General features: G+C 39.2%; 10 protein-coding genes across 12 annotated transcripts; 6 read left to right on the top strand and 4 right to left on the bottom strand.

Moving 5' to 3' along the window:
* The first annotated feature begins 2,154 nt into the window (after window positions 1–2,154).
* gja13.1 (gap junction protein alpha 13.1) lies at window positions 2,155–4,365 on the top strand. Its single transcript, XM_003456619.5, has 2 exons — window positions 2,155–2,302; window positions 2,907–4,365. The coding sequence occupies exon 2, from the start codon at window positions 2,934–2,936 to the stop codon at window positions 3,783–3,785; it is 852 nt and encodes a 283-aa protein (XP_003456667.1). The 5' UTR covers window positions 2,155–2,302; window positions 2,907–2,933; the 3' UTR covers window positions 3,786–4,365.
* A 1,172-nt stretch (window positions 4,366–5,537) lies between these two features.
* Window positions 5,538–8,693, top strand: LOC100699698 (gap junction Cx32.2 protein). The gene is made up of 3 exons (XM_003456618.5): window positions 5,538–5,694; window positions 6,470–6,603; window positions 7,592–8,693. The coding sequence occupies exons 2-3, from the start codon at window positions 6,475–6,477 to the stop codon at window positions 8,249–8,251; spliced, it is 789 nt and encodes a 262-aa protein (XP_003456666.1). The 5' UTR covers window positions 5,538–5,694; window positions 6,470–6,474; the 3' UTR covers window positions 8,252–8,693.
* A 1,223-nt stretch (window positions 8,694–9,916) lies between these two features.
* Window positions 9,917–15,046, top strand: lg15h1orf198 (linkage group 15 C1orf198 homolog). The gene is made up of 6 exons (XM_005461372.3): window positions 9,917–10,277; window positions 11,073–11,123; window positions 11,205–11,330; window positions 11,752–11,919; window positions 12,286–12,639; window positions 13,812–15,046. The coding sequence occupies exons 1-6, from the start codon at window positions 9,972–9,974 to the stop codon at window positions 13,866–13,868; spliced, it is 1,062 nt and encodes a 353-aa protein (XP_005461429.1). The 5' UTR covers window positions 9,917–9,971; the 3' UTR covers window positions 13,869–15,046.
* A 6,917-nt stretch (window positions 15,047–21,963) lies between these two features.
* On the top strand, window positions 21,964–26,026 carry clec11a (C-type lectin domain containing 11A). Of its 2 annotated transcripts, none has more exons than XM_013264982.3 (5): window positions 21,964–22,409; window positions 23,242–23,356; window positions 23,788–23,895; window positions 24,057–24,140; window positions 25,577–26,026. In XM_013264982.3, the coding sequence occupies exons 1-5, from the start codon at window positions 22,287–22,289 to the stop codon at window positions 25,987–25,989; spliced, it is 843 nt and encodes a 280-aa protein (XP_013120436.1). In that variant the 5' UTR covers window positions 21,964–22,286; the 3' UTR covers window positions 25,990–26,026. The 2 variants fall into 2 exon arrangements, with proteins under 2 accessions (XP_013120436.1, XP_003456676.1); XM_003456628.5 differs by having other exon boundaries at window positions 22,209–22,391.
* A 607-nt stretch (window positions 26,027–26,633) lies between these two features.
* selenol (selenoprotein L) lies at window positions 26,634–33,568 on the bottom strand. Its single transcript, XM_013264981.3, has 9 exons — window positions 33,372–33,568; window positions 32,588–32,666; window positions 32,449–32,502; window positions 31,140–31,185; window positions 30,823–30,950; window positions 30,515–30,629; window positions 29,670–29,792; window positions 29,041–29,178; window positions 26,634–27,653 (listed from the first exon to the last, which is right to left on the bottom strand). Exons 1-9 carry the CDS (start codon window positions 33,475–33,477, stop codon window positions 27,501–27,503), a joined length of 942 nt encoding a protein of 313 aa, XP_013120435.1. The 5' UTR covers window positions 33,478–33,568; the 3' UTR covers window positions 26,634–27,500.
* Window positions 33,569–35,322: 1,754 nt separating this feature from the next.
* Window positions 35,323–60,925, bottom strand: ttc13 (tetratricopeptide repeat domain 13). Of its 2 annotated transcripts, none has more exons than XM_005461370.4 (23): window positions 60,612–60,925; window positions 58,526–58,620; window positions 56,975–57,050; window positions 56,813–56,883; window positions 56,604–56,669; window positions 54,458–54,550; window positions 52,034–52,150; window positions 51,840–51,950; window positions 49,453–49,535; window positions 49,198–49,339; window positions 48,870–49,044; window positions 44,997–45,153; window positions 44,363–44,493; window positions 44,144–44,276; window positions 43,391–43,483; window positions 43,108–43,191; window positions 42,900–42,984; window positions 42,399–42,505; window positions 41,473–41,608; window positions 40,093–40,172; window positions 39,773–39,851; window positions 38,203–38,282; window positions 35,323–38,121 (listed from the first exon to the last, which is right to left on the bottom strand). In XM_005461370.4, the coding sequence occupies exons 1-23, from the start codon at window positions 60,778–60,780 to the stop codon at window positions 38,007–38,009; spliced, it is 2,478 nt and encodes an 825-aa protein (XP_005461427.1). In that variant the 5' UTR covers window positions 60,781–60,925; the 3' UTR covers window positions 35,323–38,006. The 2 variants fall into 2 exon arrangements, with proteins under 2 accessions (XP_005461427.1, XP_003456665.1); XM_003456617.5 differs by having other exon boundaries at window positions 42,399–42,508; window positions 60,612–60,780.
* A 1,366-nt stretch (window positions 60,926–62,291) lies between these two features.
* arv1 (ARV1 homolog, fatty acid homeostasis modulator) lies at window positions 62,292–69,950 on the top strand. The gene is made up of 5 exons (XM_003456627.5): window positions 62,292–62,454; window positions 62,842–62,961; window positions 63,938–64,091; window positions 64,774–64,998; window positions 67,153–69,950. The coding sequence occupies exons 1-5, from the start codon at window positions 62,359–62,361 to the stop codon at window positions 67,275–67,277; spliced, it is 720 nt and encodes a 239-aa protein (XP_003456675.1). The 5' UTR covers window positions 62,292–62,358; the 3' UTR covers window positions 67,278–69,950.
* An 8,070-nt stretch (window positions 69,951–78,020) lies between these two features.
* On the bottom strand, window positions 78,021–86,509 carry fam89a (family with sequence similarity 89 member A). Its single transcript, XM_003456626.5, has 2 exons — window positions 86,064–86,509; window positions 78,021–84,183 (listed from the first exon to the last, which is right to left on the bottom strand). The coding sequence occupies exons 1-2, from the start codon at window positions 86,310–86,312 to the stop codon at window positions 83,890–83,892; spliced, it is 543 nt and encodes a 180-aa protein (XP_003456674.1). The 5' UTR covers window positions 86,313–86,509; the 3' UTR covers window positions 78,021–83,889.
* Window positions 86,510–95,456: 8,947 nt separating this feature from the next.
* Window positions 95,457–99,540, bottom strand: sprtn (SprT-like N-terminal domain). The gene is made up of 5 exons (XM_005461369.4): window positions 98,714–99,540; window positions 98,477–98,576; window positions 98,147–98,275; window positions 97,581–97,863; window positions 95,457–96,872 (listed from the first exon to the last, which is right to left on the bottom strand). The coding sequence occupies exons 1-5, from the start codon at window positions 99,043–99,045 to the stop codon at window positions 95,851–95,853; spliced, it is 1,866 nt and encodes a 621-aa protein (XP_005461426.1). The 5' UTR covers window positions 99,046–99,540; the 3' UTR covers window positions 95,457–95,850.
* A 248-nt stretch (window positions 99,541–99,788) lies between these two features.
* On the top strand, window positions 99,789–104,979 carry exoc8 (exocyst complex component 8). The gene is made up of 4 exons (XM_003456616.5): window positions 99,789–101,079; window positions 102,174–102,427; window positions 102,861–103,109; window positions 103,580–104,979. The coding sequence occupies exons 1-4, from the start codon at window positions 99,927–99,929 to the stop codon at window positions 103,982–103,984; spliced, it is 2,061 nt and encodes a 686-aa protein (XP_003456664.1). The 5' UTR covers window positions 99,789–99,926; the 3' UTR covers window positions 103,985–104,979.
* Window positions 104,980–107,319: the final 2,340 nt, after the last annotated feature.

The raw sequence follows: 107,319 nt of genomic DNA, 5'->3' as shown, positions 1-107,319 counted from the left end.
CGGCCACTGAGCAGGTCCGGAGGTCGGCCGCGATGCCAGCGGTGGCGACGAACTCTGTCCGGGGGCCGTCCTCGACGGCCATGATGCCAACTTAGAGGCCTGGAAAGCGGCCGGCAGAGGCGAGGCAGGACCAGACGAGGCTGACGCAGACGAGGCAGGACCAGACTTAGACGAGGCAGGGCCAGGCGTAGACGAGGCAGAAGCTGGACCAGGCGCAGGCGGTGATGTGGATGCTGCAGGCGGTGATGTGGATGCTGCAGGTGGTGAGGCGGATGCTGCAGGCGGTGATGCTGCGGGTGATGGTGTGGAAGTCGCAGGGAATGGTTCAGCAGGTGACAGCTGAACAGACTTCCCCGGACCGTCAGCTGACATGAGGATGTGCTGGCTGGGTCCTCCAGGACCCCCAGCAGACGAGGCGTGGTGCTGGACGGGCGACTCGGACCCACCAGCTAACTTGGCTTGAAGCTGGACGGGCGACTCGGACCCACCAGCTGACGACACTTGAGACTGGACGGGCGACTCGGGCCCTCCAGCTGACGACACTTGAGGCTGGACGGGCGACTCGGGCCCTCCAGCTGACGACACTTGAGGCTGGACGGGCGACTCGGGCCCTCCAGCTGACGACACTTGAGGCTGGACGGGCGACTCGGGCCCTCCAGCTGAGACAGGCACTGAAGCAGCAGGTACGCAGACCTCTGCCAGTGTGGACACTGGTTGGGACTGAGCAGCACAGTGGCTAGACTCAGGCAGCAACAGTGGGATGCAGTCCTCAGAGGGCTGAAAGTGTTCCCCAATGCACTCAGAGGACGGAGGCGGACGGGTGAACTCACTTGAACTCTCAGGGGGTGCTGAGAGCTGAGACTGTTCTGGTGAGTTCTCCGGGGGAGCTGCTGGCGCTGGCGTCTTGGCCTCTAGGGTTCCAGAGTTGGCTGGTGAGCAACACCCAGCCTCTGGGGAGGCCCTAGAGGGAGTAACTGTCTCTGAGGTGGCCAGCTTAAGAGAACCAGCAGATGCTGTGGTGAAGTGTGTTCCCTGCTTAGAATGAGACAGTGAGGATGGTGGCTGAATGGGTGAGTGAGCAGGCAGCTGACCTACAGGCAGCGGAGCGGCTACAGACTGAACTGCGGGCAGCAGGCCTGCCGACTGAACTGCTGGCAGCAGGCCTGCCGACTGAACTGCTGGCAGCAGGCCTGCCGACTGAACTGCTGGCAGCAGGCCTGCCGACTGAACTGCTAACTGAATTGCAGACCCAACGCTAAACTGTGATGAAAGTGTGGATGTGAGAACATGATCAGGAAGAACTGTTTCAGTGAGGTTTACAGCTTCCCCTGAATAGACCAGTGCAGATGAAAAAGAGTCCCAAACGTTTTCATTCTCTGGATTCATAATGCTAGGCTCAGTAATTCCAGGCTTGGCGGCAGCAGAGTGGACACCGTCATTAACACAGGACGTGGGCTCAAGAAAAGACAGTCTTTGAAGCTTTAGCCATAGATGAAACAGAAAAAACACTAGTATCTTCGGTGGAAATGCAAAAAAATAGCCCCAGAATAAATGGCCCTTGTATCCGACAAAGCAGAAACAGTGTCCCTCTCACTCACCACTGCCGGTTGTTTACATGTCCTGACAGCCGGCTGTGGGGTGCCCCCGCCGCTAATATCTCCAAAAGTTGAATCTGTTCATCTGGAACTCTAATAACAATAATCATCATCACCATCATCACAAAATGAGAAAACAATCCAAAACACCAAGATAACTGAAACACAAAGTGCAAGAGAAACATAAAGAACAATCCATGATGCAAAAGTAAACCAAAACATAATAGACTCAAAATACTGGGTCCAACGGACCCAGAACCGTGACACATTTATGATTAATGGTTTCACATAGAGTGCAAATTTCAAGTTCCCAATTCATCCTAATACAGTTACTCATCATGCTACTCCTCCTCTTCCTCTTTTGTATATAACCCACACAAAAAAAATTTAAATACATGAAAACACACACACACACACACACACACACTCTCCTGTTTGATTTATTTTCAAACTTTAGTGGCGGTTCATTGACACAAATCGTGGCTTCTGGACACGTAACTGAACACTTGTCAATTATTACACACGCTGCCCTCTTGGTCTGGTGTTTCTTAAACTTTTCCTGCTCTCGTTAGCTCACATTTACAACGTGACATTAGAGCCAGATGTGTGTTGCGCAACTCCGCTGATCCGAGCACAGAAATCCAAGGTCCAACTATAGTTGGTGATCTTTCTCAACGAGACTCAGTCCTTCCTGAGCAGATCAACAGGTAAGATGCAACGGTTTCTCTCCTCTGCTTCACATAACCGATCATTTTATCAATTAGAGAAAATTGTTATTATATTGGAATCTTTTGAGAAAGACATTAAACAGGACACTAAAGATTAATTTCTTACTTTATCGTAAGTACATCGCTGGTTGTTAATTTAGTTTTCAGTTATAATTACTATTTTTTGATAACATTAACAGCATCAGATTTCTTTGTTAATTTTATTTATGGTATAGTTTTAATCATATTATAGCTTAATTTTCTGTATGCATAAAAGTTTGCATGTATCTATTTTAAAAAAACATTTTTAAGTTGTTGTGTTTTTTCACTTTTACTCATTTGTCTGATGACACTGAGTCTCTTGTTCTTCCGTTTTCTAATGATTAATGATTATGTGTGGAAAGTATTGATCCAAAAGCTCAAGGTTCAGAATACTGTAATTTCTTCTTCCTTCTCAGGTTTTAGGAGATAAAATGATCTATCTAAAGAGCTGTAAGCTCTTTTCATTCACCAGCAGTTTATTGATTAAAGAATAAGTTGTAGTTAATGTTTCGGAAATAAGGTGTGGTGTTAAGTCTTTACAACGTTTGCCTTCTTTTTTCAGATTAGTGGCTAAACGCTGTCATTAAAGATGGGAGACTGGGGATTTCTGTCAACCTTGCTGGAAAAAGTCCAGTCACACTCCACTGTGATTGGCAAGATCTGGATGGTCGTCCTGTTCCTGTTCAGAATCATGGTTTTGGGTGCAGGTGCTGAAAGCGTCTGGGGTGATGAGCAGTCAGATTTCATCTGCAACACTCAGCAACCTGGTTGCGAGAATGTGTGCTATGACTGGACTTTCCCCATCTCGCACATTCGTTTCTGGGTGCTCCAAATCATCTTTGTCTCCACGCCAACACTCATCTATCTGGGCCACGCCGTGCACATCATCCACAAGGAGAACAAGCTGAGGGAGCTGCTCTCCAGCCCTGGTGGCACCCAGTGCAAAAGGCCCAAATACACAAATGAAAGGGGGAAGGTGCAAATCAAGGGGAATCTACTGGGGAGCTATCTGACCCAGCTTGCGGTCAAGATAGTTATTGAGGCCGGCTTCATTGTGGGACAATACTATTTGTACGGCTTCGTCATGGTCCCCATGTTCCCCTGTTCGAAAAAGCCCTGCCCCTTCACTGTTGAGTGCTACATGTCTCGACCCACAGAGAAAACCATCTTCATTATTTTCATGCTGGTGGTGGCCTGTGTTTCTCTGGCTCTGAACGTCATTGAGATGTTCTACCTCATTTGCAAAAGGGTCAGGTGTAGACGTCGCCCTCAGAAGTTTACCTCTCCAGAATATCCTGCTAGCCTCTCAGGTCCAAGATGGCCAACTACAGAGGAAGCCCTCAAGCAGAACAGGATGAACGCAGATCTTGAAGCCAGCCACAGTATTGCAGGGAGCTTGGATGGGGCCAAGGATGAGAAACGACTACTGAGTGGTCATTAAAAACCACGTCTGTGACAATTAAAATGTATTATCTTGCTCAGTGCCTGCATTCAGATACATCCAAGGGACTGAAAGACAATAGAAAAGCTTTGTCATTCTGCATTAATATGTTAGTATGTGCTTAGAAAAGTCTTCACAGAATACATTGTTGTATTTTTACTTATATATTCTTCTAGTATTTGCTTCCATTCCATTGTATATGCCTGAAAATCTATTAATAAAAGGTGCAATACCAACATATTTATATTATAAGAGGAAACTTTAGCTGCCAGTTGTATTCTGCAAAATCATCAAATGCAGCAATTTACTGTAACATAGATTATAGCAGGAAAACTGTAAGATAAACAGTAAACTACTAGTAATCCTGCCATCAGTATTCTGCTGACAATATAAAAATTGTAACAGTTTAATGAGAAAAACTGTCTGTATGCCCGGTCATTGAACGTGTTCTCTAAGTTATTGTCTTGTTCATTTTCTATAACTTGATTTACCTACTGAAAGATAAGAATGATGGTTGTTTGTTATGTGTAAGCAGCTTTTTTCTATGCTTATTTGTTTGAAATAAATGACTTGAACTTGAAGAAACATTGCTTCTATCAATCTCTTGTCTTTAGATGTTCACACTTTTCAGTTCATAAGCCCTTATTTTGAAAAACCATGATTTACACACATTTTGTGTGACTTCATATCTACAACTAATAATTACTTTCATTATTCATTAGTTTTCTAGTTTTGGTTTTTCTAGTTTCAAGTTTTATTGTCATGTACAAATAAACAATGTAGCCACATTTACCCATAATGAAATTCTTTGGCTCGTGCTCCTCAGCTTTACATGAGCATATAGAAGTGTGCAGTTAAATTAAGAAGAAAATAACAGAAAATAGCAGTAATAATAATGATAAAGAGAAAAATGAGAAAAAAAAGTCTTAAATATTTAGAGAATTTAAGACAAGTAGTATTTACAGTTTGTGCAAAACTAGTGCAATGACCATTTAAGTGGCATTAGTTGAAGTGACAGTGTGTAGAAACTGGCAAATAACGTCAATCAAAGCCTCCCAGAGCTGATCATAGTGATATTAGCTGATAGTTTTGTTTAACATATTTTGAAATGCAATAATTTTACATTTGGCTAAACTTATGTAAATAATTATTTAATACAAAGTTGTTACATATGAATCATGTGGCGGCTGACTCATTTTTCCGTCTAAAATCTGGTATTTCTTCAGAGTGGGGTGTGGCTGTTAGGTTGACTGGTAATCGATCCCGCTATTCTTTCAAAGTTTATCTAAAGACAATGAGAACATCTACAAAAAATAAAAATATAAAGAAAAAAATGAAAGAAAGTTGGACTTCATAGATCAAATATATCAGCTCAGCGTATTTCAGTTCAATATTTCAATCTTTGTGAAGCTTTGTTCGGACTTTCAGCTTTTTTAAATGACAAAACGAACATGGGTCCTCACAAAGTGCAGCAGCGTCACTGCTTGACTGAACGTTCATGTTCACTGTAATCTGTTTGCGCCGTTTAGTCGTTGACTCTGTTACTGTTTGACTAAAAATGCATAACTGACAAATGTCGTTGAATTCAAAATGTTATAGAAGCTTATCATACAGTGATAATTACCACTGTATCATCTTATGAAACCAATGCAGAGAAAAAAAAATCGAGTAGATGCGGTTAACAGTTTGGCAATCATTAACATTTTCCATGTTCAGCCCAATTTTGTCTACATGAGATTTCTCATTTCCAGATGTCATGACAACGTGACAGCTCACACGCTTGCACAACTCCATCTAATCTAAAGTTCAAGGTATCATAGACAAGTCTGGTTTGGTACACTCGCTGCCATTCAGCTCTACAACTGGTGACTGATTCGCTTGTCTGCGAGAAGAGCTGTTAAACTCAAAGGTAAGCTACAGAATGACTTATTTAAAAATCCTCCTCATTTACAAGGCATTTATTTTTAATTATAATTGTGAACAGGCTAAACTTTTAGCAAATATATTGGAATAAGATTCAAATAATGTGATGATCTCATTATTTAGGTATCTTAAGATGCATCTTGTCATGTGTTGACTGATGAGCACTGATAGAGTGCTGAGGGTATTACTAAGAGTGTATGTATGTGAGATAAAATGACACACTATACATAATCTGTGACAATAAACATCTGATTAACTCAATTTTTCTCGGATTGGATAAATCAATGATATGCAGTTATGACACAGCATTAGTTGCTTGTACGTTCATCTTGTTTAAAATCTAGTCAAATATATTTATTCCACAGCTCCTACTTTAACCTCTTAACAGTCACTGGGGATTGTAGTACATGTGACTGGGCAGACTTTCTGCTGCTACTGGTGACATTTAACTATTTCCATTGATAGATTATAACAAACTACAAGTTAATGATTTTTAATAATAGAATACTTCAATCTATAAGTTTGAGAGACTCAAAATTTGAGGCAAGTTTAATCATCTGACTCTACAATTTAAGTTTAATTTAGGGTTTTGTCTCAGTTAGATATAATTTGAATATAATGTATATGCAACAGCTAAATAAACAAACTATCTCCTCAGCGAAACATTTATTTTCTAAATGGTCTGCCGAAGGCTAGATTTGATGAAACTTTGAATTTATTCACATCTTATCAGTCAATTAAGGATTTTTATTTGTTTTCAGAAACCATGGGTGAGTGGGGATTTCTGTCTTCGCTGCTGAATAAGGTCCAGTCCCACTCCACGGTCATCGGGAAGGTCTGGCTCAGCGTGCTTTTCATCTTCAGGATCATGATCCTTGGAGCTGGAGCAGAGAAGGTCTGCTTCTACTTTTTCATTTTTGGGGGGGAAGAATTATATGTAACTCACATACCTTAGGTACTTTTGTGAATTTTGGCCGTTCAGATTAAAACAAACAAACAAACAAACAAAAAATACGCCCTCTGGTGGGTATAACAAAAGTCCACAGTAAAAACAGCGTTGAAACTGAAAGTCAAATCATGCTTTGATAGCAGTAAATTTTCTTGACAACCAATCATTGGGTTGATTACAGTTGATATATATATGTGTGCATGTTGTTTATTTCTTAACTATTTCTTATTTATAATATGGGAATCTCAAGATAAATTTGCTAGGTTGCACTGACAGTGACAAAACACTGGTTTGGTACATTGAGGTTTTATTATTAAAGTTGATCTTACTATAGATGTATAGCAGCTATACTGTTAGCCTAATTCTATGATTTTATAGCCTGGTTGTTGTACAGAGTAATACTTTACAAAATATGTAAAATATACAATATATTTTTGGTTTGTTGTCTTAAAAGTGTAAACGCAAGGCAGTGGGATGCAATAATTTGATTATTTCAATAGTTAAGATGAGAATAATTCAAATTAACTTCATAAATTTTAAATATATTGTAGTCTTAAATGTACATATGCATACTGAACAAGTTAAATGCACTTAGAACATTTGGTTAAGCTAAGAAAATTTCCAAATCAGTTATTTTAACCTAAGCTGTACCAGGTCTGTGACTCTTTGCACCTACCAATGTGCACTGTTCATACTCAGGCAAATCAAGTGTACCAGTTATTCAATTAAAAAAGCACAGATAACTCTGTAAAATGAGTTCATTTATAAAACTAGTATGAAAGTTAGGTTAAATCAGCTTGCTTACTATATGTTAGGACATTATTTTGCACTTCTGTGTATAGGATTTGTGCTGCTGTGTGACTAAATGTAATACCTTAATTTAAAAATAATAATAACAATAATAATAATAAACACTGTCATCTGAACATTGCAGGTTTGGGGTGATGAACAGTCCAAGATGGTTTGTAACACCAAACAGCCTGGTTGCAAGAACGTGTGCTACGACCACGCCTTCCCAATCTCACATATACGATTCTGGGTCCTGCAGATCATCTTCGTCTCGACACCCACACTGATCTACCTTGGTCATGTCATGCATGTCATCCACAAAGAGAAAAAGCTGAGAGAATATATACAGACCCACTCTAGCAGTGAAACAACAAAAGTTCCAAAGTATACAAACGAGAAAGGAAAGGTGCAGATTAAAGGCAATCTGCTGGGAAACTACATGGTCTCCATAGTGTTCAGGATCCTCCTGGAGATAGCATTTATTGTGGGGCAGTATTATCTGTACGGGTTCGTCATGGACCCATTAATTGTCTGCTCCCGAGCCCCATGTCCCTACACTGTTGAGTGCTACATGTCTCGACCCACTGAGAAGACCATCTTCATCATGTTCATGATGGTAGCATCCTGCCTGTCGCTTTTGCTCAACGTGGTTGAGATCTTCTACCTGCTGTGTTGTCGCTCATCCAGACGAAAGGCCAAAACAGTGCCGATGACCGCCATTCCCCTTCACCCCCGTTTCACCAGTGACACCATGCTGAAAAATCAGAAACTTAGTCTCAATGATGTCAGTCACAGCACTGCCTGAGGAGTGCTGCTTTGATCCAATGTGCAGTATTTGAACAGTTAACTAGGGGCAAATAACAAAGAGGCTAATAGGGATACATTGCAAGAAGCTTTGGCACACGTTTGTAAAAAAGAAAAACAAACGTCTTTCACAGCTATTTATTTTAAATGGTTAAAATTCATGCAATAAACTCACACATCTGAAACATCCAAAACAATCTGATGTTTGGTATATTGTCACTGGAATAAATTGTTTTTGTCTCTTTTTAACTTACTTTTGGTTTTGTACATAATATTACAGATGCATGTTTGGGTATTAGTTGAAAAGTCTGATGTGTAGCCTGTGACTACATGGGCTAAATATCTAGAGACTAAATTTCTGAACCCACTGCTGATATTTTTTAACTGCTGCAGTTTGCATTTACTAAAAGCCATTTTGTAGCGCTAAGAAGGTAGGACTGTTAGCACTACGTTGCTTTATAAATGTCTTTTTTCTTTGTTTCTCTGATATACTGGTGATTTTACAGACATGGAGTTTTTGGAAATGTACATTTATGTCATTTAAAACGGTTTGCTTTTATGTTTTTATATTAATATATGCGACTTCATGTGGCTTGCCTTTGTACCTCATGTAATCTTAATAAATATTATTGAGAAAAAATATTTTTTCTGTTTATGTTTAATTATCTTTGTCTTGGAAACTCTTTCCTTTGATTTATTATGAATGACTCACTGAGAAGAAGTAAAACATCAAAGACAAATTTCAGATCTGTGAGGAGAAATAAATACCAATACTCAGATGTAGACTATCAGATCAAATGTGGATTATGAAGTTCTGTAACTTTACAAAGAGGATGCAAATGACTGTTGCAGTCTGTTGCAGCTCTGGGGTTCTTTATTTGTCCATACGGATTAGATGAATAAAGCATGCACATGATATAACTTTGCAGTTCTTAAAATCAATGCATAGCAGCTAAAGAAGTAAAGAAACAGCAGTTTGCCTACATTTTTGCCACAACTTATAAAGCAGTATGGCAATGTAGCTTTTAAAGCTTGTTCCCACTGCCCCCAAGTGGTCAACAACACACAACAGGTTTAATGAACACTTGAAGCATTTGAATAGCCCAAAAAATAACTTAAACTCACTGGAAAACATCATGAGGTTGAGGAAAGACATGAAGCAGAATTACTAAGGATGCAGGAAAAGAAAAGTGCTCAAAGAATCCAACTATACTTACACAGGCCTTCTTAATAATGAGAGTGATTGCTGTGGGCCTACTGTGTTGAAATGAGGTGGACTAGAAAAAGCACTACTTACATAAATCATGCTGCGTGTTCTTACTGTGTTATTTTATGTGAGCCACATAAAAGAGAAAAATATCACTGTGTTACCTAGGTAATCCTCAATTAAAATCATCATAAATCATGACTACCCTGTCCACTAATATTCTTTATATCTTCTTCTTGTAACGTGTAACTTGTGCCTTTATGTTATGTTATGCTAATTCCTGTTGATCATTGTTGATATAGCTAGTACTCGCAGCTAGTACTCCGTATGTATGGCTGGCAGCCTACTATCTATCTATCTATCTATCTATCTATCTATCTATTAAACACTAGATGGCGCCATTGGCTGTTAAATCTGAACGGTGGTGCCGTATGGATTTTTATGGTGACGCCCACTCAGCGACGAGTACCGGCTTCCTCCTTCTCACAATAACAACAGCTGGCCCCAGTTAAAGATGGCCGCCGCAACCGTGGCGGGGCTCGATGCCCACAGGATGGAGGAAAAGAAGTTGGAGTACTTCTCCTCCATCAACTCCATGGCAAAGAAAATAATGCAGGAGAGGGAGAAAATCAAAGCCAAGCACGGCTCGTCCTGGGAGAAAATGACGCCGCAAGAGCAGGACAACGCCATCGACAACTGGATGATGGATCCTCATATCCGAGCCCGATACGCTATGCACAGAGTTGAGCGTGAAGAAGTGGTCTGTTACCCTAAAATGCTCATTCAGACGGGTCTGAAGATAGTTCACTTCGGAGAAGAGGTACTTAAAAGACATTAGAGTTTGGATTTTGTGTGTTTTAAGGTGTGTTTTAGGGCGAGGATAGCCCGCTAACAAGAAAAGCCTGCTAACGAGAGCCACGTAGCCTCTAAAATATGTTGGTAAACGTCACTGTGGCGAGACGGCTGGCAGCAAATATGGTGTTTATGTCATTGTATAATGAATAGAAATATTTAACAGTGAGACATTGTATATTTTAAAGGGTTTAAAAAAAACATTGGCTTTATTTTTATATATGGTAAGAGCCACTGTATTTATGCGAGTTTCATTATTAATGTAATCGTTGCTTTGTAAAAGATAAATTCAAAAAAGTAGAGGTCGCAAGACAGTATGCCTTTATGGGCTTTAAATACTTATTTAATACTAATAACATATTTACTGTTTTATAATAGTAGGCATCAAAACATACACATCAGCTCACAGCAACACTTTTATATGAGTACATTAATTAAACATTGCACACAAATACTAGCTTTTTTTATATATCAAAGAAGCTATGAGCAGATTTTGACAAGTGTTTAACTCCTATAGCGAAAAACTGGCAGGTTTGAAGTGTCAGTTGTTGCCTTTTAACCGATAAACCAGTGTATCAAAAGGAAGTCTTACAATAGACAACTCTAGTCATTAAGGTATTTGTTGGCGCTAGGTTATAGAAAATACACACATCATATGTTACTTTAACCACCTAACCTAGTATAAATACCCTTAAATGCGGGCAGTGAGCACAATGACTGTCTAAGCTGAAACTGTAATCACAGCATGTGTTTCTGTGTTTAGGATATCACCTGGCAGGATGAGCACTCTGCCCCCTTTTCATGGGAAACAAAGGTAAAAATAAATGAAGAGGAGTGTCTTTTTTCCAGGATACATAAAGTATATCCTCCCTTACATGTCATTTCCATCTTTCAGAGTCAGATGGAGTTCAGCTTGACCTCAGGCCCTGCAGACCAGGGGATCTCATCTTTGCAGTCTGACTCAAAGGCTGCAAAGGTTACTCATTCCGGTCAGATTGGCAAGAGTGCAGCAGGAACAAAGGTAAGATGAGCCTCATATTTGAAGCAGATTAGGCATGCACATTTGGACGGGAAGTGTACAATGAGTGAAAAATCTGCAGTAGTCAAGCATAAAGTAGATGTGGTAATGTTTGTTTAATTTTAGGTAAAAATGGCAGAAATGTTAACTGTACATTTTTTTTTGTATTTCTTATGGTTAATGCATGACTATTGTGTGATTTTTGTATGTATTTTTTTTCACAGAACATTAGCTTGTTGTAGCCACAAAAGATTGTTTTCAGATACATTTCTTTCTGGAAAACCTTCACCTTTGCTCACATTTTTAAAAAGAGCTAAGTAGAACTCCTAAAGTAGGTTTTAGGAATTTTACCTGACAAGCCTCGCTTCACAGTATCTTAAGAATGCAGGACTGTGTGCATAACTGTTTCTGTGTGGTTGGGAAGGTGTCTGTCAGCGAGGGCCGGAGACCAGAAGAGGAGTCATCTTTCTGGAAGATCAGCGCTGAGAGGTCCAGGCTGGAGGGTGAGCAAGCTGATTTCCAGTCCCTGACCCCCAGCCAGATCAAGTCCATAGAGAAAGGAGAGAAACCCCTCCCATCCTACCTCCGACAGGTAAGCATGTAAAAATACCATCACGTCCCATTTACTGATTACAATCTGAAGGTTGGAACTTCTTCAAAAAAAAAGTTATGGATGATGCCGAATTCTCAGGAAAAAACATTCGTTATGATCTGTAAAGTTTCTGATAAATAACAGATGGAAAGCTCCAGCCTTAACATGTGTTATCAGACTGTCTTAAAATAGAATCTAGGCTGAAACGGCAATATCTAGCATCAGTGACGCCTCCACGAGTAGAAGCAGATGGCAAATGTAAACAAGCTACAGTTTAAAAAGGAAAGAAAAGAAAATTTAAAATTGATGCCAGGTTTCTTTCTGAATGTTATCCTTCTATACTTCTTTCTTTACATTTTCCCACAGGATAGCTCTGTCAGCTCCAAGGAGCCTGAAACTGCAGAGCACCACGCTCCAGCTCCCACTAGGTCCACCAAACATAGAGCACCCAAGCCTCCTGCTCCACCACCTCCCATCCCCACCGCTGTCAGCGCAACCCCGGCATCCATCTCCATCTCTCCAAACCCACCCCCACCTATCAGCGTCCCATCTTCGAATGCAGGCTGGGAGAGATCTCAGAGCACCCTGCCATCCGTCAGCAACACGGTCGATGAAGTGTTCACCTCCAGCCTGGTGTCAAAGCCTTCAAATGTCTCGAAAGAGAAAGAGAAGGAGGAAGAGGGCTCAGCCAATACTGACGTCAGCCCCACCTTTACCCAGGTAAGTTCAGTTTTCAGAGACTGCAAGTACTAAGTACATTTGAATTAAGCATTTGCTTTGGATTTCTTTTAAACACTAGCTAAAGATAAAACTAAAAGGCCCAGCTTTTTGAAGCTGGCTGCTTGATTTTAAGGTGACTGGGCATGAGATATGCTTTAAAAAGGTCATACTGTATCTGTTTATCCCAGTATTTACAGGCCCCTGATAATATTGGTTCTTGACCTGGTCCAGGCTTTCTAAAGGTCGGGTTTACATGTGTAGTTTAGAAAACTTTTTTTTAAAAAAACTTACCTTCAGAAAATGGTTATGTTTTTAGTTTTGGTTCATTATTGTTTGTACTGACACAGAGAAACTAACATAAGTTTTACATTAAACGGAAGACTCAGTGTTATTGATAAGGATGAAACCTGATATTGGACATTAACAGCAAACCTTCACATTTTGTGTCATAACATTAGAGCTGAGAGTTAACATGTAGTTGCTACATTTTCATTTTGTTGGTGTTGGACATAGTGGCTAAAGTCTATTACTGACCCATGTTTCTGTATTAAGGCTGCAGGCTGCTGTGTTATAGGATCAACGTAGATGCCACATAATGACAGTGTACGACTTATTCTGCTAAGAGACATCGCTGGTCTTTCACACCTGCCCTTTCTCCAACACGACCACCTTTGTTTCCTGTGTAACAAAAGACTAAGACTATGTTATATATGGTCCCGTGTTGGAGCCTAATCACATACCTGCATGACAACGCAGTTCTACAAAAAGCCAAAAATGCAAAGCCCAGTGACAGTAACGATGAGTGCAGGTAGAATACTGAATGGCTTGAACAGGACAGAGATGATTAAAAAAAATGCATGAGAAGGACAGACAAACTGTCACAATTATATGAGGCAAACACAAACCCTAAAGAGGGCCGATGATATGTGCAATCAAAGAAAGAGTCCCAAGCTTTAATAGCCCATGTGAGGCCCTTGTCACCTGACAAGCCTCCCGGGTCAGCCAGTCTTTAGCAAGAGTAGGACAGTGGAAGGGGCATTACCAAACAAGGTCTTTGTCTTTTATGACTTCTTTGTTGGTAGCCCAGTAATAGCTCAAACGCAGAGAGTCTCTGTACAGTGTCTTCTGCCTCACTGCTATTTATCAGGATCTCTCTGTTTCTCCCCTTTCAGTTTAATACAAGCAGCAGCATCCTGAAGACCGGATTTGACTTCCTAGACAACTGGTAAACCACAGCAGAACCCAGTCACCGCTCTGAATGAGTCATCCTCATCATCACTTTAAAGAAGGACCACACTACCATGACTACAGACATCCACGTCTAGATTTAATAGACACCATTCTTTAAAAATAACCACATTATGTTCTTGTAATCGTCTTCAGTGGGTAGTTAAGACATTATCTCACTGCCCCTTTCCTGGTGGATTTTTTTCCCCCTCTCTCTTCTTAGAATAGGATCGAGTCCTTAGACTTGCCAAACACTTCCACTTTTTACACTTGATATGAAGTCTATTGGAAATCCACTCAGAGAAAAATTGAAATCAATAAGTTTATCGATCTGATGTACACGCTGGTCACATAATCCTGCTGAATACAGTAACCTGATGATTTTGTTGTGTACATGTGCTGTGAATGCACAATTGATTTCACGCGTAGCTCCTAGACACGAGTCTATCAAATGAACAGTTTTATCCGTCAACATGGAACAAAACACTAAACCCATATCCAGATTTAAGTTAATATTTTTTGTTATTCTTTATCTCTCATGTTCTTTTTATTTATGCTTATATATTCCTGTAAACCTAAGAAATTTAGAGTAGCGTGTGATGTTGCAGTCCTGACCCACACAGTGCAATTACTACAGTAAAAATCTTGGGATTTTACCGTTACATCTCTTATTACTGCAGAATGTATTTAAAGCTTTTATACATACATAGAAATAGATGGTTGGTTTAAATGTAGCTAAATAGAAACCACAGCATTGTTCTGTTTGGCATTTGGAAAAAAAACACACAGGAGGGAAGAACAATTGGGAAGTGCTCAAACTTAATCATGGAAAAGTCATGGGCTGTATGTCCGGGCTGCTGTGGGAACCAGTTACAGATGTCCTGAATGGATTCAGCTACTTGGCAACACTTTCACCCCTCCCAACTTTCACCTTTGACCTCAAAATAATGCTGAACAAAACTAGTGTGCATAGTGTGAAATGATTCACACTGAACTATTGTGTCGTAGGTAAATGGGCAGGCTTGTAGTGTTTGGTGGCACTTGTGTCAGATCTACATGTAATGCTTAGTACATGGTTTTCTATATTTAGCTGCTCATTGTATCTTCTGTTACACACGTGCATCACATTCATGCATTTTGGGGTCACAGTTTGGAAGGAAATAAACAAATTATACTTAAACCTGGCTCTTATCTTTTTCATTCTATCACGAACCACATTCCTTTTTAATGGCTCCATGACACCCAAAAATAATATTTTCCTAAAATAGTAAAGACCATGATAATAAAAGTTTCCATGTGGAGGAAAAGGAAGCGGTCACTGCAGTAGTTTATAGTAGTAAAAACCTACATCAGAAGAAAATAACTCAGTGTTTCTCCATCTATGATTCCTAATCCATCGTGTCATTAGGGAGGAGAGAGACGGGTGCTGCAGTTGAAGGAAGTTTTGTGCTGCTCTGATAAAACATCTCATCAACCGCGTTCAGAATAATTAGACCTAAATCTACCATCTCCCTCCGGGGTGCAAAGCAACCACAATGCAGTGTGTATTTTAGGAAAGCAAGAGCGATATTCAGTTTCATGCATTATGTATGTTGTGAAGGGCTGGTGTAGGCATAGCTACTCAGCTCTCTCACACTGAAGTAAAGTAACATTTGTCAGTGTTGCTAGGGTTTGATGGACCTAAATTGTTTTTGTTTTTTTAACTTAAGTAAAGTCTGTACAGCAAATGTAAAGCTGCTTTTCTGTTTTAGTCCAGTGGTCATTTCACTAGCTGGGACCACATCCTCGATAACGATGGGCGATGAGGGATGAGGAAGTGTGAACTGGTGCTGCGGTTTGGGGAAGGCCTCGAAGGGGACTGGCGACGGCTCCCGGGCTGGCCAGATCCCCATGTACTAACGAGAAGTGAATGAAGGAAAAGAAAACAGGAGAAGAGGGAAAATGGGGGGGGCATGAAAATGAGAACAGCAGGTATTGGTGAAGGAGGAGTGGTCCCGCTCCTGAAATTCAGATGATATCTCCACCTAAAGCTTCATTAAGGCATATTTGTATAGATTTAAAAAATCTTTATATTAAGTGAACAGGCTGTTAGCAATGGCCATTTTATTGTGTCCAGGCAAAAAAGCATGGTTATTATAGTTTACTTAAACTAATATTAGATGAGAAAAAGCCCCTGGTCCCCCTGGTTCTATTGGGCCTCCTCCGGTGCATGGAGGGCCCTCGGGTCTCTGGGCCTGGGGCTCGGTCTGCCCTGGCTGCCGGTGGAGCCTGCGGGCTCGTTGTTGCAGCCCCCTGTGGCTTCTGCACAGTGGCTGCTAGGTGACCCCCATCCGGGACACTCTTCAGCCCTTTTCTAGGTAGGTGGCACGATTGCCCCTGTGGTGGTCCTCCTTGGGCTCTTGTACTCTGGGGGGCCTCTGGATGTCTGGGGCCCATGTCTCCTCCATGCCTACTTCATGACCTGGAAGGCAGGGCTATGGCTCCCCATACCTACTATTAGATACTTACATGGAGAAACTTCATGAACATAACTGCGCTCACACACAGGTACTTACAGATACACATTATCTTGGTTGGCTGCTGCCTCTAAACATACAATCCTAATCAAAAGTTTAAGAGCCCTTGAAAAATGGCCAAAAATTATATTTTGCATGATTGGATCTTAACAAGGTTCCAAGTAGAGCTTCAGCGTAAAACAAAAAGAAATGGGAGTAGGACAAAAGATTTTTGTTGAGCATGCAATTTATTGAAAACAACGCTTAAACTGAAACAGGCTGTTTTACAGCTGATCAAAAGTTCCAAACATGAACTCAGTAATGAGTAGCTCCACTGTTATTGCTGATGCAAGCGTTTCCATAAGGTGAGTGGAAACTTTTCACCAACGGGTGAAGACGGCTGCACAAAGGTCATCTACTGTCTGCAACTGTTGTCCATTTTTGTGAACTTCCCTTGCCATCCATCCAAAGGTTCCTAATTGGATTTAGATCAGGGGAATACGCAGCATGTTCCAGAAGATCTATCTTATTCTCCTGGAAGAAGTCCATTGTTTTTTTTTTATGTTGTTTTTTTTTTCTCTCTCAGCAGGTGATCAAGCAGATTTTCAGTGTCTTTGCTCTCTATATTCCTCTTCTCCTCTATTTCCCCCCATGACCTTCACAATCTTTGCAACCTTTCGTTCTCTTTCCTGTCCCCCGGCCCTGTCCATTCTGACTGCAGTAACTCATAAAATAATAATAATAATGATAATAATACTGTTAATAATAAAAGTAGAATAAAATATGACAATCAAGTGGACCAGTATAGCAAAAGCCATACGATCTACTTGGGAAAATAAATCTGTTGGGCATTTTTCTTGGCTTTCAGTGCTGGACAGGACAGACCAAAAAGTAAATAAATAAAATAAAATAAAAACTAAACAGAAACAAGCAAAACCACTCTGGATATGAATTGAAATTGAACTTAACTCAATTAAAAAATAAAAATGAAACAATAATTTTTAAAAAGCTAGTTAGAAAATACAGAACTATAACAATTTTGCAAGAAAGCTGATAAAATCCATCCATCCACCTTCTGCTCCTTATCCAGCTTTGAGTCATAGGAGAAGCAATATGAACACAGAGGCCCAGATTTCCCTCACTCCATCCACCTCTCCTCAGCTGAGAGATATGATCTCTCCAGCGAGTCCTGGGTCTGCTTGCTGGTAGGACATGTCCAAAACATCTCGCCTTGGAGGCTTCCAGGAGGTATCCTAGTGAGATGCCTGAACCACCTCAGTTGTTGAAAAGTATCTGAAATCTACTATTATCCAAAAATAGTATCTGAAACTTTGAAGTGTCAGATCAAACCACAACAAACTGGTGGTTTGAATCCACCAGTCGGCTGGGACTTTTTTGTGGAGTCTGCATGTTGTCGCTGTGCCTGTGTGGGTTTTGTCTCAGAACTCAGAAATTTCTCCCATGATCCAAAGCCAGGCATGTTTGATTGATTGCTGACTCTAAACAGGAGAAGTCAGGGATCAAACCACCAACCTTCCAAATCGTAGATAACACTCTCTACCACATCTGCAGAGCCAGAGATATTCTGCTTTTGCTTCTTCCTCCTAGTCAAAATTTGGCACCAGCATTACCCAGAATGCAGCTTGGCATCTAGCAGAGTTGAGCAAAACTGAGGAACATTCAGTCCCACTGACTCAGGTGAAATCACTTGAGGCACTTTCAGTCTTTGCACAGCTCCCTGTGCAGTCATAAAAAAGCTGTATAAGCAGTAGTCGGCAACTCCCACAGACTTGTTAGCAGATTTCAATCTGCACTTTTATGTTATGTATAATTAGACTACAATGCATGACTGAAGAACTAATTATTATTAAATGGTCAGAGTCGACTCATAACTATCTTATATTGCCCATTTATCACGTTATGTATTATGAGTGCTTGTGGACACTCTGGACTGAGGCACCTCTGTCCAGTCCGGCTGCCTCACTGAAGCACCACCCAGCTCTTCCAGACCCTGAATGGCTGCTTTGTGTTCAGGAAATGTTTGGGTGAAGATGTATTTTTTCATCAAAAATCTGGGTGAATGAAAATCATTGAATGGTATTAAAGTTACAATGAAAACAGAAACAGGACTCTTGTTGTGTAACAGTTTGTTACCTTATGTCTCGCAGACTAATGAGGCAGCCAGCTCTACGGACGTTATTCAGTGAAAATAAAACCAAAGGTCATCTCTGCAGAGCCAAAAGAAATAATCCGATAGTGACGGATAGTTACTGTTAGTGTTGTTACTGACTGATGTTTTTTTCCCTCCCAGGTCAGACATGACAGGGTTAGGTGGAAATTTGACTGAGTCATCCAGATATTTTACTGCTGATATACTTCATGATAAGTGAGCAATGTTTGCATTTCAGTCCTATTCTGCAGAACTGTTACTACAGAGGATTATTTTGGTGTTTTTGTTTGGTCTTTGAGAATACAGTAAAAACTTTTTAGTAAGAATTTCCTCAAGCCCAAGTGTCTGCTTCAAAATCCTCCATGAGGCAAAAGGAAGACATTTTTCTAAAGATGTATTTGAATACAGTTGTGTTTTGTTCACTGTTTCTATAAATCAGCGATAAGGAACCATGAGGTCAAAGCAAGGATTTTCTTGCTCACATTTATTTTTCCAGACCATTGCTCCACTCCAAACTGAGGTCTGGAAACATGTCTGGAATCAGTTGTTTTACTGAAACAGCTGTGCATGTGCAGCTGTCCTGCCGACTCAGACCCGACTGTCCCTCACAGTCCCCGTCTGAGCTCCACCCAGTCTCCACATCGCAGAGCCTTTCCTCATTCGCTTCCCTGGAAATTCTGCTGGATTCTTGTGGCATTTTAACTGGCATACCTCCTGCTGCAGGCCCAAGCACACATGGACACACACATGCACCCACACGGCCACTTACATAAGGTTTCTCTTCAGTGGCAGGTTAGTCATTATGTCACAATTTCCTAAACAAATTCACAAAACTATAGTTCTATTACCACCAATGTATTTAATTATACTAGAAAACTGTCCAAGTTTTATATTATAAACATTTAGCCAAATTCATAAAAGGGCTGTTTGTATGTAGATATGATATATAGTATGTGGGTAACTGACTTTTTGAACAGTGTGCTCATGAATGACTTTGAAATGACTTGCAAACTGTAAAACCCTTAACTAAAAATAGTCAAGTCCATAAGAATTTTAAATGTGATACCATAATATCACTAAATCAAGAAGACAGGTCTTAAATCAAGCACTCAAGATGTTATGTAAGATTTTCAGCTTTAATTCAAGATGTTTGGTAAAAAGCTTCCATTAACTGTTTAATAATTGCAACCATTTTTATGCATAGTCCCCTATTTTCAGACGCTCAAAATTAATTGGCAGTCGACTGTGAGCTGATGTCTGTTCTCTTGTTATTTTTAATTAAAAAAATTAAGGAGATAAAAGATCTGTAGTTTATTCCAAGTGCTGATCTTGCATGTGGTGGCTTTCCAATGGACCACTGCATTTGAGGTCCAAAGAGATGTTGATGTAAGTGAAGGAGGCCATCATTAGGCTCACAAACCCAAATAAACCCAATGAGGGCATAGCAGGAACTTTAGGAGTGGCCTAATCAACAGTCTGATACGTCCTTACAAAGAAGGAATGCAGTGGCCAGCTCAGCAACACCAAAAGGCCTGAAAGACCACAGAAGACAATTACAGAATTCTTTGCTTAGTCAAGAAATTCTTTTCACATTATCTAACCAAGTCAGGAACACTTTTGGATGAGCTCAGAATATTACTGTCAAAGTCTACAATCAAGGGATGCCTTCGGGTATAAAAATACAAAGAATTTACAACAAGATGTAATCCGCTGATAAAACTCAAGAACAAGAAGGCCGGGTTAAACTTTGTCAGAAAACATCTAACAGAGGCTGCACAGGTGTGGAAAATGTCTTTGGATCAATGAAACGAAGAAAAAGTTGTACCAGAATGATAACAGAAAAGCAACAGGTCAGGATCTGAAGCATACCGCATTATCAGTCAAATATGGTGGAGGCAGCGTTATGTCATGTTCAAACATGACTGCCAGTGGAACCGGATCACTAGTGTTTATTGATAAGGTGACTGTTCTAAGAAGTCTGTCTGTCCGTCCGTCCGTCCATCCATCCATCTGTCCGTCCGTCCATCCATCCATCCATCCGTCCATCCATCCATCCGTCCATCCATCCATCCATCCATCCATCCATCCAGTTCAGGGTTGCAGGGGGGGCCTTGGAAGTTATCCCAGCTGTCATATGGGAAAAGCTTGGGTACACACAGGGCAAGTTGCCAGCCTATCACAGAGTCGCTGATAGAAGCAGCCGGGACTATAAGCGTTTGGGCCTATACTCTGCTCTGATTCAGAAAATGCTGCAAAACTGACCAAAAGCATCTTGCAAAAGCAACCCAAGAGTTTAAGTCAAAGAAAAGGGGTATTCATCAATTACCAAGTCAAGCCATCCGACCTCAACCCCATAAAGCACAGTTCAGTTGTGAAATACAGAAAGACCCACAAATGAGCAGCAGCTGAAGGTGGCTGTAGTAAAGTCCTAGCAGAGCATCTCAAGGAAGGAAATACAGCAATTGGGTAGTTGGTAGCTTAATTATTAGTATAGTCTGCAACCAGTTTCTTCCAATTTTCTTAATATGGAATTTCAGTCACTCACCAGTTTTTGGGCTCTATTTTTGTTTCTTTATGCTCCAAATGCTTTCAGTGAGTGACAAGTTTGGACAGCAGATATAACAGTTTGTCATGATCTTTCCTGAAAGCTATCGATCACAATATATGTTGCTTGAAAACCTGCATGTTTCATTTTCTGCATTAATGGAAGTTTCACAGACGTGCAGATCTCCCGTGCCATGAGCACGCCGACAACATCACAAATGCTCGATTTCAAACTGTGTGCCTCATCTTTAGTCCAAAGACAAATTTGGATTGTTCAGTGCATAGGAACATTTTGGCTGAAGCAACTATCATTCACAGTGGTTTTCAGAAATGTTCCCGTCCAGAATCATTTCTGTTTTTAATGCAGCTTTGCACGAGAGCCTGAACATCATGAGCATTCAGTTTCGGTCTCTGCCCTACTCCCATCTCTCTTTTTATATGTGAGATAATCCACCAGATGTTTTGTTTTCCAGGGTTCTTTCATCCCTGTCCTAACTTTCATTTCACAAATGTGTTATTTGTGTTTGTAGATTTAAAAATTTGGTTTTCAAATGATTGCATTCTGTTTTTATTTACATTTTCAAGAACTGAAATAAGAAAAGTCGGAAAGGCGCAGTTACAGAAAACACAGGAAGGATGAAGCTTTTATTTTAACCTAATTCAATCATAAACTTTGGATGATCCCATATATTTGTTGTTAGATGTTTTCTAAACAGCCATTTTTGAGTATGTTATAAAAGCCTTGGTAAATCCTCAAATACATTAATGCAAAGCTGGTAACAAAGCTGTTTTTCTTGGTTCGTGAACTGTTAATGTTTTAGACATACTGTACATGTTTTCCACCGGACAGAGACCTGTAAATCCACAGTGTGCACACAAAGAGTGGAAATGGGAGGTAGTAGGAAAAACAAAGAGCTTTCCTTTGTTTGAAAGGAGTTCTTGTTCTGAAGGAGGACAGAAGAGCGGGCAGCAGGCAGGCTTTATTTTGACTTTCCTGTTTGATACCTGTGATCCCCCCCCCTTTTTAAAGGGGGCTGTACACCAGCTCCCATTCACACATCTAATGGGAGATTCCTACTGCCTTCCTACTGCTCTTTCAGTGAAAGAGGAGTGAAGGAGAGAGAGAGAAACCCAGACAGTGGAAGGAGAGACACAGAGAGACTAGGAGGTACAGAGGGAGTTTTTGCTGCTGAAGGAAAAGCAGAGTTACTATGAAGCAGAAAATGGGACCGGCTGCCACCTCGCTCGCTCTGCTGTGTTTATGTTCTCTGGGAGTGTGTGTTCCTATGGGGACAGGCAGCGCTGCACCACCACAGGTCAGGACTTCATATGCTGTATGTGCTCTTTCTATTAGAGGCTGCTCTCACTGTCGTGCATTTTCCTAACTGTGATCTGCCATGCCTGTTTGTTAGGTTGAGACTCTGACCCCTTTCATATGTAGTAAATATATATGAGTGACTGTGAGTGTTTCAGTGAATGAAGCAATTAAGACACACTAAGGCAGATTTTGTTGTTTTCTTTCTTTATCTTTATGTAAGAATAAAGTGGAAAACATGATGTAATCTGTGTTGATTTATCTACTGTAAGTTATGATGTAATGGAAAGGACATGTGAAGAACTGATGATGACACACCCAGAGAAGCAGATCAACCCGACAGGTTTTTCTTTCATTGGACTTGTCTGTATGTGTGTTTGACTTCAAAATAAAGCACCCCTCTCCTTCCACCATGCCATAAGCCACTGAGGGAACGTGTTGATACTTGTAAATATAATGCTGTTGTCGATCAAAGGCACCATGTGCCTTCCAGCTAAGATATTCAACTTTTAAATGGTAACATTTTTATCCACTGAGCTATTAAATCTAAATATAAAGCGATAAACTTGGTTGAGCTCCTCTGTGTTCTATAAGTGTAATAGAAGTAAAATTCTTGGCCTGACTTGATATTGAATGCTTCTGCTTTCTGCTATAAGGAAAATATGAATGTAAAACAGCTCCAGATGTGTCTAATCTGGAATTTGGATACAACCCTAATAAGTTTGTTTTGGGAAGAAAAGGAAGTTGGGTTTGGTTTTACTTTAACCACTAAAGCCAAGACACTAAACACACTTACATGTGATGGATTGGGAGTTTTATGTGTGTGTGTGTGTGTGTGTGTGTTCCACCAGGCGTATGAACCAGAGGTGAAGAGGACAAGAGGCGATGTTCCTGATATTCTACCGGAACCTGAAGCAGAGCCAACCAGCCCAGTATCGGACTTTGAGAACTCATACAACTATGTCTGTACGTTATTTTAGAAATGTCGAAATTTGTGTTGGTTTTGGTCATACAAGTCAGAAATCTATGATGTCACTCATCATCATGATAACTTTAAGCCTCAAGAGTTGACAGAGACCAAATAAAGAGCTAAAAAGAAAAGAAACTCTAGGGGTGGGTGGGGAACCCAATTAGAAAATGGAAAATAAAAAGAGTACAGAGATAAGTTATACTACCAACACTGGTTGGTAGGGTGCATCCACAGACCGGTGGCCGTATCATTGGACATTCTTGACAGGCTGATTGAGGGCTTTTCTGTTTTGTTTCTGGAGTAAGAAGTGTCCAGATTTTGGAAAGTCGCATACCTGTATGCCGGTAGCCTTCCTTTGTGTGTTCTCTTTCTTAAAAAAATAAAATATCATACTGTGCTCTCACTTCCACTCTACTCTGGCCCACAGTATCCAGACTGGCCAGTATGGACCTAGCCATCCACAAGCTGAATGTCGGTCACTACACTCTGGATGTTAAAGTCAGCCAGTTGATGGATCGTCTCTCCAGGATGGATGGTAAGACTGGTGATGGTGATGGTGAAACTGAAGAGTAGGGGTATTAATGCTGTACTACGGGAGCTTTTATTTTCGATGTGGATCTAATGGGAACAAAGCCTTTCGCTGTACTTACTTTTATGTTCCCCTCTTTCTCTTGCTCCTCATCACTCAAATGGCAGCTAAAGTCGGTGAGCTGGAGGACAGCATCCGGGAGGTCTATCAACACAGCAAGGACAACCGCAAGGAGATCGGAAGACTCGAAGGTACAAGTGTGTCTTTTTTTTCTCCTTAGATCTACTTCAAGCATCCCATCCTGCACCGTGGCATTTTAAAATAGCAGACTAAATATAGTATAAATATAGATTTCTATTTTATGTTTTGTAGCGTTAAATGATTCGTTAAACTATCAGTAATAGTGAGAGAAACATATATAAAATACACCTAAAAATTTCATTGGAGGATAAATACTAATTAACAGGGGTAATAGAAGCTGAAGGCCAGAGAAGGACAGTGGATATGTGCAAAAAAACAAAGGGGAAGGTTGAATGGCAACCTGGACACATGATGCAACATGCAGGAACTAACAAATCAACTGTTCAGTAATATGCAAATAAACCTATGTTTGAATCAACAAGGCGTGTTGAAATTTTACAGCATTTCTGTCAACTCTCTGAGCAAAATGAAAGGGTGCGTGAGGTGCACCGGTGCCTTTAAACTAAAAGTCGTGCTGATGGCTCAGCACTTCAGGCATCAACCAAGTAGCTGTAATAACAAGATGCGTGACATTGGTTTGGTTTGGTTTTGGGACTTGATCCTCTTAAAAAAAAAAAAGAGGAAGATCAATCAGTTCTCATGCCTGGAATCAAAACCAGCGTTTCAAAGAGAGAACTGTCACCACTATTTCCCGCACTCCTTTGGCTTGTTTTAGCATGTTTTTATTCAGGCTATGAATCTATTTTGATTCACTCTTCTTGTTGCATGGTAACCATTTTCATTGGAAAATAAACCCACATATGCTACCTGTTCAGACCAACCAGCAGACAAAAACATTTGCATAAAGCTGAAAAATTCAGCAAACACAGATTCACTTAAGAGACGGTAGAGACCAAAATTCAGCTAAAAATGGAGATAACAGAGCCATGCTAATTTCTCCCGGGAGCAATTATTTTCAGTTTAAAGAAATACACTGTATATAAAAGATGGACACGACAATGGCGTTGAGTTCAGTATTTTGTCAGTGCCATTTGAGGGTTTTTGTATGTATTTTTTTTTCTGTTTTGTTTCCTCAACCAGAAGTGATCATATTTCAACAACAGGATAGCATGCTACATTAGCAGCTAATGTTAGCAAGCTGCATCTTTAGATTGTTGATAGCGGTTTTAAAAATGCTCTAAAAAGTACCACAAACAACCAAGAGGTTTAGTTTATTTACTCACAACCACTCAAAGCAGCCATGCACCTAATAGTCCATAACTTCAAGATATACCCCAATTTAAAAAAATTAATAAATGAATAAACTTAGTCTTCCATGCAGTTACAAAGAAGGGGAAGATGAGCCATAGAGACCAAAACCATGCATGTTACATGTTTATTTCTATGAGGAATGACTTACTTTTGGAGTCCGCTTCAAGTGGCCAATTCAGAAACTTGTGCTTAATGTCTGAAAACGCACCAGTCTTGTTTTTTCTCTGCTTCAAAGGTTGCGAGAAGGGACAACGGATTGGATACAAGTGTTACCTGGTGTACAACAGCCTGGAAGATTATGCAGGAGCATCCAGGAAGTGCATAGAACGTGGAGGACGCATGGCAATGCCCCGTGATCGAAAGGAGCAAGAGGCCCTGGCTGACTACGTAAAGAACTTCTTCCATCCTGGAAACTGGCCGGTCTGGCTGGGAGTCAACGACCTCCGCTCTGAGGGCTTGTACCTCTTTGACGATGGAACTCGGGTCACGTACTTCCAGTGGCGTAAGCACTTCCTGTCCAGCCAGCCAGATGGAGGGAGGCGAGAGAACTGCGTGGCGATGTCGTCAGATGATGGCGACTGGTGGGACCACTACTGCGATCGAACCATGAACTATATGTGCGAATTTGATGACAGGGTGGCTCTTTAAAAGGAACCTTTTCCAAATAGCCTCTCTTTATGACATTAAACACCAGCAGCTCATTAGAAAACAAAGTCCATTTCAATTTTCTAATAATTTATTTTCATTTAAAACTTTGTAGCTTTGTTTAAGTAGATTCTTGCTGAATGGAAATACTTTATAGTATTTAAAGTGTTTTACAGCGATGTCTCAGAAATCCTTTATTGCTATACAAGATGTGTACTGATTGAATAAGGCTTTATCAGACTTATGAATATTACATTATTCATGCAGCAGCAGTAATATGAGTTAAAGCCAGTCTGGACTCTGCTGTGATTTCATTCATGGAATTCTAAATATTTGTCAAGTTTCCAAAAAAAGAGAAAAACGGAACGCTGGAGTTATTTTTTTCTCTCAGGATCAGCACATACTGAACTTGAAGGGATGAATCAGTGTGTACTCTGGCTAGAGTGGAATTAAGCAGCATTTCTATGTTTCATGCTGAAGATGTTTTAACAAAGTCTAGTGTTGGGTGTGACTCCTGTTATTGCAGTCCCACCCTGAACCCTCTTTTACTTCATTAGAATGACACATCACTGTGTGCAAATGTATCCTGAACAAGAGTCCATGCATAAAGAGAAAAGAGAAAATTAGTGTAGATAAAAGCCTGGATGTTTGTTTTTTTATCTTTACTGAAGGTTTATTATAGTGTACAGCATCACTTCCTGATCAAACATGTTCAACAGGTAAAAAGGAGATTTGCTTCACTCGTAAGGCGTGTTACTTTTCATTTTTTTAAATAGTACTACTAAATCAGTGGACTAAAATGAGTTTTAATTTTAATACCAAGACAAAACCTTAGCAATATCACAACTGTTCAGAAATATAGAGATAAATTCCTTGTTTATGCTACAAAAGAAGTTATAGTTCTTGCTAAATTTTGCCTAAATTCTCACATATGTGTAGAAACTTTGTATATAAATGTCACATTTTTTTTTATATAAAGCAAGGGTACATACTTGACCATAAATTAATATGTCAGTATATTTTTTCTTCATATTTTTAATGCTCAGACTTATCTGGGTTGTGATTTTATCATCAAACTACTCATGGCTCATAGATAATATGTTATAAAAATGTTTCTGCAGTAGTGTCATATCACTGTCTGATTTGTGGGTAATGATGTAATTCAAACTGTGTTACCTTTCACTGTCACTTGGGGTCACTAAAATCCAAACCTGTTAAATGCACCTTTAAAAGGTAAAATTTCTGAAACAAATCATAAGTCTTTGTTAAATTTAAATAATACAAATATATTGTCAAATTCTGTTTTAATTAAATCCAGTGCTTTATTTGAAATGCTGCCATCACCACCAAGAGCAGATGTCTGTGCCTCGCGTTGGAACATCAGCCGCACCCTTTCATGATGCCATGAGTGTAAGGTGTGACGTCATGAACGCGAGCCAAAGAGCTGCGCTTGCTGTGAGGAGTCAGCGATGCGTTTAACGACTTGTACCCCTGAGGCTGTGTTTGAATGAATTTTACAGCTTCTGCTTGTAAGCAGAGTTAGCGGACTGTCCTGCAGAGTCCACGGTCTGCAAGACGTCTTCCACGGTCGGCCTGTCCAGAGGGCTTTTAGATGGATGAGAGAGAAGTACCTTCCCTGCACTGTCCAGCAAAAAGTCACCTCCTAGCTGAAAAGACAAACACACATTATTCAATTATTACCAATTTTAAATCTGTAAAATTTGAAGGTCAGTATGACTTTTTACAGTGGATGTGAGTCCTGTCTGTTATGGAGTATTTAAAATTAATTTTCTAAAACAAAAGAGTCACCCGGGGATTTAAAGTAGCTATAATGTAAAGAGTAATGAACATGTTGCTCCATAACATGCCGCCTATATAAATAAATAACGGTTTAATCAGTAAAGTTGCATTAAAAGGACAATATGAACGTGTCACTGCCCCCAAGTGGTATAAAAACGTATTGCAGTTTTAAACTGAACCCTGTGGAGTCCCATAAATAGCCCCAAATTACTTTTTCCTTTAAAGGAACCCCGACTGTTTCAGCTTGAACATTATAGTTTATACCAAACATGCCCTCTTCTTCCAAAGGACAAAACACAATAAATATGTGATTGTTTTCTGTGCAAATTACGACCTGCATTTATTCTGTCTGCATGTCTCGCCTGATGCATTTGATGCATTTAACTGACAAAAAGACCTCCCAAGTGCTTCTGGTTATAACCGATGACTAAGTAGCAGTAGTTGATCTTATATAGTTTGTGAAAAGTGCTTTAAGAAACAGAAAATATTCTTCTGGTGTTCTGCAAGACAGGACTTTTCGCTGCCTTCCCAACCCTAATCACGGAGGTTTCGTGTTCTCTAAAAGGCTGATGCAGCTACACAGACAGATATAGACACGAGCCTGTAATTAGGGCCACATACATAACCAAGAACATGAAAATGACCTGAAACAGAGAAGGACTTCATGATGGCACTGGATGTTTATCTCTAAAGTTATTGTTAGAAAAGAATCTGATCCATATGCTGACTTCTACAAACTGAGTTCCTTACAACAAAAGGAGCAGCTAACACACTGACACTCTCCCCGCCTCTGTCATTGTTTTAATTTTGACTTTTAAAGTAAAGTGTCCTCAGTTACATCATGGTTGGGTTCGAATAGAAGAAGCTGGAAAGAGCACGTTTATCTACCAAAACGGTTAGATAGACTTCAACCAAAGAGACATCTACAGTGCTTTTGTTCAGTTTAATCATAAGCTGTCTCCACATAAGGTGGCTGAGTGCATCTGAGGATGTTACAGAAGCATTTTTTCATTTTATTTCTATGCACAATTATAATGTTCAACATTAATCCTATGCATACAAGATAAAAAATATTAATCTCACAGGACTTCAGGGATTCAACTTGGATTTTCATTTTGCTAATATCCAAGGGATAGAAGAAGGACGCGAGATACTCATGCATGTAAATCCATCCTTGGGTAGATTTCTAGGATTTCTTCAACGTGTCATCACAAGAGCCTCGTCAAAGGTTTTCACAGACTTGTGCATTCTTACCTGGTAGATGTCTTCCAACAGACGATGGGGGAAATCTGGGAAGTCTATGTTTGCAACTACATAGTCTGAGTATTGTAGCAGGCAGCCGAACTTCATCACCTTGGCGTAGGAGGAGCCAAGGCCAAAACTTCTGTACACCTGTGCCAGAAAAGAGACATTTAAGAACACATGCGGTTTATACAGTCAGTAGCATGCATCAGTTTTGCATTTGTTGCGACTGCGGATTGCTTGTGTGGCATGTGGAAAATGTTCTGTTTTCATATTTGGTTGTTTCCACTTGACTCCAGCTAACATCTGGTGGTTGACTTTTCAGAATAAATGGTTTGGAGGCTGAGGTCGCTGGGCTTTTATGACACATCATCAAACAGCTGCTAAATCCTCCGGGTCCCTCGGTTTGTTTGTACTGAGTCACAGCCACATCTACTTTCTATAAATTACAGTGGCCTATTTAGATTTTATGCACCTACCTACCGACCAGCACTGAATATAAATATAAAATGTAATAAAATATGCAGACGGACTGACTGTTTTTATTTTAATTTGTTTTAAAGCAGAAGATTCCATCGTTAAATAATTAAAGTTACTGTTTATGAGTCGGATGATCAGAGCAGGGTATAAAAAATCTTAACCTTTCTCTGTGGATCCAGCAGAATGTCAAAGGTACATCCAGTCTGCTCCAACCACAGCTGAGCGCCCTCGACGCTGCCAAAAGACACTACCAAGACCCGCACTGACCGAGCCTCCAGCAGAGCCTGCGGATGGCACAGTGTTAATTACTGATAAACACTGTTTACACATTTAAACAGTTTTAAACCAGTTTTGGCTGCAAGATTAAGTGAAGACAGTCACTATGGAAAAACATCTTAAAATCTTTTGTAGACAGAATGAAGCCTGAAAGAGGTAAAAGGGGTATTTCAGCATCTTGCTAAGCACAATGTTATGAGCTGTCTTGCTAAGAAAAGCTAGAAGTTTGTGGCTTCATTGGGATCTCAGTGCTTACAGCAAAGATTTCTTCCTTGTAAACTAAGTGCTTATAAAAAAGATGCAGTAATAAAAAGACGTAAAATATTATGAGCGAACTTGGTTTGTGGGTGTTTTTCCATGTGCTTGCTCACAGGGTGGGGGTAATCAGAGTAATCCTCTGATTACTGGGGTTTTCTCTGTATTATTATTTTAGGGTCTCTACCTTACAATAAAAAGCACCTTGAGCTGACTGTTGTTTTTCTGTGTTTTTTTTAAACCCCCGATATACCTTAAAACCACTATTAACATCACAAACTGTCCTTCATGAATTTAAACCTTAATCTTGGCTTTCTCTGTTCTGATCCTAACAATTCATTTGTGGATTACTAAATTAATAAATTAGTAATTCAATTTCCAATTCTGTCTTTATAAAAAAGTAACAATGTGTTTTTGTTTTTTGTGTGCCTGTGTTTTTTTTCTTCTAGTGGAATAGGAATAAAGGTACGCTGACCTGATTGGCCTTCAGCTCAGTCACATGGTCTCGTCATGGCAGTCATCCAAAATGTCTGAGGAGAACCAGCAGCAGGTTCTGACCCTGACCCAGGTACTGACTGAGAGTCACGCTCCTTTAAATACAACACAAGACAATGAACCAACACATCTTAATGAAACCAATCTCTGGTTTTCATGGAACAAAAAAACCTACATGGTCTTCCCAGGTTGGTCAGTTAGGAAACAACACACATCCCCTCAAACCAGCTGATGCTCTGAACTGGTTTTTCCTGGTGCACCACATTCAGTTCTGGTTTGCAAACTTACTTCCCACTTCTTCCATCGGTGAACAGAGTTTCTGGGCTCAGACTGTCAGCCATCTTTCCTCCAGACAGCTGCACATCTGTGGTCTGCAGATCTTTGTCCACACTCTCCAGGAAAGAGTCCCACTCTTTCTGCAAGCACAAACACACACAAAGACATAGACAGTTTAAAGTGTTCAAAAGGAACTGGTCATGGGTTTAGTTTAAACTCATTTCAACCAGATAAGCTTAATTTTAAGTTTGTGTAGCTCAAAAAAAATAAAATAAAATAAAGATAATATAACAATAATAACAAGAAATAACAGTTGCACTTGTACAGACCTCCAGCTGCTGAAGCTCCTGCACCTGCTCTCTCACCACTGCATTGCTGGAAAAACACACAAGTTTGGTGATAGAGCTTCAGTCAGCACCACACTGTCTGCCATCCAACATCTATCAGTCAGCATCATAACAGCACTGAGTGCAGCTGAGCTAATACTGCGTTTTTTATACGTGATACTTTAAGGAGTTACAATTCAGTGCAAAAGTCTTAAATCGCTCCTAATTTTTTCATATTTTGCTGGGAAAATGTCAAACGGGTGCATCAGTCTATTGAAATATAAGCAAATGTATGAGCAAAAACAGAGTTTTTACAATTTTAATTAGCTTGAAAGTCGATCTCTGAAATGATCACCTTTTTTCATCACACAGCCTGAATTCTCTGAGGCAGCGTCCTTGGAATTTCTTTAAGCTGTCAAACTGTGTTATTTTGGGCATTTTTCAGATTCCAGTGAAGATGGTAACAAAATGCCTAAAGATACTTTTTATTTATTTATTTTACCAAGTTCTCTACTGTGTGTTTACACAACAGCAGTTCATCTGTTGAGTTATGTACCTTTTTATGATTGAATGATTCATAGATCAGAGTTAAATGGCTTAAACATACTTCTGAAACTGGTCAGGTGCAAGAACTGGATTAAAAATTAAGAAGAACATGTCTAAAGAAAAAACATTACAGGAGAGTCTGGCTGCTCTAAAGCAGAATATAAAGATGAGGGGTTGCTCAAGACTGTAGGTTGCAGAATACAGTAGTTTCCCAAAGGGCCAGACTTTTCAGCATTAATAACAATGAAGCAACACACACTTACTGACACGTCTTAGGTCTGCAGATGTATATATCTTAGAGTAAATAAGAGCTATTCTTTTCTCCAGCTTTTTTTATTTCGAGATCGCTTGTAGGTGATTTATCTTACATGATGTAAAAGTTGTAAACTAGTAAAGCAATAACTTCAGCTTGGTATGTAGCTAAATGCTGTTAAAGATTTATTTGGCAACGTCATTTGTGGTAGTAGCTTACTTAATAATAAAAAAGGGAAGTCTTAAAAATTTGAGGATGTTTTTGGTAAAGTTTTCAGTTACAAGTGGGACAGAAGAAGAGTTTCATCATCTGTGTTTTCTCTCAGTTGTTCTACATCGTATTGGGATTATCACTGTCTGCCTCAATAAACATAATTTCATTAAATTTATTTAATATGGCATAATGGTGTCATTGAATTCAAATGCTAGACGGAATAAGGATAGGAAAATCTAACATCACTCACACAAAATATAAATGGCATTTTATTTCAGCTTGCTATTTAAACATACTTACTGATAAGACTTCTGCCAAACAGCCTCCGCTTCACATTTCTTTTTAACTTCAATGCTGCTCAACAGATTGAACGGTTATTATTTTTCTCATAAAGTTACAGAGAAATGTGCTTCTTAAAGCGTCAACGGCCAAATCCTACCTGCTGTAGAATTTAGCTCCAGCTGTGATCAGGCCGAATAAAGTGGTGATTTTATGTGGGACAAAGTTCTCCAAGGAGTCTGCATGAGAACAAAGGGCCACAGTTACAGGGTCAAGCTGATTGTGCAATGTCATTGTGTTGGCAATAGGCATGACAGGGATTACATTACACCACCTTCATGCCAGCAGGGCCCTTTTAATCCAGTAACAAGGCTTTAACAATGCTCCAGAAGCCAAGTTATAAAATATTCAATAGGAGACCTGTGAACTATTTACAAGATCGCAGTAACAAACACTCTAACACTCAGCTTAGATAAAATGATGAATTAGGAGGTTAAATTTGATAAAACCGGATTGCATTGTTTTACACAAAAAAACAGCCACCCCAGAATTCATTCAAATTTCTTGCATTTTTATACTCTTAAGATTAGGGACTGTTAAAAAGCAGTTAGTCAAGGAAGATAAAGCATCAGCTTATCATAAAACAATCTGTTCTTCAACTCGGCAGACAAACATAGACATAATTATTGTCCCAACTGTGTTTTTTTTAACTAACCTGTAAAACAGCCATAAAACACACAGGGTTATTATCCAGTAATAAAGTTTACATTTAAAAAAAGTTATATAATTTGCATATTTTCTATGCCGAATTACCAAAGAGGCAGAACAAAATTTTAACAAAGCATAAAAATTACATTTCTTGGAAGTTTTTAGATATTCTGTAAGCAACACACATTAAAGTGTGAAAAGTTTTCAACAGGGTTTGCGACTAGGATCAGCCCTACCTGCTGCCTCCTCCTTGGCGTTCTGTAGGAGAACTTTGCCCATGTTCACCAGCAGAGTGAGACCATCTGTTAAGGTCTCCTCTGACACGGCCACATCCTCAGCCATGATCACCACATCAGCTCACAGCCACTCTGACAACTAATCTGTAGTCACCTGCACTATAGTGCAGCGATGCTATGCAAACTACATCTTCCATGTGACAAAATCACGTGGGTCTGACTTTATGCAGCACCTAGTGGTGAGCAGGGAGAATTGCAAGAGAAAGTAATTTCTGAAAGAAGCTTTTTCTACTCAGCTGTGCAACAAAACTAAACATTAACTGCAGATGAATTTGATCTGCTCTTCAGTTCTATACACAAACATACTTAATCACTGGCTCATTTGTTGTTCTTACAAACATCTTCCTTCTTATCAGCCAGTCAACCAGCCATATTAAGCTCCAACAGTCAGTGGAGGTGTATTCAGTTGGGCACTTTCAGCATCAATTATGAATGCTGTCTGTGCTGGGGATACAGTAAAGAGTGTTTACTGTCACACCTTTGAAGTTCTGATATTTGCAGCTGACAGTTGGTGATAGTGATGAAATCCTTCGATGACACTGGCTTAGTTAATAAGCAGCTTTTTAGGGGGCAATACGGCAAAGTGTAAACAGTAATCTTACTATTTTAGATGGTTCAAATGTGACTGAAGGTAAACAAACATGACTGACCTAACATGCTCGATAGGCTTGGCTTGTCGACCAGGATTGTGGACGCGATCAGAGATTTTGACACTGATGAGGGTGTGAAATGACTGTTAATGCACAACACTGCAGGAGCCTCAGTGCAAAAACAGAGTTTTGCATTCATTAAATCTGAATGCAAATCTCTCAGGCTTGGTTTCCCAGACATGGATTTAGCCTTTTTTCCATTGGAGAGCTTCCCTGACTGTTTCTTTTATCCTGGGTCTAGGCTTAATCCGTGTCTCGGAAACTGAGCCTATAAAGCATGACCGGTCCACCCTATATGGAAGCCCACATGTGCTACCAAAAACAAATTTAAGTGAATGAAATTGAACTGCAGTAAAGAAAACACTTGTTAGTCCAGATAATACAAGAATGACAAGATTTTCTCAAGGGAAAGTGGAGTGATTTCTGCATTTTAACTGTATTTGTTTAAATAATTGTAATAATAGTAAACTTAAACCTAGCAGATCAGATATTTTACAGTCATAATTCAAAATCAGCGAGAGAAAGAACGGAAGGTTAGGGTGACCAAAGAGAGCGACAGAAATGTGCTAACAAGTCAGAGTGTGCTGAGAAGGTGGAAGAGTCCTCTGAAGAGCTGATAAATGTAGGAAACGAGCACGCGAACATAAGGGAAGGTGAAGAAGAGTGTTTTCAAGGTGGAGTGGGTGGAATTCAGAGCTGATTTGTGACAGATGGACAGCACCAAGAATTAAAACAATGACGGTAGGTATGATGTATTCGAGAGAGAGTGATGCTGACAAAAAGTCACAAAGTGGAGCCGGGCAGGCCGAGATGCAGATGTTAAGATTTTCACTGGGAGTGACCAGAATGGACAGGATTAGACAGGAGTACATCAGAGGGACGGCTCAGGTTGAGCAGTTTGAAGACAAAGTTAGAGATGTGAATGTTCAATAGTTTGGACATGTGCAGAGGAGGGATGGTGAATATACTGGACAAAGGATGTTGAAGATGGAGCTGCCAGGCAGGAGCTAAAGAGGAAAACCAGATCTGCTGTGGTGACCCCTAGAGCGATCAGCCAAAGGAAGACGCACACTTCTTTACTGACTTCACTTTCATTTAGTACATGTAATTTAAATATATGTACACATTGTAAGGACAGAGCTGATGGTCTGCCACACCAAACCATGAATGGATTTTTCTTTCTTACTAAATTTTTGTTTGTGAACTTCTTGTGAGGAAAAAAAAAAAATCACCACAAACTGTTAAAACTGTCAAACACTTTTATTAACTGCTGAACATTCATTTCATAAAAAAGTCCCTCCTTCAAGTCTGAAGACATTAGATAAGTTGTGCACTCCTCACTCTAAAGCCCATTGCAGAAATAAATGACTGGGACACCCAGCACAGAAAAGAAAATAACAACCAGTTAGCATAACCATCGATAAGAAAAACAAACAAACAAAGGACCTGACTTTTTGGTGAAGTGAGAAAACAAATTAAACACTGGGGTGACTGCTTTGTTCTGGACATTCAAAAAAGAACTACTGCAGTATTGATATGACTGTTAATGGTGTGTCTTTAAGCATTCAAGGCCACAGAATATGTTAGATTAGTCCAGGTGAGTCACACCTTCTCATTTTGTTCATCATTGTGCTTAAATTTTCTTTTCTAAAAGAATTTTATTTCCATAGGTTACTGCATGTTTACATTTTACCTAAGTGAAAAAAACATCCTGCAGGATTCACCCAGATTTTCTGAAACAAACAAACCAACAAACAAAAAAAGACCACACCATCAGTCTTATTATTTAAACTGAAGTACATTCCAATTCAGACCAGATTTTCTCCAGATATCAATAACTCGAACAAGAACTTGTTACATATGTAATAATCAATCTTTAATGTCTTAAAGATTAAAATAATCTTTAAAGATTATTTTAATCTTTAAGACATTTGGAGGTAAATGAGCTCTTATCTCCCAAAAATATTGCTCTCAGGTGTGATGAGGAAGCAAATTGAATCTATGAGCTAATATCGAAGTCCAAAGTAAAGAGATGTAAGAGAGGCAGCTGATGCAAGTTCGAGGGAAGACAGGAAGGAAATAAAAGTATGTGGTGTGCTTTTCTCCATTCATAATGACTCTTCAAAGGCACAACAGTCACAGATGTTAGAGGACGATCATCTGGAGCTTCTGGTCAGGTAAGTCAGATTACATTCATAAACTTTAAAATTTAAATGTAGTGTTTGAGAGCTAATGATTCAAACTATAAAGAAGCTTCTTCTCGTTAAGCTAGTTTGATCTCTTTGTGGTTTTATTTACGGTGAAATTGTTTTATGTTAGCCATTTAGAGCTACATGTGCTTAACATATTTATTAGATCACTAGAATGCAAAAGCTCTCTAATCAAGAGCTTAATTAAGATTTTTAATGCAAAATAATATAAATAATTATCATTATCCATCAATTTGTAAATGTAGGTCTACAAAAACAAGCAGTAAAATAGTAAAGCAATTATTTTTTGATTATAATACCAAATTGCAATCATTTACTATTGTTGCTCCACAGAAAAAAATGTTTTAGTGGTTGAATGTTATGCTTGATTGGGCCAGATTAAACTTTGTGTATTGAATTTTTTGTTTTAAACAAGTTCTGGAGAGATTTCTAAGAGTTCCTTTTTGTTTTTAATGAAAGATGGTCTAATACAATTGCAATGGAACCCCCCCCCCCCCCAAATGACTGAACTTATAAAAGATCAGAGAAAAAGTAAAAAAAATAATTTAAAAAAAATCTGTTTTACTTTTTGTAATTTTGAAAGATTCAAAACTGATAAAGACAAAACACCTGCAGATTTGGTGAATGTTTGATATTTTACTCAAAAAGCACCAAATGGCACGGAAAGCTCTCTAAAATCTCTGACTGCTGTTATTCATCATAAAAAAAGAAAATAATAAAAGAAATCATATTTGCTCAAGTGTTGACAAACAATAGCCCTGAAAGTTTTGTTCTATATTTTTAAAATCCCCCAGACTCATTCTCTGCTGAAAGGTTGGATTCTGTGTGCGTGCACAGCAGCGGTTTAGCAGAAAATGTTTAAAGTGCCAATTACAATCTTTAATGTTAAATAAAACCAGAAAGTGCCATTTCACATTCTTGGTAACCTAAAGTAAGAGATTTGTAGAGATTTGGGCATGACTCTGCAAAGAAAGCTTGTTCATACGACCGGTGGACAGATGGCGTTGGTTGTGCTTTGGGTGTCTGAGGCACGAGGCCTATAAAGCAGAGAAAGAGCAAAGGTGGACAGAATCTCTTCTGCATCCCAAACAAACTGAAACATCCTGCTTTCACCATCCTGTATCGTTTCCACAAACACAGAGTGTGGATCTAAGAAATTAACATCGGCCAGTAATGACAAAAGCACCTAAATGTATCCTTAGAGTTCTGTGAGTTAAAGTTATGCTATAAGAAGTAGAAAACTAAAATGTTGAACTGCCTGACAACAGAGGTTGAAGAACTTAAAACAGGTGGCATAGAGGTGACTTAGAACGTCAACCTAAGATTTCTGAAAACCCTTCAAACCGTGTTTCTTAAGTAGAAGCTGATTTTTTACATGGATTTAAAAGGAGGCTTTGGATGAAAAAGTAAGATCAGCTTTTGGTAAATTAAAACAGAGGTCACCTCTTTAAAGAGTAAAGCAATCTCTTGAATTTGCATTAAAAGCCTTTCATTTCCTTCAAGGATCAAAAAGAGCTCACACTACTACTTTGCCAAAACCCTTATTACATTTTAAATAATTCATTCCTAATTAACTGTGCCGAGATGTTTTTTGGCGATCTCAGTCCAGTGTTGATTGGGATGTAGAAGACGACGGTCCCTTAGGTTCTACCCAGTGCAGAAGCTTTATTGTTAAGACTTTCCTAAACAGACCTCTCTGCAGTGCACAAGTCGTGTTAAGACTTTTTTGGACAATGTGAGGATGAGTCTGTGTTGAGGACCTCAATCATTGTTCTGGTTGTCGGGAAGGACTCTGCTACAGATGGAAGACTCTGGTACCAACTTGGTAAACTAGAGAGGAAGAGAAAATGTCAGATAATGTGTCTCTGAAGCAGACAAATAACACACCAGAGAAATAATTACTCTTTGTACCTCTTGAGATTCATCCAGCTCTTTGCTGTTTTACTGAAGCTATCTGGACTGGGTGTGGTCATGGCTTCAAAATCTACCAGCTGAAAAGACAGATAGATATATTTAAATCAAGCAAAAACAAACAAACAAAAAACAAAAAAACCCAAACAAACCCAAAAACCCCCACACAACCACAACCAGCTTAAAGGATAGGTACAGTAGATGCAGCGAAGGCCACATTTCCATAAATAAAGACATATGTAAATAAACCTGTGCACCATGCTTTCGAAGACACACTTGAAGTTAAACAAGCCACAGATCCTGCTCTTTCTTTGCAGTGCAGATTTACAAAAAAAGAAAGCTTTTCTAAAAATTGACAGATAACTTTATAGAAAGTTAAACACTGTGTAGCAAAAATGAGAAGCCCGCTTTCTTTCCAATGTGGTCAGACTAAATCATGAAGGGTTTTGGAAAATTCCTTAAAAAGCAACAATATGAAGAAAAACACAGCAGGGCTGCCAACTCTTCATACCATCTGTGAGACACCTGCTTTCACTCTCTACTTGAACACGAACAAGGAACGTGAACAATCCTCTCTTACATGCAGCAAACAGCAGGAGACAGATCAGCGATACCAGGATGTATCATAGACGAAAGACCACATCTGATTTTAGACGAGGACTGACCACTGGCCCACTTTCAATTCACCGGATACATCCCAGCACTTGTAATCTCTAATTCTTAAAGTACGAAAAAAGCACTGCAAAGTTGAAGGAAACTATGACCTGAAGTTTAATTAAACATGTTTATTAGTCAACATATGAGAAGCAGGTGAAGGCAGCAGACACTGATGTCATCACTGTGGCTAAGCAGGCAAAAATAACTAAACGGATTTAAACTGATTATTCCTGGACTGTTATCAAATATGTCATCAAGGGCGGTTGGTGCAGAGCTAATGACTTTTCCTTCTTATGAGGAACAAGTTTTCAAGTCTGATTATATGTTATTGTGAAGACTGAACTTTTGCTCTGCTGCCACTCTGGACCACTGAAACCATCTGGACTTTGGCTGAAGTGATGATGGTCCAAAATTGTACAATCTCCAGAAGATGAAGTGACCAGAAATCACCAAAAAATTAAATCTCTGAATGTTGCACCACTCCTGCAAGAAGAAATCATGGAGTATGCAGTCCTTCTGCACCAGCTAAATCAGCACCTATATGTACATAGTGCTCATTTAAACACAACGTGAGATCTAGAAGCACATTCTAGACCGTATAAGTAATGTAATCTTACATAACATACAGTAGAGTAAGCACCAGTGTAAATAACAAGTGTAAATAACAAAAACAACAAAAACAAAAAGTGTAAATAACAGCTTTCAAATTTTTGTTACCCATTTTTAAAAAATTACATTTAAAATGTTTAATTATCTGCTAAAAAACATTTTTAAATGAAACACAGGACCAAAATTGCATTTGGTCCTATGCATTACTTACATACATTAAAAAAAATGTCATACAGAATTAGTGTTAAGTCAATAAAAACTTACTATATATTCTTCTATTGAAGTAAGATTCACATTAATTTACCTTTCCTTTTGGGATCCTACCAATGACCTCTTTCCCACTGGCCATCAATGCCCCCATCACCACTGAGTAAGCCACCACACTGAGGAGAAAGTGATGCTTCATTAGCTGAATACTTCCTCTGACATGTTTCAAGAGACCACAGACTAAAATAACACTAATATTATTATCCTGCATTTATCTTTCAGTCTTACTAGGCCATTGTTTCTGGGATTTTCCCCAAACTAAGACGACAGCTACAAAGAAACTCTCTCTCCCATTTATCATTCAAATGTAGAAATGCTTCACATTGCACCTGTGGGCTGTTTTGACTTTGAAATTACCTGGATCCTCTGGAAAGAGGCATGAGGTTGCAGAAGTAATAAACCAAGGAGAGGATCAGGTTACACACTGCATCTGCATCCTGACAGAACAAAGATCATCACAGAATCAGCTGTACAGTTGTGAACAAAGGCTTAATGTAGTCGTGACCTCTGCTGCACTGTGTGCTGTCTTCAGTTACAGTTTATCTTAACGGGGTGAAAGCAGAGAAGGCTGCAGACATAATAAAACAGAACAAAGAGTGAAGCCAGGAGGGATGTTCACATTGTTCCAGGTCTCTGTTACAGAGGAGTGAGAACATCCTGTTTAGTTTTTGTTTGTTAGTTGTTTAGTCAGGACCACTGTTGTGCTGTCTGTATAAATTAGCAGGAAAGTCACGGTAGGCTGCCGGCACAGATTTTTTAATCAAGACAAACTGCTTGAATGGTTTGTTCTGTTCATTCCGGCACTTTGACAGAAAACCATCAACAGAAATGAATGGCAGCAAATAAATTCAGCTAAATCCAACGGTGACACTCCCCAGACAATTAATCAATTCTACTCATAGTTTGCTTGTCTAGACAAGTAAAATATGTGATTCCAGTAGAGAGGGCCAGAGTGGGAATAAGAGGGGAGAGGAAGACGCTGAGGAAAAAACAGACAAGAGGCTTACGTTTTGTTTTGCTTTTAAACACTGCCTTGTCTTTTCTAAAGTGACTTTTATCTCTTATGTAAATAGATTGTAAACAGCCTTGCTACTCTAATAATAAATACAACTCTGTGTTTTTATGTTTATATTGACAGCTCCATCTGATCTCAACCAGCTGTTACTCTGTTTCTAGCTCGATACAAAACCTTTTTGCTAGATACCGCTTAAAACAGGATTCAACTTGTAAATATGTTCTGTTTATTGTTCAGAAAATATATATATATATATATATATATATATATATATATATATATATATATATATATATATATATATATATAGATATAGATATAGATATATATATATATATATATATATATATATATATATATATATCTATATCTATATATATATCTATATCTATATATCTATATATATCTATATATATATATATATATATATATATATATATATATATATATATATATATATATAAAAAACTTGACAAAAATCTTTTTCCAAATGTCCAAACCCCAGACACTAGAGACAATATCAGAGATATGAAACCGCAAGAAAAAAAAAAAAAAAACTAGAACCAAAGCTGGAACACAAAAACAACATTTTATTTGCAGGTATTGCTTTAGAGAAAGGAACATCCTTTGTTAACTTAAGATGTCATCTACTTAAAGCTGTCCAGAAATGGATATTTCACATTGCACCACCATCTGCCTTCTATTACCAGCAGGAATCTTACCCCAAGTTCGGTTGATAACATTAATGCCTTTCCTTTGGCAGTGAGGTCTTTGTAGATGGATTCTATCTCTGACTGGTACTGCTGCGTCCGCTCTTCAGTTGTCTGCGTTTCTACTGAGAATAACATGTTTCCCACCCTGAAATAAAACAAAATTTACGAAAAAAAAGAAAAAAAAAAAAAAAAACCACTTCAGTGGGTAAAACTTGGAAATATCTGGTTATGTGTATAGAAGTGTAAAGCATCTACCTAAGAACTGTGGAGCACATGTTAAAAAAACAGGTGTTACTGGTTTTTGCAGTAATGAGTCTGCACATATTAAATGAAAACATTAAATTTCAGCTGCCCTCCTGTTTTAAGTAGTCACTTTTTTCAGAGATACAAAATTCCCATTGTTTCTGCCATTTTTTAAATTAGATTTCAGTCAAATTGAAAGGACAAAGTCAGGGTGAGCTACAAATGATGAATAGTACTAGTGGAAAGAGACAACTGTGCAGGTATGGCTAATAAGAATAATAATTATTATTATTATTACAATGACCTGAATAATTCTAATTCAGTTCATTTCTGGCAAATGGTCTGTCTTGGACTCCTCAAGATACTTGGGACAAACTGATGCTGCACAGCATGATTAATGTGAAAGAAAACTACAAGCATGCTGCACAAAAATCCAGCGCTCCCAATGCTGATTGTAAAATGTGAAATTCTGACAGTTACTGCTCTTTATCTGTGCACAAGAAGAATATTCTTAGCACCTTTGGATTGACCTTTGTGTTGTATACATACCTACGTATGTAAATACTTTACTGTTCTTGAAATATACCTTCTAGGAGATCCTTGTGATTATTATTCCCCTGTTCAAATATTTATATTTAATTTTGATAAGAAATGTTAGTGTTGAAGAAAGTGTTGTGAACAGCAGATTGCACCTGTCTCCAGTGATGGTAATGGTGAAGCCATCGTACTCTTTCCCAGGGTCCTTCAGGCTCGGCACCTTCGAGTTGACTGTGAAGCCATCTCTGGTTTTACTGTTGAACTGCTTCAGGAAAGAAACACACCAAAAAAACCCAAAATGAAAACACCCATCCAAAAAAACAGGATGTTGTGCTGCTTTAAAAGGTCTCTTATGGTCAAACATTCATCAATATTAAAATATATTTTATACTACATGACAACCAAATATTGAATAAATTTAATATGGAAAATGTAATACATGTGTTTAAACTTTTATGTTTTTTTTCTAATTCAGTTTCTGTCAGTCATGTTTGATGTGATTTTTTGGATCAACAGCATATAGATCTAGGCTCCAGATCTAAGCTATAGATATAAGTTCACACACAAAACTGGGAAGTAATGAATATCACTAATGTTACTAGTAGACTAGTATCCTTGAGTGCAACCTGAACTAGATTCTCTCATATCCTTCTTACCTTCATTATAGGAAGCAAATCTTCTACTTTATTCACATTTTCAAGAGCTTGGCGGACTTCCAGGAGGCCTCTGGGGTTGTATGCCCTGAGACAGACAACAAGAACATGTTGGTTACAGAAACAGCAAGAACACTGCAAGAACAATTAAGCCATAGATGATGCTTCAAGGAATTCTGCAAAGTCATTGGAGTTGTGATTCAGGTTTTACCCGTGGTAGACCAGTATTCTGTCTTTGATGAAGTCAAGTATGTTGTCAAAGTAGGCAAGGTATCTGATGTTGATAATTTGCCCCCTGGAGAAATAAAGAGGGAAAACACAGACCTCAATATACTGCTTTTCAAGGAGCTTCTTAGAATGAGGCTCTCACAGGGAACAAAATGAAGAGAGACGTCATATTCCAAGAAATTGAAATAAATGTTTCTGCACTACAAGGTGAGGCCATATGGAAATTCAATCCCGTAACCCACCAGAGTGTTTGGCCAAGTTGTTACCTGATGAGGTTGATGTGATTGTTGAAGCCTCGACTGAGACTCCTGGCAGGCATCTGGTCTAACCACAAAACTGGCTGGTCTGGATCAGCGATCCTACGAGTACAGGAAAGGCCAGTTTAGTGTTTCAACACTGACATCTAATTAACCACACATCAAACACTCTAGTGGGAAAGTGACTTGTTGAATTTGGCCAGAATTGGTGAGAACAGGCTAGTTACCAGGATAAGTAAACCACAGTGAAATGTGAAAAACGACCTGACTGCTGAGTTCTTTCTAGTGCTCACACGTTAAAAACCTCAGAAACTTAAGCCATGTGTCAGCTTCAGTCTAGACTTCATTTTGCTATGCAGGACAGTTGAAACATGAGGAACTGTTGAGCATCATATGTCAGCATTTGTCTCCTTCCTATTCCTTCAGTTTTAAAATCATTTCCTGGAGATAATTAGGATCCCATAGTTCCTCTTGACAACACCCAATTTCTTGTGGAATGAGAAAGAAACATTTTCTAGGTGTTTTACTCATTAACATGTGTCCAAGCTAAACATACACTTAAAAGAGTGATGCCAAAATTAATTCCCTACAGTCTCTGCATTATGCCACTCTTTTCCAATGGAAATCCAGCAATACAATCCTGTAGATGTCAAACATATAATGGTGCCTCCATAAATTTGACCTGAGTGATCTCACCAGTTGCTATATAAATTTGGTACAAAGTCCTTTTTATTTTTGTGAAACTTGTGCCATGTTTCTCACCTCCTCCATTTGACTGCTATGTCAAACATGTCTCTCCACTGCATTTGCCTGGTTTTGCCATTGACTCGCACTTTGGAGTTGCTCCATGTCCGATGCATGGCCTGCATTACCTCTAAGGTTGCTAATCCCATGGCTGAAGAAGCACAGACAGCTCTTTATTTTTAGGCTCTTGTTAACACTTGAGGATCTTTTCAAACTGTGGCATTGTCTCGGTGGTACCTCTGTGTATTCTCCTGTTGGGTAGGAAACCAGGAGTGTCGTACTGCATGAGTGCCCCCAGATGGTCGGCCGTGCAGATCAGCTTCTGAACTTCATTGCTGTAGCTGTCGAAGTTCTGTGGCAGCACGTCTCTGCCAACAGAAAGACGTGGAGAATAAGGCTTTCATGAAACGCATGTTTTTTTCCTAGACACTGGCTGTCAACCTTCTACAATATCACAAAACAGAAAAATTTAGTTTCAGCCTGCTGACAGATGCATAAAAACATCTACTTGATGAACACAGGAGCTTTCATGTCATATGGAAAACATGGCAGGTGTTTTCAACCACAAAACGCTGCCTCGTCTTTTAGCTCATGAAAACTGCTACAAACTGAAGCTCAGGAAACCACAGTTATGATGGTCCTGATTTTCCTACATTTTCTTATGATGACAGACTTAAGGTGAAGTGTAGGGCATCCTAAATTAAATTCCGATTGAAATGTGAAAATTAATTTAATCTGTCACAATAATTTCTGCTTTGGCCCTAGAAAAAGCTTGACATTTATATAAAGAATAGCTAGATTAATCACTTCATCATCGCAGCATCATTACAGCTGATCGTTATGGTCAGAGTTAACAGTCCCACAAACCCACTTGATATGTGGCTGCAGGCCAGGCTGTTCTTCATAGTCCTCTATTAAAAAAGGCAGGTTCTTGGCCCAGTGGTTCTTAAAGTTTCCCGGTAAATCCTGGTCCACGTTGTACTCTGCTACTGGGATATCCAGGTGGGAGTGCAGGTAGCGAGAGTACTCTGGAAGAAATCAAGTAAACAGGACCTTTATGTGACAAGTAAAAAGATCAGAGGTGGTGGACTATGAGGTGGTGGTTTAGGTCAAAGGATACTGAAGCTAAAAATAAAGAAAAAGCATGGTTAAGGTATACAGAAGAGTCTATCATGGCCAAATAATACAAAAAAGGCACAAGCACAAATGAGACTGAATGAATGAATGCTTTCTTCTGATGAACCAGGGGGACTTTCTGAAGCCTTAATTTCCTGTTTTTTTTTTGTTTGTTTTTTAAAAGACCATCAAATTCTAACATTCCTGGGGGTTTTTTTTTAACAATGCAATAGTTCTTCTGAAAATTAAATCAGAAGAAAATGCTATTCTTTAATGCGAAAGTAATACATTGGAAATACTCCTCTGTATGTCACATCTGGTGGCCTTGACCTCAGCTGTGCTGCATGTCACTCCCCCCTTGTTTCCTCAACTTTGTACTTTAACAATTGTTCTAATAAAAGCCTCCAATGTTCAAAGAAACTCTGAACATTTGAAAATATAAAAAATACATGAAAAAACAAGCACTGTGAAGTTTTGGAGAATCTAAAATATAACTGTCCGTTTCCTTTTTTGTTAAAACAATTAGTAATAAATAGATTCTGTAATAGACTGCACACCTATGCCCGAACTACTCTTGTGCTCTAGGTTCTTTGAAAACATGTCTTGAATGGACTCTATAGGAAGTCTCCAGGTGTGACGTGGTATCCTAAGCATGTTAGCAGCAGTCTTATAAGCTGACAGTTGTAGCTGCCATAAATCACCCCAGTCATTGGGGTGATTTACTCTGGACTCTGGATACTGTAGCTCCTGTGAAAACTAAGGCCTCAAATCCAAAGTCCCTGACTCCGTGGTATAATTCTCAAACACGTAGCCTAAAGCAGATAACTCGTAAGCTGGAGAGGAAATGGCGTGTCACAAATTTAGAGGATCATCATTTAGCCTGGAGAAATAGTTTGCTGCTTTATAAGAAAGCCCTCCGCAAAGCCAGAACATCTTACTATTCGTCACTGATTGAAGAAAATAAGAACAACCCCAGGTTTCTCTTCAGCACTGTAGCCAGGCTGACAAAAAGTCAGAGCTCTACTGAGCCAACAATCCCTTTAACGTTAACTAGTAATGACTTCATGAACTTCTTCACAAATAAAATTTTTATCATTAGAGAAAAAATTACCAATAATCATCCCACAGATGTAACATTATCTACAGCTACTTTTAGTACCATCAATGTTAAGTTAGACTCTTTTTCTCCAATTGATCTTTCTGAGTTAACTTCAATAATTAATTCCTCCAAACCATCAACGTGTCTTTTAGACCCCATTCCTACAAAACTGCTCAAAGAGGTCCTGCCATTAATTAATGCTTCAATCTTAAATATGATCAACCTATCTCTAATAATCGGCTATGTACCACAGGCCTTCAAGGTGGCTGTAGTTAAACCTTTACTTAAAAAGCCATCTCTAGACCCAGCTGTCTTAGCTAATTATAGGCCAATCTCCAACCTTCCTTTCATATCAAAAATCCTTGAAAGAGTAGTTGTCAAACAGCTAACTGATCATCTGCAGACGAATGGCTTATTTGAAGCGTTTCAGTCAGGTTTCAGAGCTCATCACAGCACAGAAACAGCTTTAGTGAAGGTTACAAATGATCTTCTTATGGCCTCTGACAGTGGACTCATCTCTGTGCTTGTCCTGCTAGACCTCAGTGCTGCATTCGATACTGTTGACCATAATATCCTATTAGAGCGATTAGAACATGCTGTAGGTATTACAGGTACTGCACTGCAGTGGTTTGTATCATATCTATCTAATAGACTCCAATTTGTACATGTAAATGGAGAGTCCTCTTCAGACACTAAGGTCAATTATGGTGTTCCACAGGGTTCAGTGCTAGGACCAATTCTATTTACATTATACATGCTTCCCTTAGGCAGCATCATTAGAAGACATAGCATAAATTTTCACTGCTATGCAGATGACACGCAGCTCTATCTATCCATGAAGCCAGGTAACACAGACCAATTAGTTAAACTGCAGGAATGTCTTAAAGACATAAAGACCTGGATGGCCGCTAACTTTCTGCTTCTTAATTCAGATAAAACTGAGGTTATTGTACTCGGCCCTGAAAATCTTAGAAATATGGTATCTAAGCAGATTCTTACTCTGGATGGCATTACCTTGGCCTCCAGTAATGCTGTGAGAAACCTTGGAGTCATTTTTGACCAGGACATGTCCTTCAACGCACATATTAAACAAATATGTAAGACTGCTTTCTTCCATTTGCGCAACATCTCTAAAATTAGAAATATCCTGTCTCAGAGTGATGCTGAAAAACTAGTTCATGCATTTATTACTTCCAGGCTGGACTACTGTAATTCTTTATTATCAGGATGTCCTAAAAACTCGCTGAAAAGCCTTCAGCTAATCCAAAATGCTGCAGCAAGAGTACTGACAGGGACTAGAAAGAGAGAGCATATTTCTCCTGTTTTGGCTTCCCTTCATTGGCTTCCTGTTAAATCCAGAATTGAATTCAAAATCCTGCTCCTCACATACAAGGTCTTAAATAATCAGGCCCCATCTTATCTTAATGACCTTGTAGTACCATATCACCCTATTAGAGCACTTCGCTCTTGCACTGCAGGCCTACTTGTTGTTCCTAGAGTATTTAAAAGTAGAATGGGAGGCAGAGCCTTCAGTTTTCAGGCCCCTCTTCTGTGGAACCAACTTCCAGTTTGGATTCGGGAGACAGACACTATCTCTACTTTCAAGATTAGGCTTAAAACTTTCCTTTTTGCTAAAGCATATAGTTAGGGCTGGACCAGGTGACCCTGAATCCTCCCTTAGTTATGCTGCAATAGACGTAGGCTGCCGGGGATTCCCATGATGCATTGAGTTTTTCCCTTCCAGTCACCTTTCTCACTCACTATGTGCTAATAGACCTCTCTGCATCGAATCATATCTGTTATTAATCTCTGTCTCTCTTCCACAGCATGTCTTTCATCCTGTTTTCCTTCTTTCACCCCAACCGGTCGCAGCAGATGGCCGCCCCTCCCTGAGCCTGGTTCTGCCGGAGGTTTCTTCCTGTTAAAAGGGAGTTTTTCCTTCCCACTGTCGCCAAAGTGCTTGCTCATAGGGGGTCATATGATTGTTGGGTTTTTCTCTGTATTTATTATTGTGCTATCTACTGTACAATATAAAGCGCCTTGAGGCGACTTCTGTTGTGATTTGGCGCTATATAAATAAAATTGAATTGAATTGAATTGAATTGAATTGGTTTCTGAGGTTTGTTCATCTGCCAGTTTATCCTGTAGGCAGAGCTCTGACTTGGAGAGCAGACTTTTTATTTACCCTGTAATATAAGACTGATCTTGAATCAGCATTCTTCTCTTTATCTGCGATCAGTCATAATGTGTATGATTGATTGATTGACTGATATACCTTTATTAGTCCCACAAGTGGAAATTTCATGTTAAGGCTGCCGACCTATTGCACGCAATGGCGGCGCCATCTTACCCTCCGACCATACATACATTACACAAAAACATCACATGGGGAAGACAGGTCAGAGAGGTATAACAAGGGAAAATGCACCACATGAAGAAAGATAAGGAGAAAAAAACATAACTCCCCCCAGACTGAGCTCCAATAGGGAGATCAGTTGCATGTGTGTGTATATAAAATGGGCCACCCACCTCTGAGGTATTTAACTTTGAGGTATTCAGAGCTGGCTTTTTGCCCCAGCAGAGGGTCGTTCAACATAACTTTAGTCTGAGCTTTGATGCCTTCGTAAAACTGCCCCATGGCCACGTGACTCAGCCCCTTCATGTACTGACACACCTCGTTGTAAGGCTCCAACTGAAGACACCTCTGAGGAAAACAAGAGAATTACACTGCATATGAATCCATTACCACTACTTTCCTTGTGCTACTAGCAAACCCTGTGTAAATTAAAAATTCCTAAACTCTTTACAGAGAGGGGTGTAAGGACAGCCTGTTTTACTTCGTTGTGGATAATTGTACCTTGAAGTTGCCTATGGCTTCCTGCAGAGAGCCGTGGTGGTACAGCATCATGCCACGGAGCTGGAGAGACTGGATGTGGTTCTGATTCAACATGAGGGCTTTCTGGAAGCTCTCCATGGCTGATTCAAAGTCACCCAGCTCTCTGAGAGAAGGAAGAGGAAAAGCAACTGTTGATATTTTGCTAAATGCCGTATGTCAAAGTGACATCCTGCATTTATGCATGGAGAAAGAAAGCATACTGCAGAGTGCCTGTACCTGTAGGCCTGTCCGAGGCTCTTATAGGCATCTATAAAGTCAGACTTCAGTTTCAGTGCTTCTTTAAATGTCTCAATGGCTTCCTGATAAAGAAAAAAAAAAACAACCTTTCACATACAATGACAACACAGTTGAGAGGAAATGCATTAAGGAACACGGCAGACCAGAAATTCTGAGTCAGCAGGTGGTTCAGAACTTTAACACATTCAGATTTTGTCTTATGTAACCCCAGTGTGGACATGGCTAAATGCTGGAGTTTAGCAGTAACTGTTTAACAGTTAGTTTAACAGTTAAACTGTTTACTATAATTACAGTCCTAGCTTTAAGAGCAAAGGTGACAGTAATGCTGATAGTTTTAGGTGTTTAGCACAACGTTATTACAAAATATTGTGGCAAGCCATCCAACTGAGATATTTAAGAAAGAAAGCATGAAATCACACCGAGACAGGGGATCATCAGACACCATGTGTGACTATTCACACCAAGTGCCATAGAAAGCCAACTAAGAACTGTTCAGATATTTCAGTTTGGTCCAGCCACTCTTTGCATAGTAAGGTTGGACAGTTGGACGAATTTATCAACCATCGATGATAGGCTGAGCCTTTCACGGGTCCTTTTTATTTATTTATTTGCCCATGAGTAAGTTTGCTAATAATGTTGGTTGAAGCTAAGAGAAGCAGTCAATTGAAAAAAATAATAAAAAAGTGCCCCCAAATGGAGCGATTTATTTACTCAAACTCATAACAGAAAGAAAGAAAGGCAGCAGCCTATGTTCAGAAAAAAAAACAAAAACATTTTATTTAAATATACATCTGCACAATCGGCACAGCCCTGTGGTTACATCATCAGGTTTAGCTCTTTCATCCAGTTTAAAGCCAAAGAAATCCAGAATTGGCGACTTTAAATTTTTTTGACAACTAGTTCCTCCATGTTTGGACTACTTCTGTGTTCTAAACATGCAAAACAGTCTGTGCATGATTACATTGCTCCGCCCATCAAAAAGTCACCTGTGCAGACATATCGCCTATCGTCATATATGGGACTGATGAATGTCAGTTAGAAAAAATGTACATATCGCCCAACCTTAGTGCATAGTATGCAAATAAAAAACAGATTCCACCAATGAGCATAACTCTCTCATCTAGAGTAAGCAATTATTTCTACAATCACATTCGCAACTATCATTAAAAGCACTAATGTTGTTGTTTGTTTGTTGTCTGCAGGAGCTGCAGCTGGGATTCCCCCAGGAAATCCTTTATGTCTAGCATCTACAAGTCTTGTAGATGAATACCTGCAGATCCAAATGCTGCTCTGCACACATTAGTCAGTGTGTGGGAAATAAAAATGCACTTGGCTGGGGCAGACTTTAAAATAACATACTAATTAGATGTTAAGCAACGTCTTATCATTCATCTACCATTTTTACTTCCCTTGTGGTGCACAGCGGATTTTATCAAAGACGAAAGCAGCTACCCCAGCATTAAGAGACACTTTGACCATGAACGTGCTAAACATCACCAAGCACAACAAACAGCTAGCAGAAAACTCTGGTATGACACAGCAACAATCTCATCCGTCAGAGAGGCCAGGAAAAAAAAGAAAGAAAAAAAAGTCAGCTTTAACAAAAACACTAAAGCAAATTGAATAACTTCACTAAAGCATGTGGTTCCATCTACTTCACAGCTGCATATATGTAAAAAAGTTAAAGCTGCAGAAATTTAGACAAGCTTAGAACACAATATGCATGAAACCCAATAAGCTTGAGCTCGTATTAAGCTATTCATCTCCTTCCCTTCATCTCCTGACACTGTAAGTCGCAAATGTAATATTTAAACAACCAGAAAAAAAAACAAAACACCCAAAACAGTCAGCTGACATTGTAATGCATTTCTTTGCCTGTGTTTCCAGCAGCGAGCTGAGAACAATAGTGTGCATTAAATTAAATCCTCTTTGATGTTGTTGGCTCAAATAATATTTTGTTAATTAAAAGTGATAAGATAAATATAGACAGGATACACAAATGAGGTGTAATCATGCACTAATGGGATGTTTGTGCAACAAAAACTCTGTTAGAGAAATTCTGATATATCTGATTGTAGAAAAAAACAAGAGCAAAACTCCAGACTGTCAAGTTTGATAATGCTATAACATACAGTGGAATCCATACTCTTTATAACAAGAATTAGAGATACACTTTGCTAACAAAACCAGCTAATCAGTGCACTATGCCATTATCTGTGGTCATATCTGGTTACAATAAAATGTGATGGTGGCGGCCACGAGTCTTCCAAAGAGTAATTCATTAACCAGTGAGTGATATCACATTGTTTATTCATCTTTGATATGGACAAAGCCATACTGGGAAAATGAGACGGTGAACAGCTCACCTTGAGCATGCCTCTGTGGAAAAAGGTGAGGCCTTTATACAGCATGGCAATAGGCTGATTCTTCTTAAGCTCTAAAGACTGCTGGAAGTCCTCCATAGCGGCTACATAGTCCTGAACAGAGAGCAAAGCACAGAGTCATCACATGGAAACATACATGCATATATGTACATTCATGCTGCATCTGACTGTCAAACCTCTGAAATGAAGAGCAGTGTTCCCCTGTGTCTGTAGAGACGAGCTGAGGGCTGTAGCTGGATGGCTTTTGTCAGGTCACTCAGAGCCTCACTGATGCGACCCAGAGGAGACAGGATCTAAACACACAAGCAAGTTGCACGTTTCATCTTTTTTATTTTATTGTTGCAAAATACTGCTGAACTGAATTATTTTCTTTGCTTTTACACTGCATCCAAAGAACATTTTTAGGGGAATAAAGATAAGTTTGTTGTTTTTATTTCATGAAAAACAGGCATGATTCGGTCGCTGCAGTGCTCAAAGCATGACATCGTTTTCAGGACAGGCTTTGCATATTTCTGCAAGGTAATGTTAAACTGCACAGTGCAGCTAATACAACAGCATGGCTTCATAGTAAAAAGAGTCCAGGTCCTGAACTGGTATGCAGCCCACACCTTTCACCAACTGAAAACATTTGACACAACCTGAAATGAAAATGATGCCAAAGAAGACTCAGGACTGCTCAGAGGATTACAGCCTCTTGTTAAAAGAAAGAGGAGTGCTACACAATAATAAACATGGCATTTTCCTGACTTTTTTTTTTTTTTTTTTTTTTTTTTAGAGACATGGGATGTTGCTGTCATAAAACACAAAGTGAACTAATATTATTCTCAGTTTAAACATTTGATAGGTTTTCTGTGCTCTATTGTTAATAAAATATGGTTTTTGAGATTTTCAAAGCATTTAATTCTGTTTCTATTTACATTTTTCACTGCGTTGGGTTTAAATTCAAATGGTATAAAAGTCACAAAGAGGAAATGGTAAATAAAACAGCAGAGCGAAACCTGCAGTGGGGGAATTCTTTTCTTTAATCTTGTGAGAGTTGCCAGAACACTAACCATGTCTGGTGACTGTTTATGTGCCCAACTGTTATTGAATATTGCCCTTGCCTAATATTATTTTCTATACTGTAGCTTAAAACTTATTTGAATTCACTTTAAAATTTATATTTTGCCTCTTTCAAAATGACCATGCATTGTCAATCATTTGCAGTAAAAGGCAGCTGCTCCAAATGTGACCCATGACATTCACTACTTCTATATGTGTTGTCCAAATATAAAGAGATCACCTTCATCAGTAACCATGATTATATGAAAAGTTGCTAACGTTTATTGAGGATGTATTTGAAGCTGTTTCTGAACATGTTAAGAGAATCAGACTTGTATGCAGATACCATTTCTCATATGTTGTGCACAACAGGATGTAGTCTGCGCCTGGCACGTTCTCACTTCTGAAAAAACTCAGTGTGGTTTAGAGGAAGGTGCAGGCTGAGTAAAATGTCCAGGAGGCAAAGCAACTCGCTAGCTGCGAATTCAACATTCTCTAGTCTTACATCAAAATAATCGGATATCACAGAGACTTTGCAGTAGGAAGCTGCCAGGCTAATTTGCATTATCAAGTATATCTTGCTGGGTAATGTCTAGAAAAGTTCCAGGATGCATTGTGTGTGAAAGCAGATGAAATCTACAAAAACCTGTTTGGGGAAGTTATTCATGAATAATGCAAATGATGTTTTATGATTAAAAAACTCTGTGCTTTCCAAACTGATCCAACTTCAACCGTCAAGATAAATCTTTTGAGAGAAAATCAAAGCAGGAGGAGCTCATCAGACTCGGAGAGAGGTGACTGATTGCTTGGAGCACATTTGTAGCTCATTCACATTTTCTGTCTGGCTGATGACTCACTGACTGCAGATTGGCTGTGATGTATTTTCTATTCTAAAAAAACACAGCTAGATGCATTTTAAAAGTCACCACATCCACTTCAAACCTGAACCTAAAAACTTCATGGAACATTCATTCTCTTTAGTAGAACTTCTGACTGCTTCAGGAATATACTAGGGAAATCACATCATTGAAAGTGCCTTGATTACATCTTAAAGCTCAAAATTAATCAGAAACTTGACGATTACAAGCACAGAAATTAGCTGCAAAACAGGAGGACGGAAACTAAATATAATCAGTTCAATTATACTGCTACCAACCGTTGTTGTCTTAGCTTGTTGCAGTACTGGAAAGGCATAAAAATATATAAGTGCTGAGGAATACTAATAATAGAACACACACATGTGCAATAACACTAAGTGCAATAATCTTCCTGGCATCGTTGTATTTTTTACTCAGTTGTATATAGCATTTGTATTCTATTTTTATCTTATTGTATATTTTATTCTATTTTATTCTACTGTATATAGTATTTTATTTTATTCTATTCTGTACAGTTGTGTACTGTATTTATTCTTATTTTATTTTATTCTAATTTTTGCTTCATAACTTTTGCACTGTCCACTTCCTGCTGTGACAAAACAAATTTCCCACATGTGGGACTAATAAAGGTTATCTTATCTTATCTTATCTTATCTTATCTGGCACAAAGTCGCCTCTCACCTCTGCTCTCTGCTCGTAGACCTCAGGCCAGCTGGGCTCGAGGGTGATGACTCTGTTGAGCTCGTACAATGCCAAATCAGCATTCTTTATATCCTGGCATGGACACACAAGAGGAGAAAGGCACTTACATTTTGTTGACATAAACTTTAACATATTGCGCACAAAACTTGGAACAAAGCCACAAACAACACCAAACACAAAAACTACTCTAAGCAGTTTTCTTCTCCCCCCTATTCTGGAGGGCAGACTACCACAACCGCAGAATCCTGGCAGATTGAATTGGCATTCACTGAATGTCACACTGAATCACTCTGCGTTTACCTGAAACTGCTGTTGTCAACAAAATACAGGATTCTTTTTATTTAAGGACAAATACACCAAAACAAAACCCACAAACCTTCCCAAAGGCATCCAACAAAACACATCCACACAGCAACTCTCTGTGCAGCCCTGGAGGTCAGATTAGTTTTAAATCTGATTTTGAGAACAATTTGGCAGAACATAAAACGAGAATATGAATAAATATATTTCACCATCTGACAAATGCAAATAAAGGCTGTCCATTAAACAAAGTGTCTGTGCACAGTCTGACGTATGAGTCATTGGGTTTGAAGTTTAAGCTCAAGTCCTTCCCAGCACAGTAGTGAATAGCGTTTCTGACACATTGATAAAATACCAGCAACATTCTCTCCCAAGTAAATATAATAAGTGGATTGTATTTATACAGTCTACATTCACACAGGTCTTATTTACATATGCAGAGCACTACTGACCTTCCTATTAGTAGAGGACTCATTTTACCTCCTAAGCCACAGCCTTTGATGATCTTTTATGACAGTTCAGAAATATTTTATGACTAAGATGTTATGCAGATGGATAACTGCTTCAGTAATAAAAACACTATATTATTGGTTTATTTCCCTTCTTGCAACGTTAAATTATGCTTCAATCACAGATTAGCTTGCATTACAAATCATTTTGCATAATACTGAATGTAGAATATTAGTAGTGTTTGTCTTGTTTTGTTTTGATTCATCTATTTAGTCATTGCAGACAGTTGTTTCCCAAAAATTATAGTGAAAGAATTGAAAAAAAATCTGCTCTGGTTACAGGCTTTGGGTTTTACTTTGTTGCTGGAGCTCTAAACATTTCAGAGGTTGGAAGTTATGACATGCATCCTAGTAAACTAGGTGTTAAACATTATTTACTTACATTTTAATTCAAAATCTTTCAAGCATAATCATTTACATATTTCCTGGCAACCTCTAGGGAAATTATGCCTTCCCTGATGTATGTTCCCCTGTCCAGATGGTTGCCAACAGGTCTCTGGGCCTGTGTGACTATTGCCTAAGGGACTCTGGGAAATTTTCGAGGATAGAAGGAAGTTCTCACATCCAGTGTAAAACAGTCCTCCCTCTTTCTGAAAGCAGTATTCCTCAGATGCGTTCACAGACTCTCCATCTCTTTGTGTAAATAACAAGAGCGGTTACATCTGAAACCTCTGCTACTGAGACTTGTATCCCACAACACAAGAAAAGTTGCTTTTTAAGCTCATTTTGTGCCATTGTTTCTTTTATTGGAAAGCGACAGTGAAGATGCACATGCACACAAAGAGAGATTTACCTGTGACGTGCTCTCTGCTTTCACCACTTGGATATCAGGTCGCCAGTAAGGTTGCTTATAACCAGTGGCCCACTTTAAATGCATTTTAATGGCTAGTAAATAAATAAGTAAATTGTATTATTACAGCACCTTTCAAAGTGCAACAAAATAATACATAAAAATGTGAGATGGTATAAAAGGAAAATAAAATCCTGGGAAAGAAACACTTGCTTTGTAGTTTATTGGGTTGTTGCAGGAAAAACACTTCAACCGGTTAGCCACATGCTAATTTGCATCATTTGTTCTTGGGCAGGTAGAAATCCAGACAACAAAAACATCATATAAAAGGTTCAATATGTAGAAGATCCATTAAATCACTTAATTTATAGACAACAGGCTCGAGCCAATCAGTGGTTGTGTCATTTTTGTGCTGACTTTAGCAACTCAGATAGCTGTACAGTGTTTAAAACCAGCAACATGTTTGACTCATGTTTGTGGGTGATAAAGTCTTACACTGGTGATGAACTCTACAGCTACCACTTACCTGCAGACTTTTCTTCCCATAAGCTATCCCTCTCCCGTAGATGGCACTGACCAGCTCTGGGTCACCCTGTATCAAAGAGAACAAATGTTCAGAATACGCAAAGAAAGGTGTTTTGTTTGGTGTTTGGTGAATTTCTACATTTCTCAAAGGTTAACTGAAAGGTAATTTTTGCAAGAGCCGTATTTAGTAACATGTATGGACACACATACCTGCAGTAAGAGTGAAAAGTGTTTAATGGCTTCATCATAAAGTCCGTTGCCTATGAGAACATAACCTATAGCTGCAATGACAGAAAATGTGATGATGAAAAGCTGAATTTTAGCTGCATCAATCAGGTGTTTTAACAGCACTTGAACAACATGCTGACTTACCAAGCTCTTCATTTGTGTTTTGGTTATCTACAGGAAAAGGTATTTTTTTCTGTTCTATAAACAATTTGGCCTGATTCTGTAAGAGACGGTGACAAGAAGAAAAAAAAGACAAGAAGGAGAAATGAGAAATGTCAACAGAGGAACAAAATAATCATTTCCTTCCTGTGTGAAGGCAACTCGATTGAGTGGAGAAGAAACATAAAAGACAACACTTAAATGCTGTCGACACCTGTGTTTTAGTTCATTGGAGAGCTTTAGAATGTGGTGACAACTTGCATAAAATGACATTTTCAATATAACTGTTAACAGTGTTTTCAAGGATATTTTTACGAGCAAATTTAAGTGCCCTGCTGAATATCTCAGGGTTACTCTGAGGAATTATCTACTGCTGAACAGAGAAAAACTCAGCAACTTTTTATTTCAAATTCCAAACACAGGCATAAAGATTTCAAGGTAGACCTGTAACTGGAGATTTAGCACGTACAGGAATTTCAACCACAGACTCGATGTGCAAAATAAACTACTGCATTAACAAGACTGCTTCTTTTTTCATCTTGTATTTGCTATGTGAACCCAAACGGCAGCACTGCAGTGGAATTACTGTATCCAAATTGGACAGCATGGAAATGTTGCTGTGGCAGCATTTTACAAGGCAACTGACAAGGCGTGCACTTGCCCCATTCCTTTTATTGGGTATCCTTATCAAATCTCACCTAACATAAAACTGTGGGACTTCACTACTCCCACCCCACACCCTTAAAAAGAAATCTTCATTCTAAACATCTTGCAGCCTTCATCACTGATCCCTTAGATCAGGTTTATTAAACTTTGTTTTCAGTTGCTTCTGCACCTAGCATGCCACCTGCAATTTTGTGTGTGTGTCACAACTTCTTTAGCACAGACCTCAACTCATTAACCACTTTCACCAACCCCAAAAAACTGTCTTGCAGCTTGTGGTGAAGCGCAGCAACCATGAGCTGTGCCGTATCTTCTTTTTTTTTCATGCATAAGAACTGCATATTTTCACTACAATCAGTGAATGTCATTCTATTACAAAATTCACCAAGAGTGAATACAAGTCATTAAATTAGGGCATTTTTAAATGGTAAGTTGAAGCCCTGCAGTGTACATTTATTTTCCTACTTGTAACACACAGAGGTTCACACACTGGAGCAGTGATATAGAGGTGAATTATAGGGTGTCAGTATCACACTCCAACAGCACCTTAGGGTGTGGTTACATGTGTAAGCACCAAAAGCAACCACACCCATCACTGTGAGCTCAAGTACCTGATCAACACTGAAACTTCAGATTTGTTATTTCCCACTGAACAGAAAATGTGTGTAAAACTAAAACTTAATCAGAATGTCTTGCTTTGGAAAAAACATAAAAAACATTAGAACACAGATTTCAAAAGGTTTTTAAACTGCTTACACAAAGCAGTGTTTTGTGGTTTAACCTTGACTATATATACTTTTTTTTTTTAAACTCTAAAGGAAACTGTTACAGGCCATGGCTGCTCTAGATCTAGGCTAGTGTTTGAAATCTCACCAAGATCTTCTCTGCATTAAGTGAGAACACAGACTCGCATGGCGGGTTGCTTCCCTCCTCACAGTCTGGGTCTTCCAACTGTAAAATTGAAGACTCTGAAAAGACAAAGATTCAAAGTATTTATCACTGGAAACAAAACAGTTCATACTTGCAGGGTATTTCAGACCATTAAGCTACTATGGCTTTTACATTGTATTAAACAGTCAACAGTTTCAAAGAAAAAAAAAATATCTGAGAAGTTAAGCAGGCCTGACCTGACACACACTGAAATCCAAACTCATGAAGCCTGTTACAAAATGCTCTCAAGGAAATTTTCGGAGCCCCTCAGACCAAAAGGCAAAAGCTTTAAATCATAAGACGATGATGTGCATGTGACAGCTTTTAAGTGCTGCAAATGTACAAAATGAATACTAACCACAACCATTTTTGTCCATCATATAAAAAGACCATGCAGCATGGTTCTTTATGAACTTGGGGGTTTGGAGCCGCTGTGTTATTTTACTTTCTTTTGTACATTTTAGGTGTAATTTTCACAGTAACAGCAACCACCATATTGAGCCCTTTGGTGAGAAGAACTGAATCTGACTGAACCTGCTGATTGAATCAGAAGCAGGCAAAACACTGTGAAAAGTTAAACAATGCCGTGGTTCATATTTCACAAATCATTAAGAATCTGTTTATTTCAACTTGTACAACTATATTATCTCTCATTATTTCTGTCCTCTTCCACCAAAACGCAGTGACACAAGGAAAAGAAGAGGTGTCCGTAATAATTCCAACCAAATAAACGTGGGGCAAAGAGTATGTTTGTTTGGTACACGTTACAAATACAAAAAGGCAGTCTGACATTTTAGTGAATCTAACTTAAGAAAAACACACACAAACTATGCAGGTAAAGAGTTTAGCATTTAAAGTTGTTTTTTGGGGGGTCTGTGTATAGGCTTTTTCTTGGATGTATGTAAATGTATGTAACCATTGTTCAGCATATCAGTCTCTGTTACCTTAGTTTTCAGTTAATTATGGACATTAGATGAAGAAAAACAATATTTTTATGCTTGAGAAAACAAGACATTTTTTTAAAAGCACTAAACAATGTTTTTGCTACAATTCCACTAAATTTCCTTCAGCAGTACAGCAAAGGCTACTGCGAGCCTGCAGCAACATTTACAAGAAACCTGCCAAATATAAAGGCTGCGTTAAAGTAAACAAGCATTTCATCTACATACAGACAGATTTTTATCTTAGCTTCTTCTAAAGTCAGATGTGCCATCATGCAAAACAAACCAGTCAGGTGATGCATTGCTTTTCCTTACATTTAACTATCTAAACAGGCTATGAGATGAAAGGATTGTATTGGTAAACTACAGACTGTAGGAAAAAAAGCAAAAAATAACTAAGAGTCGATTGAACACAAAACACTTTAACAGTGTAACTAAATTTTCGTCAGTTCCTTTCTATTTTTGTTTTTCAGCAAGTTAAAGTAACACATTTACAGTTGGTTGTCTTTTTGTTCAGAATTACAGTTTTAATTAATATTTCAATGAGCTAAAATGTCTTTTTCACACGTTGTATAGGTTTTTAGCTTAGTTATAGTTACTGCAACAAGCTTTGGTCAGTCTAACTATAGAAGTGGGTGAGTTACTGACATGCCGAATGCAGCGAAACGACATTGTCATTATAAAAAACTTTTCAGTTTTCCTCTTTAAATATTTATTTTACTGCTGCAGAAGGCGACATTAAATTGCGCGTTTTTTGGCTGGAGTATGGTTTACTTCTCTTTGTTTAAGGTAAAACATACAGTTTGCTGACTGAAGTGAGCTTTTCGATAAGCACTTTTAAGTTTCTTTACAGTTATTTACACTTGAACACCACTTCCTGTGTTTGAACTCTGTTTTCTTTCATATTTGGCGGAAAAAAGACTATTTTTGAGTTAGGAAAGGCTACTCTTGGTGATCCCTTCGAGCTGTCACTGCTTGCTGTTATTAGCGTATTAATGTTAGCCTTTAAACGGTTGGGCTAGCCGGGTCCAAGTGACAGTTGTATCAGGGAGGACGTGGCAAAGTAACAGCGAAAAGGCAGACTTTACCGCAGTCAGCAGCGTAGTCCTCCCATTCAGACAGCGAGCTGCATCCCTGTTTGTGGAGGTCGTTGTTGAACAAAGTGAGAGTGGAGAAGAACTCGGTGGAGAAAATCGCCCGGCACAGGTACAAGAGTGAGAGCGCTACCACAACAACAGCCCGGCTGGCAGGGGCCATGTTGTGCTACATGTGTGACGCCACAGGGCGGAAGCTGCTGCAGTTCGACCCAAACGGACACGCCCCCCTCACGCGCGAATCTGCGGGACGCGAACAAGAAGCCCGCAAAACGGAGGGAGCTGTTAAACCACATTTCCCAACACCCTCTGCGGCAGTCAAACCGGTTCCGCGAGCGTCAAGCCAGAAATCACGGTTTTCAGTTATGAGATTCAAAATAAAAGTATAGGCAATTATCTAGGTTAATTTGTTTACCAAAAGGAGCTGTTTTGTTATAACTTATAAATGTTTAAGGTTAGACAACTAGAATTATTTTTTTTTAACTTTTCAAAATTTGGCTTTGAAATTTTTTAATTATGTATGTACTCCGCTCCTTGACCAGTTGACCTGCATGCCATGCCTTTGTAAAGGGTGTAAGCTTCAACCATTCCAGTAAGATACTATTCACCTTACTGGAATCCAGTCTTCCCAGTCCAGTTTAGAGCTGGTATGAGGAATTTACACCCCATCAGACTCCCTTGTGGTCTAGTGTCACGTATATGGCTCTCAACTTCTACTATTTCAGACAGCAATGTCGTATGTAATGAAGACGTCAGTCTTTTCACATGAGCCACAGCTTTATGCAATAACTGGTAATCGTATGACATTGTGATGGGCTGAATCTGTGGTTTGAGGTTAGTCGCAACAGTATGAGTATACAGTCGGTCTTCATAGACCAGTTTTGACATCGTGGCCAATAGTATCAAGTTCTCTTCTGTTTTCAAAAGAGTCTCAAAGGGCACTGAAACAAATCAGAATAAAAGCTATTCATAGAGCAGCTGTGCAGTAGTAGTGCTTTTAAGCACTTTAATTTCATTTTGTGCTTATAGGGTTGGTAGAGCTAATTTTACATTAGGTCAGTGATGTTGAGAAAACAGCTTCTTCTTCTTCTGTCTAGTCCAAACCTTGCCTTGCCTCTCTAATTCTGTCTCAAAACCACTTAATCTGAGCTGTCCAGCTGATGTATTCATTTCTAGTCCTGTCCATTCTGCTAGATCCACATAAAATATTGAGAAAAGAGCTTAAATTCTTTGTATATTCTTTTAAAAGTATGTACAGTGAATATACCCATATACATTCAACCTCTGAACAGAGTATAATCTTATTCTCTAAAACTATCACTATATAAAAACAAAAGAAAACACAAAAACAAACAAACATTGCATGCGTGAAAACAGGTTCACTCCAACACACACTGTAAGCTGCACTTTAACTTGGAAAAGCAGTGTCGTATATATGGGTTGGGGCACTGAATGAGTTGGATACAAGAATAGAAAAAAATCTACCAAATAATATTAATAGGTTTGTGTCCACTGATGCTTTTTTATTTTCAGGTTTACTTGTTCACAATTCCTATTTTTCTTTCCTGTTTTTGCCGCAAGGTCATTTAGCAGTATTTCAGTGGCGTTTGACACTCCTTCAGAACCTGGTAACGACATACTTTTATTTTGAAGGAGATCCGCTGAAATGTTGAGAAACATTATTACTACCGGTTTACTTCCGGGTACTAGCATGCTACTCGTAGCTGTGTACAGATGAAAGATGGGAAAAGATGATTTTAGATGTATTGAATGTAACGAAAAAGCAGCGGAACTCCACAGGGATTACAGCAACGGGATCCTGAAGATAACAATATGTGTGCGTTGAAAATTCACACCGTTTGTGCGATGAGGATGCTACTTACCAGATATCATACAGCTTCCTACCTTTTCCTGTTGCAAGTAGACACCTTTGTAGTAAAATAACTTGTCTGCTAAATGGTTTATGAGTGAAACGGTTAATGCTTTTGTCTTTTTGAGGTCTTGCTCTCAGGTGCACTCAACTCTGGCCTTTTTACTGAATAGCAAGTAAACAAGGTTACTTTGGACTTCATGTCTTAGATGTTAATTACAGTGATCACCATCACGCCTCGGAACCAGCTTCTAAACATGGACTGCGTGCTTCTTAAAGTCGATCTGAGAGTTGATATAAAGAGAGACATTATAGCAGGACGTTGACATAAACTGTGCGTGTGTGTTTCTCCAGGAGTCCTGCCAGAAGCCAGTGGACAAGTACATTGAATATGACCCAGTCATCATCCTCATCGATGCCATTTTGTGCAAGACACAGGCTTTCAGGCACATTTTGTTCAACACAAGACTAAATGTAAGCAAATTATGGGTCATTCCATCGCAAAACAATATGGACATTCTGTTTGACCATCTTCGATCTGCATATAAACTTTATGATCTAAAGTTTGGGACATTTTAGCTTCATATATCAAATATTATTCAGTGGCCTCTCTCATCACTCTTACCATAAACAAACAGATTACAGACACATTAAAAGGTCTGAATGTTGGTTAATGATAAAAAAAAATCAAGCATTTTCATATTACAGGTTAAAAAAACCTTCACATTGCAAAAGACAAGTAGTGACAATTTCTTTATGGTATACAATCTAATTTTAACAATACTTCAGATTTTTCATTGTCAAGACCTGCTGTACCTACCATTTCAAGACTTGGAAGAGTAATAAATTGTCACTTGCTGTCTTTTGTAGTTTGAAGTTTTTTATTAGTGTGTGTTCAAATGTGGAACTTTAAAGGAAGGCTTCCGTTTTTATTTATTTTTTGTTTGTTTTCATATTTTAACTAGTTAATAGTCTGTCTTTTTTGAGGTATTTGTCCTAAATTACAGATCCTGATTCATTTTGATGGTAAGAGAGACCAGTAACTTGTATCTTTAATAGTTTAATGGATATTCATGTTAAAGCATTGCCTCAGATTACAAGGTGGGGAAAAAGGCTTAAAAGTGGATGAACGGGCCTTTAGAAAAGCAACTGCACATACACACACACACACACACACACACACACACACACATATATATATATATGTATATATATATATGTGTGTACATAAAAAAAATTCTAGGCAAATCAGAGATGGTAGAGCAAAAAAAAAAAATTCTTCAAATGTGATAGTTTCAGATGAAATGCGATTTATCTTTATTGCACGAGTGATAACTTTAAAGATTTGTGCTTGGTGTGTACCGGCTTGCACATATTCTTTGGTGCAGGTGCTATCATGACTTCTGACCAGCATACGCGTGTTTCTACATGTTAATCTTTACCTCTGCAGATCCACTGGAAGCTGTGTGTGTTTTGCCTGCTGTGTGAGGCCTACCTCAGGTGGTCCATGCTCCATGGCTCCGAGCAGAGCAGTGACCCTGCTGATATAATCAGATACACAAAGGAATGGGAATTCTACGGCATGTTTGGATTGGCTGCTCTTGGTAAGATGATAAGACACAGTTTCTATCAGTGTGTTATCACAGAGCAAAGGAAACATCAATGAAATGGGAGCACGTGAGGGTTAACGGTGTCAGGGAGTTGAGTAAAGTATTAAATTATTACTTAAATTGGATTTGTATGGTCTTAGAAAGGATGTTTTTGAGCAACTGCATATATACGAGTACTTGTGAATCTATTCTGGGTCAGCTTGCAACTACGATTATTCTAATATCAGTTAAAATGCTCTTTAGATCATTTATTTAGTCAGGAAATAATGAATAATAGTCTTCATAATGTCACAGAGCCTGATATGACATCTTTAGATTGCCTATTATTTTCCAAAATTGCAAAGAGAATTATTCTTTGACTTTTATAAGCTTATAAGCACTTCCTAATGTTATATGGAAAACATCCAGACACGACGATACACATCTATGATTACAACCAAAACCTGTGTGAACTTCATCACTGAGACCAACTTATTGTCATCAATGTTAATTCATATAAAATTATATTATTTACTGGAAAATAATATCGTGTCACATGGGTAAACCTACTTTTCCCAATTGATTGTGGCTGACCTGAGTACCCAGGTTCCATCTTCTCATACTGACTCCTGTTTCATGTATCTTCAGTATATAAGCTACACGATCTGGCTTATATGTGTCTCTGTTGGATCTTCAGAGCTGTCAGCTTTCTGTGGCGGAGTGCTGTGTTTCCTTTGGGTGGTGGTCTGCTGCCTGCAGGGTGGGACCATGGAGCTCTGCCTGCTCCTCAGAGCCCTGCTGTTGTCGTGCTACGGCAAAGTCCTCCTCATCCCCGCTGTCATCTGGGAGCACGATTACTCCCCGCTCTGCCTGGGCCTCATCAAACTATTTGTGCTCACCTCAAATTCACAGGCGATCAGAGGTAAGAGATCCACTGCTGATCAAATAGCTTTGCTTCTGTCCACTCAGCAGTGGGGTGGAGATGACTGTAACTGAGTTTATGCAGTATATTGCGAAGATCCACTGAAGGTGATATCTGTGATAACTGTTTTCCTCTGTAATAACTAGTCTGTAAAAGTTGTTACTCAGTGCATCATACGGAGCAGCCATGGCGTTGTTTCTGATAGGTGAGGAGGTTGAATTTGAATTGAGCTTTACATTAGACTGAAAATTAAGCCACAAATGGAACTTTTAAAGGATTAAAGTGATATGAATGTGGATGAAGAGTAAATATGCTGTAGAAGTGTTGGAGGAAAATATATTTACTTGTATTTCGTGATGAGACTTGGATGCGAATACGCTACATTTTGAGCTGAATAAAAAGAACAGCTGCCCTGACAAACCAAACCTTCAGAGGCTGTGATTCACAGAGCGTGCTGTACTCCTTGTCTATCGTAAAGACACTGAAAATCGGCCGCAAGTTATACACAAACAGTATAGACAGATGGACATAGCCACTGTGACGTCACCCGTGTGCTTGTAAAGTCCTCCTTTAAAGCCTCATCATGAACATTTTTGCCATCCCCGTCTAGTTATTTTGAGACAAGCAAGAGGTGGAGCTGAGTGTGAAACTGGACACTTACTGGCTGGTCAGTCACAAGCGATGAGGATCAGAAAGTGGTACCATTTGAGAAGTGGTTCAAAATCATTGGAGTCATTATGCGTCTGAGGTATCAATTCCATTACCAATGAATATCTCTGTAGGTATACTTGTTTCCTCATATAAAACTGGGTCAAGAATCAATACTGGAATCAGTAAGACCCAGATCGCTAAGCAGAATTGATAACTGGTATCATAAAACCTTTTTAGTTTCCATTCCTATCAATGAAAAGTCCTTAAACGATGAGCATAACCAGGATAATCCTACTTTCTGACAGTTGGACAAAAATTATAAAGTGGACTTGATCTCTCACTCAGTAAAACCTAAAGTTAGTCACTGAGTGCCAATAAACTCACCAGGATACACAGAGGTCAGGGTTATCTTTCAAATAAAATATTTCCACATAATTTAGAAAACAAAAGCTAAACAAAATCTCATGAGCTGTGGCTATCAGGTGGCGAAAGGAAAGCTTTGTAATAGTTGGACGGATTAAAAACGAATACACACTGCCGTATGAAGCCTGTCCAGATCACATTACAATAAAATATTAAACTATTAAAGGAGAATATAAGGTGAGCAGGTCAACATCTGATAGAAAGGCAAAGACACTGTGCATGAATTTTACGTCTCATTTTCTGTTTTATTCCCCCCAGTAATAACCTGCGAAATCAGCTATGGCTTTGAAAAGAAACAAACAAATAAACTGTCCAGTTTTCAGTGATTTATGACATTAATCTTATTGGGACCTGTGATAATTGAAACTTAAAGTTGAAATCATAAAATTAATGTAGAATTAATTGCAATCCCCTTTGAGGTTGCGTCAGGAGGGACATCTGGCGTAAAACTCTGCCAAATCAAACATGTGGAGCTTCTCGCTGCAACGTCTCTTGTGACAAGAGCAGATGACATATATCATATAGCTATATATCTGAAATACTATTTATGCTTTGGCTAGGCTGAATACTTGATGGTCAAACATAATTTCATAAGAAATTAGGGGTAACATTCGATTCAACTGTGAGAAATGATGGAAGAGGTTTGTATTTCATTCTTCAAACAACGTTTCAAAGCATCAGCAGTTGGCAGCTTACTCCCTGCTGCTGTGATCCTGACCTCAGAGGACCCAGCACTTGAAGATAAACGTATTATATAACAGAAAGGTTTAGGTCCATGTTTCTGGTTTTCATGTCATTATTTCTTCAGCATCTGTGGAAACAAAAATCTGCGTGTTTGGCGGCGAGCCTCTGAGCAGTGAACAAAGTATTGAATTCAGCTTTCTTACTGCTTAATTTCGCATCACGTCCAGCTTGTGTGGTCGTTTTTCCTTTCTTTACATAACAGGTGCCTTCACAGCTTCTCACCATTTAAGTTCACACTATTTTGGTTTGCACATTCTCTGTGTTACTCCAGATTACTCCAATAAGACAGCAAACATGTAAAAAGGCTGTGCATTAATGATTTGATCTCCTCTCCAGTGATCCTGAACAGCAGCAGACGTCTGTCGCTGATGGCCGTTTGTGTAGGCCTGCTGTCGGAGACCTGCGTGGCTCAGGCTTGTAAGAAGCTTTCATGGAGCATCCAGGACATGTTGACATTTTAATGAGATGGAAGTGTCACCTGTCTCAGGGAGGAATGAGTGACCACCATCATGGACTTTCTACACATGGGATTCAAGTTGAAGTTCCTTTCAACTGTTTTGCTTTTGCTGGCTGCTAATGCCAGCCATGTGTTCTGTGTTTATTTAAAGGTATGAAACACATCTCCTCCTGTGTGCTAGAAACCTGACTGACGCTGCATGAAAAAAGGCCAGATCTGTGTTGAGTTTATGTGATACAACACGAGAGACTGAGAATTTGTGCTCCCCGTAGAGGAAAAGAGACATCTTCATATAGGAGGAATGTTTTCATTTGGTTTTAATATGGATAACCTGGGGTTCATCGTGCAAAAAAAGTCACAGAGGGAGACGAATGTCACACAGACATCTCCTCATCCAAGCTCCTGTTAAACATGCTCCAGTTCCTGAGCCACTCTTGAGGAATGACACAAACACAGACCCCGAGGTTGTAATTTGACAACAGCTACTTCTCTGTTTGTACACGCAGCAGTCCTCACATTCCTGAGCTAATTGGTGAACTGTTTGCCAAAATTAACCTAAACACACATATGGGAATGTATAGGAACAGGGTGACTTTGCAGGTATTTATTGCAGCGTTACTGATGAGAGAACTGCTCATGTAGTTCCAACTAAGATCCAGTATTTTGTTTTGATGACGTTATTGGGATTTTTGTCATAATTGACTAGTATAGCAAATATTTTTAATGGTGTTTTTTAAATAGCTATATTGAAAATGCCTTTCATGTGATGATGTGAGTGATCTGATCAACACTCCAATGTCCCCAAATAATCATTTAAAAACAATACTAGAAGCGAATCTTACACTTTTGTGAGAACAGAGCCGGTGTAATTGCATTTTAAAATATGTGTCATTGAATTTAAATGCACAATGTTTGAATCATGTGGCTTTGACGCACAGAATGTGAAATCCTCAAAGATTAAGCTGCAGGAGATCGCTGCTATCACATGTGTGATGTGAAATGATGATAAAAACATGTTGACCAGCTGCAGTTGGAACGCTCCACAAAACCTCCGCCTACTGTCGCTGGAATGTGTCTGGAAATAAACACAGACACATTCCAGACACATTGTGTGTTCTGTTGATAAATCAATAGAACAAACTGTGAAATCAGATGGAGCACCTGTGAACTGAGTGGACTTTATTCAGCACACTTGCCTACAGTGCGTAAACATGGATCTGAAGCTGGGAAAAGCCCTCTGCAATCAGGCATTCTTTAGAGATCCATCTGTGAGTGTGAGATGAACGATGCCTTCTTATCAAAGTCACAGATAATGTGACAGATATTCAATGATGTAAGGTAAAGATACGATTACCACAAACAAATATAATCAGTTTAATAGCTGCAAAATAGCTTTTCTCTCCTTTTCGTTTTAGTGCTGTTTGTGTTACTTTACTGAAAGCAGAAGAGGAGACACAACTCTTAGCTGTATCATAGACTGTAGATAGAAGATGGATATAGCCACAGGTTTGTTTGTACTGTGCATTTTAAAGCTTTAACATTTTGGGTACTAGTAAAAAAAATTAGAGTTTCATTCACCGTGGATGGAGTGTATGCCACAGCAAGCCATAAAACTTATTCTTCCACTTAAAAAATTCAGCAGCTTTTTGTAACTTGAACTTTGATTGTTTGTCAATATTAAGGCACAAGCTCCTGTGCTGACCTCACAAGGGGAACTGAAGGCTTAGTTAAAATAAGGGGTACTGTTTCTTCTTTTTGTCTTAAAATTCAGTTCAGCACCTATAAATTAATAATTGTTCATTTCCAGCTATTTCAAAGTACTGAGGACATATTTTCTCTCTTTGCCTCTCAAACAGTTATTTAGTTCTTGCACAAAATTCACATGACAAATGCAGAGATTTAAAATGTGTAATTATTATGGGTTTAAATGCACTGGCCAGGTGGAGTCTTTCTGTGGGCTGTTTGATGTTCTTTCACCGTCTGCGTGGGTACCCTGTCTTCCCCCCACAGTCCACAGACATGCAGTTAGTGGGGTTAGGTTAGGTGATGATTCTACATTAGGTGTGAATGGTGGTCTGTCTCTCTTTGTTACCCCTGTGACAGAGTGGCGACCCTTCCATGGCTTATCCCGCCTTTCGCCAAATGATAGCTGCGACAATCTCCAGCTCAACCGCAACATTAAACCCTTTAACATTTGGCAGGCGCACAGAGTATGCTCCTGTAATAAATCATGGAGAATAAACTTGCAGAGCGAGTTTGCCAAACTGTGCACAGGAAACATCATGCAGATACTTTGGTTTTGTACTACATGTTCTCTGGAGTGTTTGTCATATTGGGGTATAAAAAGACAAAATATGCTGTATTTCACCCAGAGTTTAATGAGATATTTTCACTGTTCGTATACGTGTTGCTTCTGCACGTGGGCGCTTGTTGTTACAAGCCTCTGAATAGTTGGGAAGACAGCACACTGATGTGGAATGTTTTAAGTGTCCTCACCCAGGGTGGATCTGTGCTTTATGAATGCTGCACCCTATGCACTACGTCTGCCACGTAAGACATTCACAATGTATCACCTGTCAGCCAGATGAATGTAAACACACTGTAGTCTATACATTATTTGCATGAAAACAGAAGCTCGGGCCTGCTTCTGCTTTCGCCTCATGACCAAGGTTTGATCTCAAATTCTAATCCTTAAAGTCACAAAACACACAACACTGTTCATGTTGTTAAAATGCCACATCCACCTGTTCTGTCTTTAGATTTAAGTTCAATAAGAAGATAGACAAAATCCTAAATAAACACAAACACACCTTTGTCACTGACTTTTGGACAAAATCTTTGTGAACAAACCACTGACTGTGTGGAGGTGGAAAGTGCTGGTCTCTTACTGTCGTGTGCAGTGGTTTAATCTGAGTCTTACTAATCAGATTACTGTAACAGTAGTAAACCTGAAGTCATTTTACCTGCCAGGTACAATATGGGGAAGTAAAACTAATTCTGCACTGAAAGGTATAAACTGAGGCTAAAGCGGATTCCTCCATCCATAAATGAAAAAGGTAGCACATTTAATATCAAAGATGATCATTTGAAACTTGATTATTTTAGATTATTGCTTTAGGAGAGCGTTGTGCTTCTTTAAATGCGGGTTTTTTGCACAAATGAAACAAAATAGGAGTGAAAGAAAATGCCGTTCCAGGAGTTAGTCAGTCTCCATCGATTTCCATGTTAATATACCTGAAATCACATTTAGAGCCTGGTACAAAAAAAGATTTATAAGAAATGAATGGTGCATGATTTCTAGTCTACATCAAAATATTAAATAATATATAATATACTATAGGCAAATAGTATATGCAGTCCTCCAGACTAAAGAGGAGAGGGACCATCTGGTTTATTATTAACACTCTGCCTCTGTCTTTGAAGGTGGTGCATCAGTGCCTATGGAATTAGTAGCTTGCACATCTGGAAAAGCACCATCAACCCTGACAGGTTTATTACAAGTTTTGGAGTACTATATATAACAATTGTGATGATGTTTGTTTTGGGGAATGCTATGCATAAGCAGCAAGACAATGCTAATCCACATGCTACAACAGCGTGGCTTTAAAGTAGAAGAGTCTGTGTGCTGAATTTTAGCCTAGATCTTTCACCAACTGAAAACATTTGGCATAACATAAAATGAAAAATATGACCAAGAGGACCCAGGAGTGCTGAGCAGTTAGAATCCTCTATCAGACAAGAATAGGACAATTTTCTTCTCCCAAAAAATCCAACAGCTGGTCTTCTCAGTTCCCAAATGTTTACAGACTGTTTCAAAAGAAGAGGTTACACAGTGGTAACCATGGCCCCCGGCCCAACTTTTTGCAGACACGTTGCTATCATCAAATTCAAAATGTATCTATTGTTCTTAAAATGATACATTTTAAGAACAATAGAAGAAAATATGCCAAATTCTACGGCAATCTGTCCAATCACTGCAGATCACAAAGTTGAACCTCACAGTGGAAATCACCAAAACCAGGATAGGATCTAGCTTGAACGTTTGCATGAAATTATAACTCAGATTCAGTGCATCCAAGAGACAATGCTGAAACTCAGGAGAAATCCTGATGTCAGTGGGGAGCAGAACAGTTGGATAAGGTTCACTATGCATATTCAAATGAGGAAATACAACATTACCAGGAAACAGGCTGTGTATTAAACCGGCAGTCATTTGCTTTTTATTCAAAAAGACAGAACAAGGCCAGAAACACAAACAAGTGTGGTATGCACTGGCCTCACTGGGATCAGTGGACTGAAAAGAGCGACACAAAGGAAAGGAGGAGTGCACAGGAGCACAGTATAACAAAAACAAACTCTGTGGGCTTCAGTTACGCAAAGAAAAACACATATTACAACACAGAATTACAGAATTAGGAGCAAAAACTGCCAACTGGCAACTTTAACTCAAAAACATCACCACTAGTTTTGCAATATTCACTAGAAACACAGCCTTCATGCATGTTTGTTATGCTGTTTGCTTTGTGCCGATCCCACTGATGTGGCAATCTGCCTCATCCCTCCCTGTAGAGAGAGTGATGCGCACCTTGGATTTGCTCTCTCAGTCAAGATTATGTTAATCTGCTGTAATCTCCTAACAGACGCTCACACAGGCTGCACGAGACCAGAGCAGAGAGACAACATGAGCTTCAAACGATACAGACTGAGGCCGGTGTATGCAGAGCATGCTCACACAGAGAAAACACACCAGAAAAACAGGACATCAAATAGCACTGTAAAAATAATGAAATGACTCACTAAACTTTCATCATTACTTTATTAACACAAATGTGCAACTACACCATTTTACCTGTGGGAGCTGCTATAATGACAACAAAATATTATCATGCAATGGTGGAAGTAAACTGTTTTTTTCTCCCTCAAATTCATTACTAAAGTAAATGTAACAGTCCTCAAATACACAGAGAAACATACAAAAATGCTTGATTTCAGTTGTAAAAGTCTATTTGAGTAACATTAAAACCACCAGCCTGGCATTATATAAGCTGGCCCTCACGCTGCTCCGACCCATCACAGTTGAGAGACAGGACCTTTTGAGGTGTCTGGCAAGAGAAGGCTGGCAACGGATTCAAGGGGATATGGCATGGAGCCTCTGGATCATGTCTGTTCCAGCACAGTCTGCTATTCAGGTCACCTGCATGTGATTGTATTGTTTTGGCCCATTGGTTTATATGGATTAATGTATTTAAAGCCCAAAATGTTACAGTTTTTTTTTTACCTTTAGATTGGGTGGTTAAATAAATAATATCAGAAATGATGTTCTGTTAGAACTGTGGTCATAGTCATGTGTTATGTCTGTTTTTCCAATAAATGGAATTGTTGAGCTTTTCCGCCTTCCTTTATTGGAATCTGTATATAGGAAATTTTTACCATGCAGGAATTTCCAGCAATTGTAGTCAAAGATGTGCACACGAAGGCCATGGACACGAAAGGATAAGTGCCAAACAATCTAAACATCTCACAAAGATTTGCTAAATGACAAATGCTTTGTAGACTAAGATTAGATCTGGCAAAATTAATTATAAGACACTTTAAACACAGGATAGTACAAGAAAGAGACAATAAAATGTACTTTTAATAAAATCAAGAAATTCAAAGGTTAAACCATCACCAGCATGTATCAATAATAAACTGCACTTTCAGTTTGGATAGAATGAATAATACTGTAACTCACTGTATGAAATAACTTGTGCTAATGTTAAAATATTTCAATTCAATTTCAATTTCAATTTATTTATATAGCACTTTTCACAGGATAAAAACCACAAAGTGCTTCACAGTAATATAAGACAGAAATACATAAAATACATTAAAATACATTAATAATCAAACATACAGCACAAATCTAATTAAAAGCCAATCTAAATAAATGAGTCTTAAGCTGCTTTTTAAAAGAATAAATACAATCAAGACAACGTAAAGATGGAGGGAGAGCATTCCACAACCTGGGGGCCACCGCTCTAAAAGATCTATCACCTCTAGTCTTAAAACGAGTTCGTGGGACGACCAACAGCCTTTGATTAGAAGATCTCAGGCTGTGAGAGGGAGTGTGGGGTTCTAAAAGATCGGAAATGTAGGCAGGGGCATCACAATTCAAAGCTTTAAAAGTCAGTACCAAGATTTTAAAATGAATTCTAAAATGTACTGGAAGCCAGTGTAATGAACGTAACACTGGTGTAATGTGCTCTCTTTTTCGTGTCTTGGTTAAAAGCCTTGCAGCAGCATTCTGGACTAACTGGAGACGCTCAAGATTCCTTTTGCTCAAACAAAGAAAAAGGCTGTTACAATAATCTAAGCGAGATGAAATAAAAGCATGAATAACCATTTCTAACTCAGATTTAGACAGCAAAGTTCGCAGTTTGGAGATGTTCCTTAGCTGAAAAAGGCAATTCCTAATTAACTGTCGAGAGTGTTGCTCTAGGGACATGGCAGAATCAAAGATCACACCAAGGTACCTGAGGCTCAAGTGAACAGATGAGCCAAGAGAACCAAGGTGCTGTTTGATTAGAGATATCTGGTTGTCGGGGGCAATAATTAATGTTTCTGACTTCTCAGAGTTCAACTGTAAGTAGTTGTCACCAAGCCACTGTTCAATGGAAGCTAAACAATTAATTAAAGAGGACAGTTTATGGACTTCCATCGGCTTAAAAGAGCAATAGAGCTGGATATCATCCGCATAGAAGTGATAAGACACCTCAGGGAACTGCCTAATTATAAGTCCTAGAAGTAACATGTACAAAAGAAAAAGAATAGGACCCAGAACTGAACCCTGCGGTACCCCACATGTCAGATCCTTAGAATGTGACATAAACCGATTCGCAAAAACACTAAAAGATCTGTTGGAGAGGTACGACCGAAACCACTCCAGAGCAAGACCGGACACACCGACTATGTCCCGGAGTCTGTTAATCAGGATGGTATGGTCAATGGTGTCAAAGGCAGATGTCAAGTCCAACAAAACCATGACTGAGGATGCTCCAGAGTCAGCTGACATCATAATGTCACTGGAGACTTTAAGTAATGCGGTTTCTGTTGAGTGACTTTTACGGAAACCTGACTGAAATTTGTCATAAATTTCATGTTTTTCTAAAAAAAAAAAAAAATATGATTTCTAATGTACAGGATTGTCATTCTTTAATGCACTCAGATGTAAATCAGTTTGATTTTATGACCCATTTTCTTGTAATGCTGGGTGACTGAGTAAAATGTACTTCAATGCTTAGTTTAGGACAGTGTTGAGAAAAGTAAAGTATTTCTTTTTGGAGAATAAAAATGGAAAACATCGAGGCAAATACAAGTGTCTAAAAATGATCACTTGTTGGTCAAATGCACTGTTTAAATAGTTTATCACTTTTTAGTAGCTCCTTTAAATTTCCCTAAGAACATACAAGAACGATCTGGAAAAAAAAAATCCTTTTAATATAGCCGATGCTGACAAATATCTTTTACATAAATTATAAAAAGATTTGGCCCCAGTACAGACACCTGGGGGACACCGGGCAAATTTAAAGAAAATGTGCAAAGTACTAAAGTGGTTTGACAGCACAAAAAAACAAAAAAGTAAAGTAAAAGTAAAGTAAGTAAAAGTAAAATTCTGATATTTTTGAATTGTAAAAGGAATACACCATTCTAGATTCACAAAACATGGGGTGGACACAGAAGAGTTCGCGAAAATAAGTTTCTTGATGTGATAACAGGTGAAGTCGGAAATCTCAGTGAGGTTTTGAGAAGCATTTCAATACTGCAAAAAATCTCTACAATCTCTACTGCTCACTGGTTACACCATATTTAGATGACTGTTTAGAGGTTTGGAGCAATATTTATAAATACCTCTAGCATAATTATTTATATTGCAAAAAAGGACCCGAAGGATGATCCATAATACTGGTTACAAAATATCATGGATTATCTATAACACTACTCTTAAAATCCAAAACAATAAAATTCACCAGTGTGGTTCATTTTCACAATGTACAAATTCTGTATAAAACAATAAACTACTTACTTCCTACTTACTTAGTTCCTCAAAATATCCCAAACTTTTTTTTACAGGGATGGTGGATAATATTTGAGGGGGGCGTTATATTTAAAACATCTCTGTGTTCGTATGTAATAAAAAGTTTTTGATCTCTCTATGTGGAGTGAAGCTGCGAAACAGACTGAGTGATGAACTGAAGAAGTGTGTACATCTGTATATATCTGTAAATACATATATCTGGGTTTATAAAATCAAATAAATGTAGGATTTTTCATAGAGCAGGATACAAACAGGAAGTAAAGTGATTACCGAGTGCAGAATAGGGTAGGATTAAATAAGCATATGCTTGTTTGTACTCCTTTGTGAACACATCAAGTAATTTACTTTGATCATTATTTTCTTTGTGTTTTAATTGTATTATTCTAACATGTTTGAAATAATGTCTTAAAATCTAGAGTCCACTTTTTAAAAAGTAGCCATCAGATTTGTCAGATCATGTGATTTCTATATAAACACCACACTGGGCAAATACACAGCAACTGTGATAACAGGCAACGGGGAAGAAAATGGTGCACATGCTGTATGAAACCGATATATTGTTGCATGACCCATTTCTTAAGTCTCTCAGGGAGGTTTGTGAGAATTTACATAGAGACTCTGAGTATGAAAATATAAACAGTGTTATCATCATCAGTAATTCATCCCAACCTCCCAGCAGGAGAAGCTGCTACATCAAAGCCACCACATCCTGCTGCAGTAATGATCAATTACACTGGAACTGCACAGGCATGGCAGCTACTCTAGACCAAAATGCAGATTGGTGCATTTAAATGCAGGTCAGAGTGAGATGCACTGAGAACGAGAAATAAGTAGGGCAGCAGGGAGATGGCAAGGAAGTGCAGTTTGGTGTGAAAGAGCTGTTTCTTCTAGAGTATTAGTTGGATTTTTTTTTTTTTTTAAGATTTTGGGTGTAAATAGTGCAAATGTAAATGTTTTATTTTTTTAGCCTGTTTGTGGCATACCTACATGATTAGTTGTTAGTTTGCCAGTAACACTGATCGAAAGTGAAACGTCTCAACAACTTCAAAACAGATTGAGATAATAATTAAAGACCAAGCAACTTACTTATCCAGTCGTGCCACAAGTGGATTAAAGTTTTTAGGTTAGAGCAGTATTTGGAACATATGTTCGAGGGTACCACAGGATGTTTCCTAGCCTAGGATGATGGCAGTACAAGACAACCAAGCTTGAAATGAATTGCTATCCAGAAAATCTCCTGATGCAGGCCTGTATTTGTGCACACATAAGCACATTAAATGCTTCACCAGCACAATTTATGTTTTGAAGCAAAAAAAATAAATAAAAATATAAAAATAACAAAAGTATCACCACAAAATTTAATACATACTCTAAATTTTACTCTAAATACAACCTCAACAACGTCACCTGTGCAGTGTGCTTAGGGCTTTATACTGAGTGATAGTGTATTAAAATACTATGCTAGATAAGAGAGATTTAGCATTGCTGTTGTCAGCATGCTGACATTTGCATTTTACTCAAAGCATCTGCAGCCCCACAGAGCTGCTGGCTACTCTGCTCAAACCAGAATGATCACATTACAGGCGTCTGCCAGCCAGTCTGCACAAATGAAATGTATAATGTGAAGGTTAGTGTTACCAATTCAGTGAACTATACCAATTATGAAATATGGTCACAATCCTCCTTCTGCTCCTGAGTTACGGGTTTGAAAAATGAGCAAAAATCTCATTAGAACATTAAATTTTACATACATGAAAGTATCTAAGTAAGTACATTAAGAAGGTGAAATATTTGAACCTTTACTTCTAAAATCATTTGTGGCAAATTTACTGAAAATCTCTACAGCTGCACTCGGGAGTGAGGTCACAGTAAAATTTGATGACCAAAATCTAATCAGTTCAGCCCCAAGTCCAAATTAACTTTTGAGCTGGATGTTAAAAAAATATACATAAATCCCTCTAGATGGGCCTGGGAAATAACTTAAGAATGAGAGAGTGAGCTGGTGAGCTTAACCTTCGATGAACCTAACCTGTTGATTTTTGTGTCCAAGTGAACGTTTATTCCAGATGTAATGAAATGCTCTCCAGATGTTTTTCAGTTATAACATGAAAATAGAGATCGATAGAAAACAACCATCCATCCATCCATTCGCTTCCGCTTATCCTTTCCAGGGTCGCGGGGGGCGCTGGAGCCTATCCCAGCTGTCATAGGGCGAGAGGTGGGGTACACCCTGGACAGGTCGCCAGTCTGTCGCAGGGCTAACACACAGGGACAGACAACCATTCACGCTCACATTCACACCTAGTGACAATTTGGATTATCCAATTAACCTATCCCCTCAAGCTGCATGTCTTTGGAAAACACAACCAACAGCATAATATCTACACCCACTTGTGTCATGGAACAAAGGACGTGGTTCCTATAAGCTCACTTTCCCAATCCTTATGAATGCTTTATCTCAGAAACACCTGGAGAGGATGTCATTGGATCTGGTACAATCTGCATCATTAATATACCCATAGCTCCCATATCACCCCAAAATATCAAATTAAATTCTACTAAAACATAATTGTGCTTTAACTGTGGATCTGCTATTCATGTCAGTTTAATTTAGAAGTATGAAGGCATGATCAATATTTCCCTCATAAGAAACATCACTCCAAAAACCTGAAAAGTACAGAACCGCTTTATTAAATTCATAACAGTATAATAACTATGATGAGAGTACTGTCCAAACAAACAGCAGTATGGTCATTCATGGATAAGAGAACAGGAGGAATGATCGATGGCGGCAACACAGCCTTCACATGTTCTCCGAATGTTACTTATTCAAAAAAACAATACATAAAATCCTTCCTTTCACTAAAGCAAGTTAACGAACGATTACGATAAGAGATATAAAGTACAAACACGAATGAAATTGCATTTACTTCTGTGATTTCCTCAATAGGTTACATCTGCATACTCAAGCCTACTGATAAACATGTCACTTGTAAAATAATGAACTGTCTTGGCTCAATCACGTTTTCAAACCCAGGTTTGGACACAGGTCAGATTTGGTCAGCTGCAGAAAAGGTGCACACACATTACACACCTTCAGCTATATTTTTTTTTTCCTCGTTGGAAGTAATGTTCAAGTTATTCTCCATTCAAGTGCCACAACCCTCACTAGGGTTTCCAAAACGCTTTTCACAACCACTACAGCATGGGTGTGAACGCTCAGGCGTGACTGTGATTGCAGCAGTAATCCGCACTTAAGTCAAACTATGTCAAGCTTTTGTGGTTGTTTTGCACTTGGCATCTTCGCCTCCTGATTGTTCGAAGTTGGTGCAAAGTTTGCCCTTTGATTATGAGACTTCACCAAACCATTGAATCATAATTATGACTCACTGTAAGTGGGTGTGACATAGCATTGTTTACCTTTAGTTTGAGAGCCATTGTTTAAGGGAAGTATGCTATTTTGTCAAGAGTCAAAACCACCCAAAAAAACAACTTTTTTTTTTTTTTTTTTAAAGTTTACCCTGAGATGAAATCTCCATGTTACACATCCAATAATCATGTGAAAAAGGGGCATATTTTAGTGTACAGAACAGGCAACACACGTGGCAACGGTACAATATTAAGTACAACTTGCTGGTGTTCAATTTAAAGCTTCTTCTTAGCTCTCTTGTGCTGGGTTAAGCTACAATAGTGTAAGCGTACAAAGAGCACCACGCACCTGTGTAGTAGTGACAAACTCAGAGGGTCAGGTAGTCGTAGTTTGGGGTATTTAACACAGCAACAGGCACAAACAAGTGCAAAAAACAGACTTGAAGAACAAGTGAGGAGTGCACCACCTAGTTCGGTTTGCAAATGCCTCGGCTGACTTTAAGGCTGATACAAGTTATTGAAGGTAAAACTGCTACGTGTACTTTAAAGTTGTATTTTGAAGAAATAACCGCCATACGTTAGGGTCCTTTTATTTTGAGGCGGACAATTTCTTCAAAGCATCAACCAAAACAGGAAGAGAGATGTCTTACTTTAGCTAAAGCAACTCAAATTTCAGAGGGTGTCAGCAGTACACCGTTCCCAACAGCTGCATCCCTGCCAATAAAATTCCAAACAATCTTTTGACAGAGAAGAGTATAATTAACAACAGAGTGTGAAAAAAGCTGATCCAAATTAGGGACTCTTTGGAGTTGGAGGAGAGCGACATTGTCAGCATGACATTAATTTATTTCTGGCGCAGCTTCAGAATGAGTTTTGAGCGATTGCTAAAGTCATTATGTTTCAAATTCCACATGTAGCAGCTTTAAAAACCAAAATACAGGCCAAGCAATTCAAATGACTTATGGTATATGTTCATTCCCATCTTGAACATCTTATAAAAGGCACTAATTGTGTAGACATCCAATAGAAAACCTGGGATCAAGATGTGACTCGTGTCTTAAACGTCAGCGGTTTAAAACTGTTTAATCAAACGTGCTTTCGGCTTCAGATTAGCAGTAGACTGCAGTAGTAAAACAGGTGCTTCACCTGACCCTAAATGTGTAATCCGACTAGAAATGTTGGCAGCAGTCGCATACAGGTGTACTTCACAGACAAAGTTAAGTTTCACTAAATGTGGATCATAAAAAGCAACAGAGAGAAACAGAACAATCATTCCAACTTATCAGAACACTGGAACCAAAGTCAATGGATTCTGTTAAATAATAAGACTAGTCAGAAAGTTGCAGATGCATTATGGAAAGGTTCAGAATAAAAGTGAGTAGGTACATATGGAAGAGGCAAAACAGAGTTTAGCTTTTCTGCACCCCAAACTTCATCCTGCTCAATAAACAATCAACCATTGTTCACTTGGTGTCCCCATGTGATGGTAATGTTTAAAATTACTTTACTCACCCGGTCCCAATAATCTGAAATAGCCTGAAGAAATTAAAATCTCAAGCAAGAGCTTGGGTGTTCGGAGGTTAAGACATCATCAGAGTTGTAAAAGAACCGTTTGACATTTTGGGGATTCTCTTTTCCTAAACCCGTCTTCATGTGTTTCTTATTATATGGATAACAGCAAAACTATGTCAAAGTGGCAACTTTAAAAGTGCTTGCCAGTGGATTTTGTTACTCTCCAACATGGATTAAACCTCCTCCCAGACTAAATCCAAGGAAGACCTTCAGTGGAAAAAGTTTATGGTCTATCTTAGCTTAATCCATGTCTGGGAAATGAAGGCAGTAAGACATAGTAATGCTAGCTACTTCCCCATCTGGTGATTGTGCTGGTTTGACCTTATGTTTAACAGATGAAGTATGTGACAAACATTTTCCCAAAATGTCAGACTATTGATGTCGACAGATTTTAGAGAGAAGTTAGAAGATCAAGGGTTACTGCGCTTGTGGAAAAATGGTTTCATATCCACGTTATTGCGACACATCTGACTCGTCAGATACTTGTCATAAATGAATCCTCTAGACTTTCACTGGTCGGTGACATTTTAATTCAGTCAACTGAAAAAACCCACTGGTTTTTGAGTGGGGAAGAAGGCGGCCAACTGTTCAAAAAGCGAACCAAATGTCCTTCATTCATCAGCTCCAAAAAACTCCTAAAGACATTTGTCAAGACACCAGATTTTAAGTTTTAAGTTCAACATAGCCAGATCCCGCCTACATCAGCAACTTCAACCAAATACAATGCTGAGTGGCGTACTGTCTTTGGTTTGTGTTCAAATAGCGGACCGAGGTACAGACATGTGACGAAATATGAGCACATTTGTGCAAAGATGAACCCTCTAATTCAGGGGTCCCCAATCTCAATCCACGAGGGCCGGTGTCCCTGCAGGTTTTAGATCTCACCCTGGGTCAACACACCTGAATCACATGATTAGTTCATTACCAGGCCTCTGGAGAACTTCAAGACATGTTGAGGAGGTAATTTAGCCATTTAAATCAGCTGTGATGGATCAAGGACACATCTAAAACCTGCAGGGACACCGGCCCTCGTGGACTGGGATTGGGACCCCTGCTCTACATCTTCTCAAAGTGATGGTGAGTTCAGAAACTCAATTTATGATTGACAGCACAGCTGCTGTACTGTGTCTGTGGCTACAGTATGCTACAGGCTGAGCTGAGACCTTTGCTGCAGAGTTTAGATACTTAGGAAGCCTGAGTAGACCATTCATGTGTTTAGTAAGAGGATTTTCACATCCAAAAGTCTTAAACAGTCAAGATTTTAGATTTTGTTTAGATTTTAGATTGAAGGAATTTTAACTTAGTTTTTTTTATTATAGATGAGGCAATGAAGGCGAGTTCTTCTGATTAAAAAAACCAACCAAAGCAAAAACAAAAGCACTTTTTTTTGTTACAATCTTATTAATGACCACCGTCATATTGTAATGGAAGCAGAGATCGTTAAAGAGCCCCTATAACGTATGCAAAGATGACCAAATGCTGATATAATGCCATTTATATTCCTCAAAAATGACTTAAAAATAAGCTTAACTCTGCACGGGCATCTGTCACACTCAACAGAGCACATGACGCTAAAATGAGATTGGTTAAGATCTCGATGCATAAGAGTATAAAGCACCGGGTTTTCATTTGATAGTTGCTACTAGGTTTAGAGCTACAGATGTTTATTTACACTGTGGGTGATATTGAAGGCCGCAGGGACCAGAGAAAGTTAAAAGGGACCTATTATGCAAAAATGTATCCAAAAGGAACAAAATAAATAAATAAAAAAGGAGGTCAGTAAGAAATCCCCATGAAGGGCAAGGCTTTGCTTTTTTTTTTTTAACTCTTGGATCTTTATGATGACAATGCGGTCATGTCAGACATGCAGCTCTGGTTGCTGTTCAAACCTTCTGTCTGTGAGGGGCAGCCAATCAGAAGAGAGGCAATAAAACTTGCTTTTTTAAAAAAAAAAAAAAAAAAAAGATGAACAGGGGAGTTGCACCACAGCCCAATATAAGACAAAGAAAGATTACTCTAAACTGTGAATCATGCAAAGCTAGCATGGAGTTGATACAGCACAATAGGTCCCATTTAAAAAGAATGTGTCTAAAAACAAACTGCACCATGAAAAACTGAGAAAATGTGTAGATTTTTTTCATGATGACAAATGTTCCAGCTACCAGATCACAGCTCAAGTCTTGGCCATATTTATTTATTTAATGAAGCCTCGCAGTTCACAAAGCTGGTTATGTGAATGTGGCGTCATAATTTCTTTTAATGCTTATTATCATCCATAATAGAATAATTCTATTATTCTAATCTTTTGAAGAATAATTCTTGTTTCAACTTAAGTAGTCTTTGCATTTCTATTCATGTTAATACTGCCCTCAAGAAACTAATATCCGAATGTTCAGTGTTTGAACCAGCCAACCCTTGATGATGGGGGTGGGGTGTATCTGGAAGATATAGACTCCCACTTAAATTGATAAATACAATAAAACCAAGATCCAGAAATAAACTGAGTTCTGTTTTGATCTTTAAGTAAATGTATCTTAAAGATAGCTAATACTAAAGCAGAGAGTTAGATTCAGGCAGATGTGTCCTGAACACTACAAAGTCTGAGAACAGAGACATGTTTGATATGCCTGTAAAGTGCTGAAGCACTATATCTGCAACACAGCACACTGGGCTTGGGGTTTTTCACCTCTGCAAACAATTAAAACGGTTTCCAGCATTCTGAAGATTTCACATTTCCTGAGCAGATATCTGCTCCACCTAAAGGTGCCAGGTGAGGTGAAGACCTCATACCTGCACACAAACTCACTGGATATGAGGACCTCATCTCTTTCTTCATTCCTGAAGTCTGACCACTTCTGGTTGGACCCCAAGGGTTTATGTAAATTAATGATTTCACCACTTAGAAGAAACACACACATTGTCTCCATTAATATGTCCACAGAGTCAGTCATTTTTTTTTGCACCAATGCTGATTGCAAAGCTCTGGATTTCTGGGATTCTTTCCAACCTGTAAATGCTGAGGAGCGGTGCAGTAGAAAACGTCGATAGAGAGTAAATGGGAAAGCAAATATTTTGTTATTTATATTATATAATAAATAATAAAACTTTGTTCATATATTTTTGTATATGTAAATTTAAAAAAAAAAAAAGTTCAGCCAAAAAGAAATTGACTGTCTAACAAAACAAACTGACATAGAAGCAGCAATAAAGCTGTTTACAAAAAAAGTGTGTATGTGTATATATATTGCCGAATTTTGACTATATCGAGTCGCTGGATACAATTGATCCCAACCCCTGAGTGTTTCAGAGGTTGTTAAGAGAGTAACTTCTCAAAATATCTGATCGCTCAGATCTGCAGTTTGATGAAGCTCCTGGTCACGCTGCAAAAACAACGTTCTGCAACACAAGCAGGTGGATGTTTGACCTGAGGAGGTGTTTAAGGTAGCTGGAGCTTTACAGTTCCATGAGACGCCATAGTCTGTTGTCTCTCACCAGCCACTCCCTCCCTGGAGGCCAAAAAGGTTTCTCCTCCAGACTAATCCAGTCTGTCAACCCAAAAATATGCATCCACACTGAGAAAAATGCTGACAACAAGGCCTCAGATGTTAACGCGAAAGGAGTCCCAGCTGTCCTCTTTGCCACTGCCGCTCCCATTCTTGGCTGCCCCCATTGTTGCCATCCCGTCTCCAATGTCTCCATCCGGCTGTTCCCCGGTGGGAGTGGAACCAGGCTCCGGGTAATACTCGTCATCCTCGTCAAAGTAGCCATTCTCCATCATGCTGAGGCTGGAGGCTGCGCTCAGGTCCTGGCAGCTTCCCTTGTACTCCTGGATGGACTCGTGGAGCGACCACAGTTGGCACAGCAGGGACATGTCCTGCTGACGCAAACCCACCTGCAGGGGGCAGTATAGGGATTAGCATAAATGCATTTTTTCCCCAGAGTTACAAAAAAAAAAAAAAAAAAAACCCGGGGAAGTACAGCTGCAGCTAACTCATAAGATTATTTTTCAGCAGCTTGTTGCCTTTTTAAATTGTTCACAATTTAATAATTAAGAAACCCGGAGATAACTTTCTACAAATTTTTAAACGTGTCATTTTGTCTAATAAACTGGGATTATAATCACTTGACATGAACACAAACAGCTACAAGCGGCTCCGCTTTCATTTTCTATAAGAAGTAAATCTTCCAAGGTTCCCACAGGCCCATTTTATCATTAAATGGGCCTGTGGGGCTTTTACCGGCATAATTTATTTTTTAAATATAGATGAATGAATTCATTGTTTTAGCTCCAAAAACATCTATCTGGCAAATCACCTTAATAACTTGGCATTAGTGAAAATCTGATTTATTTCTCAACCGTTTAGTACATAAACAGAAAGACAAGCAACAAAAGAGTGACTGTAAAGGAATTATTCAAGTAAAATACCAAAACAGTCACTGAATTCAACCTCTAACAAAGAAAAAAAGAAGAAGAACAAAGTAATAAAAATAATCCTCGCCTTTGGCCTCAGCTGACTCTGTGACATTGGTGTGTCAAGGCCACGATGATGGTGTGTAAAGGGCATTTTTGCTGCTGACCTCACAGCTGACAGTGCAGTTTGAAGTCAGAGTCACCACACAATCAGTGGTCAAGCAAATCACAGGCAGCTAAAACGTACACCAACACTGTGCTCTTTAAAACTGCACAAGGACAGGCTTAGAGTCTTTAAAAATATAGGACACTTACAACTTATTAACTACAACAAACCCACAGTAATACATTAACAGCAGCAAAGCAATAAGGCTGAAGTTAGCTCTGCCAAGGCTAAAGGACATAAAGACTCAGTGGGATTTAGGAAAGCCTGTTTAAAAAAAAAAAAAAAAAAAATCCAAATGCCTAGAGTTTCAGCAGCAGTTTAACCTCTTTCAGCTACGTGACTTCATATAAGAAAACAAGCTATTGTTAAGCATTAACCAGGATTGCTGGGAATCTACCTCAATAATGAAATCTGGTCTGGTCATGGTATGAAAATCCTTGCTGCTGGCAAGGGAGTGTAAAAGAGTGTGTAGTAAGTGTTTCACTCTGATTACATCTCTGCAAATGTAATAGCAGGTATTAGTTCACTGAAGGATTTTGTGTTGGTTTCTGTATGTCACAATAGAAACTTTTATACTGAAGCTAAAAGGTATTAAAATGAGCTTAGAATCCAAATCAGCACAAGCCTAATGGCTTAATTTGTCTCATCCAATGCAAAGCTGTTCCTGATCCCCTTTTTTCCTTCTTCTTATATAGGCTGTTATTAACACCAGAGTCCATTAAAAAAAAATCTCGTTTTTATCCTCAACTGCTTCTAGGTGGTTGGGTGGCATGTGAGGTTAATTAACTAGCGAGTCTTTAATAAACAGAGCAAGGAGAAAACACACTTAACAGAAGTGATAACAATGGACAGTGATCATAATTTGTATGTTCATTAAACAAAAATCCCAAACAGACAGGACATACTATAGCGAAAATCAAAATCAATATTTTTAACTTCATAATTTATTTATATAATGCAGCACGGGTTAAATTTGTATGCCGAATCAATCAAAAGACTATTGTTTTCAAAAGTCTTAATTTTTCAGCTAAAATGCACACAAGTTTGTCCAAAAGCCGAAAAAAGTAAACTTATACAGTTTCTTTAGGGATTTTGGTTGAATGGTTGTGAATGTAAATCGTGCTAGGATTAAACCAGCAGTGAAAAACGGACCACTTTCCTGTCGACAAATAAAGGAAAACACTGAAAATGTTACCATCTCTTTTCGCAGCAGAGCCAGAGCTGCATCGAGGTTGGCCGGCTTGTTGGCCAGCAGGTTATCGGCATTGTTCCTGCCTCGGCTCAGGTCGTCCTGGATCATGGTTTTCTTCACGTACATCCTCTCCATTTCTCTCCAGGAGCCACCGCTTGAGTTCAGCAACCCGCTCAGGCTCTTCGGCAGCGGCGGCAGACCCTCGATGCAGGCCATTCCCCCCAGCGTGCCGTTCGTTGACTTACCATTCATCGTCTTATGTGTTACGAAGCGGGGAGAGCTAGTGTCTATAAAGTCCTGTTTTTTTCAGTTCAAAGACGCCACAAACACTGTTATCGCACAGCAGTCTCCCACACTGAACAAACCGAGCAACAGCCGTGCTTTTCTCACCCCAGGGCAGCCAACGACGCCACGTTCAGTTATCCCGAGTGAAGCCGCTGGAATTCCGGTATGATCGTCAAAATAAAAGCACACCTGCTAAAAAAAAAAGTGCGATGAACGTGGGAAGAGAGAAAAACAAAAATAACAGAAACAATAATTGCTAAAGCATACTGGCTTTTTTCTGCCCGTAATATGATAAGAAGACGCGTGAAAACTTTGCCTTGTAATATCCATCCACCTTCTTGATGGCTTATCCAATTCAGGGTTGCAGAAGGGCTGGAACCCATACCAGCTGTCACTGGGTGACAGACAGGTCGCCAGTCCATTCTAGGGGTAACCTTTAGATGCTGATAGATCTAGAAACATCATTTAACCTGAAAAGCATGTTTTGGTGCTTTGTGAGGAGACCACTTGGATAATACAAGCTAGGCACAAGGAGAGCATGGAAACTCGCAGCTGGCTTTAAGAGTCAACCACATATCTGAAATGTGCTAACCACTGCACCACTATGCTGTCCTGCTTCGAAACAGGATTAATAGAAACCTTTCTTTTCCTAGAAGTTATATTTGTACCACCCTTTTTCTGCTGCAGAATTCTCCAACAGGTGGATGCTTTGCATCTCACACCTCTTTTTTTATATTATGATTTATCCCTTATATTGTAAATTAAGATCATAATTATAACATCTTATACCATTCTCAAGAAAAAAAATCACCCCTTCAAGTATTTCTTTTACAAAAATACAACTCAACAGAACACATGCACTGAAAAAAAAAATAAAAACATGGAAAGATAATCAAAATTTAAATGCTGTTCTTAGAGATCCTATTACAATCATATGGCTATTTTCTCCATTTCTCCATTGCACTACTTTCAAGCACTTTCCAACCATGTCCTCTAATGTGTGCCTCTCTATTTTATGCCTTCCAGTTTTATATATATTCATTTTGTTTGTATATACTCCTCTTGTCTGTTATTTATTATTGCTGTCATACAATTGATATTTTTCATCCTTGAACAGTTGGTGTGGCGTTACCAGAATTTCGTTGTACATGTCCAATGACAATGGAAGGAGATTCTATTCTTCTATTTTATTAAACTTCTATACGACGTCCCCCGGCTTTTACTTTGAAAAGAACTTCTGGTTATGTTTTGGTGATTCTTGTAAAGTGTCCAAACTCGGATCGTGGCCGAAGAGTAAAATCCGCTTCCTGTCCTTTTAACACAGTGGTTGCTGGGCGTTTCCCTGCCAACACGTATATGCATAAAACATGCAGACTTTTATTTAAAACACATATATTTATAGGAAATCGTGTATCTTATTGAACAGATCTTTGAACAGACACAAAGAATACAATTTAAACAGACAAGAGATGAGATGGCAATCAAATGTACACTTGCTTGTACACAATCTACTCTAATACAACAAATTGCGCGATTATATTAAAAATACTGAACAACTGCTTACCCCTGAATTTTAAAAAAAATCTTAGAAATTTCACATATGTAAAAAAAAATTGCTTTTACACTTAAAAAGAAATCTCACATTGTGTGTAAATATCTCTACTCCAAATTTTCTTTTAGCATTAAACTTTAATGTCTGCTTGTTGGTTTATTTGAAGAGTGTGTCCAGGTGACCTATTGTAGACAGAGGGGTTGAAGGTCGTGATAGTAGTGTGTGTGAAAGACAATAGTGCGAATAAAGGACAGATGGTGGGCCTTACTTCCACCCCCCAGCCTGCAGCCCGATCACAACAATAACACAACAATAACCATGAAATCAACACAAAAGCATCACACACGCTCCTCGGAAAGAAAGAAAGAAGCATGTGCTGTGCCACACACACACACACACACACACACACACACACACACACACACACACACACACAGGCAGATGGATGAAGCCTGAAGCCCTGTATTCCTATTCGCTGTACTGAAATTAATGAAATCTTAAAATTCTTTTCTCTACTTCTGCTAATGTGCTTCTTATAATAACCATTAAAAGTGTTAAATACTCTTATGAGACTCAGTCAGGGTCTTAATTGTGCATTAATCACTTTTTATGGTAATGACTGATATCAGCCTTATGTCAGTTTATAAAATACAGCCAAAACTGTTTTGCTATTCTCTGATATGTTATGTGTGACTTAGTGGACAGATGGATGAAGCCTCTGAAGTGAGGTCAGAATAAACATGCATCCTTTCTACCAGCCAGCAGGGGGCGACTCCTATGGACTCAAGAAGAGGTCAGATTGTATAGATGTTTATAATAAGATGACTCTGGTGCTAACTTGATTTATTGACCCAATAAACATTTTTTGATGAGTTTATGGTGTCAGTCACTTCTTTCAAGTCTCATATAGTACAACTTAATGTTAAATATTTATATTACTGTCACATTGAGAGCAAAAAAGATAATAAAATAGGACATGCTTTAGGGCATATGTTTAGTTGCTATTGTATGAATGTGCAGTGCCTTTGGTTTTCCTACCTCGCTTGTCTTGCCTGGTTTGAAAATAAACATATATATAAAATTTTTTTCTTTTTTGTGTTACTCAAAGCAAACGCTAATAAGATTTAGTAGCCAAGATAGGTAAGATGAAAGACCTATATGAATTTGCTACTCCCAATATATAAAGCCCTTCATGGAGGACATCATTAAAAATAACCAGGAGAATGGGAACAAATAAGCAAACAAACAAGATTTTCAGATCCTGCTAATATTCATACATCCTTGTAAAAAATGTGACAGATTAAAGCTGGCTAAATAAATCAAGTATCATAATGTGTGAGAAAAGCAATTTAAGTAACTTTGGATGTGGAATGGTTGTTCGTGTCAGACAGGCTGGTCTGGGTTTTTCAGAAACTGCCTGTTTACTGGTATTTTCCCTCAAAACCATCAGTTCTCTGAGTGAAACTGTCAAAGTCTGAGGAGCATAGATAGGTTGAACTGAGCTCTCAAACTCCATTAATTACTTCTTACACAACTGTACAGTTTAGCTTTTTAGACCGGTCAAGGACAATCTGTTTTGTCCAGGGTTTTTATAAACAGAGAGGTCCTTCTATAAGCTCCCACCACCATCATCATCACTACCTCTTGAGATCAAAGGATTAGGCATATGATTGCAACCCCTGGGGAGGGATGTAACCCTAGCAGGGTGGTGTTAATCTGCCTTTCGAAAAGCACAATGAGTTTGCGTCATTTACTGTATCCAGCTAATAATGGTCTAAAGATATCCGCTTATGTTGAGCTCACTGCTGGCAGCACAAAAGCTACCAAAGGACTTTTATTCTGTTTCTTTTTTCCCTCAAAATTTTCGGTTGTATTATTCTTTGTAGATTTTAAGCATTTTGTATATCGGTCTGTGTCTATATGGGATATTATGCAACAAATCACTAAAACAACTGTTATTGAGGAAATTAGTTAAGCTTAATGAACACACACACACACACACACACACACACACACACAAATATACATATAGATATTTGGCAGTCTATCCCTCAAGCTTGGGTCCTCTACCAGAGGACTGGGAGCTTGAGGGTCCTGCACAGTATCTTAGCCGTTCCCAGGACTGCGCTCTTCTGGACAGAGATCTCTGATGTTGTTCCTGGGATCTGCTGGAGCCACTCGCCTGGCTTGGGAGTTACTGCACCTAGTGCTCCGATTACCACTGGGACCACTGTAACCTTCACCCTCCACATCTTCTTTAGCTCTTTCTCTGACCCCTTGGTATTTCTCAAGTTTCTCGTGTTCCTTCTTCCTGATGTTGCTGTCATTTGGTATCACTACATCGATCACTACGGCCATCTTCCTCTGCTTCTCTACCATCACTATAGCCATGACCATTTTGTCCGTCTATATCTGGAAGTCCTACAGGATCTTAGCTTGGTCAATCTCCACCACCCTAGAGGGTGTCTCCCATTTTGACCTCGGGACATTTCAAGGCCCCACTCGGCACAAAGGTTCCTGTATACTATGGCGGTGTTCCATGTATGCCCTGCCTGCTATCATTTTGCACCCTGCTGTTACGTGCTGGATTGTCTCAGGGGCATCTTTACAAACAGCCTGCACCTGGCGTCTTGCCTGGTGTGATAGACCCCAGAACCCTATGGATCTTGTACTTAGAGCTTGCTCCTGTGCTGCCATGACTATTGCCTCTGTGCTGTCTTTCAGTCCAGCTTTGTCCAGCCACTGGTAGGATATCTGGATGACAGGGCCTTGTCCTTCAATGATGGTTCCTCCTCGTCCTCCTCTTTCTTGGGTTTCTGCTGCCTGAGGTATTCACTGAGCACGCGGTCAGTTGGGGCCATCTTCCTGATGTATTCGTGGATGTTCGTTGTCTCATCCAGGACTGTGGTACTGACACTCGCTGGTCACTTCCTTCCACTTAGCATACAGCTTCAGGGTACTGGACTTGGGGTGAAACTCTCCATGCATGGTCAGGAGCTTCCTTGTCATGATGTCAGTGGCTTCTAGCTCCTCCTTTGGCCAGCTTATTATCCCAACAGGGTATTTGATCATGGGCAGGGCGTAGGTGTTGATAGCCTGGATCTTGTTCTTACCGTTCAGATGACTCCTCAGGACTTGCCTGACCCTCTGCAGGTACTTGGTGGTTGCAGCTTGCCTAGCAGCCTCTTCGCATTTGCCTGCGGGATCCCCAAGTACTTGTAGCTGTCCTCGATGTCTGCAATGTTGTTTTCTGATCCCCTCAGTTCTGACTAACTTCCCTCTCTTTGTTATCATCCGACTACACTTCTCCAGTCTGACTGACATTCCGATGTCATTGCTGTATATCCTGGTGGTGTTGATCAGTGAATCAATGTCTCGTTCACTCTTGGCATACAGCTTGATGTCATCCATGTACAGGAGTTGGCTGACAACTGCTCCATTCCATAGTCAGTATCCGTAGCCAGTCTTGTCAATTATCTCACTGAGGGGATTCAGGCCTATGCAGAACAGCAGTGGGGACAGAGCATCTACTTGGTGGATCCCGCACTTGATGGTGACTCTTGCTATGGGCTTGAAGTTGGCCTCCAGTGTTGTTCACCACATCCCCATTGAGTTCCTGATTAAGGCTCTTAGGGTCCTGTTGATCTTGTATAGTTCTAGGCATTCCAGGATCCAGGTGTGGGGCATCGAGTCATAGGCCCTGTAGTCAATCCAGGCAGTGCACAGCTTGGTCAGCCTAGTCTTGCAGTCTTGGGTGACTTCTCGGTCTACCTGGTGTTTTGCTGGTGTTTTGCGCCTGGTAGACCGAGCAGTCAGTGTAGGTATACCATGCCATATATATATTATATCTTATGTTATGTGATATATATGAAAAAAATAAGAAATAACCTAATTAAGATACTCATGTATCCCTACACTAGAAAGATTTAGCATCATGAAGAATAGAAATATATCTAAGAAGTGTATTTAACTTGGAAACAGATACATTTACAGAACATTGGACAAGCTGTCACTGCTGAGATTATAAAATATTTTTAACCACAGAAGTTCTAAGTGACAGTTGATGAAGTGGCAAAAGCCGTTAAAACAGCAGTTCAAGAGTAAGTTTAAACAGATTTGATTTCTGCAGAGAGATTACTCGCACCTCTACATGAAACAATAGCTCTTGAACGAACAGCAGCCAACAGAGTGACATTGCACTGAACTTGCAGCTTGTCTGGAATGCATCACTGTCAGGGAGAAACAACAGACCCGAAAGGAAATACTGTGCGTGTGTGTGGGGGTGTGTTTGCAGGAATTCAGCTCCCTATAGCGTGTCAATGTACAGAAGTTCAGGAAAGAGGGCTGGCCTGGACCAACAACTGCTGTCATGGATTTTTCCTCTGCTCAGAGGCCCTCTTTGGTGGACGGGGGTGACTGTTTCCTCCCTGTGACAAACGGGAATGGAATCAGACCGAATTACACTAACTGCAGTGGCAATATTCTATACAGTGGTATTATAAATTACACACATACACACACACATAACACACACAATTATAAAAAGTTTGGAAGCCACATTAGCAATAAGAAACTCAAAGGTTGGTCGGATAATAGCACAGCTGGGCTTTGTTTACCTTACATTGTCCTGTTCTGGAGCTGCTAGAGTGATTAAACAGCCTCTTTCTGTTCTACCGAAGACAGGAAACAGTGAATCTAATATGACTTATTAGTGCTGCTTTCAGATCTTCCATAACCCCTACACTGTAGTTGGCAAATCCACTTTTAAGAATAAAATAAAATAAAATCAGACCAAATTCCAAAAGTGTCTTTAAACCAGCAGTATAAACAAGCAGCTCAAGAGCTGCACCAGTAAAATCATTCTAGTACACACTGGTGTTTAACAGTAATAATGACTAATATAATTATTGCAAAGAAGGAGTATATTGATATTTATTTACTCAGTGCTTTACTCTGTGTTAAATACCAGTGTTGTATAGTTTGATGTATTCATGGGTTGTAACATTTGCATGCTTCTGTTTTTTGGGGTCAGTGTAAAGGATTCTGGTATCTCTATATATCAGTAGATTTTCATTATATATAAACACTCAAAAGAATCATATTTAAGGAGGATTTAAGAAAACAAGTTGTGTCATTTTTTTTTTTATTTCCAGGCACTGCTTGTTTACTCTGCTGTATGTGCTATAAGACTGTGCTGAAAGGACTGTAAGCAAGTATTAGATCACCTTAACCTTATTAGGTGCACCTTCCTACTTCTGGGTTGGACCCTCTTTTGTCTTTAGAACTGCTTTGATTCTTCATGGCACAGATTCAACAAGGTGCCCGAAACATTCCTCTGAGATTTTGGTCCATATTGACACAATAGCATCAGACTTGCTCCGGGTTTGTCAGGTGTACATCCATGCTGCAGATCTCCCATTCTGCCACATCAGATTCCAGGCCATTTGATGTTATCCTGCTGGAAATAGGCGTCATGAGATTTTGCCCACGCCATAACATTACCAGAAGCAGTCTGAAAGCAGGATTGAGCCATGATTTCATGTTGTTTATGCCAAATTCTAACCCTATCATCTGAATGTTACAGCAGATACCGAGTCTCGTCAGACCTGGCAATATTTATCCTGCCCTCTGCTGCCCAATACTGGTAAACCTGTGCCACTTATGTCACCTAAGACTCATGTCTTAGCTGACGTGAGTGGTACCCAGTGTGTTTTTTTGTTACTGTCACCACTCAAAGTTGGATGTCTTGCATGTTCACAGATGCTTTTCTGCATATCTTGGTTGAAACAAATGATTATTTGAGATAATCTTGCCTTCACGTCAGCTTGAATCATGTTCCTTTTATGTCTGTTATCAACAAAGCATTTCTGCCACTGCAACCCACTGGATATTTTCTCTTTTTCTAGCCATTCTCTATAAACTCTTGAGATGGTTGTGTGGGAAAATCCCAGTAAATAAACAGTTTCTGAATTACTCAGACCAGACCATCTGGCACCAACAAACCATACCACATTCAAAGACGCTTAAATTGCCTTTCTTCTTGATTCTGGTTGGTTGGTCTGGTTCAAACTACTGTATATCTTCTTGATCATTTCTACATAGCTAAAAGCATAGAGTTGCATCTTCAGTGGTGTTTTCTGTGTCAGCTGTAATTTGGCAATAACAAACTTCACCCCAATCAATAGAATTTACCGTATTTTTCAGTAGAACCTGTTGTGCTTTAAAGTACAAGATTATAGATATTTAAGCATAGTAGTTTCTTGAGAATCAAATATAAAATCCACCTTTGTCTTCTTCCCAACAGTATTTCCTCTGTGCCTGTGGAGCCAGATGGCAATTAAAGCTGCAGCAGCAGACTGAGGTAATTGACATGCTGCTGCCGACATGCTTTGTTGACGCCCCTGGCATTGCTCCAGTCTTTCCTGCAGGAACAGGAGGGCGTAGTCATGATCAGCAGCTGGCCTCACGCTGCCTGACCTCTGCCCTCATCCTCTTCTCCGTCTTTCTGCTTACCCACCAGCTCTGCTACACCCACTTGTCTGTCTCCCGTTCTCTCTCTTGAGTATGACTAAAGCGTTTGTGCTATTTAAAAAAACCAACTATCTAGAGTACTTTTGATTAGATGGTTAAAGTGATCTGAGGTAATGCTTAAACTGAATTTAAGTAAATAATGTTAGTCTTACAAAACGAAAACATTTTCGCTGGCGATCTTAGTATAATCATGGTCAAAAGGACATTTGTCTGATGTAGGTTGAGGAAACCACTATCAGGTCAAATCTATGATTTACTCAGAGACATGCTTGATTAAATATTGACTTGTTGACACATAAATTGGTCTTCAGTGGTTTCTGCGGGGAAGCCTGTAAGGTGTGGTTTATGTTTCGGCTACCTTAACATGATTAAGCTTTTCTTTTCTTGTTTTCACTGAAAAATCTTGAAAAATCATAAACCATAAGGAAATTTACTGCATTTTATAGTCAATGTCCAAATACAGGGTTAAGTCTAGACACTAATCTAGTCTTCTCATCACTTGATCATCAAGTAAATAATACATCACACCTCACCTGTATTGTTTACTGCTAATCAGTATATGTTGGCACAGTAAATACCTGATAAGCATTTAGCTCAAAGGGTACAAAGTTTAGATTTTTACCACTTTCCTGATATTTAATCATTAAACAAGACAACCGTTGAATACTTGCATTGAATTCACTCCCCCACTGAAATATTCAGTCAAACAGACCAATAAAAATATTTTATTTGGCAATAAAAACCCAAACATATGAATAAAAATATATTCAGGTAGAAATCTGTAATGTTTTAGTCATCCAAGTATTTCTTGTACTGAGGATATGGTGAAGTGTTTTCAAATGTCCTTGCACCACCTGACCCCGCAGGCTGGGTGCAGTGCAAATGTGATGACCTGCAGAAATAAATAGCTAGCGAGTGCGAAACCTGACTCCTACAGATCAGATCAGCAGAGATCAGACGGCGTCTCCTGTTGTCTGAAGGGCAGCAGATGCAGACCTGAGGTTTGGGGGGGTGGGGGTACATCCCACTGCAGGAACCACAAATCAATAATATCCACTTCCAGAGGAGACAAAAAGTAGGTTTTGTAGACTAAGACAAAGCGGTTTCTGAATTCGAACCATAACTGCTAATATCACACTGACGTTCTTCCGCAAAACACTGCTGTCATAGTTTTCTAATGCAGCCCAGTTCAGTGAGGAATTTTGTTACAGCAGACAGAAAGACATGCTGTGAAACTGCAGAAGTAATCAGTGTGATATAAAGTAGGAGAATGTCATTCTTTAAATAGTCAAAATAGTTAAAATGACTATGCCATGCCTTATTGAACAAACAAGGATAAAATTTTATTGAACATCAAAAGTTAAAAAGTTTTAGTGCAACATCAAACTTATTCTGACTTTCTGGAAGTTTTCACCTCCTTATTCAAGAGAGGCAGGAATCAAGATGCTCGTTGATCTTTGACTCCTGGACCTTTGCTTGGCACACTGGACAACTGACCATCACTGCAAAGGAGGAGGAGGATGAAGACGAGGAGGAGGCAACACTGTGCAGTCCTGCTGAGGACTGCAGAGAAGCAGAAGAGGGTGTGGTGGTGGCACTGGTAGTTCTCTGCAGCACTGCTGGTGATTTTGCCTTTATTGATTCCTTCGATGCTGCTGAATCGCTGCCTAAGGTCTTCTGGAAGAAGTCAAAGATGCTGGCAGAGCTGCTGCGGTCATCCCACGCCCTCTTTCTCGGCGTCCGATTCCTACCCACAGCCGCTGATGTGCTGTCACTGTCAGAATTAGTAAAATCCTTGGACTGTACAGCTCTTGAAGTGCTACCCTGGGATCCAGTTGTAACTACAGATGAGACCTTGGAATGGTTTGTTATGTTAGGGCTGGGACTGGGTGTGCTGGGAGAGGAAGTCAAATGATTATTTTGTTGTTTTTGAAATCTAGAGGAGGCAGAAGCAGCATTTGTGGAAGACTTTGGTGATGTCAGTGAGTCTCTTTTGGTCTCTGACTTCCTGAGGCTTGTGCTATTAAAAAGGTCGTCAATGGAACTCTGTTTGCTCTTATCTCCTCCTTGGCTGCTACTACTGCTCTGGGATTTTGGCATTTTCACTGGTGAACCGTTTATGTTGACAAAGTGCGTCGTGTTGCCGACAGACCTCTTTACAGGTGGCTTTCTCCCCATGGAAGTGGATGGTCTGACTGAGGTAAAAGTGTTGGAAATCCCATTGGTCTTGTTAGAGTGAACAGGAGAGGAGAGACTTTTAGGCGGGGACGATGGCGTGAAGAACTTCTTTGGGGAGGGGACAGGGTTGGACAATGGTGTTTTCACAACAGGAAGTGGTGGCCTGGGAGATGGCGAGTAAGACGTTGAGTCCTGAGACTTCCCCCCAAGGATGAAGCCTTTCCCACTAAATGGGATGATGTCCCTTATATCCTGTGATCCAGAACCTGGGACAGGAAATGATACAATTTAGAGTCAACCATGCAATGTATTTAAATCCAGTAACTTAGTTCAAGTGGACCTGGTTTGCTTTTTCTTTAATTTCAGTTCTTATATTATATCTTTTTATATACACGACCAGAGTTTCTGACAATGAAGTCAGTGTATGTAAAGTGATCACTTCAGGTGCTCTAAATCAGGGGTGTCATACTCATTTCACACTGTGGACCACATAAAGTCCATTTTGACCTTAAGTGGGCCTAACCAGTGAAACTCCTCTTTCTGAAAGTGTAAAGAAGTTATTACTATTATTATTACTATTATTATTACTGTTATTATTATTATTACTATTATTATTATTAATTGTGTAGTAATTACACACTTAATGTTTCCAAAGCTGTCCAGTGGGTCAACCGAGAGTCTCTGAGGGGCCAATTCAGTAAATACCATTCTTTATATTTCCTGCATGTTTTGTTGCAGGGGGTCATTTGATTTAAATTGATTTTACATGCTCAAGTTACTCAGTGGAAACAATCTATTCACGGTTAAAAGCAGTCAGGCATCAAAGCATAACATGACTGTTGTTTTGAGGCTGTCACAAAAAATTAAGAACATTTTTCACTGATGTTTAAAATGTTTGAAATATGAACAACATTTTCTAGTTTGTTGGCACAATGTATTAAAGCTTAATACACAGGAGTGTACGGGCATGTTACCTGTAGTCGTACTTGAAGGCTTGCCACTTCCTGCGGCCTTCTTCTCTGAGGTCTTGCTGTTTTTTTGGCCTTTTTTGCCATATCCTTCAGGCTCCTTGATTTTGGTGTATGTGCCACCACATGTTCTCTGGTGATCCTCCCACCAAGGGTCCAGAGAAGAAGGAGCTCTATTCATGGCTCTCTTCACGTAGCCAAAGTAGGGTTTACGCTTCTGGCAGGGCCCATTACACCGCCACCAGTGCTGCCGGTACATATCAACCTCATCGTGGAAGCTGTGGTAGATCTGATGAAAGGAAGGAAAGATGGCAAGACATAAGTTTATGAAAGAGAGAGATTAGAGAAAATCCAAAATGAATTTAAATGTTTCTTGATTACTTTGCTGTACAATCATTGCACCCTGAACAGCAGTTCAAACAAATCATTAAAAGCCCCAAATTCCTATGACATTCAAGTCCATGATGATTATATGTAAACTTCTGAATACAACTGTACATTTGAAGGTTTGTATGTATATGTGGTCCACAAAACAGAATAAGTTTGAATATGTCTCAAGAACATATACTTACAGTAATCTTGGTCCCACTGGCTTTGTTGATCCGGTTCATGTGTTTGCAGAACTCAGGTCCGTGGCCATCTCTGTCCCGGTTATTTTGTGTCACAAACAGGAGCGCGTGAATCATTTCATGGAGAAGGGTCTGTGGCAACCAGTGAAAATAAACTGATTAATAAAATGAAAATTGTCCTCTTTTTTAAGGATTACAAGTTCTAATCTATCACACTGTCACGCATTCACTGCTGGGGTTAGGGAGGTAAAATGATAGTTGTATAAATTTCAGCCCCTACAACAAGCCCTTTCCCAGTGTTTCTGATGTGAATGGTGTTCAGGTCCACCTCACCTCTACCAGGTCTTTTCTGGGTCTAAGCTTCAGCAGAGGCTCACTCAGCCTGATTGAACACAGTCCACCTTGACCCTCATAAGAACAAACTCCAGCACACCTAAGAGAAGAAAGAGAGGAAAAGAGGAGCAGGACACATTACAGACATGCCAAACCAAATCCCATACAAAAATCAAAGGTGTTATTGTGTAGACAAGTTTGTGGGAGTTAAAAATAACAAAAACATGCATGACTTACAAGGTCATTCTCGAGCTCCACTTCACCTCCACACCGCTGAGTTTACCCCAGAAGAACATGTCATTGAACTCCAGAAACATGGCCCTGATGTCGGGGCTAGGGTCAAGCATCTCCCAGGACTCGTCCACAATGGACAGTGGCCTCTCAAGCTGGGGATTCGGTTTCCAGTAGGGAACAACATCGCTACCACCTCCAGCTACCTCCACTCTCCGTTTCTTATTGCTCTGCCCGAAACTATTATCTATAGTACCACTTGATGAAGATAATGAAGCCCGGTATTCCTGATCAAACTGCTCCTGCAGCCGAATAGCGAGCAGAAAATCCTCATCCATGACAAGAGAGGAAAGTTTTTTTGTTGTTTTGATGATATTTGTTGTTATGTTCTTTTTGGTTAGCGTGTTAGCGCCAACTAGCTAATGCAGTTTGTACAGGTCTCAAAAAAGCGGTAGCATCACGTCGTCTCAAAATGTAGTCTGACAAATTACCAATACGTGTCCAAATACTTTCTGTCATGAAATTTTCAGTAACATTTTCATATTACTAACCGTCAGACCAAAGCTAGCGCGAAGATCCGTGTATCAGGTCTGTCACAATAGGACAAAATAAATTCCGCTACGGGTTTCAAAGTAAAACAACTAAGTCAGTTTTAAACGACTAAGTAAGTTTTAAGTAAAAGCCTGAGTTCAATATGGCTATTTTCTTTTTTGTTTTGATGTATAAGTTTAAAATATCAAACTATCTGCATATGCGTTCTGTAGCATCCACTAATATCTTTTTTCAAAAATGGAACATTCTTTCGTTTTATAAAATGCTACATCCTGTTTAGTTTTGCGTAACTACCATAAACTTGATAGAATAGTCAAGCGAAGGTCTTGGCAATGGATTATGGGAACTGTAGTGTTGTTCGTTTCAAGTAGTTTCCACCAGTTAAATAAATAAAAGCAACACGGCTTTCTAATATAAATCATTAACATATGTTAAATTATATTAAAAATAAATATAAGACCCATTATGAACGACTAATTATCATTTAGATTTTTTAAAATTGTTTTTATTATTTTTTTGTATCCCGTGACGTTCCAGGGTGTCAACTTCCTGTTTAGACTACAAGCGGATATGAACCAAGGAGCCTCGATAAACTAGTTCTCTGTCCAGTTTTTTCTATATTTTCTCAACAATTTATCTCAATAAGTAAACAGTTACACGGCAAAAGATGTCGGAAACGGGGAACCGACTACGGAAGCTGCTCGAATCGCCCAATTTCGACCCGCAAAATTACGTCAAGCAGCTGTCACAGCAGTCCGATGGCGACAGGGATTTGCAGGAGCACCGACAAAAAATCCAAAACCTTGCGGACGAAACGGCTCAAAATCTGAAGAAAAATGTTTACAAGAACTACAGACAGTTCATCGAAACTGCCAAAGAGATTTCCTATCTGGAGAGCGAAATGTACCAGCTGAGCCACATCCTGACTGAACAGAAGAGCATCATGGAGAGTATCACTCAGGCCCTGCTGTCCACAGATAAGGATGAGACGTCTAAAGAGATGCAGGCAGCTTTTCCCAAGGAGACGGAGGAGGTGAAGCAGAGGACCCTCACCTCACTGTTGGAGAAAGTGGAAGGGGTTAAAAACATCATGGACACCCCAGGCAGGCACCTTATCTACAATGGGGACCTTGCAGAGTTTGATGTTGACAACATGTCCCCCATTCAGAAGGTGCATGCTTTCCTGATGAATGACTGTCTGCTGATTGCCACCTGGCTGCCTAACCGCCGTGGCACGGTTAAGTATAAATACAACGCTCTGTATGACCTGGAGAGCTTTGCTGTGGTTAACGTAAAAGACAACCCTCCGATGAAGGACATGTTCAAGATCCTGATGTTTCCAGACAGCCGCATCTTCCAGGCAGAGAACAGCAAAGTTAAGAAAGAGTGGTTGGAGATCCTAGATGAAACCAAGAAAAACAAAGTCTCCAAAGACAGGCACAAGAAGGAGGAGGAGGTCCCCACTTCTCCTGTTAGAGCTGAGGTATCCACCAATCCTTTTGATATGGATGACGATGAAGACACGGTTGATGGTGAGGAGAGCGTGAATCTTAGTCTTGAGTGGATCCAGGAGCTGCCAGAGGATCTGGACGTGTGCATTGCCCAGAGAGACTTCGAGGGTGCTGTTGACCTGCTGGACAAGCTCAACGAGTATCTCAGAGATCAGCCTGTCACCCCGAAGGTTAAAGAGCTTAGGGGGAAGGTGGATGAACGTGTGCGGCAGCTGACAGAGGTCCTGGTGTTTGAGTTGTCTCCAGATCGGTCACTTCGTGGCGGTCCTAAAGCAACCCGGCGGGCTGTTTCCCAGCTCATCAGACTAGGTCCTTTTATTTTTTTGTATTTTCCTCAATAATAACAAGCTTGCACACATCACCAAAACAAATAACACCTGTCTGCTTAGATCTCACTTTATATTCAGTGTATTCACAGTAAGGAGCCCACTCACAGGGTTTCCACAATTCACTGTTCATTATTCAGGGAGTTTAGCTCATTCTCTTCCATCATTTGCATGGACTTGACTTTCAAATTGCTTGTTGTCCGAGTTCGACCTTGGATGCAGTTAAAGTGTAATTTTCAGACAAATAAGCTGTGCTTGCGGTGATCTGTACGTATTCACTGTTTTTCTCTTCATCTTCAGTCAAGGTGAATATTCTCAAACTACTTAATTAAGAAAATAACTTTCCTATTCAGAGCACTAAGAGAACTAACCTCATGATAGTTTATATATAGTTTACTATTTATTTTTTGTCAGAATTGTTCTTGAATGGCCAAATGTTATAAAGCCTTAGAAATTTGTATTTTGCTTTGGTGCAGAACAGCTTCGAGTGGATCCATTTTTAATTATGCCTGAGCTTTGCAAACAGACTCCCACACACTGACTGATTTGCAAAAACATGTTTATTTGCAATTTTTCAGTACTTGACCTTTTTCGGGCAAAACATTATCCTTTAGCAGGAGTATGTAGGGTATAAACCTATTTTAAAACTCAATCAAAAGGAAAGAGAGAGACACTGAGGTAGGATCGCTTTGGCAATGTGAAAAAATCACAAAAGTTCATATTTCAGTTAACTATTAACATATAATACTCTCTTAATATCTCCCATAATTATTTTCTAAACATTTTGTCCCTTCACTCCCAGGTATTCTTTATATATTCAAGGAGAATTTGCCATCCACTTTACTCAAATTTAATTGACTTTTTTTTTTCCATTTAGCTTAATAGGTTTCAAGACATATACTAAAAAACATACCAGAATCAGCTGAGAAATAGCTACACATGTTGTACATTTGCAGTCATAAATATAAAGGCCCTCAGATTCCCATAATGCATCACAGTTTGCATGTATTTGCAAAAAGACAATGTAATTGCCATGAACATCTGTACTGTCTCATCACACAGTCATCTGTGTTTCAGGCCAGTCCACTAAAGCCTGTGAGCTGTTTCTGAAGAACCGCGCCGCTGCAGTGCAGACTGCTATACGGCAGCTTCGCATTGAAGGAGCCACGCTGCTCTACATCCACAAACTCTGCAACATATTCTTCACCAGCCTGCTGGAGACGGCCAAGGAATTTCAGATGGACTTTGCCGGGAACACAGGCTGCTATTCTGCCTTCGTGGTCTGGTCCAGATCAGCCATGAGGATGTTTGTGGACGCCTTCAGCAAGCAGGTAGTTAGAATGTCAGATGGTAAAACCCTAAAATGAGTAATAGGTACGTCCCCTATGATTAGAAGATATGTAACATCTATCATTTGTATATTCTTTATTGTTTATAGCCAAAAACATACTAAGCGACTGAGACACGATGTAATATTTGTGTGTTCCGGTGGTGTTTTTGGGTGTTAATGGTTTAAAATACGCAAATAACCAACAATGTGTCTAGGTATACAGAGGATAAGCTTCTGGATCTCAGGTGTATAAAAAATTTGAGTTCTTTTAGTAATAAAAAAAAAGCCATCTGAGAAGGGCAAAGAACTGAAAAGTATTGCTGCAACACAAGAGGATCTCTTAAATGGCAGCCAGAGCATGCAGCGTGCAAGTTTAAATTTATGGTTGTATAGTTTTCTTAATACAGTAAATTTTTTTATTTCCTCATTGCTAGGTGTTCGACAGTAAGGAGAGCCTGTCGACGGCAGCGGAGTGCGTGAAAGTGGCTAAAGAACACTGTCAGCAGCTCACCGAGATCGGCCTGGACCTGACTTTCACCCTGCAGTCCCTGCTGGTCAAAGACATCAAGGCAGCGCTCCAGAGCTACAAAGATATTATCATCGAGGCCACGAAACACAGAAACTCTGAGGAGATGTGGAGGAGGATGAACCTCATGACTCCTGAGGCTTTGGCTAAACTTAAGGTGGATCAGAATTATTTCTGTTTTGTCTCTTGGTTCTTATGGTTTCTCACTCAGTGTTTTGTTTTCTTCAATTGTTGATTAGTTTTTAACCAAGAACCTCCTAAATTGAGTAACAGAAACCAAACCTTTGATAATCCGGTATTAATCTGCTTAAATGATTCAACTGTTGAAATTTTTCCACTGTGAGGCTTTTAAGCTCCTTTTTATATAATTTTATATTTTGGGGTTTTTTGCATGCTCCTTGTACAATAAAAGCACAACCTTGTCATGTGGGGAACTCATTTTATAAAGTAAATACTACATTTACCAAAAATAATAGTTAATTATGTTGTAATTTCTGGAGGCAGGGATTTTGGCTTGTGTGCTTAGAGCTTCTGTTACAACAAATGCTGAGGATTTCATATGAAAGCTGCCACAAATCACTGTTTTCCTTTACCTGCTGCAACATTAACGTATTTATCTTTCTGCAGGATGAGATGCGCAGTTGTGGCATTCACTTCGAGCAGTACACAGGCGATGACTGCTGGGTGAACCTGAGCTATACTGTCGTGGCCTTCACCAAGCAGATGATGAGCTTCTTAGAGGAAGGCCTGAAGCTCTACTTCCCTGAGCTGCACATGGTGCTGCTGGAGAGCCTGAGGGAGATCATCCTGGTGGCCGTACAGCACGTAGACTACAGCCTTCGCTGTGAGCAGGACCCTGAGAAGAAAGCCTTTGTCATGCAGAATGCCTCCTTCCTCCATGACACCGTGCTGCCGGTGGTTGAGCGGAGGTTTGAGGAGGGCGTGGGGAAGCCGGCCAAGCAGCTGCAGGACCTCAGGAAGAGCACGAGGCCGGTACGAATCAACCCCGAGAGCACCACATCCGTGGTCTGAGACCGACAGGAACTTCTGTGGCTTGAATTGAGGCGCAAGAATGGCGGCCATGAAACACCTACACACTCTCTAAATGACTGCTCTTGCAATTTCAACTCCCAATTTAGAAATAAACATAGCACCTTTGGTTGTTTTTATGCTGCATGACAGGAAATCACTGGATACATCACGGAAAAGAGTCACAATAGCACTAGAATAAGACAACTTAAAGTGCCCATATTATAGTCATTTATAGGTTTTTAGTTTTAGGGGTTCATCAGAATTGATATACTTTTAATGTTAAAGAACAAGATTATTTTTCCCATAGTGGCTCCAAATAAAGTCCAGCCTGCTTTGATTTATCAGCCTGTTCAGCCAAAATGAGAAATGGCTTGCTTGCTATAACTTTACAAATAGAAACGTAACACTCAGTAAGAAAACCACACACATTTCAACCAGAACTGGAAACAAGGCAGCTATTTGTTCTTTTTAAGGGCAGGTCAGACTAGCCAATAGCTAAGGTGTTACACTGATCTGATGTAGATAAATCACAGATGAAAACCTGGACCACAAATGATGTGCTCCAGGCAGTGGGAGAAAATAACTTGCATTGTCCTGGACTTTGGGTTTTGTAACTTTGCAAATGTTTTACATGCATAAAAAATAACCAACAGCTTAACTCAAAATGCATAATGTATTAACAGTGATTATTGACACGTGTGATAACTAAGGAGACTAAGCTCTTCTGAAAGAGGTGCAATGATTGTATGAGGCTGATGAATCTATTGATCAGACAAACACACTATAATTACCATGATGGCTAAAGATCATTTTATTTGAAAGTTTAATTTTGAGACCGTTATTAGACACTAAAGTATTCAAGCACACAAGGACTTGATTAAAAGGGATGACTGAAGTGAAATGCACTGCTAAATGTTTTCTGTTATTCAAAGTGTTTATGTTTGACAGTAACACACAGAAATGAATAAAGATCATTATGCACAGTCCTCATTTTATCAATGATGAAGATGTTTAATTCAATTCAGTTTTATTTATATATCATTAATTCACAACAACAGTTGGCCCAAGGCCCTTTCTGTTTTAAGTTAAAGACCCTACACTATTAGAAAGAAACCCCAACAATCCCACAACCTCCTGTGAGCAAGCATTTGGCAACAGTGGGAAGAAAAATCTCCCATCTGCTGCTGCTGGTTGGGGGTGATGGGGAAAGAAAGAGCAGAGAGACCGGACAAAAGGCAGACTATAGGCGAAAGAGCTAGAGATGAATAATAAGTAATGATTAAATCCAGTAGTGGTGTATAAGGACACAGAGTGAAAGGAGACACGTGAAGAAGAAACGCTCAGTGCATCATGGGAAGCCCCCACCCCACCCAGCGTCCAACTGACCCTAACCCTAAAAGAAAGGTTTAAGCCCAAGCTTTAAAGTAGAAAGTATCTTAACATGAATTGTAGAACAGTAAAAATGAAAATGAAATGAAAGAAGTGTTGTTCTTGCTGTACTAAGTGAAATTGACTGCAACACAGTATGGTGTATTTTCTCTCTAATTTTGGCTGGCATGTTTGCTCAATAACTCAGCAGTGTTTCAGCTCTTCCTTTTTTGTCCATGGTGCATAAAAGAAATGCACCTTATCAGCAGCCTTTCCTTACAGCAAACGGTTTTACTTTCAATAGGGTGAAAAACACAAGTTTAGGTATTAATAATGGTACCCATTAGCATATAGTAATGTAAAGCAGATTAACGTAACAAATATTTAACATTAGTTGGTGCGAACCTGCTTTAATAGAAAAGGCTCACAGTTACTACATTAATAAATCCCTCTGTGGTCTCTGCTGCCATTTTTAGATCATGTTCGCATCAAATCTCTTTCTTTATTAAAAGAAATACTAATCATTTTTCTGCACAACCCCAGCCATTTGAATATATATGCCTCTGTAATGCCATGTTATATAGATGTAGACATATACTACATACTAGGTGTGTCTGCTGTTGTCAGACTTGTAGCTCCAAGGCATCAGGCAGCAGCTGTTGGTCACCCCCAAAAGATTTCTGCAGTTTCAACATGCTGATAACTGTGAAATCTGTGCTGCAGGTAGTTTAATAATCCTCATGCTCAGACTAGTATTTGCCAAACCAGTCATGATTTTTCTATATGACCCCATTCTACCTTATTTGATACACTTAGTGGAGGTCAAAAAGGATTGATTTTCTTAATGGATACAGAGAAGGGCTGGATTTATGTCAGCTGTATCTATTTTTCTGTGGTTATGCAAAACTAAAGCCTTATGCCATATAAACTAAATTAAGCCAAAAATAATAATGAGTTGTTCATTGAGTAATGGCTACATTGCCCTCTTGTGGCTGTTAGAATTAGTGGGATTAAATTAAGATATAGTTGATTTTATTATAACTCAGTTTTTGAGCTTCTTAGGTCAAGTTTTGGCAGTCAAAGCATTTATGAACACAGCTCAACAGTTTAAGTGTTAAACATTAGTTTCTGGGCAACATCCTAAAATCCAAATATGACAAAGTGTTCAAGAAACATCCGTGAACATAAATCTGTTTGACTGCTCTTCCTCCTGCAGTAAAGCCAGTCTGGTGGCACTACCGTAATGATGAGCAGTTCCTCCTCTTTTTGTTAAAGTGTTTTCCAACAGTCACAGAGTCAACGATAGTATGACAGCGGATATTTTTAGATGCGATTGAGCACATGATTGTTCTTTCTGCTTCACAGCTCATCTCATCATAATCACTGATGTGATCGAGGGCTCGAGGAAAGCCTCAGCTTAGGGAAGAGGCATCAGACTGGTGGGATTATTTGAGGGAATTCAACCAGTCAAACTATAAGTGAACAAGTAATTCACGGGATGAACAGATAATAGTTTGATTCTTTTTTAGTAAATGGTGTTGGGAAGATACTGATCTCAAAATTTCAGCTATTAAGTAAAATTTTGACCTGCTTATCTTAAAATTTTGAGATAATAACACAAAATGTTGATATTAAACCAAGAATTTTGACTTAGCTCTTTTTTTCTTTTTAGTGGGGGAAACAAACTTCCATAATGACAAGTACAACCTTAACTATAAATCTTATATTAACATTTATATTAACAGTGTCAGGTAATGATTTCTAATATGAACTGGGTTGATTAAAGTGAGCAGCCCACAGAGACCCTCAACTCTACAGTTCCTTTCTACAGAGATCTAATTGTAACATTACTACTGACTGTTACTGTACTGTGGTTGAAATAAGTGATAGCTGAAGTTCAAGTTGAAGCAGCAGGCAGATTTCTTTAAGACACAGAAACCTGCTGTCCAAATTAAACAGCCAGGTGT

This window comes from Oreochromis niloticus, linkage group LG15 (assembly GCF_001858045.2).
Source record: "Oreochromis niloticus isolate F11D_XX linkage group LG15, O_niloticus_UMD_NMBU, whole genome shotgun sequence".
Lineage (NCBI taxonomy): Eukaryota > Metazoa > Chordata > Actinopteri > Cichliformes > Cichlidae > Oreochromis > Oreochromis niloticus.
The sequence above is the reverse complement of the archived record's forward strand: the minus strand, read 5'-3'. Positions and strand labels throughout refer to the sequence as shown.

Coding starts and splice junctions, on each gene's coding strand:
- gja13.1 (XM_003456619.5), top strand. CDS start 2,934: ATGGGAGACTGGGGATTTCTGTCAACCTTGCTGGAAAAAGTCCAGTCA.
- LOC100699698 (XM_003456618.5), top strand. CDS start 6,475: ATGGGTGAGTGGGGATTTCTGTCTTCGCTGCTGAATAAGGTCCAGTCC. Junction 6,604..7,591: donor TTGGAGCTGGAGCAGAGAAG/GTCTGCTTCTAC, acceptor TGAACATTGCAG/GTTTGGGGTGATGAACAGTC.
- lg15h1orf198 (XM_005461372.3), top strand. CDS start 9,972: ATGGCCGCCGCAACCGTGGCGGGGCTCGATGCCCACAGGATGGAGGAA. Junction 11,331..11,751: donor AGAGTGCAGCAGGAACAAAG/GTAAGATGAGCC, acceptor GTGGTTGGGAAG/GTGTCTGTCAGCGAGGGCCG. Junction 12,640..13,811: donor TCAGCCCCACCTTTACCCAG/GTAAGTTCAGTT, acceptor CTCCCCTTTCAG/TTTAATACAAGCAGCAGCAT.
- clec11a (XM_013264982.3), top strand. CDS start 22,287: ATGAAGCAGAAAATGGGACCGGCTGCCACCTCGCTCGCTCTGCTGTGT. Junction 23,357..23,787: donor GAACTCATACAACTATGTCT/GTACGTTATTTT, acceptor TCTGGCCCACAG/TATCCAGACTGGCCAGTATG. Junction 24,141..25,576: donor GGAGATCGGAAGACTCGAAG/GTACAAGTGTGT, acceptor TCTGCTTCAAAG/GTTGCGAGAAGGGACAACGG.
- ttc13 (XM_003456617.5), bottom strand. CDS start 60,780: ATGGCCCCTGCCAGCCGGGCTGTTGTTGTGGTAGCGCTCTCACTCTTG. Junction 54,551..56,603: donor ATGGGAAGAAAAGTCTGCAG/GTAAGTGGTAGC, acceptor TGTCCATGCCAG/GATATAAAGAATGCTGATTT. Junction 44,277..44,362: donor CAACAGGAGAATACACAGAG/GTACCACCGAGA, acceptor GTGCTTCTTCAG/CCATGGGATTAGCAACCTTA.
- arv1 (XM_003456627.5), top strand. CDS start 62,359: ATGGGAAAAGATGATTTTAGATGTATTGAATGTAACGAAAAAGCAGCG. Junction 62,455..62,841: donor TCCTGAAGATAACAATATGT/GTGCGTTGAAAA, acceptor GTGTTTCTCCAG/GAGTCCTGCCAGAAGCCAGT. Junction 62,962..63,937: donor TGTTCAACACAAGACTAAAT/GTAAGCAAATTA, acceptor TTACCTCTGCAG/ATCCACTGGAAGCTGTGTGT.
- fam89a (XM_003456626.5), bottom strand. CDS start 86,312: ATGAATGGTAAGTCAACGAACGGCACGCTGGGGGGAATGGCCTGCATC. Junction 84,184..86,063: donor CTCTGCTGCGAAAAGAGATG/GTAACATTTTCA, acceptor TGCCCCCTGCAG/GTGGGTTTGCGTCAGCAGGA.
- sprtn (XM_005461369.4), bottom strand. CDS start 99,045: ATGGATGAGGATTTTCTGCTCGCTATTCGGCTGCAGGAGCAGTTTGAT. Junction 97,864..98,146: donor CCAGTGGGACCAAGATTACT/GTAAGTATATGT, acceptor TCCTTTCATCAG/ATCTACCACAGCTTCCACGA. Junction 96,873..97,580: donor GCCTTCAAGTACGACTACAG/GTAACATGCCCG, acceptor TTCCTGTCCCAG/GTTCTGGATCACAGGATATA.
- exoc8 (XM_003456616.5), top strand. CDS start 99,927: ATGTCGGAAACGGGGAACCGACTACGGAAGCTGCTCGAATCGCCCAAT. Junction 101,080..102,173: donor TTCCCAGCTCATCAGACTAG/GTCCTTTTATTT, acceptor TCTGTGTTTCAG/GCCAGTCCACTAAAGCCTGT. Junction 102,428..102,860: donor TGGACGCCTTCAGCAAGCAG/GTAGTTAGAATG, acceptor CCTCATTGCTAG/GTGTTCGACAGTAAGGAGAG.